Raw genomic sequence first — 144,179 nt, forward strand, 5'->3', positions numbered from 1 at the left:
CCACACATTTCCTTTTCCTGAATTAACAATGTGATGAAAACAACCACTGAAATTATACAGCTGTTCACTGGTGAATCTCACCAATCATGTCTAGATTTGTTTCATCCCAAAATTAAAAGAAATTTACATAAATTATATTCTTTTAATTTTTTTTGTATTTTTAAAAATTTGTTTTACATTGTTTTAATGTCAATTAATTACATTTACCCCAAATTCCAATTACTGTAATGCAAAAAAATAGAACTGTAATGTGAAAAAATTACAGTACATTTGTAAAATACAAGCCATAGTATGGAAGCCCGTTTCCACCACGGGATTAAAAAAAAAAAAATAGTTGATTTGCATCTTTTTATTTCACAATTCTGACTTTGAGTTTACATCTTGCAATCCTGGATTTGTTGTCAGAATTGCATGAAATAAACTTATATTATGGAGTTATAAAGTCAGAATTGTGAGAAACTCTTTAAGAGTTTAACATTTTAAGAATTTTAAGAAATTGTAAGAACAAAGAGTTGTTTTCCTCAGATTTGGACTTCAGCTTGCAATTGCAAGTTTATATCTTACAATTCTGAGAAAAATGTCACAATTGCAAAATCACTCACAATGATCTTTTATTGTTTTTTTTTTGTTTTTTTTTTTTTAAGTCAATGGTGGAAACAAGCTTCCATACCACAGTATTTGTTGGTTACATTTAATCAGAAAAATAAAATTGGAAGAGTAAAAATGTATTTCAGTAATGTGTATGAGATTGTTTTTGTATCACAATTTTAATTACAATGAAAATAAGGACGTTGCAAAAAAAAAAAAAAAAAAAAATAGTGCTAAAAAAATATGATTTATTTTCTTTATGCAAATAAAACTTATTTTTATTTTGGGGTGAAATATGACCTGGATGTTTCTTTGTGAGAATAATTTTTCAAAAATGCAAATACAAATGCAAATGCAACCTCACTGACCCAACTTGAGTTGAGCGTCAAAATCTTTCAGTAGAGAAAAACGCCAGACTACTTTATTTATAAATTAAGTGCTATAAAAAAAAGACTTAACTAAAAATGAAAAAACATAAATACTGTACAAAAGGTTTTTTGTCACAATACCTATATACTGTATATGTCCTTGCTGTTCTTTTATATAACATAGTGAAGTCTTATCTTTTTTATACATAAAAATGATTCGATAACCAAAAGAATAAAGTGATAATGTGTAATAACTCTGACTGTGAGTTTGTTGATTACTGAAGTAGTAAAGTGTGTGTGTCATATAGCGGTTTGTAGGTACTCAAGCCTTATATTGCACATTGGTTACATAAGATTAACTCTCATCTCACTTTAACAAAAACATCTTCATTCTCCAATGAAATCACAGTCTGTCAAGACCAGTAGTTGACCATAAAAGTGTGCAGACTGATGAAGTGAAGGATGAAAAACTTGTCTTTCCACTTTGTACGTCCATCCACATTACCCACAATCCTCCCTGCCTCATGTGATGCATTCAAACCCTCTCTCTATCCAACAATTCTTGCTTCCTTTCTTTTTTACTTAACCTTTTCCTGCTTTTTCTCTTTTCTTCTTCAAGGTAATGACAATTTCGTCCGCTTTTTTTTTTTTTTAAGTTTCAACACAACATTCAAAAGCAGCCAGAGGAAACACCACATGGCAAGCGAGATATTTTACACCGAGAAAACGAAATGACCCATGACACAACATAACGAAAAACAAACACCCCATTGGTTGACATCTTACATGCTCGTGCACAACGCATCAGAGAACAGGAAGGGGCGGGGTTTCAGGGGGAAGTGCGTGGGCTGGTCCAGCGGCTTGTCTGTCGAGGGGGCGGGGCTTCTGCTACACGCGCCACAGCAGTAAGTGGTTGGTGCTGTCGTCCCGCCCCACCGTCTCGCTGCTATTGGTCAGTCTGAAGTCTTCATAGCCGTCGCCGCCGCTGATGACCAGCAGGTTGGATTTGGCAGGCAGGAGGATGGAGGCGCGCCGTCGGGAGGAGTCTCGTCTCTGCAGGCCTCCACTGCTGCTCTCTGAGCTGTTCTGTGCTGAGTTCACTAGAATCGAAATTCAGGACACACACACATATTTGTTATCTGATGTCAATGTGCCATATTTTATTGATAGCCTCTATTTATACACATCCGTCTTGGAAGCATCCAATCACAAGCATTAATCAGGCCTAACCAGGCAAGTTCAAAACACTTGTTTTTAAAACACTCAGCGGTTGATTGACAGTTTTTTCTGTTGTTTGGAATGCATTAATGTTTACACTGCAAATGAAATGATCGCATATGTCCCTGACCTTTGTAAACGGTTTGTGTGATGTGATGGCAAAATGTTCTGAACCAGTTTACACTTGTCTTGGCACTAACTATTTGAGATGGCTAAATTAAATATAATTAAATTAAATATTTGATATTTTTTTTCTGTTTGAGATGGCTGTGTTATTTTTTATGGGACGTAATTGGAAGGTTTTTTTTTTTATATAATAAATAATGTGTTTATTTTTTTGACTTTTTATTTATTAATCTTCCTTTTATACAAAAATAAATTCCTTGCTAAACAATTACTATAAAAACATGACAGCACGAGTTAAACAAAAGAAAGAATAACAAGGTGCATTTCAGCTCACATTAAAAAAACGGAATAAAAAAAAGTATTAGATAAAACAATTATATTAAAATTAAAAATGTTTTTTATTATGATTTTTTTTTATTTTGTTATTTTTTGTTGTTTTGTTGGGGGGTAATAATATTATTTTTTAATACCATATTTGTAAAATAACAAAAGAAAAACTTTAATCATTTACTGAATTATTATTATCATTAACCATGTGTTTTTGTTTTTTTCATGAATCCCATAAGATTTATAGAATAATTATTTTTTTATTATTTTTAATACAATTATATACCGTATTAGTGCAGTGTAACATAGTCAGTTTTTAAAATATACTGTTAGATAAAAAATTTAAATTGTATGAACAAATTACAAATAAAATTAAAAACACATTATTGACATTGAAGAGAACAGTTAAAATCGCACTGAACTCCTAATACTCTTATTGTAGCTTAATAACAGATAAAAACACATAAAACAGATCACTGTCTGCAGGTTTCTGTATTTCCATAATGCACTTTGGAATTTTGTTGCCAGATCCTCTGTTAATATTACCCACACTGCAACAGGCAGTGAGAAACTTACCTGATTCGGACGGCGGTGGGAAGTTGACGTCAAAGCCCTCTGGCAGCTCAATGCACGTGAGGAAGCGGACGTGTCCGGTGTGTCCGTGGGCGGAGCCCATGGGGAAGAGGGGAGCACGCAGCGAGCCCGGCCCAGTGCTGGAGGACACGGGCGGGATGGCCAGAGTCAGGACCACCCCTGCACTGGTGCCGATCCACAGCAGGTCCTTACATGCCAGAAGAGCTGTGATCCGCAAACATGCTGCTTTGTGCTGCCGGATAATAGCATCAGAGCCTAAAAGAAATAAAATGAGACAGGGATTTGATTTGATTATGAAACAGTTCTTTATCAAAAAGCTGTGTTATTTTATTATAGCTGATATACTATTATAGCTCAAATAACAAGCATTTTTACTGAAAAGTGTAACCTGCTAAGACCTATGCACGCACATGCACACACACACACACACACACACACACACACACACACACACACACACACACACACACACACACATACAGTGTTACTATTGTATATTTTTACAGTATTTATTGATATTTTTATATTTTAAAGTTTAATTAACTTGGTTGTGTTTTTGTTCTTTTTATTGTTTTTATTTTTTAAATATATATATTTTTTCAATGGCTAAAAGTTTTATTTATTCATTTCTTTAATTCATTTTTTATTCATTTTTTTTAATAACACACCATTTGTTTTAATTAATGGTAATAACCCTGTATAAAATCAGCTCAAACAATCCACATTTGAAGCCCTATTGAGCTGTTTTTATCATCCAGCAGATAAAAACCATAATGCCGCTTTCCATCATGTTTGTTGAATAAAATCTAATACTTTGGTTCTTAATAATTTTGAGGTGCTGATTCCAAAAATAGCATCTGTTTTGCTCAAGCACGTCAGATTTTCTCAAAACATTTTGTAGCATTTTTGTTTTTGACAACCATTCGTTCAGTGAAGTCTTATATTATTACTTAATCAGTAGAAAAACCACCACAAACACGATTCCTGTCTGAATCTGAGCCAGATTACGATTAGTTTAATGCTCAGCCCATTTTCACATGTACTGTATGAATGAATCTAAATGCAAAATGCAGATTTCAAGGTCAGAATTTTGGCCAGAAGAAAATGCAAACACAAGCCAGATGTTTTCTGCAATATATGTGGTGTTTTACAGCATCCAAACAGCCACAGAAAATGATAGATTTTGTGAAAAAAGCTTATTTTGAAAAGTTATTTGACATTAAATAGGGTATTTGAACATATTTTCCCACTCCTTTGCAGAGTTTAAGTAAAATTATACATCTTTAGTGCTTCTTTTTGTCATGAAAACCACAGCTTGTGACATTCGACTGCTTTTGGTATTTTGATAAACATGAAAACTGATACACATATATAATAATAAAAAAAACCATTTATTCTTTGTGAAAAAACAAACAAACTATGTAATGGAAAGTTTTTATAGATATTTTGTGAACTCAGTCCTCCATATTGAAAAAAAAGCATTTGCAGAAGATGCATAATTTGATGATGCTGTAAACAGTACCTGCAAGCATCTTGTGCACGGCTGGTGCCACGTCGACCTCGGTCAGGCTCTCGTATGTGGAGGCGTGATAGAGCCGCACCTGAGCGCTGCCCTGCAGAGCGATCCACACGCCTTTACCACAGCTCACGATACTGGTCACGCAGCGCCCGCTGTCCTGACCCACCTGGAACGAGTGCTGAAGAACACATTCAAACACAAGGTCAAGTACATGAATGTCCACTGTTCAGAAACGTGATGCCAAGTGGATATCGTTTGGTTATCACTGTCATATTTGAAACTTTTAATAGTCAAGTCAAATTTATTTCTAAAGCAGCTTCAAAGAAACAATCAGGAAAATAACAGTTTTAATGTTGCAATATTATTCAGTTATGAATTTGTTCAATTTAAGATGTAAAGCAGCTCTGCAGAAGACAATCGTCATTGTTTTGCTCAATTTTAATAACTGTCAATGTTGCAAAGCCATTCATTTATAAAACAAATGTAATTTCAGCTGTAAAGCAGCTCTGTGTATAAAACACAACAGTGACATTATTCAGCTCAGTTCAGATTGAATGTTGATTTAATTACTCTCAGTAGCTGTGAGGATATTAGTATCAATGTGGAGTTCAAATTTAGTTCTCATCTGATGATTTCAGTGCAGGTATATCTATAATATTACTGAATATGAATTGTCTTCTAACCCTTGTGACCTAGGAAGTATCTTTTCTTTTCTGAAAAAACTTTATTGTATCGAAATAAAACTTATTGACTTTGCTCTCAGGGTATAAATATGCCTCTCCTCCTCCTCCTCAAAAAAAAAAAAAAAAAAAAAAAAAAAAATTATATATAGAATTTTTGTGATTTTTTCCCCAACTTGTTACATTTGTGGTGTTTCTAGTCAAAAATGATGTACAAAATTATTTGTAAATTTCTCTAATGCTATATTATTACGATATACTGGATTAAAAAAAAAATTGTCAACTTGTTTTCTTTCAATTAGTACAGGTTTTGTATTTCTTTTTGAAACTGACTGTTCATAAACCTCACTGATCTGAGTGCATGCACCTCAGTTTATGAGTGAATATCAAAATTATCCACAAATGATGCTTATGCACTCAAGAACTGAGGTGCAAACGCTCAGATCAATGAGGTTTATGATCATGCAGTTCCAAAAACAAACACAAAACCATGCGATAACTGAAAGAAAAGAAGCTGACTAAAAGATTAAATCTGAGATTAGTTAATAATACAGCATAATGCAAGATCTACAAGCAATTTTTCAAGGGCTGGTCATTTTTGACCCCATCAGTTGAAGGATTTTTTTTAGCATAAGACTTAAACCAAAATGTCTTTTCCCAGACTTCATCTGCCTGTGCTTTGCGTCTGACCTCTTGTGCTAAAGTGCTGGTGTTGATGATAAGGACTCGGTTCTGACAGCCACACCACAGTTTTCCAGCCACAGGAACCATTTTGGTCACGGGTCCAGTTGGAGAGCCCAGACACAGCGTTTGAGAGCTCTGAGGATCCCAGAAACTTCCTGTTATGTAGAAAAAGCACAGAGAGTTGGTGTAAATCACTCTTGTCTTATCTTATCTATAACTGAATCACTTTGAATGGATCTGAGCTCACCTGCCTCCCTCTGATAAACAATCACCTCCCCGTTCGCCAGGGACACAAACACTTTGTTGTCAAGATACCTGGGAATGAAAAAAAGATGTTCAGTCTCCATGGCGACATTGCGTAAGTTACCATGGCGACAGATCAATGAGGCGGAAGCTGCTTACAGGATAAACAGGATAGAAGCAGAGTGCTGCATCTTCATACTGTTCTTCCTGTTTCTGATGTTGTCTGACGACTGGTACACATGAATACTGAAAGAAAACAGTCATTATTACTACATGATTACACTTATGAAATATGACATTTATGTCCTCAGGTGTTTACTGGTAATCACAAACTTATATTGAAAAGGTTTGGGGTCAATTAATATTTTTTAAAGTCTCTTATGCTCACCAAGGCTGCAATTATTTGATTGAAAATAAAGTAAAATCAATTAAAACAAACATTTTCCGTGTTTTCAAATATATTGTAAAATGTAATTTATTCCTGTGAATTTTCAGCATCATTACTTCAGTCTTCAGAGTCACATGATCCTTCAGAAATCATTGTAATATGCTGGTATTATTAGGAATTAAAATACATTATATATACAGGCATCAAGTCAAATGCTCTCTAAGTCATTGGATTGTTTTTTGTTTGTTTTGACTTTCAACTGGCGGTGAGGCAAGAACTAATGCTCCACACCTGCTTGTGTGACGCAGAGAGAGAGAGAGAGAGAGAGAGAGAGAGAGAGAGAGGGAGAGAGAGAGAGAGAGAGAGGAGAGAGAGAGAGAGAGAGAGAGAGAGAGAGAGAGAGAGAGAGAGAGGGAGAGAGAGGAGAGAGAGAGAGAGAGAGAGAGAGAGAGAGGGAGAGAGGGAGAGAGAGAGAGAGAGAGGGAGAGTGAATGTTTGTGTGGAAGGTGACAGGATGCACTGAGGACATGGGCAGGTCTGAGCTTGAGATAATGAGTGTCTCTGTTGAATGCAGTAGACGGGTGTACTGTAGTCAGATCAGGGTCACCTGAGGTGAGAATTGAACCCCAAACAGAAGGAACAGCAGGGGGGTGTTTTGTCTGTTTAAATGCCATTACGTCTGTGTGTGCTACTATTGTTCGACTTTTAATTAGGCCCATGGGCTTTGAATGCTGCCTAAACACAAGTTTGAACACTTATAATAACTACCAATAATTACATCAAAACACATTTTTTCATTATTTAATAGATCATTAATTTTACATTCAAAATAGACAGAACTTTCATGAAAATTGAATCTTCATTTTTGAATGATTTTCAGTATTTTGTAAATGTTTTGACAAATATCTAATATACAATGTGACAAGTCTTCCAGCCACTTCTATCAAACCTCTACAATTAATCCAGAACGCAGCAGCAAGATTAATTTTTAATGAGCCGAAAGGAATGCACGTCACACCTCTGTTTATCAGTTTGCACTGGCTACCAGTAGCTGCTCGCATAAAACTCAAGGCATTGATGTTTGCTTACAAAACCATCACTGGCTCTGCACCCCTTTACCTAAATTCATTACTTCAGACTTATATGCCTCTAGAAGCTTGCATTCTACAAGTGAACGTCGCTTGATTGTGCATCCCAAAGAGGCACAAAATCACTTTCACTGACATTTCAATTAAATGTTCCCTCCTGGCAGAATGACCTGCCCAACTCAATCTGAGCATCTTCAAGAATCGGCTAAAAACACATCTCTTCCATCAATATTTGACCCTCTAACTCTAGCACTCTCTATTCTAATTCTATTCTTTATAAAAAATAAAAACATGCCCCTTTTAGACTTGCACTCTATTTATTAACTAACAGCTTGTTTTCTTTAAAAAAACAAACAAAAAAACCAAACACTAGCTTCTCTAATCTTTTTGCATTATATCTGTTTTCTTTTTTTATGTATTATACAATTAACAAAAGCAAAAAAGGCCTCTAACACTAGCTTGCTCTATTCTTTCCCTATCATTTTTTCGTTTTCTTTTTATTTATTATATTATTTAAAAGCCCTTGCTACGTGTACTGCATTAAGCTAACTGAGACTTGTTACAGCACTTGTATATCATTGCTCTTTTGTTGATTCTGATTGCTTCCATTGTCCTCATTTATAAGTCGCTTTGGATAAAAGCGTCTGCTAAATGACTAAATGTAATCTATTTTATTTGTATTCATTACTTAGCCCCTAATAAGCTTTTTAATAGTTTTTATTGCTAAATGTTGTTATATTAAAGGGGTCATGAACTACATTTTTAAAATCATTTTATATTGACTTCAGGTGTTATATCAGTCAAAAGACTTTGTTTTGGTTTATGCTGATATAATCATGGCAAGTTGGCCACTGAAGATAATAATAACTAATAAGATCACAACCTACAGAAGTCACAGAAGTTATTTATTCTGTCATGCAGTGACCCACCAGCCATCCTCGGTCCCGAGCCAGACAGAGCTCTGATACGCCTCGGGGTCGATGCTCAGCAGGTCCTCCAGACTGGCACGGGTGAAGGAGCCTCGACTGGACCGCCGCATGGCTCGGCCGTCCATGGGACTGTCCGCACTGAGCCGAGGGGCCCCGAATGTGCTCGGGACGGGAAACTCCTGTTCCTCTTCGGAGCTGGTGGTCTCGGTGGCCATGTCCTTTGAAACAGCTGCTTCATCATCTGAGAGAAACAAATAAATACAGAACATCATCAGTAAGACACCAATCACAAACATGAGCGAGTATAGATGCTTTAGAGACTCACTGCCGAAGCTGGATGAGATGGTGGAATGAGAGGCTTGGCTCTGCAGTGTGGATGAAGGGCTGGGAGAGTCTTCATCATCGGTGTCGTCGCTATCGAAGGGCACGAGCTCTGCGGCGGGGACCGCGGGCGGCTCGCTGAGCTCCAGAGACGAGCCGGAGATGCAGATGTGGAGCTGGGGTTGTGCAGACGCTGCAGGGTTTGACTCAGACGGGGCGGAGGGGGTGGAATGACCCACACGTTCTCTGCGGTAGACAGAATGGACATTTCTGCACTTTCAAACTGCTTTTATGCGTAAACAATTACTAGAACTTAGCATACTACACTGCTATTGAGGTCAACCTGTTTTAAAAGGCATATTAATTTAAATGAACACACACACACATATATATATAGCTATTAATCGCATCCAAAATAAAAGTTTTTGCTTACATAGTGTGTGTACTGTTTATTTATTATGTATATATAAATACACACACATACAGTATATATATTGAAAATATTTGCATGTATATACATATATATTTACATTATATTATATTATTTTATATTATATATAAATATATTTAATATATAAACATAACATATTTTTCTTAAATATATACATGCATGTGTTTGTATTTACATATACATAATAAATATACACTGTGCAGACACATATATTATGTAAGCAAAAACTTTTATTTTGGATGTGATTAATCATTATTAATCGTTTGACAGCACTAATATACAGTATATATATATATATATATATATATATATATATATATATATATATATATATATATATACACACACATACACACACACAAACTTGGCAAATAACTAAAATAAGTGGAAAATAAAATTGCAATAAACACAAAATAGATAAATAAATAAATTAAACTATAAATAAAATGGAAGCAATCAGAATCAACAAAAGAGCAATGATATGCAAGTGCTATGACAAGTCTCAGTTTTTTATTTATTACATAATAGATAAAAAGAAAAGAGATAGATAGAACCCGAAAAAGAATAGAGAAAGCTAGTGTTATAGGTCTTTTTATTGTTGTTTTTTTTATGAAAAAAAATTATATTTATGTATGTGTTTAAATGCACTTATAAAACGAGCAGACAAAAATCTAAGGGTTTACAACTTATAGTTACACAGTAAAAAAAGAAAATGATTTGTGCTGCAAAATTGTACAGAATTGAAATACATTGAAGGATGCTGGAATTAGTGTCTCTGGTGAGACCTCTCCTGATCCCTGGAAATTCTCCCATATACTGTAATCTCATGGTGCTCAGAGCTCATTTATTATTAGTCTTAAACAGGAGAATTTGTGCTGTTAAGCAGGTGTGTTTAGGGTCGTCTCTCTCACCTGTTCTTCAGGCCCGGCACGGCTGCGATGCAGATGATGCGAGCGGAGCAGACGGCGATGCAGGCCTCCACCGTGGGCTCGTCTCGGATGTTCAGCAGACACACCTGACCCACGTACCCGTCGCTGTTACACACCCACACCTCATACGTGTTCTCTGGACAGCTGTGACTGGGGGAGGCGCAGGAGAACTGCATCCCGCTGCGGGTCTTCATGATGGGAATGGCCTTCAGGAACTCAGGGTCCCACTGGTCTTTGTTCATGGCTGGACAAAACATGGAAAATTTACATTTATGCAGTTAGCAGACGCTTTTATCCAAAAAGCGACTTACAGTGCATTCAGGCTATACATTTTTTTTTTTTTTTACCACTTTTGCGCTGCTAACACAATGCTCTACCACTGAACCACGGGAACACTTCTGATGAAAATGTAGGGATTGTCATCAATATATAGCATATTTGTCTTTTCCATTAATGCACACCCCATATTTGTTGGGCTAATGTGAGGATTTTTTGGCCTTTGACCCTGGACCACAAAACCAGTCTTAAGTCTTGTGGTATATTTGTAGCAATTGCCAACAATACATTTTATGGGTCAAAATTATAGATTTTTCTTTTATGCCAAAAATCATTAGGACATTAAGTAAAGATCATGTTATGTGAAGATATTCAGTAAATTTCCTACCATACACATATTAAAACGTACATTTTTGATTAGTAATATGCATTGCTAAGAACTTAATTTGGACAGCTTTAAATGCGATTTTCTCAATATATATATATATATTATTTTTTTTGCACCATCAGATTCCAGACTTTCAAACAGTTGTATCTTAGAAAAGATTATTTATTCAGCTTTCAGATGATGCACAAATCTCTATTTTGAAAAACTGACACTTATGACTGGTTTTGTGGCCCAGGGTCACAAATATATATATATATATATATATATATATATATCTATATATATATATATATATATATATATATATTGTATATGCATATATTATATATATATATATATATTGTATATTATAGTAGTTAATTATATTAAATTATATATTTTTTACATATATTAAATACACTAAATAATACTTAAAACAATGCTGGATTCTGTATATACAGTGGTTACTCTGTAGTGTATACCATTTTATTAAGTAGTTTGTCTTGTGCTTAATGTCAACACAAAGTGTTTAAGAGAAAAAAAAAATTCCCCTCTTTTCTCTGGAGGAAAGTAATGATTTGAAGTGACTTGCTCTCAGATCGCTGTACATTTCTTAAAACAGAATCAGAGGGTCAGCTCTGATGATTTACCGAGCTTTTTCTTAGCCTCCTCAAAGGCCTGCTCGAAGTTACTGCGGGTATCAGGGCTGCTGAACTCAAAGATGAAGGTGGTCTCTGCTGAAGTGCTGGTCAGCTCTAGTTTAGTGGGCAGTAACGTCATGCTGAAGGCCAGAGACTGCTTCTCGGCCAGCTCCCGGTGAACCGACGCCATCAGATCCTTTATCACATCGTCTAGACTCTAACACACACACACACAAAAACACTTCAGAATATTTAATCTATTCCAAGGAAGAGGCGAGTAAAGTCTGATTGGCACAAGCTTTTGAGTCAACAGCAAAAAAACAAAAACACATGTTATCCTTTCTTTTTAAAGTTGATAAGTCTGTGTATTTTTTTTTTATCCTAGATACGCACAAATATGGTTTTGCATGCACCATCCCCCCACCTGCTGTCTACAGCCAATCAGAACAGGTATATAATCCACCATAAAAAACCTGTGAAAGTGAAACTTATATAAGTATCCCATACTAAAGTTCATAAAGGTAGACAGACCTGATGAGGGAAACTGAGTGTTTCTGACAGTTTGCTTATTTGGCCAAGCGTGCTGAGATCTTCATCCAGACGGCTGATGGTTTTCTGGATGTTTTCTCTGTTAGTGGCTTGATTAGAACCTGTGATCAAGAAATCATACTGGGTCAGTAAAAGAGCATCAAAGTTCAATTAAGAGTAATGGAAAAGAACACAATAGGGGTAAATTAATAAATAATGCATACATTCAATCAAGTAAATAAATAAATAAATAAAAATAAAAAATAATACAAACTTGAATATATACCAGAAAATAACATAAAGGGGCAATAATAATAATTAAAAAACATAAAATTAAATAAATAATACATAAAAACAAATGAATTAATTTAATTAAATAATTAATAATTAAGATTGACATTATATCAATTAAAATAAATAAAATGGGTACTAATACTACTGCTAATTTAGACAGATAGATAGATACATAGATAGAGTTTATTATATTATATTTATTATATTTAAATATATAGATATAGTTTATTCTCAGGTTTCTGTCTCACTGTGAATCTGAACTTTTAAGAGCATATATATATATATATATATATTAAATAAACGTGGCAAACATGTAAATGATTTCATACTGATTGTGTGAGATAATAACAGTACCTTTAACCACCTCAATGTCTTCTAAGGGCAGTTTCCACAGGAACTTATATTTACTCGAGGTGTCAATGACACTAGCAGCGGAGTATCTGAAAGAGAAGCAGAGAGAGAGTTTAATCATCAGTCGAGGATGGGTTGATGTGGGCTAGTAATTAATGAATGAGCATCCACAGTGCGTTTATCTTCTGTAATGTGATGCATTTGCTTATTTTGATTGATGTCCTGGAAATCACTTTAGATGAAAGCGTATGCCAAATAAGATTATTTATGTGGTGTTTCCATGACAGACCACTAGAGTGCAGTGTTATTCAGAAATGAAATGCATTTCTTTCGGCCATCAGAACAGAAGAGCTCAGGGGACTCTGGGGTTTCTAAACCAAACATGAGTTTTCCCAGGCCCTCCTCACATCTCTGCAGCCGCACTCACAGACTCATGGAGCTCCTGCGCAGAGATCCAGACTTCCTCTTCAGCGTGGTGCAGATGAGCAGATCGCTGAACAGAAACAGAGACCGGTCCTTCTTACCACCCACCGTTTTCTACAGAGAAGGACAGAGGTTTAGGAAGCTCATACGTTTGCTTAAAGTGATTCGATTTCTTGTGTTTATTTGAGCTCACCGCTTCCACCACCATCTCTTGTCTTAGAAACTTCCTCTGTGGATTCAGGATCTGACAGGAAAAAGAAAAACATTCGTAGATATAGCCGAGGGCAAACTAGCCTACATACTACTGTAACATGTTTGTGTTGAATCAGTCAAACATATTCAATCAACGTGGAACACATTTGCAACCAAAACTGTAAACGCACTGAAAAAACAAGATTATTTTTCAGCTGACAGATTGAAAATTTGTTGTTTTTTTTGAGAAAAGATTAACTTAATTTTCATACATTTTTCACCAGTACAAATATTTAAAATATTAAGTCTTGTTTTCTGAAAAATAAAAAAACAATTTAAAGTTTTAATTTATATATTAGAACATAATAATGTATATATTAGAAATCATAAAAGAAAGAAAAATGGATTTGAAGTTTAGTTTTAATTTCTTTAGTTTAATATGGTTGATTGATTTTTTTTGCTCTCTCACATGCTCCACGCCCTCGATGCCAAGTTTTTTCACTGCATGAACACTCTTTCTCCAGCTCCTCCGCGGTGCGCCGGCCCTTGTTGATCCTCTCAGCCAATCGCTTGATGTTCTTCTGGGCGTCCAGCAGAAACGTGTAGTCAGGGTGATCTTCAGCAGTGTGCTTCAGAAGATCCTGATCCATGCAAACAATGTGTCATTTAAAAACTAAACTGTCAAAATTACAGGTAGTACCTAAAAAGACACTTATAAAATAAATAGTTTCAGTCCTAGAGATTCAAAGGCTGTATATTATATCATATTTATAATATAATTTGTTTATTTCATGTAGTATTTAAAGGGTGTATTTTATAGTAAATAGTTTCAGTCCTATCCTGTGCTCCACGCCCTAAATGTGCGTCACATACAAAAAAACACGCAGCGTCTATTTCTCCAGCTCTGCCAAAGTGCGTTTATAAATGTTGATCATCTAGCCAATCGAAATGGATGGCACATGTTGGCGTCCAGCATAAACATGTAAGTCACAATGATCCAGAGACTGAAATGTCATTCAGAAGATCCTGAGCCACTGAAAACAATGTGTTCATTCAAAAACTAATGCCTGTGAAAATTACAGGTACAAACACGTAAAAAGACATGTATAAAATAAAATAGTTTCAGTCTTTGCAGATTTCAAGGGCTGTGTCATATAGCAGAATGTCAATTATATTTCAATTAATTTTTTGTCCTTGACATTAACAAACCAGCCCAATAAATAAAAGACATCTTATAACTAGTTGCTAAAAACAGGCACAAAAGGGCACGTTATAAAGTGAGTTTGACGTTATAAAGGTTAGTAACTAGCAGCTCGTATCGTGGGATCCGCTGCACCGGCTTTATCATCAGATCACCCAGAGCTTGTTTCTCTTTATTCTCACGCATGCTTTGCTGAAGAGGAAAGAGTGAGACACAAACAAAACATAACAAAACAGTTTAGTAGTACAACTACACTTTATCATGATTTTAATTGCATGTGTACAGTTTATCCAACCAAGCTTTACTAGATAACTTAGTCTTAGTTCAGTTTGAGGAAGTACCACTAGAGGGCAGCAACCCTCGAAACTGTCAAATATTTTATGACTCAGCTGAGAACATAGGAAAGCATGCATAATATAAAATAGGTTCAATATTACTAAAACTAAGACTGAAAAAAAAAGAAAACTAAAAAATTATGAAGATAAAAGCTATTTGAAAACATTAATAAATACTATAATAGTGCAAATAATACTAAAATAACCAGTTTAACCTCATGTGTGTCACCATCTCTGGCTTAAGACATGAACAGTCCGTCTTAAACAGAAAAAGAATGCTGTGTTTTATCAAATCACAGTTTCTTTGCACAATGACAAAATCCATATATTTGGATTTGGCTATATATAATGTCCTACAGCTGCCAAACTGCCTCTCGAGGGGATAATTGTAGTGTAAAAGTATTTTTACCCACACATTTGCACAGAAATGGAGCTGTAATGTACCTCTAGAAACTTCAGGAAAGCAGGCTTGGCCTCCTTGGCGATTCTCACTGCATCTTTGGCGTTCATGAAGTTGTCGATGTACGCTGAATAAATATTGGCGAGGATCTCTTTGGAAAACTGTGAGGAGAAAGCCCAGACATTATCAGCACGGAACAGAACAGCTGTGCACCTTTACTACAAACTCTTCTAAACCCTAGCCTGCAAATCATTGATAGAAACCTTTTAAAGACCAATACTGTCCTTGAAAATTTTGAAATGTTACCATGTATAAAAAAACAAAAAAAAAAAAAAAAAAATCCCCGATGCTCAGGTTTCCTTGTCTCCATTTGAAAACTAAAAGTACACATGAAATGAAAATTTAAAAATGTATTAAAAAATTTAATCAAATAAAAAAAGTGTTCATAGTTTATGTACTGCCACCCAGCACTCATGTTTCCTCATGTGTAGTATGTAGTTGCATATTAAAGTGCACATGAATGTAATATAACAAACATAATTAAATAATTTGATATTTTAGTTTATCTAATCATGCGAATGGCCCTTGCTTTTTGTGCTTGTTTCTGGTTATCTTGACTTTAGCATGTGACTTGGGTTGTATGTTATTTAATAAAAGTAATAAAATAAGATAATGCCCCTTTCTTGCAGCTTGTACAGTTCAGATGCATCTCAGAGATTTGAACTGGGAAAAAATGTCTCCCAGAACCATAAAAACATCAGAATAATTACAAAACAACAATGAAAACACAGTAAATTACACTCAAATGACACCATGAGCGTAGGCATGAGCACAAGAGATGGTTCCACTGAGACTTTCATTCAATATCACAGGGTTCAGTGCAAGCCTAAAGCGCCGCAGATCCTTAGAGAAACTCATAAAACACAATTACAGCGTCTAAACGAGCAGCAGATCCCAGTGCTAACTACCTGAGTTTGTCGACTTGTTTAGTCAGAGGCAGAGCCCATAAAAATCCTGCATTTGATGTGTGAACGTGAATGTGACAGGAACGTCTAAACAACACTGAACTAGCAGAGCTGAGGCAGTTTTACTCCATACCGGGGCAGAGGGTCAGACAGATTAAAACCCCACACCGAGACACTCAACAAACTGTTACACTGCATCCCAATCAGCATACTTACACAACACAATAAAAGTGATGGGAGAGTATTGTAGAGTTTATGTTACTAAGTTTGGTATTTGTGAGATTTATTTGTTTTTGTTTAGATTTATATATATATATATATGTTTTTGTATTTTTTTTATATCAAGTGTTTTATGCTGACCAAGGCTGCATGTATTTAATTAAAAACAGTAAAAACTGTAAAAATCTGAAATATTATTGCAACTGTTTTCTATTGTAATATATTTTAAAATGTCATTTATTTCTGACGCAAAGATGAATTTTCAGCATCATTGCTCCAATCTACAGTGTCATGTGATCCTTTAGAAATCACTGTAATATGATGATTTGCTTCTCAAGAGACATTTCTGATTATTATCAGTGTTGAAAACATTTTATTTTTCTGGTTTCGATTAAGAGAAAGTTCAAAAGATCATTTTGAGCATTTATTTGAAATAAAAATCTTTTGTAACAACATTTTGTAACATTTACTGTCACTTTTGATCAATTTAATATATCCTTGGTGAAGAAAAATATAAATTTCTTTTATAAAAACTTGGTAGAGATGATACTTAAGATAAGACGAGGACCTAGCAGCAGGAGAAATTGTGTGTGTGTGTACTTGTGAAAGACAGAACGGCACCAGCATCACAACAGCACAGACCCTAACAATGTAAGTCCAGTGGGGTGAGACAGTGTGGCGTCCATGTCGACTAATAAGCCACACAGTGGGGTGAGAGCAGGGGGGAAAAAAAACACCTGCTTGATATATGTCTGTAATTATTGTGTGAGGGTCGAGCTTGGGTTTATTGAATTGGCGGAGCGGATCTCTGGCTAAATGTACCACCCATGTGGGTGGCCAATCACAGAGGATGAATGACATCATCACGAGACGTGCTGTTAATGTGAAAATAGACTATTGAAATATCTCTTGATTACAGCAAATTTGAACAATTCGTTCCGAAGCTATTTCTGAACCAGGTCTTAGTGTTATGTGATGTTAATTTTGTTATTTTAATTTGAGGTGTATTAGGGTTATGAAAGGTTCATATTTGCCGATTTTTTTGTTTTGGGAGTCCCCAACAACAGGTCGACATGCATGCAAGGTCAAAAAACACTTTCATTGTCTTATAATATGCATTTATTTTTAACTTGCTCAATGACTCCCAAACGATTCGCTTTTCCAAACCCCTCCTTTGCGTGCCGCTAATCTGCGGTGATTGGTTCAATTGGTCTCATTTTAATTTCATCATACCTGCCTGATAAACCAGCGTTTGTGAGCGCAGTGCTGCTTTGTTTAGTCGTTACTGCTATTTTTTATTTTCAAAAGCAGCTCCTAGTAGCAAAGAATGAATGTGAATTTTCATTCAGACCAACGCGAAAAGACCAACAAGAGTGTGGGCAATATGCTAATGTTTCATGTTGACGTCAACATGAAACGGCTTGGGATTCGTTTTAAAAATGACTCGTTTCAATGATTCAGAGTCAACTCTTTCTTTTGAGAGACAATAATTTTATACATGGTGAACTTTCAGATTTAAAAGGTTTTCAGGTTGTTTTCATTCACTCAGAGCTGTTTTACACACTGCATGAAAGGTCGTTTTCAAAAATCCATAATGGGGCACTTTAAGTAAGGCAAAAAAACAAAACAAAAAACACACTTCTCATATGCATTTCACTGGTGATAGGAAAGTACACACTTTTGAAAACAGTGAGCCAGTACTGGGACATATGATGTACAGTCATGGGCAGAAATATGGGCACCCTTGGTAAATATGATCAAAGGAGGCTGTGAAAATTAATCTGCATTGTTAATCCTTTTGATCTTTTATTTGAAAAATTCACAAAAATCTAACCTTATCATTCGGATATACGGAATTTAGAAATCATATACATTCAAATTATGCCATTATGAAATAAATGTTTTTCTCAAATACCAATGTTATGACACAATTATTGGCATCCCCTACAAATTCTTATGAATTAAATATCTCTGAATAAGTATATTCCCATTCATATTCACATTTTTGAGCACTCCAGGGTGGATTTATGAACATGAATTTATCCATCCAAGGCTTCCTGTTTCACAGAAATAAAAGAGGATTGGGGGGGGGAAAAAACAAGCCCTATAATGCCCTTAATCATCCATCACAAATGAAGGAAAAAAACCAAAGAATATATTTCTGATGTGCAAGCAAAAGATAATTGAGCTTCACAAATCAACAAATATTAGTGAAGTGGATTTTAAGAAAAGAGGCTAAGAGCCAGTGAAAATCCCCATTTCGTCATCATCAAGGCAATTAATTCCGAAATTTCCAATCAACAGAAAAATGTTTTTTTACGAACAAAAACTGCCTGGAAGCACGTAAGAGAACATGTGTCTATATCGTCCCAATGCACGTGTGAGGAGTGAGAGTTTAAGTAGTGCTAAAGAGACTCTCCAAGGACCACGCTGGAGATATTGTAAGAAAATAGTTGAGTCTCGGATCAGAAACCTTATAAAATAAAAAATTGTCAAACAGAACCTACATCAACAACATGTTGCTTTGGGAGGGTTACAAGAATAAATTCTCCTCTCTCATTTCCCCAAAAACAAACTAAAGCATCATTCAGTTATCAGCCATGACTGGAACTTTAATGGAATGGCCTTATCTATGATCAGATGAACAACTAAAAAATGAGCTTTTTAGCACTCAAGATGGGTTTGGTGAACACAGAGAAAAAAGTACCCCATGTGTACAATGAAAATATACTGCACTGTATTTTTGATGTTGTGGGCCTATATTTTGCTGGAGGTCCTGGACATCTTGTTTTAGATACTGCCTGGATTCATGGATTCTATCAAATACCAACAGATTAAAAAATCAGTAAGTGACTGACATCTGTTAGAAATCTTATATGGACTATGTTTGGATCTTCCAAGACCGTACAACTAACCCAAACACAAACCTCAAAAAAAACAACACAAGAATGAAATGGGTCACTGAGCTCAAACCAAGCTTCTTGCTGTAGCCATTCAGTCCTATGGACCGGGAACCCTATAGAAAATGAGAGGACCGTGTGAGTGAAGAGGAAGCACCATCATGGAGCTGTGAAATCTAAAGGGTCTGGAGGGTGATTTCTGGATGAAAGGCAAGGTGCTCTGATCTTCGTCGGGTGTGTCTCTAACCTCATCAGGCGATAGGTGGGGACTTGTGTTTTTTTTGTGAGCGATGTATAGGGAAATATTTAGAGCTGTTAAACTGCCAAATGGCGTTTTCAAGAAAGAATTCAAATAATAAGGGTGCCGGTTAATTGTGGTCAGTGTGTATTAGAGGGAAAGCATTTATTTCATGATGATATTGTCCCCCCACTTTTAATTCTTATTATCCAATGTGACAGGTTAGATTTAGACTTTTCAGAGAATAAAAGATTCAAAAAGGCATTTAAAACAATGCAAGGATGAATTTTCACAGCCTTTCTTTGATCATTATTTCCAAGGTTTGCCATATATTTTTGCCCATTGGGGGGGGGGAACTATACAATATGATGATACTATACATATGATGTCATAAAATAGTGATCTGATCCAGAATTATTACCTAATAGTTTTAATATTTCATCATTTTCTAAACTTTGAGGTTTATACATTAAAAAAAATGCTTCAGCCTTGAGGTTTTTGTCATTTTTCAATATATCAATTGAGAACCATCACAACTTCTCTTAAAGCTGCACTTAAAAATCCACTAGAAATAGTACAAACATCCAACATTAGTCAGGCCCACTTTATTTTTTCCTTAATTCTGTTTTCTATTTTGATTTTCTTGGATTCCATTTTAATAGTTAAATTAAATTTTAATGATCAAAATTCATTACACTTTAACAATTTACATATTTATTACAAATTTTCATAATAATAGTACCCTATGAAATGTTTTATATATTTAGAAATTCTGTGTCATCGGTTTGAATTTTTCTGGATTCTGTGTTTCATGAATTTTTTTTGCCAACACAGGTTTACAGTTTAAAAATTTTCATAATAATAGTACTTTTTGCCAACACAGGTTTACAGTTTAACTAAAGCATGGATAAAAAAAATTGTATGACATTTCTAAAAAAGGTTTTAATAATGGCATTGTTATTAGTGTTATTAATTTGTTTATTTTGTTCATAATTTCTTCAAGTTAACCCAAATGTATATTTTGGTGGGCTGGAGTGAACACCTTTGAGGTTCTATATGTATCTGATAATTGCATCAACTGAAATGGCGAAATGCTTGTGATATTTGATTCCATCCACATTTTCCACATTGCAGAAATCAATGGGACTTACATTAGCATCCAAATACCAATATACTTTAATATTCAATATATTCAGTATACTAATGTTCCAGTACATACTACTTAAGACAGCATGCAAATCAGGACACAGGATTAGTTCTCCTTGTCCAGATTGTGGACAATATTGCCCTAAAAAAGCATGTACAGATCCATAAAACCAAAAACCACCTGAAAATTTATTTTCAACACAGCGAACTAAGATTTGGGATGCTATTACCAAACAGCATTCATACAGTGGTTAGGATCTCACCGACTGGATGAGCACCTGTTATCACCGATCGTCTGGCCTTGCTCGTGCCCACTGGTTGACACAGTCCAGCACCTGCTCCAGGAACTGCTCGTGATGCTCCAGAATCTCAGGGATCTGGTAGAACATCTCGTCCACCAGAGACGGGTCACAGAGAGGCGAGTTTTCCGGGTGCTTGAGAGGCTTCATGTAGCCCTGAGACCAGAACAACAATAGAAAGACATGTGAGAGGTGATGTGGGAAGAGCTGAAATTCTGCAGCTTTATTTACATGGAATAACTGTAACTTTTTAAGTAATAAATAAATCACAATCAATATTTTCATTCTAATGCATTATGGTTTTAACTGCTGAAATTCCAATGCTGTCTAGGTAAGAAAGACTGTTTGTTTATTAGAAACATTTAACATTGGTGCATGCTTGGCATATTAGACCAAGAATTGAATATGCAAAAATAAACAAAGAAATATGCATGCAAATATGAAAGAATATGCATTAGTAAATGACAGAATATGCGCACGTTTCTGTGTTTGCATGTGGTGGTGGTGGTCTGGGACAGATTAAAAGGAAATGCCTGACTCTTGGGATGTAAACTGTGTCACATCAAATGCAGATAAATATTCTGCTCCTCCGTCTTCACCATCACAAAACAGAGACTTTTTAAAACCAAAGACAATGAAAAATGGCATTTGCAATCCATTTGAACTTAGATAAAATTACATATTAATGGGTAACAGGACATTAAAAAAGAAAAAAATATGTATACATTTTTGTTTGCTCTTAGCGCACATTTTCTTTCTTCTTTTCTTTTCTTTTCTTTCCTTTCCTTTCCTTTCCTTTCCTTTCCTTTCCTTGTGCTTCAGGGGCTTCATTTGCAATTGTGATTTACATCCCATTTTATTTTCATAAAGTAACATTAACAGTACAATAAAAAAAAATACTTATAGAACGTTTGTACTTTATGATTCTAATATTTTATCTGTTTGAACATTTAAATGCTTTACCTTAATCTTATACTTACAATAAAAAAGTTGTATTTTTTTATTTTCCCATCCTGTATGAATCATTAAAAATAGAAATAATAAATGAAAAGAAAAAAACAAAAACTTGCAGACTAGAAAGTCTGCATTACTCCACTATTAAATCAAAGAATTATTACCTAAAAGGAATTATCCTCAATAATACCAGAAATGTGTATTGATAAAGTATTAATAAATAGTCTAATTTGATCTTTTGTTGACTTCAAACACACTTGCATCAGCTCAAACATCCCTTACAATAAAGACCTGTGATGTTACCATGGTACAGCCATGTATAAGATCATTTTATTCTCACATATTTTATGGTACTGAATGATAATCACATTCATATACTATGGTATTCACATGATACTTTTTCCACTGTCAAAAAACCATGTTATTGCCATAGAACAAGTCCAAAAAACAATAACACACACACACACATCTGGCCAGCGTTCTTCTAGCGCTCTCGTCTGTCATCTATCCGTCCACATCCACACCTCCAAGCCGATTAACCTGCGCTTGTGCGTCTCTCTCACTGTTGGCTCAGGTGCGCCCGCTGCACACCGTTTACAAGTAATGATGTTGACTGGAACACAATCATTTTCCCCAAAGATAACCGCTTCCTTCAACACAGAACGAGAGCACAAACCACGCTGAGAATTGCTCAGTAATGGGGCATTTTGGAGGTGCGCTGGGCGATCGAGCTCAAACACTGCTGCGCTCCGCCGCTCGCTCACCTTGTTGCCATGGCAACCGCTGCACCAGCTGGAATAGGTTGTTATGAGTCAGGAGCGATTGGAAAAGATGATATTTGTTGCTCTCTTTTGCTTATTAAACTCAGTATGTGGTTTCCGCTCTCGCTCTTACAGTAACATCGGACTTCTGTTGTCCTGTTCTATATTCACCGTAAACTGCGTGCAAATGATTTATGGGTATTAAACATCATATTTATGGGTTGTTTCATAAACACAAATTACATATGTTTAATGACACAATCCTTTTTTTTTCATTTTATTTTTGTTTTTTTTTGATTTATGTTTGTTGTTGATTTTGTTGGTTTTATAGTTTTTGTTTTTAGTTTATTTGTTTGCAGTTTTGTGTATTTGGTTTAAATGGTAGAGACTTTATTTTGATTAAATAAGATCAGTTTGTAGTCAATATTATTAGCTTTATATAAGCTCAAAAGCAGTCTTTAGTATTCATTTAGACACGTACATGAATGTATTTATGTGTTTCATACCTGAATGAGTGTGCGAAGAGACTCAACGTATGATTGTTCAGTGTCCAGCAGAGTCATGATCACATGTCTTCTCATATCCTGTAGAGAGAAATATAGCAAGATCAATACATAAAAAGATCAAATTAAAATGAAGATAAATACATATAAATTTTAAATAAAATGAAATGTAAATATATTAATATGTTTAAAATAAGTTAAAAAAAACATTAAGATAAATATGTAAATAAACAAATACAATTAAAATTAATTAAATTAAATTAAAATACATTAGTACAATTTAAAATGAATAAATGAACAAACATTAAAATATCAAGAACAAAATAAAGAAATATTAGTACAATTTAAAATGAATAAATGAACAAACATTAAAATATCAAGAACAAAATAAAGAAATTAGCGTTAAGTCAATTAAAAAAATTAAAAAAATAAATTAGTAGTTGACACAATTCTGGATACTCAATATGCACAAAACTGCACTAGCTTTTTAAACTATAATGGTTTTGTGTGTATAGTTTTTTTAGGTGTTTTTGTCTTTTTAAAATATAATGTATTATAATACTTGCTGCAGCGTTTGTTCTCCAGACACGAATGACTCCTTCAATCATGTGTCATTGACCAGAGCTGAGCTGTTACTTTACTAACTGATCATATGCACCATTTTCACCTGCTGAACCATAAAGCAGCTGTAAAAAAATCCTACAGACGCATATTAAAAGAGACATATCAAAGATTGCAGAGACTCCTTTCACTTGGTGCAGAGAAAAGCCACCTAGCAACCACATAGCAGTGTGGTAAAAAACAGTCAGAACATTTTATTAACCTCTTAACACTTATTCATAGCATCATAGTTTTACTACATTTTTACCTAAAGGAATATAACTTATTATGATTTCAAAGGAGTCAAGAACAATATTTTGGTTGCTATAGTAACGAAAACACACACACACACACACACACACACACACACACACACACACACACACACTTTTTTATGATGATGTTATAAATAATATTAAAATAAGAGTTTCCTGTTTACTGGTTTGTGTCAGAGACTGAGCCAAATATGTGTGTTTCCGTCTAAGAGAAGATAACCTTCTCTAACCGCTGTGATTCAGCCCTGAACAACACCACACAACAAACACATCTGACTGAGCTGATAAAGACCAGGATGTGCTGCTCCTTCATGCTGGAGTATGTGAAGCAATGCCCCGCTCAAACACACAGTGTGACACGGATGGAATCTGAACAGGAAGTGCCACCCAAAGTCACATCTACCATGAACCGGGGTCGCTTCACAATGCTGAACTTTAGTTTTTAGACTGGTTCCTGGGAGCAAACTCTGTGTGTTTACAGAAACACTCACACGGCTTCACAAGAGTTTATTTCTGAAAGAACGTCAGTAGATTCCCACGCAAAGATCACCATTACAAAATCAGCCCCAAATATGGTTTAAAGTCAGCTCAGAGGCGTCAAGATGGGGTAATGATTTTTTTTTTTTTTTTCAAGACATTAACTGTTATTCAGCAAGGATGCATAAAACTGATTAAAAGTGACAGTAAAAGACATTTATAATGTTACAAAAGATTTCTATTTTGAATCAACACTATTCTTTTCATGATGATTTCCACAAAAATATTGTGCTGCACAACTGTTTTCAATATTGATAAAAATTAGAAATGTTTCTTGAGCAGCAAATCAGCATATTAGAATGATTTCTGAAGATCATGTGACACTGAAGACTGGAGTAATGATGCTGTAAATTCAGCTTTGATCACGGAAATAAATTTCATTTGACAATATATTCACATAGAAAACAGGTATTTTAAATTGTAACGATATTTCACAATTGTACTGTTTTTATAACTGTACACATATAAGTTTTACTATAGTAATACACTTCAGATTATATATAGACTTACTGATTATCTCATTTGACAGAAATGAGACTTAACAGAAATAAAATTAATAAAATAATATATAATCTAAAATAATATAATAAATTAATGTAATAATATAAATATATGTGTGAATTAGTGATTGCAAAAGCATTTAGTGTGCAATTTCAGCATCACATTTAATAAAACAAATCTAAAACTAGTGATTAAAAATGTAAATTAAATTAAATTGTTTAATGGAAATAAAATAAAATAAAAAAAATCACACTGAAACTGAAAGACAAAATACAAAACAAGACCAAAATAAAAAGCAATAAAGTTATTGTGAAAAATATAATGCATTTTCTCAATACTTGTATACCGACAAAACTGATCATCATAACTGAAAATCACACAAAATCTTCTTAGTACAGCTACTTGCATTTCAACAGTAGACTGATCTCATAAACACTTATACAGAATCTTACGTGTATCTTTTAATCCCTCTAATAATCTTAATTTTATCTTTTAGTCTGGTCATATAATTATCATAATGTGATCTAGAATGGTGTTAAGGTCTGAAAGTCAAAGTGTGTATTTTAAGCTTCATAACTGCATGAATCTAATTCATTTAAACATCATCAAAAGCCATGAACATTCCTTCTGTGTTGCTTACATAATGTCAAAAGGTGCCTTGTGCACCCATCCCATAGCTGTTCCCTTGATGCATTATGGGGCAATATCATTATAATGAAATCATATTATGAATTCAGGAACCTCCAAATGCTTTTCTTAGAAAGACAAGGTCACACAGAGAGACCCGGCGGAGGAGCAGGAGAACATGAAGCTCTGGGGAGAAATAAGTCAATGTTCACAGCAGCTCATGTGCTGCATAAACACTAGACCAACTCAGAAAACACACAAACAATGGCACATTTCTAGAGCCAGTTGTTTCTACTTTTATATCCCAGAGGTTGATTTGGATCAAAACAAACTGATTTCAAGACTGCTTCATTTATGAAGGTCATATTTACTTTCACATTTTGCTATAATCCAAATGCCTTTTATGCATCGATAGACCTTCAATCAATCATAAAATAACTATAACACTCTAAACAAAGTGTGAAATGATCAGAAACCACTTCATCATCGCAATAAAATAAAATAATATAAAATAAAATAAACTAAAATAAAACATAAAAAAATAAAATAACTAAAATAAATGATAAAATACAATAATTGGTGACGACTAAATTTAGTGAATATAAATAAAGATTTAAAACAAAAAAAATGGTGACTACTAAATGATTTAGTGACTACTTAAAAATAAAATGTTTGATTATTAATAATGATTAAAGTTAATTAATTATTTTAATAAATATGATTCTTTTACTTACATATACAAACAGATAATAAGAATTTCCTGTTTACTACCTTGTGATGGCTCACTAAACCAAACATGTCAATGGCAGTAATATAAACCATTACAAGTCTCAAGTACAATGGTAACTAACCTACTTCACCAGAACTGACTTGGAGCATTTTGATTTATTCATCATAGTCAGAATATACAAAGTATTTAATAAGGCAGAAATGTTGTATAGATCTGAAAACATCCATATTTGGTTTAAATAGTCATGTCTGATCTTGATTTGCACTCAGCAGGTGATGAGGGTCGTGGTGTTGTAAGCTGCTTGAGTGGGTTTTTTTATTAGCAGTGTGAGGAAGGGTGTTTTGTTGTTATTTGTGGGTATATCTTTTTTTTTTATAGAGTGTGGTGTTAGTAGAATGATGTATTTGTGTCAACCACTATGAATTCAAAAACACACATATATACACTAGAATGAGTTTACAGCACTCTGAATAAAGCAGGTGGAATCTGTATCACCCTCCCTTTGATCTGATCAGAAACGGTCACCAGTTGCTAATCACAATGAGAACATTCTGCACGGTCAATCACAGAACAGGAGAGAACAGGAGTGGAGAATGTTATGGGCTTATATTGTGAATGGTGTGGTTGAATGAGGGTTCTAGCAGGTGCTGGTGGGGTGGTGAAGTGGGTAAAGCATATGGGCAGCAATCATATGTTGCATTTGCTTAATGAATACTAATTTGCATGATATATTCAGAGGAAAAGTAAAAAGCCGATTACATTTTTTTTGCAACCTCAGAATCTATCAAAATGACAAACAAAATGACACCAAATAAATTAATCTATGAAAAAAAATACCCCAAAATAACTCAAATAAAATACTAAATATTTCACTCAAATAAAATACTTTCTAAGCTGAACTCAAATAAAAAATAAAAAATAAATATATATAGGCTATTATATATATATATATATATATATATATATATATACACACACACAAACTTTTTATGAAAAAGTGATTAGCTAATTCTTTTAAAGAGTCATACTGACTAGAAAAATATATGTTAATTAATATAGAGATATAGATATATTTAATTTAGATATATTAATTTGATAAGATTTTTAAATTTTATTTATTTGCTTTTAAAACACACAAACATTCTACTATAACACACACACTTAGCATATATATATCAATATTAATTTTCTATTATTATTATATTATTAGTAGTTATTTCAGATTTCATTTAAATTAATTCAATTAATGACTACATGCAGATAGTTGAGCCTGTAAAACAATGTCTGTCTATATATATTATATATAAATATATTAATATATATATTATATATATATATATATATATATATATATATTATATATATATATATATCTATTACTATATATATATATTTGGTCTTGAACATCTCTAGCAGAAATGCAGGAGAGAGCAAACCGAGCTCTTTGAAAATGTGAGCATCTAGTTGCCTAGCACCAGACATCAGTCCTCAGTCTCCCTCCACACCACAGATGATCTCCACTGTCGTCATTCCTGGTGACGAGTGTCCTTAACTACATCACAAGAGCTGAAATCACACAGCTTTCAACACTTTCACAGAGCCAGCTCATCCCGCGCTCCTTTCAATCCTTCCCCCGGTTCATCGACTGGCTTTCAGAAGAAATCTACTGTCCTGCAGAGCTTCTTCAATGAGATTATGCAACTATGACGGTGACCCTGGCAGAAGCACACAGAGCCGTGCATGTGTCTGTCAGGCTGACGTGGTCTGATCACTTTCCATTTGCAATACTGATCAAAACACCACTGACCAGTTTGTCCAAACCAGTGGCTGACAACAGCAGTCTAGCAAAGAACTACTGTACATGAGTTAACAAATAAACTAAGCAAAGAAATAAGACCGAGTCAAAAACAGAAAATAATTTAGAAGTAATAAAATAAAATGAATACTTTAATAAATTAACAAAATTAAGATTTAAATAAATGCATAAAAATAGAAAGTCGAGACAACCTCGTTCCTCATTTTAGTTGGTTGTGCTTTGTCCTCAGGCCATGGCTATTTTCATGAGACCAAAACAAAGAAAATCCCATAAAACTGTAACTGTACTCATGAGACCGATAAACTGGGTTCAATAACTGTCTTTGTTTATCTTAACAAGTGGGGCAAATCTCAACCAATACAAGCAGCATAGACACCCAACAATAAAAGAGAAGAGACCAAGGATTCACACATCTGTCTGTGCTAACGGATACCAATGATCCCTCAAATTGTGAAGCATGTGTGGCTTCTATCAATCAGACTTTTCTTTTTCCATTTAGCAAAAAATAACTGGGTGAAAAATCCCCACAGAATATCCTAGAGAGACGTTTGACCACTGAGAACACCCTAGCAACCAGCTAGAAACCACCTAGCAACATACTAATAACCACCTAGAACAACATAGCAAGAAATGCTACTATAAAGAGATGTACACATTAAAATATCTTATTGAAATGAATATGGATTCAGTGTAAAAGTGTAGCTCATATTCAATATGGTTAAGTTGTTTGAATGAAAAAGTTGTGCAGCATTTCTACTGCCGTCAGTACCACACGCTCAATGCCAGCTCTGCCCAGCCTTTACAAAAACAGGTCATGGGATCACAGCCACTGTGGAATCCAGCATGAACCAGTCATCTCGCAGACACACGCCGGTCAGCGATGGACCTGATTACATGTGCCATATGTGAGGTGTAAGACAGTCTTAAGACAGACGGCCACGGGGTCAGTGGAGACAGGTAAATCCCCTCAGTGTCTGGACATAATCTCAAGATGCTCCTCTCAGCTCCGTCCAGTTAGCGGAGTGAGGGAGAGAGAGGGGGGTTTAACACACACACACACACACACACACACACACACACACACACACAGCAGAAGATGGTGGTCCCTCTGAAGGTGATGGCACTGCCTAATCTCATGATTCAACCAGCCACTGATTTAGACGTTCTAATTTAATTAAGGGTTGAGAAGAGAATAACCTGCTGCAAGAGAGACAGACAGAGAGAGAGAAAGAGAAAGATCTATTTATGAGAATAACCTGCTGCATGTGTGTTAGAACCTAACTATCTACTGACCAATCTATCTACCATCATCTATCATCCATCAGCCTATCTACCAAGCGGTCTATCTATCCATCAACCAACTATGTACCTATCATCATATTATCTACCAGACTATCTACATTTATCTATCCATCTACCATCCTATCTTTCTACTGACCTATCTATTGACCTATCAACCAAACTATCAATATAACAGTGTCTATCTACCAAACGTTCTACCTGTATCTATCATTTAGCATGCTATCTACCATCCTATCTACCTAACGACCTCTCTATGTATGTATGGATGGATAGATAGATGGATGGATCCATCCTTCCATCCATCCATTGAACGATCCATTCATCCATCCATCCATCCATCCATTGACCGATCCATCCATCCATCTATCCATCCATCGAATGATCATCCATCCATCTATCCATCCACTGACCGATCCATCCATCCATCTATCCATCCATCGAATGATCATTCATCCATCCATCCATCCATCTATCCATCCATCGAATGATCATCCATCCATCCATCCATCGACCGATCCATCCATCCATCTATCGAATGATCATCCATCCATCTATCCATCCATCCATCCATCCACTGACCGATCCATCCATCCATCTATCCATCTATCGAATGATCATTCATCCATCCATCCATCCATTGACCGATCCATCCATCCATCCATCTATCGAATGATCATTCATCCATCCATCCATCCATCCACTGACCGATCCATCCACAATCTATCCATCCATCGATAAACGAAAGAAAAATCCATCCATAACCTATCCATCCATCCATAAAAGACACTTGACCGATAAATGCCATCCATCCATCTATCCATCTATCGAATGATCACAAATCCATCCAACATCCATTGAGACTACAACATCCATCCATCCATCTATCGACATGACTCATCCTCAGCACTGGTATCCATCCATCCATCCTCCACTGACCCGATCCATCCATCCATCTATCCACCATCGTCTGTCCACTAATTCACCCACCCCTCCTCCTCCATTCATCACCGGTGCCCATCCGCCATCTTATTGCATCCATTCGAATGATCATGGTGAACTGGGCTAGGGTCCATCCATCCATGCATCCATGCGGACCGATCCCTCACCCATCCCGGCGGTGAGTGTGTATCGAAACGGACCCATTCCCCACAGCTCCATCACCTCCATCCATCCATACACAGCAACAGGCTGGATCCAGTCCATCCCAGACTCCTGAATAACATAAAAAACATCTTGGGTTTAAATCCAAGACTGTAAAAATCCACAGTACTAGGGGGAATGCATAAGAAAAACACAAAACCTCGCACTGTGTTGTTTGTTGTTTTTTCGATTTAGGTGGAGAGGATGGCAGAGTGTTGTTGTAAACAGACCTCGCACAGTGTTGTTCGTCAGTGCCAAAAACTTAAGCAGACCGGGCTCTCAGGCAATGAAAACAAACAACAGCACACAGGTTCAGACTACAAACAACCATCGGTGGGCTGTGCGTAAGACTCGTACCTCATCCACTGGTATTGAGGGGCGCCACAGAGCTTAGATTGGCTGAAGCCTGTTGGGGATGGACAGCGCCGAGGTCCTGTCCACCTCTTCATGGCAACAACCTCAGGGACCGAATGACTCACAGATAGATCTCTCCGATACAGTTTGCATCTTAGATTACACTCATATGATTAGAGGATAGAAAGGGTAAAGCTATATGCATTTATTATTGATATACATTGTCAATGTTACTACCGGGGTGCAAGTCATCCATATTACCACGGCATGCCCCCAAAAAACATGGTCTCGACTACTAAATGCCCAAATAATATACATTGCCATAGTAAATGTCCCAGAGTCAAGTAATATCACTAAGGAAATGTCCAAAAAACAGTATTGGGGTAAATCCTCCACTGTAATAGTATTGCTAAGGCAAGTGTGGAAATACATGGTATTACCCCTGGTTACAAATATGGTATTAGTAAGGTTGTCCGCATGCTTTTACCATGTTAAATGTAGAGACCGAAAACAAAACAAAACAAAAAAAGAGATGTGCAGGGAGAGATCAGATGTGTCCAAATGACATGGCATCACAGATGTACAAAATGTTAAAAAAAAAAACAGCTGAGTATTAGAGCAGCGCTACAAAAAAAAGCATGACAAAATTACTAGGAAATATCCTAAAACATGGCATGACTATGGTAAAATGGCTCAAAAACATTGTAGGGATGGCAAATACCGGAAGCATTGGATACTGTAAAAATGTCAACAAGTGGGGTACATGGACTTGAACTAACAAAAAGATAAATTTGCATTACCATGGTAAATGTAAGTAAAACAACAATCAACATCACTATGAGGAAAAAACTGTATTCATAAAGGTAAAATAAAAAATAATTTACATATTGATGTCCAAAAAACAATGTTAATACCATGTAAAGTCAATCATGGAATTACCATGGTAAATGTAAACAAAAAACAACAAAAAAAACACAGTATTACGAAGGTAAATGTCCAAGAAAAGATGGTATTGCCATATGGTTAATGTCCAAAAAAGCATATCCCTAGGTAAATGTCCAAAAATGGCATTACCATGGTAAATGTAACCCCCCCCCAAAAAAACCCCATGTTATTACCAAGATAAAACGTCCAAAAAACATGGCATTACATATGGAAATGGCAAACCTGTATTACTAAAGTAATATATCCAAAAACATGGTTTTACTAAGGTTTGTACTACGCACTAAGGTAAATGTCCAAAAAACATGTATTATATGGTAAATGAATGAATGAACAAATGAATTAACAAAATGAACAAGCTGTATATCTCCCAGACAATTCTCTTTCTAATCGGTACCATATTCTCACTTTCTCTGTTTTCCCGTTCCTTTCTTTTTCCATTCTTCACATGTGAATCTGTGCTTTATCCCTGCAGGGTTATTTTTAGCCGAGAGGTTTTTCAGTACTTTTTTCAGAAGTGTGGAAGCCATTAGCCACAAGGGCATTAGTGCTGATGCATCACTGACGTGGAGAGAGACGTTTTCATCACCCTCAACAGAACCACGACAGAGGACACCTGAACAGAAACATAACTGCTCCACATCTTTTGTGGTGCACATACACTCACACTCGACCGGTTACCTACAGAATTACACAAGCTCTCGGCAAGCCATCTCTTTCATCAGACATCAACTGGGATGTTACAAACCAGTCGCTGACTGATGCTCTGCCAACAGATCATGCAATCTCATCTTTCATGAGGTATTTCCATATAACAAAACTATATCTACCAATGTATATTCTTTAAGCACCATGGTAATCATTCAGTATCTCTGAATTACCATCTAAAATCACTGAACCACTGTAACACATGGGTTATCTCACAGGTTGCCTTTCAAAACCTATTGAGCCGCCTACGTAGACTGCATTTATTATATAAATATGTCTATTATGCCAAAAAAATGCTGTTATGGCATGCAGCTCACTAGGTTTTGAATCCTCATGTATGAAAGCTCCTCGACCTGACAGGCTGTGGCACTAAAAAGTGAGGGAGGTATAAAGAAACTGAGGTAAGTTGATGAAAAACGAGATCTGTTATGTGTCCTCCACCCAAATGCTAAAAGGTGCAGCTGCCAACACATTTTTCTAATCCCTGAAGTGTCTGCTAATTTACATTCAACGAGTCTTACTGGAATGCTTGTTTTCATTTTATACCAAAGTCAATCTGTGCAGATGTTTGTGTCTGGTCCAGACGTTTGATCCTTTGCTAAATGCTGGTGTTGCAACAGGACATATCTGTTCAGAAACAAGCTATTCTTTCCTGCTCTGTTATTTATATCTGTATCTGAATATATCTGAAAAGCAGTTTTATTATTGTTAACTCAAACTGAATTGATTAAAAATGGTTTGCTCATTCTATATTATTGATTGTATTTATGTTATTGCTATTTTCTGTCTGACCAAAGATGAACCAAATAAAAGTAAAAAAAAAATACAAAAAATAAAAAATAAATATAGCTGAAATATTAGATGAAAAACCTGAACTTAAAAATGATAAATGTTGCATTGGCAACTAACAGAAAATATGTTTAAGTACTGAAACTAAAAAAAAAAAATAATAAAAAAAAAAAATAAAAAAATGGGACTATTAACAAAAAACAGGAAGTTATTAATTTCTGTTCTTTTTTCATCTGAAGGAGAGCAGTGTTATAATTGTTAATCTAAAAGTATTAAAACCAGTTTAAAACCATTAAAATTAAAAACAGTTTTTGTTTATTGAAATAAAGCTGAAAAAATAAATAATAAACATAAGATGAAATCCTAAAACTTAAAAAAAAAAAAAATGCATTGGGAACTAACTGAAATAAGTTTATTTCCAAAAAACAAACAAATAAATAAAATACTAAAACTTAAACATCAATATTAAAATTGAAAATATAAAAAAATACTAAAACTTAAACATTATATATATATATATATATATATTTTGTTTTATTTATATATATATATATCCAGGTTCCTGGTTATATATATTATTTGAACTGAACTTTGACCTCTCTGAACTTACGAGCATATGGGAGACGTGACTGCGGTTTTAGTGACTTTCATGACATACGGTACTTTGTTTAATATATTCCAGGTTCCTGGTTAGTAATGAACACTTTGACCTCTCTGACATACGAGCTTTTTATGTGTCTGTTAGCAGAGTGAATCAATGTGCTGTGGTCAGAGTCTGCTGGGGCCGCTAAATCAGACAGATCACAAGCTGGAAAAGTTCCTTCAGAGAACACTAAACAGTCAGACTACTGACATTTAAGAGAGAGAGAAACATGAGTCAGAAAGAGGGAATAAAACAAAATGAAATGAAAAAGGAAGAGTCATTTTGACCATAAACCCCGAAACATCAAAACCAGAAAAATGCAATTCTACAGCCTTCGCTCTGGAAAAAGCAGCATGAAAGCTACATTTCCGGCGGCCTTGAGGCAGATGTTCTTCAGTTCAACAGTGAAGGAACTCTCCTCAAACTTTCAGTGCTAGAATAAAAATAGAACAAAAAACAGAAATGCTGGGATGCAGGCCATAAAACCATCGAAAGTGATGAATGTGTGTGTGATCGAGCTGTTTAGATCAATTAGCGCTGTTTGTTAAGTCTAAGCATCACTATGTTCATACACCTTAAAGTATAAAAGTTTGCAATGTGACTTATCTTGCACAGTTTGTACTATGAATATGAAAACACCTACAAAAAACCCATGCTATATATGTGTCATATTCAAACACTACCATTTAAAAGATTTTAATGTTTTTGAAAGAAAAATGTTTTTAAAAAAATAATAATCAGTGTAGTCAGTATTATTTGTGAAATATTACTACAATTTCAAATAAGTTTCCTAATTTAATATATGTTAAAATGTTATTTATTCCTGTGATCAAATCTGTATTTTCAGCATCATTACTCCAGTCTTCAGTGTCACATGATCTTCAGAAATCATTCTAATCTTCAGTGTCACATGATCTTCAGAAATCATTCTTGAAAAAAGTTGTGTTGCTTCTAGGGCTGCACGTTATGACAAAAATCATAAGAATTATTCCCTTGAAATTGTAATTGCGATTATTAATTACGATTATGTTTACATTAAATTATGTTTAAGTTGTTTGATGCAGCTGCATTCATATTTTTATATGAAAAATAATACTAAGTGCTTTACTATAGTATTAAGCCTCAAATGTCACACGGATTGATTCTTCTTTAAATTTGTAAAAATATGAATGGGTATTATAATGTTATTCTAAAACACTTCAAAAAAAAATGGGAAAAAACCCTTAAGAAACATGTAAAAGAGCAGTATGCATAACATTGGCTTTGAACGATTAATTGCCGCTTTGAACTATTACGTAATTGTGGCATCAATAATTGTAATTGCGATTAGAAACGATTAATTGTGCAGCCCTATAGAAAACTGTTACACTTTTTTTTTAGGAAATGTTTCTGATTTTTTTGTTAATGTTGATTTAAGTTTTTTTTATTGATATTTTTTATAGTTTTTTTGTTAAGTTTAATTTAATGTGTCCTTGCTGAATAGAATAAATAATAATATTTTTACTGACCCCAAAATTTAAACCACTAGTGTATAAAATAAACTTGCCCACACTTTGAAATCACTCCAATTAATGGTTTATAATAAAACACTCATCTCCATGGAAACCAAGCTACTGTTATTCTGAAATGTGATGCACTTCTTCCTGACCGGGTCACCTGGGGTCCTCAGTCTAAACCAGTAAGGCATCTTGAATCTGCAGACAAAACCTGACCCAGTTATCTGTTTGTTGCACACCTCATTTATTAATCAATATGAGCCCTCGATTTAAACGAATTACTCATTTGCTGCAGTCATCTCACAGTGGCCTCGCTTTATAAAACCCTTTCGGAAGCTGTTCAATGCTTTTCCACAATCGCCATGTTGCACCTGACATGAAAATACCTACCGTATTAATGAAAGAAGACAGCAAGGACAGATTAGCTTTACTAAATAGCAAGCAATAAATTCAAACACAATAGAGAAATGCTGTTAGCAATCAGCCCAGCCAGCTGTGACCTACATTTTGTGCTCTCAAAACAAAAATATTACAGCAATAAAATTCCCTGACTGCATTTAAGTCTCATTCTCACCTATCAAACTAAGCAAAAACTCTAATCAATCACTGTAAGTGTGTCCTCGGATGGTTTCCTGTGCTGTGTGGAGCTTTACAGCAGCAAGATCGTCAAAAGACAAACTCAATCAGGTCTAAACAGAAATGTGCTGCGAGCTATTTTAAACTCCAACTTCCATCATTCTGCTGGAACTTTAACCACATGACCAAACCCCGCCCTCATAAAACACAATATACAATCCAAATATTTAAAAGAACAAAATAAAATTAAGTAAAATAATAAAATAAAATATATTTTGTTGATGTCGATTTAAACAAAGGGGATTGTGGTACAAATTATGTAAATAATATATAAATAAAATAATTCTAAACAGAGTTCTGAAATTCTGTTATAGAAAAATATGCAGCCTACTGAAAGGAAAGAAAATCTGTGTATAATATATTACCAGATGACTGATAAGGGCAGACCAAAGGACAACTAGAGGGAGAGGGAGAGGGAGAGGGAGAGGGAGAGGGAGGGAGAGAGAGAGAGAGAGAGAGAGAGAGAGAGAGAGAGAGAGAGAGAGAGAGAGAGAGAGATGGGTAAATAATGTGGGTGAATGCACCACGACACAAAACATGCTCATAATGAAGACACACTCAAGCATAAAAGCTATTAACTGCACTTCTCCTGCCCACCTGCTGTTTTGCAAAATGTCCATCAACACGCGCACACAAACACACACACACACACACGTTTTGAAAAATGCACACACACACACACACACACACACACCGACACACACACACACACACCGACACACACACACACACACACACACACACACACTCTCTCTCTCTCTCTCAAGGAAAATGGTGGCACTTGACGAGGTTTTGCACACAACCTGTAGCAGATTACAAACAAGTGATAATTGCAGCGATAGACTAGAGTTGCACGTTTTGGAAAAAGAAAAAAAAAAGGGAGCACACCTCTCTGTAACAAGACACAAGATTTCAGCAATCAAAACATAGACAAAGGATGACTGTTTAATTGAATTATAGGTTTGAGCAATGATAATAATGACTCCACTGTGAAATGTGTTTAGGTGGGGAATCGTGGGAACATTATGTGATAAAATAAAGCAGATCTTTAGTCTGGAAGTAATTTATGCATGAAAAAGCATCTGTTTTAAATCACTTTATCTTTGCTACAACATCACTAATGGTCAATAAAGAAAGAGTGTAATTCTGGCAATAAAATGCTATGGAGCGCTGAATAACAGACTGTCCTGCCAGCAGGGGGTGCCACTGAGCTCAAGTACAAAAAGTTGCACTTTGATGCACATAGAAATCAACACATTAAAACATCATACCAGCAAACTTCCATTCTCACCACATCTGGACGGCAACTGTTTGCAGTGAGAAGTGACCCGCTGTGTTACTGCATTTCTAAACATCAATCTGGACGCAGGCAGAGAAACTGTGAGCGTCACTGTATCACGCGGCTGAAAGGGGCTATTGTTTGTGTGTGTGTGTGTGTGTGAGAGAGGCAGATCGGGACGCTGCTGGGAAAATGTGTGTGCGTTGAGGAATCAGAGAGATGTGCCATACGATATCATGGGAAACATCTTCAAGCTACTTGATATTTTCGGGTCATGCTTTTATAGCGTCACAGAATCTCACTAACAAAAAGTACCCAACTACAATAGTATTTTGGACATGGAAGTATCATCCTTTTTAGACAAGTACCATGATTCTACCCTGATATTATTCGGAGACCTTAATACCATGGTATATAAATATGGTAACCATTCAGTAACATGGTATTACCATGTTCCAAGGTCTTATCCAAGGTAACACCACAGTATTGTTTGTAATGGCAATGCAAATCAGGCTGGCTACTAAAATTCATGAGTTATGATATTTATTCGATTCTTTTTAGATTATTATTTTGGTATTGCCATGGTACTTGTATGATATATGTCGGTAGTTACATTGGTAGTACATTTTTTTAAAATTGGTTTTAATATAGAGTACAGTACATAATTTAAAAACAAATTAATACTTATATTCAGCAAGGAGTGTTGGGAAGTAACTAGTAACATGTAACTAAATTACAACTAAACTAAATTTAATTACAAAAATGCAATTTTAATCAGTTACATATACTGAGAAAAAAGTGTGTAATTAAACAACAGTAACTTATGAAAATGTTAACAATGACAAAGGGGGTTACATGAATATTTTTTCACACTCCCACATATTAAATTTATTTTTTCATAAATTGCAGTGACTGCTCTAAAATATGAGACACCAATGTTTCAGGAGTTTAGTACACAGAATAGAACATCATTATTTGATGATGGGTTTATGTATATGCTTAATTTTTTTTCCAAGTCATTGTCAGATGCCAGTGTTTCCTGTCATAACTATGCAAAGATTTGATTTCAAAAACAGTATCATAGCCATACTAAACTATTTCTTGTTATGGTTATAAAACTGTTTTTATATAACCTCAGAATGATTTCAAAGTAAGTCTGATTTTGTGGTGGCTGTGCTTTAGGATTAAATTATCATAATCATACTTCAAGTGATGAAGGATTCCGAAAGTCTGACAGTAATTAGTGTTAAATACTACTGTAAGGTTAACGCTGCCTGGTTTCCATGTTTGGAAACGATTAACAGTTGAAAACATTCGAAATGTAGAGAAGTAATCAAAATGTAATTAGTTACATTACTAAAGTAACTGAAAAAGTTACACAACTTGTTACATTTTAGATCTTGAAAAATATATCGTGGTTTCTACAAAAACAACTGTTTTCAAATTGTAATATTATTAATTGTATTTAATTTTACTATTTTTACAGTAATTTTTATCCAATAAATGCACTCTAAAGTAACGCAAGTACCATGATATGACTTCATAATACCATCTCTTAGAAAAACTGCATCAGATAGCAATACATGGTACAGAAATGAACACCAGCAGTGTTTCTACATCATCCAAATTAGATTTTAAATGCAAAAGTTGCTGGAAAACATCACAAACACTTGGACTGGATGTATTGTAGAGGTTCGTATCATCTCTCTGAACACACATGAAACAAACGAGTGAAGTACAGACATTAAAAACAACATGCTCTGTTACGTCAGGCTTCACTTCATTTAATTTCATCTTTTTTTTTTCTATATTAACTCGACCCATCTGGGTTAGAGTGAGCTGAAACCACAGCGTGGATCAAAAGTCTGATTTTAAAACATGACTATTGAAATGAATGGGGAATATTATGACAGACGCAACCAAATAGGGACAAATACAAGTACGATCCCTATTAAAATAAGCTTTAACAATTCTCCATTCACTTTGTTCTACGTAAGCAAGAAATGCATACAGGTTTGGAATTACATAAGGGTGGGTAAATGATGACAGGATGTTTATTTTGGGGTGAAATATTCATGCATATTCTAAACAAACTCAGAAAATACTAAACTTGGCCGCCGACTTCAATAGTCCTAACAAAACGTTGAACTGGCATTAAAATCAGAGCCAGACTATAAAGACAAACTACACCAAACATTCAAACCACCCTCTTTTATTTCCAAAATGTCTGATTCAAAGCAAAGCCAGAGAGATATTCATCTGTATAATAGTCGGGCAAAGAACTGGCTGCTCTATTAAATTAAACTCTGAGCCGGAAATTCCTCCTGTGTCTCTCTCTGGCTCTCCTCCTCCACCTCCGAATGAGGAACACGGCTCTATTTTTGGGATCTGGATAAATATCGAGGAATATGGAGGGGAATGTGGTCTTGTCATTTTTCCTCTGCATTCTTTTCATCGTCACTAAGGACACGGAAAACCAAAACGTGCTGTTCTTAAAAACACTAATATACACAAGCTCTCTTGCTTTTTTTATCTAGAACACATATATGGGTTCAGAAACACTCGGGTGTTCCTGTGGCTCAGTGGTAGAGCATTGCGTTAGCAGTGCAAAAGGTCATGGGTTCGATTCCCAGGGAACACACATACTGTTAAAAATAATGTATAGCCTGAATGCACTGTAAGTCACTTTGGATAAAAGCGTCTGCTAAATGCATAAATGTAAATGTGTTGAGGTTAGTTAGCTCATGGTGTTGAGTTACACAGGCTGTTTAGCACTGTTTCTCATGTCAAATCAACCACAACAAACACACAACCACACACAAATACACTTGATCCGTAATTGTATTTCAAAATATATCAGACCACATTTCACAACACAGTTATTTTTTAAAATTCCAAAAAAAAAAATCTGGACTTAATTTTAATGGTTAATTGAATCTGAACTTAATAATTTATACTATATAAACATACATATGTACATACATCCATATATAATAATGCCATATGAAATGTTTTTATTAATTTAGTATAATTTTTTTTTTTTTTTTTACAAATTCAGTGTTGCCGTGCATTTTATTTTTTCTGGATTCATTATTTAATAGTAATCAAATGAAGGCATAAAACATTAACAATTTGAATAATTCCAGTAATTTTTTTTTGTTGTTTGTTTGTTTTGGCAAACAAGGTGCTGCACTTTGCGGAAGAAAAATTGTGAATTCCTTCAAAAAATGATTATCACTATTATTATTATTTTGAGAAGTACATTAAACAGTATAATAGCAAAATATTTCTGTCACAATTTCTTCAAGTTAAACCAAACTTTTATTTTGTCAGGTTGTTGTGAAGACCTTTGAGTTTCTAAGTGCTTTAGTCAAAACCCATTCATTCACATACAGAGACATGCAGAACATGCAGACTTTGTATTTAAAGAGCAGGCTTTATGCAGTTTAATATTCACATACACTAGGTATACAGCCCTATGTTTGATTTATTCATCCAAAATTCCAAATGTAGCTAAATATCACAAAAAAGTCTAAACTCTGCTTGGAAACATTGCTGACTGACTTAACAGGTGTATTAAACACAACAAACCCAGCGCAGACTGTGTGGGTTTATGAAAGCCGTCAGCAGAGCTCATTTCACATCTCACCACCAGCATGAGCCAGTTCAGAGGGAAAAAGATGACTAATGATTCAGGTTTGGAAATAAGAGTGAGACGAATAATATGAGAGTGTGAAAAAGAACAAAACAAGAAGGGAATAGAGTAGGAAAGAGTCTTTGCTGCATTCAAACCCACTCAAATCTTGTGAGAGTTTAAAAGATTATCGGGTGAATTACAAACACAGTAAAGCTTCAGTTCTTGCTTACTGTGACCAGAAGGCCCCATAAATCCTGCCGTTTGAAAAACACCCTGCCAAGAACCACTCTTTAGGTTTAACATTTGAAATGGCTCAAATGCAATCACTGAATAGTTCAAGTAAGGTTCCCATTTGAAAAACAATGTCAGAGAAATTCAAAAGCTAGTGAGCTGCCTACTCTACACAGACGGCTACCTTTTAAGACAGCTCCAAATTCACAATAAAACCTCACAAGTGACGCAAATGCTTGAAGTATTACATGCAACCCTGATAAACGGTGCTTCTGAAGTGAAGCAGACAAATACATACAGTAGCATGCATAAATAGAGGATAAATGATCTAGATTTTTAATTACACTGAATCAATTATTTTCATTATATCATGAATCAATTATATACTCTAAAAAATGCTATGTTGTTTTAACTCAACTTTGGGTCAAATATAGATTAACCCAACTACTGAGTAAAAAATGTGCTTGTTGCAGTGCATATTGGGATTGCACTTTGCCAAAACAAGATATCGTTTATGAGGGATAAATAAACATCTTTTAGTATCTTTTTTGTTGTTGTATTTATAGCTGTTTTGTGCCAGATAAAACAAATAAATCAATAAATAATAACTTAATGCAAATTTAAATTCAATATAATTAAATCACTTATAAGTATATAGAAAAATAATAAAAAATATATGATAAAAATAATATATTGTAGAATACTAATACTAATTTAATACTAATTTAAAATAAATGAATAACTCAATATAATTAAAAAATATTTATAAAATAATACAAAATAAAATATTCATAAAATAAGAAATTGTAAAACCCTCATATGAATTGAAATAAAATATAAATAAATTGTATAATTTAAAAATATAAATATAAACAACAAAATTATAAAACAACCATTAAACTAATATATTGTAATACTTATTAAATGACTAGATAATTAAAAATATAGAATTAACCATTTAAATAAAATACAAATATAATAATCATAGAAATAATAATACTAAATGAAATGAAATATAAATAAATCAATATAATTAAAATTAGAAAATATTTAAAAATATATGATTAGAATAAAGAACAGTATTAGAAAAAAAAACAGAATTAAAAATACTATAAAATTAAAAGAATAATAAAATAATCATCAAATTATTATTATTATTATTTTTTTTTTTACTATTTTTGTAACATGTACCAATTTCCTTAATAGTCAGTAGCTTGTTATGTTGCCAACCAGTATCTGCAAAGTGCAGTTTGGCTCAACTTTTAGCTTGGCGCACAACAGTTTTGAAGTAACTTTAAGCAAACTCTGACACCGCCATGGAACTTCAAAGATCGAAAGAGAATTAAAAAGTGATTTGTTGCAAAAGAAACAGAAAACCATTAAACCAAATCTTTTTCTCTTATTTGTTTAGTTTGTCTGAGGTATGAAGAACATACTCTGAACAAACGGCTCACTGTCATCTGAGTAACGGCACATCCCGTCCACACCTAACTCCACCAGCTCCTGTTTACATTCAGATGTCTGCGGTCAGACTGACGCTTTGAATATTCAAACCACAAAGCTGATGGGCTTTCTTCACTAACAAAAGCATTCTGATGATAGATAAAGTGAAAGGACTATCTGTGCTTCACGTAAAGTACAAATGTGACAGTGAGAAGAGCAAGAAAAAGACTCAATATCGCATACAAAAATGTTACATTCATATACTCTTACTGAACTGCAGTGGTTTGTGCTCTAAAACATCAATAAATCTGTCTGTGACCACAGCACAGGACAAAGCAAAGCCTTATAAAGACTTCTTTTAAAGAATGCGTTTGTGATTGACTGGAATGAGAAAGCAGAGAGAAAGAAAAGATCAAAGCAAACGCTTCTAAACAAGGTGCACTGTGAAACACTGACAAAAACACATTCACAAGCCATTTCACTTAGAAGAGGGTGTTTCATACCAGCTGAATGGATTCTGGGAATCTACTCGCCTCTCGAGTCTTTTGAGGAGGTTTTTTGCAGACTGAAGGTCAAGTTCATCCTCCAGAGCATCTCCAGATATCCCAATCGTCACTTTTCTACAACTATTTGCTATAACAACCCTAAAATAACCAGCAAAAACTTTCTAAATTACCTTTTTAAGCATTTTTAAACAATTACTGAAAAGACAATAACTATAAGCATATAGTTCAAAACGTTCTAATTAAATGAGAATACAAAAGTTTACAATGCAACTATAACGATAGCGACGCAGAGGAACGATATCATTGGAAACATTTTCAGAACACTTTTTTCTGATAGGTGAATTCTGATTGGCTGTTGCATGAAAAAAAAACAGCCAATCAGAATCCCCCTTTAAAGAGCTACAGCATTTAAAGTGGCAGACGAATAAATTGCAGTTTGCACTTAAAATAAACAGAACGTTATTGTCTGTTAGTATGGACGCTAATATAATAATCATTCTTAATAATAGCTATTAGCATTTTTATAAAATATCAACAAGCATTTTATGAATTACATGAATTTTGCACAACAAGACATGAATTAAAGGGGTATTACGTGATTTCATGTTTTTTCTTTGTCTTTGGAGTATTACAAGCTGTTTTTGCATATATAAGATCCGTTAAGACGCGAAGATTAAAGTCTTAAACCCAAAGAAATATTCTTTATAAAAATAGCCTCATTTAAACACTCCCCCACATGTCTACATCACAGTATGGGAAGATTTGCATAATATCCTCCAAATGTATACGTAAAGAAAGACGGCATAACTTTTATTCTCGCTGTAGTATTGTTGTCGTGGAGATGCTGTGTGTTTGCAAATATGGTAATGGACGTAACATTTCAGTCACATGCTTGAGGTATTCGGCCAATCACAATGCATTGGACAGCTGGCCAATCAGAGCACACTGCACTTTTTAGAATGCTGAGCTTTGTAAAAATCGATGCATTTTCAGAAATAATGTGTTTTTTGAACCTTAAAGTTTTTAGATTGCTGAGCTTTGTAAAAATCGATGCATTTTCAGAAATAATGTGTTTTTTGAACCCTCATGTCTTAAAATAGCTTGAATGTAACACTACACCCTTGCCTCATTTACTACACGCGGATCTATGAATATGCAAATTAGCCCACACAATTAGCTCATGCAAATTAGCCCACGTAGCAAAACGAGGGCTGTTTCAAACCACGTTTCTGGGACTGCCAGTTTTAAGGAGAAAATACTCAGTAATGGTGTTGATTAATAGGTTGGCACATGGTTTGTCTAAAAGTAAATTAAAAACACTACATAGACAAATAAATAACATAAAAAACTTGATTTTCACAACAGGGGGACTTTAAACCGCATAAATTTGCATTACACCAAATACACAAAATAATGTTCTTTTTAGCAATGTCATATGACCCCTTTAAGTAACTAAAAAGGTGACTTCATGTTGACTTCTGGAACAAGCACAGCAGGTTTTAGCCCTACAGGGATAGTTAAAAAAGGAAATGAAAGATGTTACGTAATGCATTAAATATGATGAGCAGAGAATAAATGAGAACCTTTTTAGCAGGCACATTTCAGAACATGATTAACTCAAGAGTGAAAGAATGTTCTGGAAGAAACGTCTAAAAATAGACAGCCAGAGGCTCTGAATGCAGGTAGAACACGCATAATAATTCACCTGAAAACTAAAGTTCTGGCATCATTAACTGAATGTCATTCTAAACCTGTATGAGTTTCCTTCTTATGTGGAAAACAAATGGAGAAATCCAGAATGTTCACCCAAGTCTTTTCAATAGAAACCAAATCATACAGTAACCAGTAGTTGTCAAGCTCCAAAACAAGCACCATAAAAGAAGTAAAAGTATATCTTCTGAAGCCATCTTCAGCTGAGAGCTTCATAGTAGGAGCAGAGTGTTTCCAAACAGTCTCTGGTTGATATATGCATGAAAATACTCATTTAAATTAAATATAAATAATATATAATTAAAAGAATATATAAAATAATAAAACCATAAAATCATAAATATATTGTAAATAATTAATTTAAATAATGAGTAAATATTTAATAAATTTTGTGAATCTGTTTGATAATATTAATTTAAATTAATTATTTTAATTAAATGTATTCTGAATGAAATATAATTTTTTTTGTTAATTAAATAATTAAAAAATATTGTATAATAAATATAAAATACTAATTTTACACTAATTTAAACGCTATATAGTAAATAGAGAAAGAAGATCCATATGGGAGCAGAACGTTTCTGAACAGCTTCTGGTCATTATATGCTTTCGATACATGAAAGATAGTAGCAGGAGCATTCGTAATAACATCTTTTGTGTACCAAATAAGAAAGCAAGTCACATGCATTTGAAATGACACGAGAGTACACGACAACAGAATTTTCATTTTTGAGTGGACTATCTCTTTAATTATAGGTTATTTTTTGACCAATGAAATGCCAAATATGAACAAAGGAGCGACAGGAAGTCAGAGTCAGAGATTACAGTTCATTGGCTTCTGCTCATAGTTCATGAATGGCCACTGCAGCGCTGGTTGCCACAGAAACATCCTAATGGAATTTGTTCATTCTGCTGTTGGCTGTGTTAGTGCAGCAGAAAGATAGATTCATGTGAAAAAAAAAATGCTTATGTCAGTACTTTTTGGACTTTTGTGCACAGATCTCTGAATGCTTGTGCAGGTTTTTCCATCACAGAACTCAGCTGCTTAGAATTGACTTAAATACCTGTTATCCATGCATACCACATGTGCAACCACACACACACACACACACACACACGTATAAACTACTGTTGACAGTAAAGAAAAGGATAATGTTACAAAAAGGTCATGTTCTTTTCAATGATCTAATAATATGAAGCAGCACAACTGTTATCAGCATTGAAAATCAGAAATGTTTCTTGAGCAGCAAATCAGCATATTACAATGATTTCTGAAGGATCACGTGACACTGAAGACTGGAGTAATGATGCTGAAAATTCAGCTTTGATCACAGGAATAAAAATATATTCACATAGCAAACAGCTACTTTACATTGTAATAATATTTCAAAATTTTACTTTTTATTATGGAAAACTCTCTCTTACAGAGAAGCAACAGTCCATCTAATCTGCAGTGGGCCTTCAGCCAAAATCCCTTGAAGACACAAACAATAAAAACTAGTGTGACATAATGCAGAGACATTTCTAATGCCATTACATGCTTTTTAGCTGATTTTATGAGCTGACATCTGAGCTAATGTGGGCCAGAACTACAAAATAAAGCAATAATTCTCCCATGTCTGTACAAGACTTTACCACGGTTAAGGGGTGTACATACATATAGATATGTGTGTGTGTGTGTGTATACTGTTTTCTCTCTCTCTATACATACACACACACACACACACACACACACACACACACACACATATATATATATATATACACACAGATAGAGAGAACAGTTAAAAATGTATTAATTTTTCAAAATATTACTGTTTTTATTGAAATTTTCATCAAATAAATGCAGTGTTCGTGAGCATAAGAGACTTCTACAAAAAAAATTCCAAACTTTTGACCACTAGTGAATTTTACGACTTTGAACATGGCTCATCTAATCAGATTTTAGATCTAAAACTGTCCACTCCCACCATACTCTCCTTCTTTTGCTCAGTCCAGCAAATGAGTAACTTTTGAGAATGATCCTGCTCAAAGTAGCAGCAGGAGTGAAGCACACCTGAGAGGAAGGAGAAGGGAGGCATGTAAACACCCTCCGGTCGGTTCGGATGAAACTAGCGTTCCATCCTAGAGCTCTATCTGCTTTAATATCTCAAACCTGTTCAAAGAGATATGCCAAACAGACACTTCAAAAACAAAAGGAATAGAGTGAGGAGAAACAGATAAGCCAGAGATTGAGAGAAGAAGACAGAGCTTAGTGGAAAAAAAACACATCAAAAGTGGCCCTAGCACCTATGAGGAGAAAGTCAAACACACACAAGCCCCTAAAAACCACAATATCCTCTGGAGCCGGACCAAAGCTCCGTCATTCACGCTGAGAGTGTCCAAACAACAGCTTCTGATGACAGATCTGAACCACTGGGAGAAGGTCAACGGTGAGAAGTGCCAAAACAGAGATGCTAGGAAGCTCAGAAAGCGTTCCGGCTGACCTGAAGACAGTCGTTTCCTCACAACTAGGCATGGAACGATTAACGGTTTCAAGGTATACCGAGATTTGAAAGTTTTAAGGTTTAGCATGTTTGAATGAATCAGATTTTTTGGTTTGTGCAGTGTTGTTTGTTTTATTTTGTCATGGGTGGATTAAAGGTTTGGAGTTAGTCATATTGGGTGCAGTGTACAGAGTAACACTGACCCCTCCCCCTTCTGTTGGTGTGAGCGGTCAGTCACATGTGTGTAGGATGGCCCGGGTACACTTCACATTCAGCATTCCTTTCCGTCTTGCACACAGCCGCGTCCGTACAGCTTTCAAAAGTATACTCAGCCAGATGAGCGCAGACGGATGAGCTCGACACACACACAGTACCACGGGGTGCGCGGCTGTCCGCGAGCCCTCTTGATGACGAAAATAACATAATGCCGACGGTGCGCAGACGGCCGAAATATACTTTGGCCTTTACGTGATTGGCAACAGGAAGTTTTTTGCCTTATTGCAACTCTCTGTTCTGGACTTGCACAAACTGCGTTGCAATGCAATCATTTTCCAAAATGTCATTTATGTGAAAATATGAAGTCTGTTAACACCCGTTAACACAGACCAGAGACGCTGAAGACGGACGCACAGAGAAAAATACTGCAGTAGGCAGATCACTCACTGTTCATGATGCACAAACTATTGGAAGAAAATCCTCAATACTGATTTGGGGTTTATATGAATGTGTTTCTGAGGGGAGCTGACTGTCTTCTGAAAAGTTTACATTTTGAAAAGTTTATAATTTCACAAAGCTTGTCAGAACATTCTGTTTTTGCTTCAAATTGGGTTATTATTAAATCAAATTATGTGTATAATTATTATTATATAACTAAATGATATGAAATGATTTAAATAATATGTATATGAATTATATAACTAAAATTAAATAACTGTAATGACATATTTAGGTTAAATAAGGATGTCAGTCTTTATTTTTTTCTTTAAAAATAAATTAAAAAAAACTAATTCTACTGTTTCTTATATTCTGTATGTTGCTCAAAAACAAAAATTTTTGTGTCGAGCAGGAAAATTAAAAAAAGACTGAATAGCTGAACTGTAACAACAATACTGTGATACCGTGAAGCCGTGATATTTTTGCTTAAAGTTATCATACTGTCAAAATCTCAACTGTCATCAGTGTGGCTAATAACTCATCTGATTTACAGCAATAGCTCTTTTTCTTGTAAACACACACAGAGGCTGTTACAAACTCTTGTGAGCTGCCTACAGAGGGAGCATTTTAAGGCATCATATGCATACACTGACATGAACAAATAACAAATAAAATTTTTAGGTGTACTGTGCACCATCAACATAACAGAAGGAAAATGTGTTTTGCCCTAATCCAATATTATTAAGTAAAAATACTAATAATAAATGTTTAAATAAATCGTCATCAAAATCATTCACATAATGTTTTGTTTAAATTATAACAATTAAATCAAAAAGAAATATAATTAATAATAACACTGTAAATGAAAACATTAATATTTTATCATAAGAAATCTTGTGTAAATTATAAAAAGTAAATTAATACAGATCTATTACTGTAATGACACTTTGGTACTGTAAAGTGTATTATTATTATTATTATTATCATTATTAAAATAAAAAGGATAGTATATTTAATAATATTTACATATATTAATATGATATTTGTAATATACATAAGAGTATATAAATGTATACAATTATATATATATATATATTTATATATACACACACACATATACACTCTTATTTTTTAATATTACAAATATATTAATATGTAAACATTTTTACTACTGTAAAATGAAAAAAGATCATTTATTATTGTTATTATTTAAAAAATAAATACTGATATTGCAGTAATACTACAGTAATGTAAAATAAAGTGTGTTTATTATTATTATTATTAAAAATAACAATAAGATGAACACTGAAACGAACTTTTATTATTCACAGAGTTCTAAACAACTCTTATAACAAATTTAATAAGATCACTGGTGTGTTTCCAGAAATTCTGTAACACCAGAGTTTCTGATCAGAAGAGTTATTTCTATGTTGTCGCCTGTGTAGAGCGTTCCAAATCAGTCACTTATGAGGTTCCGTGTCACACAAGATGCTGCCTGAGAAGGCAGCGAGGAGACGTAAGGTTTTGGAACAGAGCCGGAGTCACAGTCCCAACATCCACTTCATGAATAGAATTCAGAACGTAATAATGCAAGTATTTTTATTGCAGTGCTGTGATTAATGACATCATTTATTGTATCACTGATATCAGGCCAAAACAGGCTGCTGCCTTCCCAGAATCCATCTGGGGTCTGTTACTGAATAGCTTTTTTCATGCATGAGAGAGGAGGATTGAGTTTACCTATTCTTTACTGATTAAAGGGACGACAAGGATCGAGTGAGAGAGAGAAAACGAGAAAAGGTGGAGACGACAAAGAAATAACGCTTCACAGAAACACCTCAGCATGACAAATGTTTCAGTTGTGAAGCTTTTCAGATCATATCGTGTTTCTTGTATTAAATGATTTACCGTTTTGTCATCTACGTCAAACATTGGTAGGGTATGTGCATTCCCCCTCCCCGTGACGAATGCGGGATCAGGTTTTAGAGTTCATTAAATTCCATCAGCACTGTTTTCAAGACCCCACTCGGTCCAAACCAAACCGCAACAAACCCCCTACTGACCCACAGCTCCTTACATTAGTGAACATTAACCTGAACCTGCCTTATTAAACCAGAGACTGACCACAAGACAAAACAATATCTAATTATATATATATATATATATATATATATATATATATAATAAAAGTACATATGGAATACAAATATCTCATAGAAAATATGTAAAATTGTATTATGTCATATATGATTTTTTAACAGATGTATATCTTTTCGCTTTCATTACAAAACCAAAAAACTACTGTAGGTTCATGCTTCTAACATCTGTGATGCATTTTAAATAATAAACTAAACACACTCTGGCTGAAAAACAATATCATACAGAGTTTTGTTAAATTTTAACATGGTCTAACTGATGCTTCCAAGCTGTTTCGACAAACCCTCATTTAGCCAGCAGGCTTACCTTAGTATCATACGAAAAGCAGCAGAATCATCAAGAACAAAGTTTCCAATGTACACACACACACACACACACACACACGCACACGCACACAACAAACAAAATGCAAGACAGATAGGACAGGTGACAGTTCTGTCAGCATATCCTTACTGTAAACCCTGGATATGTTCCAGCTTCATGCTCAGGTCAGGCTTGTACAGAGAAACTTGACTCTGTTCATGCCGTGGGTCAGTGAGTGTTTTTGCTGCAGGGCTGTAAAAGCGAGGCCTCTGAGTTCAGCACAAACCTAATAAAGCACAGGACCCCTAAAAAGCTGGAATATAATGTCTTTAAGTAAATATATGGCCTCATTGAGCTGAGAGCCGCCGAGCTCTGCTCTTTAGCACACATAAAGGTGTCTGATGACATCACTGCCGCATGACATCAACAGCTAATGGTTCTGCAGAAGAGTAACACACATCATGACATCATGTCTAGATTCATAGCAATACATAACATTAGACTTTAGTCCTGTTCTGAAGAACAACAACCACAAACAGCAACTGAACGCTGGCAATAACACTATTTTACTTTAAAAAAAAAATGCCACATGTTACCAGAGGACCTGAGTGAGAGCAAGCAGAAGGCTGGAAAAGGAAAAAGGCACCAGTCAGGCAGACGCACTAAAATGAATCTCTGACATGGTCTAATCTGATTGGCTGGCTCAATGATTCGGCATGTGCAAGTTTTTAATCAGTCCGCCTGACACAAATGTTTCTGTAGAAGGCAAGCACTTCTGAGGAAGAACTAATCACTGGATTTGGCAGCAGAGCCCAGGCTGGCTCTGTAATAATCATAATCTTTGTAATAATCATTACACATTACATTGGACGGCGGTTTATTAAAACATCTCTTTCTTGGCCAAAATAGGCTGCAAAGTGGAATCAACTTTGTTGACAGCCAAAATTCATGCCTATTACAGACAGACACACTACTGTTTGGGGTTCATAAGATTTTTTATGGGCATTTATTTGATAAGAAATGCATTTAAATTGTAAAATATTATTACGATTTAAAATGATTGCTTTCTATATGAATATATTTTGAAATGTAATTTATTTCTGTGATGTAAAGCTGAATTTTCTGCATCATTACTCCAGTCTTCAGTGTCACATGATCTTCAGAAATCATTCAAATATGCTGATTTACTGCTCAAGAAACATTTCTGATTATTATCAATTTTGGAAACGGTTGTGCTTATTTTATTTTCATATTTTTGTGGAAACCATGACACATTTTTATTTATTTTCTTTATGTTTATTATTAAATTCTTATGAAGAAGTTCAAAAGCAGCGTTTATTTGAAATAGAAACCTTTTGTAACATTGTAAATGTCTTAACTGTCACTTTTTTATTCAATTTGTCCTTGCTAAATGTAAGTATTAATATTTTTCAAATAAATCCTACTGGCCCCAAACTTTTGAACAGTAGTGTGGGTTAGGAACATCTGTAAATGAGACGTAAATAAACAAGAGCCTAATCTGCTGTCTTGCATATTAAAAGTGTTTATAAACACAGTTTGTTCTATTAACGAGCTGGATTAAAGCTAATCTTCAAGATTAGAGGAAAAAAGTGCCACTGTAATGAAAAATATCCCATTGTAAGACCACAGCAACACAAACCCACATACACATGAAGATATAAAACAAAAGCAAAACAGGATAGAAAGCGACAACTATTAATATTCAGTACATCAGTAATCAACATACAACAATGCACATCTCAAACAGAAATACTGCTGTCACACGAGCATGTTTAAAATGAGCCAGGAGAGTCTAGTTTTGGTATCTTAATCAAATGAATCAAGATGATGTTGAAAATCACGACTGATGAGAATTCATTAGTCACACTGGAAATGAAAGTTGATGGGATACTGCATTCAGTCATCTCGTATTCCAAGCAGAATTCATTCTTATTTTTTTCAAGATCAAATGCATGTCCAAACAATGTTGTTTTGCACAGTTGTTGCTTTGCACTGCTTCTTCATAGGTGTGCAGCTACTCTGCAATCTACAAATATCTGTCAAGCCAATAAAGCAGATTAAAGAACTCAAGAGGGACAGCGATCAAGCCCATGAGAGGAGTCGTGCGCTCTCGCTCTCTCCTAATATGGCAGGCTTCTCTCTGACTGTGATCCATGCGGGCTCTGGCCCAGAGACGGCTGCTCCCTCCCGGAGTGTGATTAGATCAAAGTCCCTCCCCCTCCATCTCCCATCTCAGACGGCTCAAAAGAGCCTCTCTCTCCCCTACAGACCCGACCTGGCATGGGTTTGAGCAGCCTCGGCCTGCGCCGATCCCCCCTCAGCCGAACCACCGGCCTGTAACACAAGAGTCCAGAATGTTCTCCATTTAAAGCAGAGAGAACGAGGGGTGTATGATCCTATCACCCCCACCCTTTTCCCAGAAGGTTTTGGCTCTGTCCCAAGGAGCTGGAATGAAATACAGGAATCCAGATACAAAATAAATGCATGGATCGCGTGCGGTCAAATTCTCTCTCTCTCTCTCACTCTCACTCTCACACACACACACACACACACACACACACACACACACACACACACACAGTCAAATTCTCTCTCTCTCTCTCTCTCTCTCACTCACACATTTGTTGATGGTGGAAACTATGGTTACCATGGTAAGTTTGTAAGTAACGGTAAAGTTTTACCAGGCAAATTTGTTGATGGTGGGAAATTTTGTTTTTTTGGTATGTATTTGAACACATGTAATCACCATGGTGTTCTAATACTAAAAAAACAAACAAACAAAAAAAAATTGATCTTAAATAGTATAATATATATATAAAATATAATACATATAATATATATAAAAATAAACAGCTACCATAAAAACATACAGAGTAATTATACAACATACTTTAATCTTATTTATAATTATAAGTACAACAATAATTAAATAATAAACAATAAAAAATAATACATTTAAGCAAATACAAAATAAATAAATGAACAAATAAACAGATTAATATAAGGTAAATATACTCACTCTCCACTGTCATTGAAAAAAAAAATTAATTTGAACTGTCAATTAATTGATAAATGCCTTTGGAAAAGCCTTTTTTTTCTTCACATGAGCTCTATTTAAATGCATATACTCAGATTTCATAAGCATGTACAGTTTTGAGGAAGAATAACATTATCAAGTCAATCATCAGCTCTGAATCAACCAAACAAACAAGGAATCACTTTATCTCCATTTAATCTGTCATCCCCACACACCCTCTTATGCTGCATCTATCCGTCTCTCCCTTCCTGTGCCTCGTCTTTTCATTAACAAACTCTTCTGCTCTTTTGTTCTCACAGTCTGTTTGTTTTCATGTCGTAAGTAAACATTATTCCCATGGTCCTACCACTATATATAGACGGACATGAGTCCCTATGAAAAACGCTCCGTTCCTTCCCGACTCTACCACCGCGGCCTGTGATCGCTATGACAAGAGGGAATAAACAGACGTATCTGTACATCAGCTCTCTCTCAATCCCACACCGCTGATGAGGGACAGAGATTTCCGGAATCCATAAACGCAACGAAAGATGTTAATACTGTCCCTTTCAAAAGGAGCAGACTGTTACAACGTATAAACGAGCTGCAACCAGGCACAAAAAACAAAAACAATGTCTACAAGTTGTTAATTTAGATGTTGGGGAGGAGATGGAAACAGAAAGAGACAGAAAAGGAACAAGATAAATGTGGCAGCTTTTGATATGACAACAACTCTCAGCTAGAAATGTCTTCACTTCTAAAATAAATTGACAAATACATTTAAAAAGTAAATACTAATTAATAATAATAATAATAATAATAACAAGGAAACATTGAATTGATCAAAAGTAAAGTAATTTTACCAATGATTTCTACTTTAAATAAATATATTTTTTTTAAATTTCTAGTCATCAACGAATCTTGATAAAATATGTAGCATCACATCGGTTTTCAACATTGATAATAATGATTCCTGAGTGTGTGTTTATGTTTTTGTGATTATTTCTGAAGGATCATGTGAGAATGTAGGCTTGTTTGATTGTTTTGTGAATTAATGTTTTAATGATGGTGATAATTTAGATTTGTGTGTGCATTCCCAAAGAAAACAGTTATTTTAATTTGCAATAATATTTCACTGCTTTTACTGTATTTTTGATCAAATAAATGCAGTCTTGGTGGAACTTCTTTCAAAAACATTATTAAAAAAAATCCAACCCCAAACTTTTGAACAGTAGTGAAGTTACTAATCTTTTTCAGTATTTTCTTTAACTAAGACAGTTTCCCAACTTCTCAGGCAGAGCACAACAAAAAGAGAGAGAAAGACAGCTCAGGGTCACAGTTTTAGCCCAGTGACCTCTAATTATTGAGTTCCAGTTTATATGGAAGGTCCAACCAGGGTGTGTATGTGTGTGTGTGTGTGTGTGTGTGTATGTATGTATGAGTTATATGACTGATTCAGTTTCTGCTGTCCTTACACACAGAGCAGAAACTATAAAGGCCATTAAAGCACGTGTGAACCTGCACATACAGTTAAACACTAATCCTTGTGTGTCTTCTCCTGAAACACATCCATGCGTTACTAGTTAACACATTTCAGTCAACATAAAAACACACAGACACACAAAAAATCTACACATACACGTATGTCAATATTCACACATAATTCTGCTCTATTTTCACTGGGGTACCAGGAGGTCAGAGGTCAAGGGTCACTAGTTCACTGATCCTGTTTGTCACCTCTCAAACTTGGAGGTGGTAAATACCTCTACCTGTGATGATCATAAAGGGGTGAGAGGTCAAAGGTCAAGGAGGGTCAGGGCCTGCTGACTGACCGTGCTGAACACACATACAAGCGCAGCCCGCGGGGATTACTGGGTCAGGTGATCGTGGCGTGCTCCGGCACAACAATCTATAGCATTATGAAAGCAGGGATTTTAGGCGACTGGTGTCACTGCAGTGAGGAGACGCGAGATCAAAAGGAGAGTCAAATTATGCCCTGCAGCCGTGTTCAAGTGAAAACATTTCATTCTAGAGCCACGTCTGTGGTTTGACCAATAAACAGACCTTAAAGGGATAGTTAACCGAAATGAAAAGCGTGTCATCATTTACTCATCTTTATGTCTTTCCAAACCAGTATGACCTGCTTTCTTCTGTAGAAGACAAAATATATCTATATATAAAATATATATAGTTTTTTTAATTTTTTATATTTACTATAAAAAGTGGATCTAATCAATTTAAGCATAAGGATAAAGGAGAAAAACTCACTCTTTTAAAAATATGAAATAATAATGATATACAACAACAACAACAATAAATATTATTACTATGACATCATTATTATTATTTAAATATTTTATCACCTTATAAAATGAATCCAATAAAAATATATATTATAATATTACTAATACAATTGTACTGTAAAATAAACACTATTATTATTTTTATTTTATTATTCCTACTACTACTACTACTAAATCACATAATTATTATTATTATTATTATTAATAATAATAATATTACTACAAAAATAATAGTAATATCAAAAATAATAGTAATATCAAAAACAACATCAATATTAATTGTTATTATTTATTTTTTAGAGAACAACAGTAAAATTACAATATAATAATAATAATAATAATATTACTACTACTACTACTACTAATAATAATAATAATATGTTATTTATTTTTTAGATAATAATGTTGAAATAATTATTATAATTATTATTATTAATTTTTTTTAAAGAACACCAGTAAAATAACAATACTAATATTTTTGGCTTTCAGATTTTTAACAATAGAGCTTTTAATTTGGTGGAAAACACAGGAAGTCCTTAAAGCTTTTCTTTTGTTGAAAACAAATTTCAGAATGATTATTATTGTTATTACTACTACTACTACTACTATTAGCATTTTATCTTATAAATTAAAGAAATATATTACTATAGTATATTACTTATACTCTTTTATATATATATATATGTATTATTAATATGAATTATAATTATTGAATTTAATTAAATATTAAATTATTTAAATTATTTAATTTATTTAATTTAGAAGCCACAAATTAACATATTTTGGATTCAAAATGATGATTCTCGCCAAAAGGTTACAATTTTGCATTCCTGTAACTATTATATCATTCCCGTAAACAGACTTTCAAATCACAGAAAGCAAAAGTAACAGTCAACGTGTGAGAAAAAGACAGCCAGGAGAGAGTGGGAGGAAGATATTATTGCAGTACTGCTCTTTCTCTTCGCTAAATGCAACTTTGTCTTTTATGGAATGAGAACTACGAATGAGAACCAGATGTAGGGCTGACGACACAACAGGCACAGAGAATAAAAATAGGTGGAGATAAACAGACGGGACAGTTCCTGCGATGAGGACGAGGACGAGGCTGCTGGTGGCAGTAACTTGGCCGTTCCCATCTGGAGGCCTGCGCCAAACTCAACAACTCCCTATTCACACACAAGTTCCACAGAAACACAGGTTTCATCAAAATATAGCTGTCATCTATTAAAGAGACACAAAAGAGGGTCACGGTCCATATCATACATGGCGTCCTGCCAATCAAAAGCTATAAAACAAGGACTCAGCTGCAGAAAAATGGCTATGTCTCATTTAAGTTGTGTTCAAGTGTCCCAGAAATTTTAATGGCTAATAATCTCATCTCCTGTTACAATTTGAAGAGCTTCATGCTGATGTCATCTAATATTCCATCAGCCTGTTTCCAGAAAAACACTCAAACAAGCATCTGAGCAAAAGGTTAGACTGTGACAAGACCATCATTAATTTTCATTCCCTGAGACAGAGTACGAGAGAATGGACCCAAAAGGAGACTTCAAAACTCACAAGCTTTAAATAAGGCAAGAGTGATCCCTTTAAGACGTGTAAAGGGAGAGAAAATGGAAAAAAAAGCAGCTGCAAAAAAAGAGAGAAAACTCGATGTTATTGCAGCTGTGTCTGTTCTACTATTTCTGAAGAAGAAAAGAATCTCTAAAACTCTTGAGAACCGGTCAAGGCCATTTTCCAGCACAAAATTCAAAATAAAAAAATATGAGCATTAAGATTTTGTGCATCACAAGCAGGGTTATTATAGTTAACTAAAATTAAAACTGAAACTAAAATGAAAACCCATTACATAAAACTAAATAGACGTAAACCGCAGAATATAAAAAAACTTCTTATTTCAGCTAATTGCCAAAGCAATATTTCTTATTTTAATTTAGCTTTATTTTAACTTAAAACCAAAACTGAAATAAAAAGTAAATAAAAACTATACAGACTTACATAATATATTTATATACTTACAACATATAAATATACAGTATATATATGATTAAAAATGACAAAAAAAGCTAAAACTGTACAATTAAAATGAAAAAGGAAAATATAAAAACAAAATCTCATTCAAAATATTAATAAACACTATAGTAGTATCTCAATGATACTAAAATAACATTGATTATGACATTATGACATCATTTTATGAAAATTAATTACACATACTCCTAATTCAAGCAAAAAGACTCATTATCAGTATTGTAAAAAAAAATAAAAAATACATAAATAATGAAATATTACTTAAATTGCGAAGCATTAAAATATTATTATAATAAATAGAATAACTGTTACAGTATTTTTTTACTGAAAGGCAATAAAAATAGCATATCACAAAGATAAGAATCTAGAGGTAGTAAAATTAGATGATAACTGCTTATTGATAATTGTTACAATTAAAAAAATCTTAAAATAGGATTAATGTTAAATTTTATTTATTTATTATTCAAATAAGACAAAGAGAGAATACAGAGCTGGTGTAAGGAAAAACCAGAACAACTGCATAGAAATGGAGAACAAAACTGAAACTTTTCTCATAGTCTTGAGTTTCTCAATTTGTGCTCACAGAGATTTCAAAATGAGCTCAAACACTTCTTATCAAAATCTTTAAAAGCTGCTTTCCGCATTCGTTTATTAGTTCAGTTTTCTTACTGTATAGTAACAAACATGACAAATAACGTTAATACTTCAACAAAGCATAACTGAGTCTCATGAGATATGTATAGGAGCAACCATTAAGCTATAAAATCCTCCTGTGAGATGAACCCTGAGTAACTCTGAAGTTATTTGATGCACAAGCACACACACACACACTCTCTCACACACACACACACACACACACACACACACACACACACACACACACACACACACACACACACACACACACACACACACACAGCCTGTAATCCCAAACTCAGGCTTCTATTACCTGCTCTACAGGCACAGACTCCTCATTCATAGGAGGTCAATCTCAACTTAATGGCATGATTTAGCCGGTGTCCTCCAGCAGTCATCTCTGCTGCACTTTTTTCTCTTTGTACGAAACATTCACAAGTGGCTTCCGACTGCCTGTCTTCCTCTGTTTCCTCTCCTGCGTTCCGAAGGTTCTGGAATCAGCGGTCATTACCATTATCACAATCATCATTAGGAGGGTAATTAAGGCTATTATGATTGATGAAGGCTGATCCGTGGGTCGTGCTGAAGACGTGGGACCCCGAGAGTCCAGCCAGAGGACATACGGCTCACCTCTCTCGACATGCACACTCACAAATGTTTAAACACGATCTACGATTTTGCCAATGCATATAAACTCCACATCTTTACACTGTCGGGTTAAATTATAAACCTGTCAAGAACGTCAAGGTCATTTTCCACCCTAAAATTTAAAATAAGAAATAGGACAGTTACGATTTTGTGCTTTATGACATTATTTTTATGACAATTAATAATATTTTCCAGCCAACAGTCATGAAAAATGCAAATAAAACTCAACTTTAGTATTAAAAAAGGAATATTACATAAATTAAGTATTTATACGTGATGATAGCATTTTCTTAAGCAATATTAAGCATTTTCTTAAATTTGGCATTTCAATAAAATAATAGTATTTGTAATATTAATATTTTTTAGAATACAATTTTTAATACAATAAAAATACTGCATTACAGTAATAAGAATCTAATGGATAATTAAGAATAATTGGTTAAATTTGCTTAATTGTCATGAAAACATTGTCACAATGCAATACATAAAAAAATAATTAATTATATTAATGCAAATTTAATGCTTATTGTTATTTATATATATATTTATATATATATATATATATATATATATATATATATATGTATATATATATATATATACATGTATATATATATATATATATATATATATATATATATATATATATATATATATATATATATATATATACACACACACACACACACACACACACACACACAAATATATGTTTTTTATAGTAATTTATATATTTTTTTAATTTTTTTAATTTTTTTGTATATGTAATGTTTATTGTTTTTTTTATATATTTTTTTTTTTTTTGATTATAATGTGTATATTAAATAAAAAAAGCAATAACTTAAAACTAAAAAACAACAACTAACTAACTAACTACTTTCTGGTTTTGAAGTGAAATGTTTTTGTGGTACCAACTGGAGCTCAACAATGCGTCAGAAAACTAATTTATCTGTCATCTAAAGAGGCTGGGGTTTCATATCAGACAGACGTAGTTGAACATCTTTAGAAGTGAAGGTAAAAAATATTGGGATTTATTCTACTGAAACCGATCAGATAAGCATTGCTTGATGGAGGGGGCGCACAACCTTCAAACTTCCCAATTTCCTGGCATTCATCTGACGGACCGAACCTCAGAGGAGGGGGCGCCCGCGAGGGGGTCCTGGCACTGACCCAGTCTCTGCCTGCCTTCGCCAAGCACCAAATCCAGCTCTTTAATCGTGTGCATGTCTGATTTAGAAACATCTTTGCTGGCGTTCCTTGTCTATATTAAGGTTCTTATATTGGAGAAAGAGCAGAGACTGAAAAAGGAAAACCAAACTGAATAGCTATTTCAGGACTGTCAAACATCACTTTGAAAAGCTGCACAAATTCAGTTCCGGACCACCCTTAACGCGGCGTGAAATCCAAACACAGATAATTATACCGCAGCAACATTAACAGTTCCTGAAATGTTACGTTAGCCTCAAATCATGCTAACGTTCCTAGCGCCTGACGTTATCCCTGCAGTGACTCCTGCTATTATGGCCTGTTGAAAGTAGACTGTGTAACTTACTTGTGTAAGAAGTGCAGGTAACTACCTGGAAGCAACAACAAAACTACTAGCTTGATGGTTATCACATGAGATCAAACATTTACAGGAAGGCAAGGTGTGAATAAATTCAATTTAAAGAAACAGTACACCCAAAAATAAACTTTGTTTAAAATCTAGTCTACTCACCCTCAGGGCATCCAAGATGTTAAGTTTGTTTATTTATCAGAACAGATTTAAAAATAAAAATGTGCTGAAAATTTAAAATATGCAGGTTGTTTCGTCGATGGTGGTTGTCGTCAGAATGAGAGTCCAAACAGCTGATAAAAACACATAATCCACTCCAGTCCATCAATTAACATCTTGTGAAGTGAAAAGTTGCATGTGTGTAAGAAACAAATTCAGCATTAAGATGTCACTTCTGGACAAAATATGAGTCCATAATCCATAATAACGCTTCCTCTAGTAAAAAAGTTAATATCCTGTTGTCTTTCACGTCAAAAACCACACACATATTTGTTTAGATGTGTTTTGGCTTGTAAATGATGCTTGTTCTGTGCATATTTCTCTTCTGATTCAGACATGATTCATGACCTTTTTTTTTATTACTACTGGAGAAAACAATATTATAGATTATGGCATAGTATTTTAGCTGGAAGCAACAGTTTGAAGTTTAAAAACATCTTAGATTTGTTTCTTTCTACGCAGCTGGTAGAGTAGTGTGGATTACTTGTGGATTATTGTGATGTTTTTATCATATGTTTGGACTCTCATTCTGACGGCACCCATTCACGGCAGAGGAACCAGTGGTGAGTAAGTGATGTAATGCTACGTTTCTACAAATCTGTTCTGATGAAGAAACAAACTCATCTACATCTTAGATGGCCTGAGGGTGAGTAAACTTTCAGCAAATTTTCTTTTCTGGCTGAACTATTTTATTAAGCAACATTAAAAAAGAAGCAATATCAAATAAAACTGCAAAAATAATTTATGTTCCCTAAAACCTTCTCCATCTTCCATTGGTCATTCAAACATGAAGTCCCGCCCCAAAAGTCACACCACTGGCTGATAGCAATCAGTCAAATTAACTCTGATGAGCACTAGTTTCCCATAAGATAATAATAATAATAATAATACCCCCAATGTTCTAATGCAAATCAAGAGAAAAGCCTGCCTGATTGTTGGCGTCTTTGCCCTGTTCCAGAACCTTCTTCCTGGAGGCGGGACTTGGAGTCTTGTAGTCCTTCCTGCCATCACCGCGGAAACATGAAGCCCCTCCAAACCGCCTCACCGACGCCATTAAACCAGAACAAAGAGCGAAAGCGAGCAGGCACAGAAATCTTGATCGTTCTTCTTGAAACTGGCACACTCACGAGTTTGATCTTGAGCTGTGCCCATGCCAAGTCCAAGTCAGTATGCATGTGAACACGTCAGTCAGAGAGTGACCGCCGCTCCGGTCCACCCACATTACGAAGGCCCCGGAGCCCACACGCTCAGCTATGCCCTGGCCCCTTACAGTACATGCATTGTCCATGAGGGACAGCAAGTGGGTTCGGATGCCAATGAGGAAACACTTGAAGGATGAGGATGGGTTTTATTGTACCATCGACTGAATGTATCATAAAACATCATTCATTTACAGACATATAATATATAAACAGTACTTTTCAAAATTTAGGGGTTGGTAAAATTTTGCTTAGAAAGGCTGCATTTATTTCATTAAAAAAAAAAAAAGTAGTAACTGTGTTCTATTTGAACATATTTTAAAATGTAATTTATTACTGTGAATAAAGCTGAATTTTCAGCATCATTACTCCAGTCTTCACTGTCACATGATCTTTAGAAATCATTCTAATATGCTGATCTGCTGCTCAAGAAACATTTCTTATAATTTCTTAACATTTATGATCAATGCTGAAAACACTTGGGCTGCTTCATATTTTTGTGGATGGATTATTAGATGAATAAAAAGTTCAAAAGATCAGCATTTATTTGAAATAGAAATCTTTTGTAACATTATAAATGTCTTTCCTGTCACTTTTGATCAATTTAATGCATCCTTGCGCAATAAAAGGTTTATCTCTCTCTCTCTCAAAAAAAAAAAAAAAAAAAAAAAACCTGTCAAAATCATGACATAAATATCTTAAAAAGCCACATGATAATCGGTTGTGTTTATCCTGGGCACTACTTTTAATTTATACTAAGGTCAGATTAAAACACAAAAATGTATCAATGTAAACTGCATTTCAGTGACTAAAACAAATAACACTGTTCCATTCCTGAAGATTCCACAAAGACATTTGTGATTTTCTAAATAGAATTTATGCAAAAGCGTCTGTTCTTTTCCATGTTGCCCAAACTTGTGGAGAACACTGATCCAGAGTGAAATAAAATGAAATATGGATGTCTTACCCACATCACACGGACAGCTGCGGCATTCTGGGTTTATAAAAAGAGAAGAGAACCACAACATAGAGGAGATAGCGGACTGAAATACATAAAAAACCAAAGCTACAGTCATAAATCATGTCTTTTGTCTCCGTTGCCCAATATGACAGACAAATATGCTTTTTAATAACCGCACACGCAGGAGTCCAGTGACATGAAATAAAGCAATATAAATGTTAGACGGGCAGCAGTGATTCTTTAAGGAACCCCAGAATGAGGATAAACCATTCTCTCCCGCATAAGCAAACAGAGGACTGTAATTACAGAGGGTGGTACCATCATAATGAGAGACAGAGAAAGCAAAGTTATAACTGACAGCGCACAAAAACACCAGGGACAAAGAAAGAAGAAAGCTGATATAATGACATAACGATAATAATTAGTGGCGCTTGTTAAAGCAAACATCACTATTATTAGTGCTCGTACTTCAGATTGGGTGGTTTGTTCTAAACCTCTAACCTCAAGTATGAAATTGTGGCAAGCTCTTCGTTTGCGCTACGGACAGAATGATACCTTAAACCATGAGGCTTGTTGAGGAGGGGTGTTACTGGATGATTTCCACCTGCCAGACGATAAAACAGGAAAAAATATCCCACAGATAAGCACCACTAATGACAGGACAAACCAAAGGCATTTAAAACTGCCCTTTTTCTTTTCCTGTTTCTCTTACTCTCTCCATTTGTCCTCTATCTATTCCATGCCTTGAGTTCATCTCCATAAATCAGTGTGATGCAGAAGGGTTACACAGAAGATAAAGAAATCAACACACACAAACACTGGAGCTGTGCCAGATGTACCATGGGAAAGGGTGAACTGCATCGTTCTGTGACCCTGTTCTCATACTGAAGCTGTCTTCCATAGCCTACCACTTAAAACCAAACACACACACGACGAGCCCATTCTCTGCTTTTTATGCCACAATTTTCAATTTACCCACTCGTACCTATGCGTTCCACTGGCAAGATGTTTGCTCGAGTTGGCAGAATTCTTGCATAATACTGGCAGAATTCTTGCATAATACTTTTAAGTTGAAGAAATAAGTGATCCGTCTAGGAGACACATCAATGTGTGTCATTTTTTTATTAGTGATGGAAGGCATGGATACTCAGAATCCATCAATCTCCAAGAGCACTTAGCAGACCACACAAAAAAGAGAAACACATAAACAGACAGAGAGAGAGAGCAAGAAAGACATGAATCTGGACGTTTGAAATGTCTCTTTTCATAAATAGAGAAGTATGATAAAACATATTTGTGTGCGTGTTTGGAGAGGGGCACATACTGTTGCTATTACAGCATAAACAGCATTCGCAACACATTTATCTTCCGCAATGTGGGAAATAATGTAGGCGGGACTTGACCTTATCTATCAGGTTTGATTGGATTGTCAAAAATGTAAAAGAACCACTCACATTACCTTCAGAAAATCCTTTAGAAATGGATCAAGTTATTATAGTTCGCTGAATATTTAAAGGTTTTAAAAACCTGTTTTAATACACTCATTTAATAAAAAATAAGTATATCTTAAAAATATAATGTAATAATCAAATATTTTAATAAATTAATTTAATCAATTATAAGTCAAGTTCAGTTCATGTCTTCTGAAGGCAATAATGTTATTCAGCTAAAGCCAGTTTAATTTTGATTCAAATCGATGTTGCAAAATTCATCAATTGCGAAGTTTTGTTCTCATTTGATAGTGTCAGTGCCATCAAATCTTTACTAGTGAATATAAAGTGACCTTTAACCCTATAAACCCTGAATATCAACTGTCTTTTAGAAAGTAGCATAATAAATGTTAACAGCACACAAAACCACATTTTCAAAAAATGTAATATGCAAGAGAAACCACTAATTCACAAATAACACAGGTCTGAATTCAGACTGCGGTTACACACGAGATACTGAGATGAAGAACCTGTTTGATCCGCATGAGGCCCTGAGAAACATTTCACTTCATCTGCTCCTGAGCTTCGTTTTACTGGAAGTTACAGTGGTTAAATGACAAGTGACCTCTAAAAACATGGACACATGAGGAGGAGGTGACACGAGGAATTCAAAAGCACCTGAGAAACGAACACGACATGCATTCTTGAGCATCCGTCACACTTGGAGCAAAACACGCTGTGATGCAAACAGACGTTTTTCTTTCCATTTTTTTTTCTTTTTAAAAGACAAGTTAATATTCTGCAATTTGGAGTTTATATTGACAACAAAAAGCCAGAAATGTGAGTTAAAAAGTCTTAATTAACTTTTTTTCTCCCATGGCAGAAACAAGCTTCCATATCAGACTGACAGACACACTTCATAACATCATCTCTGACTGCTTCCACTAATCTGCTGTGAGATTCGATCCCTGCATGAGTTTAACTCTAAAAACGTGTGCCCTCATGTTTACAGAGACCACCTACAGCAGAGAACACCCAAAGAAGCCTCATCTGATGATGGATCTGGGTTTGCATCTAACCTCAACAGTTTATAATGAGTAAAAAAATAACATTAGGACTGTCGGACGATTCAAATATTCAATCATGATTAATCAATTAATAAAAAGAAACTTAATATTTGAATGCATTAAGGAAAGAAAAATACATAATGGGCATCTGTGCAGTCTAAATCATATTCTAATAGATAAAACCAAGCATTATTTCACTGAATATCCAGTTTCTCTCATAAATGTGTCACACTAAGGAAGCTAAAGGGAACGGAGTCAATATTCCTGATAACAGAGGAAGCTGAGTCCAGGTCACCATGATCACCTGACACAACCCAGGGTCATGACCCCTGTGGGAATGCTTCTGCTGGGACAGAATTATGGGTAGTTATTAAAAAGTAAAGTGCGTGGAAGTTTGTATGTGGGGGAAAAAACATTTGAGTTTCATTCAGAATTTTCTGCACTATTTATTAAACAAACTAGATACAAAGTAATACGCTTAAATAAAGATGAAATTTTGAAGTAGAAATCTGAAAAATGAAATGGCAAAAATGATATTTGTTCTATTTTATTTGTTATATTTATAAATTATATATTAATCAGATTTGTTCAGAAGGGTCAGTAAATAAGCATTTGGGGATTTAAAAAAGGGGGGCAGAAAATATATAAAGGTGGTCCTCCAAGCCAGTGGTCAAGGGGAATTATTATTAATGTAATATAATTAATTGCACATCACTACAAACAGTAATGTTTGATGCAATTTCAAATTTTCCTTTCTCTTTGGAGTGTTACAAGCTCTTGGTGAATAAAGAAGATCTGTGAAGTTGCAAAGACTAAAGTCTAAAATCCAAAGAGATATTCTTTATAAAAGTTAACACTCATCCACGCCCCTGAAACGGCTCGTTCTAACACGCCCCCACACCTCTACGTCAGTATGTGGGAAGATTTGCATAACACCGCACAGATGTTCACGCAAAGAAAGAAGGCGTAACTTTTATTCTTGTTGTAGTAATGTTGTTTCCACCACCACTATGTCGTATAGACGCTGTGTGTTTCACTGTGAAAGCGAAACTACTATGTTTGGCCTTCCAAAAGAGGACGATATCCGCTTTGTCATACCTGGGGCTAATCCGTGCTGGTCGCTGAGGAAATACATCAACTTTGCACTGTGGATTGCTGAATTGTCTTTCACTGTGGACGAAGCGGGATTCAGCCCGGGGTCTTCACATGTGGTTGCTGCAAGCCCAAGTTATGCTCCTTCATAGAATCCACCTGCCACACCGTTCTCAAGCCGCCCGCCTCCGCTCACTTAAGCTGGCCACAGCTCACTCTAGGCCTCTGGTCTCAGCTCACTCAAGGCCGCGGTGTTTGCCGCTGTTTCATTGAGAAAGCGAAACTACTTTGTTTTTGCCTTCCAAAAGAAGACACGACTAGAAATCATGTTTATATCATGTATATAATGGGTTTTATGTTTTTTCTCATCTCTCCGGCTGGACAAGGCTTCACAATATGTTAAGAGGTGTAACATTTCCGTCTCACACTTGATGGATTTGGCCAAACACAGCACACCTCGCTTTTCAGAGAGATGAGCCTTGTGAAAATCGACACGTTTCAGAAGGCGGGGCATAGAGGAGAAACAATAATGTACAGTATGTGGAAAATAATGTGTTTTTTTTAACCTGAAGCCGCATAAACACATTTCATTACACTAAATACACAAAATAATGTTCTTTTTAGCAGCATCATATGACCCCTTTAAAGCTCCTCATCCTGTTCATTTCTCTTTCTCCTCTGAAAGCCATTTGCAGACAGCTCAGGAGCTGAGGAACATTGTGGAGGGATGAAGTCATTTTTGTCGTTCTTCCAGAAGTGAGATTCAGCCCTGATATCAGGTACGCTGACAGGGAGGGAAGGAGGGAGTAATGGATGACAGCAGGGCTGTGAAAAGAAAAGAAAAGTGATACTTGGAAATGAAAAGAGGGAGAAAATAAAGGACTGATTGAGTGTAAATGAAGCGAGTGAGTGGAAAAGAGCACAGGAACATGGAGGAGAAGAGAAAAGGGGCTCTAGTTGTTCCCTGTTGTTTTCATTTAAACAGGCACCAGGAATGTGGCCTTCTTTTCCTTCACTGCTGCAAACGGCCATGAAAACAACAACCAGCATAGAACTGAGAGCGAGAGAGAGGTGAAAGAAAACTCTTCCTTCTCTAGTGTAGATTATTAACTAAAAACATTAAAAAATAAAAAAAATTGTTAAGTGAAATAAAGCTGAAATAAAATAAAAAATGTTGCCTTGGCAGAAAACTGAAATTAAATGAGTACTAAAATACCCAAATAGTAAAACAAAAATAAAGCTAAACATAAGTAAAAACTAATAAAAATGACAAAAGCAAACAACACAACTGCTAAAACTCAAAGTGAAATTAAAATTAAAACTGAAGATATATAAATAAAATAATTCATTACAGAAATAAATACTTTAAAATATGATATACTTACTAAATAAATAACACTGACATGCTAATCATAGCATAATATTAGGTTTGTTATAGTCTCAACCTCAGACGTCACACCTACGGACCGTTGGCTAAACGTCTGATGCATATGGCACACAAAAGTGGAAGCACTTCAGGAGCTTCGAAGTCGCCATTGAATTGGTTGAATTATACAGGAATTCCGGTAGACGTGTGTGTCGCCTTCTTTAACGTTCCGCCTGGAAACAAAGCCGCTGTGACGCCAAACCCCCTCACGAAAGAAGAAAGCCGTAGTGTTTACAACTGTGACGACGAGCGCTTATCAGGATCAACTAAACACTGGATTTTCAAAAGTATGTGAAATATTTAAAGTTAGCGGCATAGAATCTTTAAAATACATCCGAGAGTTTTACACACTGGTCTGTAATTGTGGCGACATTTCCATGCCCCAAAATGTGATGATGTACAAAACGAACTGTGATTGGTTGTTTGACATGTTGGTCAAATGGCCTCATGGGCGGGCCTTGGCCAATGAAGACTGCCATGGATTCCTGGCAACGCGAGACTAGGTTTGTTAATGCAAATTCACTCTTAGTATTAATGATTTAAACAACCACCTACCAATCACCTGCAACACCCTAGCAACAACATTAATTTTGGCACTGCTAGTTTCAACAAACAAAACTGCAAAAATAAAAGCAGTTTCAAACTATTTCTCGAACAGTAACAAGAAAATATTTTAATGTCACTTTAATATAATGCTTTAATAATATTTTGCCTCCCATACAGACTTGATTACTTAAGAAAATAATAAGGCAGGTAAAATCGTTAGGCTACATTTTGAATTAGAAAAATTCAAAACAAATATATTTTTCTTTAGAATTTTTTTAGTTTTTTTGGGGAAAAAAAACATGAACCCGCCTAAGATGGTTGTTGGTCTTAGCTAGTTTAAAATGGTTAGCAAGCTGATCTTCCAGCGTGATCTGCTGAAAAGTGTCGAAAACCCCTCTGAAATCAGTCAACAGTTCTCTTAAACCAGTAAACCAGCTTAGCATGGTAAAGCCATTTTTTCCTCAGCAGGCAAACCGATGAATCACTCACAACAGCAGCAGTGACTCTGTAAGCAAGTTTAAAGAGTGAGGAAATCTCCAAACATCTCCCACATGTCCAGACGCTGCATTAAAACACACTGACTCACAAGCGTCTGACTGAACATACATAGGGAATTACTCTCGGTTAGAGGGGAAGACACAGACGTGACTGTGTCCCCTCTGAGACGACGATCTGATCGCAGGCAGACAGCAAACACATGCCCTCATTCCAGCTGAGACTTTAATCCTGCTAAAGACACGGAGCAGCAGTTACAGCCAGAACAGCATCAAATCTTTGACAAGTCATGCAAACACAGCACAGCACACAGTCGTCTGGAGTGTGTGTGTGTGCGCTGTCTCACGCCTGGTACTTTGTTTCCAAACAGTCTCTCGAGCAGAGCAGCACATTCCAGCCTCTGCAGCTCATCAAACATATTAGTAACCACAACAGCTTCCTGTCTGCGCAGGATCACTCGGCACTGGCACTGATAAAGGAACAGAGACTCTTATAACACACACACAACAGACACTCAAACACACACACAAGCAGTGCCCCTGTGTCTTAACCAGATAAGACCTGCAGACCAGCTGAGGTCATAGAGCTAAAAATTAAATGTTGATTGCCAATAAGATTGTTTGAGATTTTGAGATCACTAACTTTTGACTGCAGACTTACGGGACAGTTTGAGACTTTGAGATCTCTTCTGAAGCTCTCAAGCAAGTCTGCATTTGCTTTCTGTTTAATCTTTTAAAGATATAGAAAAAGTTTGATTAGCACAAAAATATTTCCAATTTATCCATCAATTCGTATCCATCAATTTGTGTTTCCAGGCATTTACGGTGGAAGTCTGTGGGGCAAGGCATCACTTCAGGATCATCATTACAATATGCACTGGTTTACACAAGAAACAATGTGTTATTATGTCCAGTGTGACAGAATCACTCACTGACTTTGTCAGTGCAATGTTATATCCAATCTTTCAACGTCATACAAATTACTATTTACATGGAGCAAACTCCAGCCACTGGAACTACATCAGTAATGCATAACCAGATATACATCCACCTAGAAAAGTACTTCCAAAATGGACAATTTGGTTGACTTTTCAGATCAAATACAGATCATATTAATCTTTACATTTCTGCTCGTAAACCCTCTAAAGACTGACCAAATAGATTCTCGCAGGGGTATCACTGTAGAACTTAAATGAGGAAAAAATTGAGTTTAATCAAGACCATTAGCAACTTGATTAGATTTTTCATTACTGTGTGGCACCATTGTTTGATTATGAACACAAACTCTCACACATTTGTGTTGTACATGGAGGTTATTTATCAGGCTGTGCTTTCGTTAGGTTCTTTTATCTCAGCTCTTTTGCTTGTCTTTGTACAGCTGAGCACAATGTGTTCACCCTCCTATATCCAAGAACCGTTTCACATTACCGCAGCATTGAGACATCTTCACAGGTTACTCACAAAGAGCTCAATCCGAGAGCCTGTCCACATGTGTTTTTCCTTCTTTTTTTTGTTAACCCATCTCCACACACTCATCACAGCCCCTGTAATAACACCCTGTGTTTATGGTCTGAACCTCTCCAAGCCTCAATATTCATTAACCCACTACTGTCAGATGTCCACCTGCTCCTCTTTCACTAAAGAATGACTACAGTAATACAGGCAACATAATTACCCTGGTCTCAACTTTTACGTAATAAATGCCATTACCGTGGTTAGTGATTACCCGATTATCCAAATCACATAGAATGCCACCAAACACATGCGAAGAACTGCTTATAAGTTGAAAGAAATCACAATCTGCTGACCCCAAAAAGTAACTTGACACTTAAAAATGCATTAGCGGCATTTCTCAAAAGGAAAGATAAGCACACTTGGTTATAATGCAATGACGCTCAAACATATTTAACTGTGACTGAAGTGTACAAATACTTTTTGAGGCCACTATATTGATTTACAAATGTTCTGTAGACAAAATCCTTGGACACTGTAGTGAAAGGAGGAAAAAAAACCATGAAAGAAACATCAAACAGCCCTACACATGTCATAAAGAAGGCATTAGTCTCTGGAAATGTGCCTGGAGCTAACAGCTTAAGAGGAGGAACGTTTAGCTCTATTTACACTGTGTGTTTTCATTAGCCAGAATACAAATGTATGAGTGCAAGTTCCTGAGAAGAGAGTCAAAAGTGTGCGTGAGTCTCCAAGACTCTGTCAATGATGGGCTCAAATTAGACTGCATAATCCAGGCTGAATGACAAGGCCATGCAAACATTTCCCCAATGTGAACATGATAATGACCCTTGCGAGGAAAAAAGAAGAATTAAAAAGAAAAAAAGGAATTTGGCCAACAGAATGTTACTCAAACTCATCTGCACCCTTTATATAATCAGCCAATATCAGGCGGCTCCAAACAGAGTCCTAAGTGGACCACAATACTGAAAGGACAAGCTGGCACAGACAAAATCTCAGGAAAATACAGCACCATAAAAGGTGGACTGAGAGAAACTATGACCAAACCCAGTGTCTGAGACAGACCAACCATGCTACAGAGGGCTTACCAAAGCCATACAGAGAACTAATCCATCATTGAGAGTATGCAAGACTTTGGAAAACATCACGGCCCTCGGACATACACTACCAAGCACAACACTCCTAAATTTTAAGTATTTGAAAGGTATTTATCCCTAAGGTCAGTTTGGTAACACAAGCCTTTTTCTGAAGGTTACTTTAGTCTTTTCTAACTTTCTATACAACGGATAAACCATTATATAAATACACAAAGAGATAAAGCATTCCCTTCAAAATATGCCAGTTAAAAATGCCAGAATATTCTGACTTTTCATAGAGGCGAGTAAACAAAGGAACATTTGCGGCAGACAGTGGGAGAAACACACATAAGTGTACACACACACACACACACACACACACACACACACACACACACACACTCTCTCTCTCTCTCTCTCTACAGGCATTGGACCAAAAGGAAGGTAGGCTAAGGAAAAGAAGAACAACATGACCTGAACCTGCTGTGGGCAAAATATTTCCATTTTTATATTCATAATTCTAAGAAACATTGTTCTGCTCCTTCCATCAGAGACAAAAACAAAGTCGGGAGCTATAAATTCAGCTGCACAACAACCTGAGGTAACAACATGTCAAACGCTGCACAAATAAATTCATAATTTTGCACATGCATACCCACTCAAGCTGAAGGCCTTGAAACTCTCATCCAAGTTCTTTTTAGAGCAATACATCAGTTTTAGCCGCAATATAATTCAGTCCAGAACACCCGCATAGAGGTCTCATAAAATATGCAAAAAACACTTCATCTTGCTTTGCTCACAAGTTATCACCCATGATTATAAAGCAAAAGGCTACACCCAATACAGTTTACAGAAATATATTTGCAAGCATTTACGTCATAACTTGCCATAAACAAACAATTCAAAAACATGTAAATAACCAAAATAGAGAAGAAAACACAACACTCACCACTCTCGGCTTGGCCTTCAGAGAGGCAGTGGAAAGTTCCTCACTGGACTTCCTCTCTAGTTTTGGCTCAGCAATGGTGGTAGGAACTGAAGGTGTGGAAGTGGTGCTGTCCAGAATAACCCCACCAGTAGCTCCTGGGGTCTCTGCCGGGCACTCTGGAGAGTTCAAGGTCAAGATGTATTGCTCAGTGACGTCCTCTAATGATGGAGTTTCCTCCCCCGGGACTGTTCTGTTGGGTGTTGAAGACTCTCCGACATGGCTAGACCTGTGGATGTCCTGGGAGATGTGGGCATGTGAAGGAATAATGGGCACAAATGTGGCAGGTTCACTGGCATGACGCACGTGTTTGGGTTTGACTTTTGAGGCTGGAAGCTGGGGGAGGATGGATGCAGAAGACTGCTCGTCACCTTGTTCATCTAAGTGATCCCCGTCATCACAAGACAACTGATGGGTAAAGCGGTTTGTGCGTTTCTTGGGGCTTCTGCGACTGGTGCGAGGAGACAAAACCTGAGCTAGCTTAGGGTCAAAAGGAAATGAGGGCTCACCTGGGGCTTTTGTTTCTCCATTATGACCAAGGTGGGAGGGCAAAACATGCTCAGATTGAGAATGAGAACTTCTGCTTGGACAATAAGGTCGTTGTTCGCTATTGAGCGCCCAAAGCTCGTCTCTTTGCTCGGATAAGATGGGCTCACTGCTGGAAGGTGCTATGGATTGTTCTAGTTCACTAATTGGCTCGCTGGGATGCTTTTGAAATTCTAGGACAGTATCTGCCAGTTCTCCACGTCTGCTGGGGTCGCTAAAGCTCTTTTTCTTCACAGCCTTGCCATTCGCCTTCTCATCAATAAGATTGTCCATTGCGCCAGGTTCACAAACAATGCTCTGAATCACAGTACTGTAATCTCTTAGGCTGTCGCTACACACGGAAAGGTCACTGGCAGCACTGCCTGTATATTCAGAAAGATCTGCTGCAGAAGTCTCCACACCAACACCCACCTTAGAACTTAGAGAGAGTGAACCAAGCAGGTTGCTGTCCATGGAGAAGCTCTTTCCGCCATCCTCTGCATCTGACCGACGTCTATGAGGCATAGGATCACTCAAGGAACGGAATGCAGACTCACCATTAGACTCTCCGTTACTGCTGGAGTCTGAGCCGTTGTTTCCAGCTGAGGAGAATTTCCTTCGCCTACGAATAGCACTAGGAGTAGACGGAGCCTCCAAGGCCCCCTGGTTTACATTTTTACTGCTGCTAATGTCTCCTCCTATGGCTACTCCCTCATACTCCATCTTAACAGACGGAACTTGAGATGAAAGAGATTCCTCTGGTGTTGTATCAGGCAACTGCTCTTCGTACAACCCTGACTGATTCCAAACGGTGGGAGTCTGACCCAGCAAGTCTTTACCACAGGATATCCCCCCATATGAGCCAGTCTCTGGCTCTGTGACAATTCCTTCATCTGTCAGGCTAGATTCATGGCCGGAGAGTTCATCCAGTGACTTATCACAGAACACGTTCTCCTCTGAATTTCCCTTCTGTAAACATTTTCCACTTTTTCCATCAGCCTCCCCTTCCTTACACCCACTAAAATCAGAGTGTTCAAGTCTCCTCACCTCCTGCTTTGCCTTATCTGCTTTTTCAGTGTCTATTTTAGCATCACTGCTTTTTGTCTTGAAACAGTCTTCCTCATAATCATCATCCTTACTTTCACCCATCTGACAAATGTCTCTTATCACCTGTCTGGCTTCCTGTACGTAGCGATCTTGTAGAGGGGTAGGCATTGGCTCGTCGTAACCATAGGTACATCTACAGTCGTCGCTCTCCACCTCCCTGTCAGCAATCAACACCTGCTCGCCACTATCTTCAGAGTCTAGCCGTTGCTCGGAGGAACTCCTTAAACTTGGCCCACTACCATAATATTGCTGCCCTGCTGGCTTCTCAGAGTAAGAGAAAGACTTTGCCCTCCTCAAAGTAGCAGTGAGATCCTTCAGGGAAGGACGTCCATGGTGCGGCCTATTTGTCCTGGAGCCCATTCTGTACACAGATGTGCCTTGATCAGAGTTAAGACTGTCCTCGTCATCCTGTCCCTTTTTCTTCATTCTCAACTCAGATAGATCGGTCTTAAGGTAGCTAAGAAGTGATAAAGTTTCAGAGGCAATGTCAGGGTTGGATATAGAGATCCTGTTCCTGTCTTTCTCATTATTTAAGGAGGGGCTGAATACCCTGTTGTCTGTACTGCTTTTTTTATATTCTGCTGGGCTTAAGCTGGTCACAAGCTTAGGGTGAGCTCGAACTGGGCCGCGAGAAAAGTTATCTCCATGGCCAAAACTAGGCGAGCGGTACACTGTGGCATTGCCATGGTATGTTTTACTCAGAACAGCTGATGAAGCCCTGCCATAGCTGTGAATGTTGGCTGGCTGATCCTCTTCTTTTAACGCCTCTGTGCTAGAATACCTGCTATTACTTCTTGACCCCAATGGACTGGATGCAAATGAGGGTATGGTGACTTTTGAAACCCGCGACACCTGAGGAACAGGGCTAGTTCTGACTGACCCCTCGAAATTTCTATATAGGTGCCTAAAGCTGTCCTTAGTCACATGGGATCGTTGCGATGTGCTGTCTCGTGCCCATGGCATGTCCGTATAACAACCCCTAGAACGGAAACCCTCAATCCTGCGGCCCACCGTTTGAGAATCACACGGCTCCATCATTACAGGTTGGTTGTCACTGTCATCTGACTCTTCATTGCCTCTGCTGCAATTGCTTTTCTTCTTTTTCCTTAGCGAGCGACGTCTTACGTCCTTGTTGTGGTGTGCTAGCGCTGCAGCAGGGCTGTCCTCCTCACTGCCTGAAGACCTTCCTCTCAACTTAACCCTGATGCCATACTTGTTTTGTGGGAAACGATTGCCTGTCCGTTCTCTGAACTTCTCGTCCTCTTCTCCAGAGCTCAGTCTTCTCCCAGTGCCGGCTAGTTCCACGGAGGGCCCTGTCTGTGGTTGGGAGGAGTTATGTGAGGAATGCGAGCTATCCAGTGGCTGTGGCTGCTCTGCCCTCTGTCTCTGCTCCTGCAGCTGCCAACGGTGAGACCTGAGGGGCAAAGTGGTCGTTCTACTGCGCGGTGGGGGTGCAGGAGGAGAATCACAATTAAAAAACTCAAAGGAATGGCTTTCAGCAGCTAAAGTATGGAGGTTAGGGATTGACAATGTACTGTTGTCATGATGAGAGCAGTTTGTGTCTTGCCAGGCTCCCCTTGGCTGGTGGGGGAACTGTTTGTCACTTTTGTCTGGAGTTGAGAAGCCCTCTTTAGCGTCGAAATGCTGGAAGTTTTGACATGCAGATTTCAAGTCATCAGCATCTGAAGTTGACCGATGTTGCTTTCTGCGTCCATCCCCAAATAATTCTCTAATCTTAGAAACGCTTGGCCAGTTTGCATCAATATGAATAGATGTCTCTCCATAGGAAGGGTGATAGCGATGAGATTTGCATGTTGGGCTCCCTAAAACAAAAACATTGTTATGTTAACTTACATGTATTCATTAAGCAGACACACTGATCTAAATCGACGTTCAAAAACATCACAAGCAAGTTGTCAGTACACTAAATACAGTACACTACGCTAACTTTAAAGTACAAGCCAAATTAGTACATAAGCTTGAGCAGACGCGTTATAGAAAGTGTCTTTGTTTATGGCAGACGAATTGTTGAGTGCTAGTGATTTCAAAACAATGTATCTTACCTGTGCTTGTGACACCCAGAGTTTTCAGGAGCCTGTGTTTATCTCCTCTGTCCGAATCCGACCCTGACACAGACTCGTGAGCCGAGCAATATCTGTTACTGTCCTTAAGTTTCTCCGTCGCAGACTCCGAGAACTCCTTGGATAAGCAGCCACTCTCGCTCAAAGACGAATCTTCGATACTTTTTGTGTTTTCAACGCTTCCAGTGTTGACTAATGAGCTCTGTGTCCCGCCTGTGCTCGAACTGAACTTCTCAGAGAGCTGACGAACCGATGGAGATATTCCATGAGAGGCTTTCTTGAGGTCTGCGGTCGAGAGGCTGGCCGCTGAGATTTTGGAAACTTTTCTGGATACAGTAACAGCGTGCGTCGCTTGTGATGGCTGCGCGCTGGGCTCTACGGCGTCTGGGGGAAGGGCACCGCACCTATCCAAATCCTCTCCAAGTGATCTGCGCTTTGCACTCCAACTCTCCAACTTTTTGAAAGAGACGCTTCTGTGAGCAGGCCCTTTTCTTTCAATCTCCCTTTCAGCCATTGCGATGCCTGTCCTCCCACTTGTCTTTCTTACTATTCTCTCAGTTCATTGATAAATAGTCCTCTTTTCTTCTCCTTCGTTTTCCGTGGTTGCCTTTACCCCCCTGAAAACAACTTACAATGCCCCCATTTAACCACAAAATTTGCTTGGCAGTGTTTTCCGAAGAGGAGGACAAAAAATTCAGGAACAACAGATGAGATTGTTTACGAAAACAGAGTTATATCCCCGGAACTTTGCGCATGTTTGCTTCTCTTAGTGTCCATCCATGCATTTGGAAAGAGCTCAAAGTTTGAGATGAAAACTCCCAAGTGTTTCAGCCCAACACACACTAGAGCAACGTTTGAATAATGTACATTTTCCAAAGTAAATCCCATTTCCTTGTCCGACTGTCTTTCTTCAGAAGCATCCTTTATTTCCAGCTTGAATAAGTGCGCTCAGCCTTATTTTGGCACAATTAAGGGTTTCCGTGACTTGTGGCTTTTTACATGTAGATAGTTGCTTGGATTGAGGGCGGGACTAAAACATGGGGTCGGGGTTAGAGAGAGAGACCCCTGGGGAATACGAGGGGGGATCCAGCTTTTCCTCTTTCTGATGTGAGACAGCAGATAATGCTGACGGTATGAGTCCGTTTGTAAACACAGAGTAGGAAACTTTTGAACAAATTATCATCATCATTTTCTTTGCTGAACTTTGGGGAAGCTCAGACATAACTCTTTTGCCTCTTTAACCAAAAGCTCTGCTTGTCTGCATGGTCTCCATGAACTGGCTTTACAGGAAAAACTTTTGCAGTCCTTTGTTTCGAAGGCTTCTTTTTTTTCTCTCTCTTTTCTTCTTTTTCGTCTGTCTTGCCTTTTAGTTGCATGTCTAAAGTGCTCTCTAGTGGCCATGTTCTTATTTACTCTTATCTAAAGTTGACTGTATGAATGTAATTTCATCAAATAGCAAATAAAATATCAAGCCAAGTGTCATTATTATTTTAAAGCACAATTTTAAATATATATATATATATATATATATATATATATATATATATATATATATATATATATATATATATATATATATATATATATATATATATACTTTTTTAGTTAGTTCCAATAAAATCTCTGCCATGATTTTAATTCAGATGTGTGGATTGGTATTTTTTATGTAATACAATGACATTTATACATGTTCAGATGTACTTTTTGAGTCTACTGTAGTTCTTTCTTGGACCTGAATGTTAGCTAAAGTATAAGAAACATGAAGGAAATGGAAATTAAGTTTATTGATTCATCTTTATTGGACCAACAACAAACCAGGATAAGAACACAGTGGACACAATTCAACTAGACAAATCAACTTTTCACATTTAAAAGCAAAACAAAAAAACATCCACAAAAACCTCATTGAGGATATAGATTTGAATAGCATTAGTTAATATTATACTTGTTTATACAACAACAGATTCTACAGATTACTTACACAAACAGTTTGATGTTTAAACAAAAGCAAACATTCACTGACAAACATTTTCTTTGCACAGTGACTGACAAGCATTCAATAACTAGTATGCTTAAAAAAGATCTTGTATGCACATACTACATTAGAAACACAGATGTTTTCATTATTATATGGGCACAATGATGAATTTTGCCCATAGGTTGCATGTCATATATTGTTTAATTATTTAAAACTCTCTTTATGTGAATGCTCAAATAATGTTTAACCATTAGCGCTGAAGCAGGAAGCGAATGGTCAGTTTAATGTGGAAAAAGCACGTCCGCTTTAACAACAAAACTTGTTGGTCAAGTACGCCACCTACTGGCAGTTCACAGAGTCAACCACTCTAATGCTCGTTACGTTAAGGCAAGTTTAATTTGCTCACAAGTTAACATTATAAGTTAGCAGTATGTAGAGTATGCTTAAAATAGCACAGTACTACGACTATTTCTATACTGTATAAAGCTTGTTTGTATGTATGGAATACCAAAATGATCTACTATATTTGCCAAAAAACAGCCATTATTTAATTATGCACAAAACCGGATTTCAAAATGCAAAATAGCATTTAAGAAAAAAAAGGTTTTATTTAATGATAACTGAATGCCACTTGCTGAATTAATAATGCAACATGGAAAGGTTGCATAACAACAATGTATCTGTTTGGCACGTTTATCACTGCATAATGCATGCAATTTCACAAACAAATTAAAAGCAAGGTGTAGTATACAGTATTTACAGTGCAGTATATAGTATGTTATATTTCACTCTGAACTTAGATTGCTTCATGTTCATGCAGATTGAAGAAAAAGGCTCTTCTCCAATTAGATACATTAGGGTGAAACTCATTCATATTTAAAAACTCACAAAGATAATACTGGCCAAATGACTAAAATACATTCACACTCACAACAATGCAACATTATTTATTTTACCATACTGTAAACCCAGCCATTTCTATTTGTAGTTTTTGGTCATGTTGGCACAATGACAGTACAGGCAGTACTAATATGTCTTTGTACGCGAGGTCTGTGTTGTTAACACAAGATCCTTCTCTAATAGGACAAGATGTTCCATCATAAGTATGTTGAGCTGTACAAAATGTTATTATACCATCAAACATCTGATAATGACCTACAGATAATGTGCAGCAGATGCAGTATGTTAAACAGATGGTGTTATTCTTTCCATTCCAAATTCTTTCATTCATCTCTATCTCTCATCCATAATTTCACACATCACTGTCTCAGTGCACCTATTTATCCTAAATATCACGCATATACAGTATGCTTCCGCTCACCAAGGCTGCATTTATTCGCTCAAAATAGCAAAAACAGTAATATTGTGATTTCAAATAACTCTTTTCTATTCATTTTAAAATGTAATTTATTCCTGTGATACAAGGCTGAATTTTAAAACATTTCTCAATAAACATTTCTGATTTTTATCAATGTTGAAAATGTTGTGTTGCTTCCATATATTTGTGGAAACTGTGATACATTTTTTTTTCAGGATTCTTTGATGAATCAAAGGTCAAGGTCAAATGTCCATAGTGTGAGGTATGAAAGTTCCAGTCATCATAAATGCATTTTTGTAACACTGATTCAGTCTATAAGAATGACTACCTTCAACCATTATGTACAATATTCACAGTACAGGTAGTTAATGCATTGGACGTTTTGTATTTAAATATTGACTTTTTTTAGTTTTAACATACACACAGCCTACTAAGAGTAGACACTACAGGGTAAATGTTTAACTAACAGATATCACCATACTTTCCTAATTAACTAATCACAGTACATTAAGACTTTACATTTTGTATTACAAAGCATTATCTAATTTAAAATGCACTAAATTCTGTACATTTCCAGAATAGAAATCTCAGTATTGAATAAAACCAGGCTCAAAATTCTTGTATCATTTTGTTGGCATATTTTTTAGAGAGGGTATTTTTGGATATTTCTTTTTATCCCTCCACCAACAACTAAATACTGTCAACAGCCAGGAAAAAAATATTTTCATCATGTTTTCAGAAAATAAAATGTCATATAAATTATATGATATTAATAAACCAGTGTTAATTCAGTATCATTGATATACCTTTATAGTGTTTGTAAGTATTCTAAATTAGATTTTTATATTTTTTATTTTTTGTTTTTTTTTTTTTTGTTGTTGCATATTTTGCTGTTTTCAACAATTTTGTTGTTTTTGTTTTATTAGTATTTTTTGAAATGTTCATATAGTTTTTATATATTATTTGGTTTTAGTCATTTTAATACTTCACACTAATTAAACAAAAATGAGAAATGCTGTCTTGACAATCAGCTTAAATAAAATGTTTTTTTTTTATAATAAAATTTTATTTTTCCTTTATTTCAGTTAGCAGTTTTTATATTTCAAGTATGAAAAAATTTATGGTTTCAGTTGTAGTTAACTATAATAACCCTTGAACAAACCCTTCTAAAAATCTTTAGTGTGATGTAAGTACTGCTGAAGTGGAGAGTTTTGGATTAGTGTATGAAAATCCTAAATCATTTTGAGAAAAGAGCTTTTATAGATATGTACTGTAACTGAAATAGTGTCAAAATAAACACTTAAAGATGCATTAAGCGATTTCCGAAAAAGAAAAGGCTGTTGAAAGTGGATCAGTCAGAACACCAGAACACACTTGTAGCCAATCAGCAGCAAGGGGCGTGTCCACTAATGATTGGGGGAGGTGCCTGTGTTGCAAAGCATGTTAAAGAATTGGGGGCGGAGCTATCAAAACAGGGGTGTGATTATTTTGGTTAGGGGCATGTCTGTTTTCTTTTAGTGAGAAATTGCTTACTGCACCTTTAAATGTCTATTTTGGATGTATTTTTTCACTACACTCTCACAAATAAATTTACAAAACTGTCTTGTTAAAAACTCTGTACTGTTAAAAGCACTATATAAATAAAGGTGACTTGACTTGACAAAACTGTCACTACAGTGGTACCCTTTCAAAAGGTACTAATTTGTAAACCTTAGCCTATAAAATCTCAAATATGTCTAGTGGAGAAAACAAAACAAAACAATGGCTGTGATTGTAGTGTCTTGCTTAACACAGTTATTTTTGACCCAAGCAGGTGTGCTCCAGTCAGGTTTTGTCAACCTTGTCTTTGAGCGAGGTGATCTTGAGCAGCAGACTCCTGGTGCTGCGTCTGTACTGCGGCTGGGTGAAGTAGAACAGAATGGGGTCCAGAACGCTGTTCATGCTGGCGAAGGGTCTGGTGCATTTGTAGACCACAGACAGCAAATTCCTCAGTTCGCAGGGGGCCGTGGGAAAGGTCCTCACCAGCAGGTAGAGTGTCTTTGTCATATGGAAAGGCAAGAAGCTGATGGCGAACACCAGCATCACAATGATAATCATCCTCACAGCTTTATTCTTCCTCTCTATGGCCACAGCTTGTTGGGCTTCACCAACCTGCCAGAGAACCCGTGCCATTTTGCAGTACAGCACTACGATCACTAGAAAGGGCACGACGAAGCCCAGACAGGTCAAAGTAATGCCGTATGGGAAGTACGCTGTGGAGCGCTCTGGAACACTGAGGTCGTAGCACACCGTGCGGTTGCGCTGGATGCCGGTGGCAGCGAACTCAAACGTTGGAGCACAGAGAACGGCGACGGCCACCCAGACGCCAGCGCAGACCAACCATGCCAGCCTGCGTCCGCCTTGTCTGGGCCACACCGTCAGCGGATGGCAGATGCCCATGTAGCGCTGGGAGCTGATGCAGGTGAGGAAGAAGATGCTTCCGTGCAGGTTGCTGTAGAACTGGAAGCGAACCAAGCGGCAGGTGAAGTCTCCGAATGGCCAATAGTCTTCACTGGCGTAGTTGTATATGAGAAGCGGAAGGGAACAGACGTACAGGAAGTCTGCCACCGCTAGATTCAGCATGTAGATATTGGTCCGCGTTAGAGCGCGCCGGGAGCCCCATATCCGCAGGATGATGATGAAGTTGAGCGGCAGTCCAAAGATGAAGACCAGGCTGTAGACGGACGGGAGCAGGAAGCGCTTGAAGTCCTCCTTGTAGGTGCAGGAAGGCAGAATGGAGGTGGAATGGTTAAGAGATGCCATCTTAACAAATATTGCCTCGCATTCTGAAAAACAGAAACGTTTATGCATCAGTGCAGTCTTACATAAAGAGATGCATAGATAATCTTGTACTTAATCTTGTTAGCATTATTTATGGTGCTTGTCTACGCACCAGGATTATTACAGTTAACTAAAAACTAGAAACATTAAAAAAATCATTACTTGAAATAAAATGAATGCTAACTAAAATAAAATAAACTTTTCATTTTCATTTAGTTTAACTTGATATATTATAAATAACAAACTAAAACTGAAATAAAAATCACTCAAAACTATGCAAACATTAAAAAAAACAAAAATTACATCAACTAAAATGAAAACAGAACATATATTTAGAAAGGTTCTAAATACTAATAAAAACTACATTAGTACCTAAATGATAGTAAAATATCACTGCCATGTACAATGATGATAGAGTTTTTTTTTTTCATTTATCCACATTCATCCGCACCACAAGGATGCACTGTTTCTATGTGTATTTAGCTTTAATTTGAAAGAAAACGTAGTATCCTTGTGGCACGGATGATACAGAAGAGCCTACGCAGCATACGGTGATATGGAGAGACACAGAGGAGACCGTTGACAAAGGAATTGTTGAATAAAATTGCTATTTTTGTTTTCTTCGTTTACAAAAAGTGTCCCATCGCTTCATGTAACCCAGATTGCACGTCTGATGGCAGATGAAGTATTCTGATGACGACCTTCATACCTTTTATGGACCTTGACACTGTTATTTACTTGGCAGTCTATGGGACAGTCACAGGCCTCCCGCTTTTCATCCAAAATATCTTAAATTGTGTTCTGAAGACGAACTGAGCTTTTACGGGTTTGGAACGACATTAAAAAGATCTCAACAGTGATTTTTCTTTCCAACAGAACTAAACAGATGGAACCCTAAATGTTGCAAACCGCACATCAATTCAGCGTGTGCACACAAAACCCATTTATACAGTCCAAACATAGTAAGTAAAAACCAAATTAGAGAGAAAATATAACTTCTTCAAACCCAATTAGAGTTAAAACATTAAATATGTGAGTGAACTAACTGTGTTTACCAGACTCTCAGGAGCCACTGGGCAACTTCATTAATCATCCCGCTGACTGAAAGCACTCACTGCTATATTTTACTCTACATTCTCTGGTGTTGGATAACACTGAATGTTAAGACACAAGTCAGATGCTTAATATATAAACATGACTGGATTTTCACATGAGAATATTAAAATTATATTTATAATTGGTGTCAATAATAAAATGCAATTAGAAAATTTAAGGCAGGAAAGCATCACTTGTGCTCAGCATCACAGTGTGTTTATTGTGTAAAGATGTGAGAACATACGATGGGATGTGGAGGACATCATATAGACTTGGGGTTTAAAATTATGAATCCTTAGTAAACAAATGCATGTGAAGTGGAAAGAAGCATTTGATTGTTGATTTGATGCACTGGACTTGAGGTTATAATCTGCTAAAATGGCCTTAAAATGTAAAATATTATCTACTTAACAAACATATTAACAGAAATGGCTTAAACAAGCCATTATTTACACCAACTGACAGATCGTCTAAATGCAAAGTGTGTCACTTCTGTGCCACTAGTGGCAGCAAATGGAATTGCAACACTTCTGTTTTTCATGATCCTGATAGCATTTTATTTCATCTATTTTTCAGAGACAAAAACCTTTGTTTTCTTTAAATAAAAAGATACTGTACACTAAATAAAGCTAAATGTAGCATTCTTGAACCATTCATAAAGCAATTTCTTTGTCACACTGTTACGCAAATTGAAAAAAAGGGTCACACTGAGTTACATTAAAATTGCAAAAGATTTCATTGCACTTTTAATAGATAGTAAAGCGGCACAAATCATGTGACACGCTTGGTAAAGACACAGGAAAAGAAAGAGTTCACATTCCTCTTTTACTCCTTTCAGTTGCCAGTTTGAATGAGTTGATTCATATTTAAATGAAGTTCCCCATTCTTACTATCAAAGAAGGCAAAAAATTCACGAGAACGGTGATAAAGGACGGCCACAAAGACTCCTCAAAGTCTCCATTCATGTGTTCTTTACTATTATGTCCAATTCCTCATTATATTTCTCTAAAAAAAGAGAAACTTGTCCAAGTCTATATATAATAACAGAGTAAAATGGCAATGTTAATCTGAATCTTTGGTAGATTAATTCTATAGCTATTCACACAGAGCGTGTCCTTACATTGCATCATTTTAGGTCTATGTATGCATGCACAATAAAATCTTTTACAAAATCCTGCTGTCTGGATCGATTCCCAATTAGGGCACATTCAAGTAAAAGCCTGATTTCCGGTTATGCCACCAACACACATTATTGCAGGTAATGCGATCAGTAAATGTGTGTTTATTGCATAATACCTCATCTTTATGAGCTTATCTACACTATGATTAATGAAGGCTTCACTGCAGTAGACGAACTAAAGACTTTTCCCCCTAGTGTTCTTGTCTTTCATCACAGCGTTTGACGTCAAGAAGTGTTGTGCAACAACAGACATGAGACATTCCGTTTTACGAGAAGAGTCTGTGTGTGTGTGTTTGTGTGTGTGTGTGTGTCTGCCCAGTACTAACACCTGTGAGTATTTAGCAGATGCTGTTAATCCAGTGGTTTTTGCAGTTGTCTGAATGCACACAACCAGACTAGCAAAATCAGTGCCTGATTCTGCTGATTCCTTATCCCAGCCCAGCTCATCAGCTCTTCATCATTCATCTCAGAGACGGCTGGAGAAAAAGCAGAAGGCTGGATTTGTCTAGACAGGTTTAGGAACACACAACTGGCCAGCCTTGGGTGGGACTGAACTAAAACACTGAGTTCTGGAAGAGAGGAATGTCAGTTTGGTTTTCTGACATGTTTAAGTTCAATTTATATTTATGTTTTTATTTATATATTTATGTTTTATATTATTTTATATTTATATTATATGTAATATTTGTATTATATATCATTTATATTTCTATTATAGTATATTATATTTTTATTTCATCTTGATTTTATTTTGGAATACCACAAGGACAAGCTGACTTCCTTATTTTGTAAAATGTGGTTGTAGGTGGTTGCTAGGGTGTGGCCATGCTGTTGAAGGTGTTGCCTTAGTGTTGGTATGCCATTTCTAGGGCACTGTAGGTGGTTGCTAGGGTGTCGCTGTGCAGTTGCAAGAGTGTTCTAGGTTGTTGCTAGGTTGTGGCTATGCTGTTGCCATAGTGTTGATATGCCATTTCTAGAGTGTTTTGGGTGGTTGTCAGTGCATTGCTATGCAGTTGTGGTTGTTATGGTGTTATTCTGGCATTGTGGGTGTTGCCAGAGTGTTGTGGGTGGTTGCCAGGGCGTTGCTATGCCACTGCCAGAGTGTTCTAGGTGTTTTTTATGCTGCTGCCATGATGTTGAAGGTGCTGTCGACATGCCATTTCTAGATTGGTAAGAGTGGTTGATTTAAAGATTGTAGATTAGCACAAATCTCCAACTCAGCATCGATGGTTGCATTAGACTCTGCTAAGTCAAAAATAAAGGTCTAGAAAAATGGTGTCTGGAAAAGCCTCATTCTTCTATTCTGCCTCAGGGTTATTTGAGTTCTTGCATGAAGTCATAGACTCTCGGTCAAAAATAGGAACTAACTGTGTCTAAGACCACAGCTGCAGTTTGTCATATTTATGGTAGAATGTTACCTGCATCTTGAATGCATTAATGTAACAATGTTGACTGAGACGGCGGAGCTTCATGGAGTGGAACGGACAGGGAGTGGTGGTTATGGCTGTTGATTTAAGCAAACAGTGATATATGTCAGCTGTCTGCTTGCTAAAACTCAAGAAACCCCAATCAGGACTTGTTTGAGTCAAGAGTGTTGAATATGGAGATTAGATTTAGTGTGACTACATATATTTCTTGTGACACTTGTGCAAATATCTGCAGGGGTGGTGACAGAACGTATGAGAGAGCAGCAACCTGAAACTGCAAGAGTCTTAATTTAGCAGTTACTCCACATGACGAGCTCTTACGCAAATTTCAGACAGATTAAAGTGATAGTATTATAGAATTATATAGAACTATAGAAAGAGAGCATTATGGGTTCACGTTCATGGCATTTGCCCTTTTCCAAACACCCACTTCCACACCTTTTTCTGGGAAATTTGTCACAAGGCATTCTTTATATGCTAAGCAAACAAAACACTGTTGGTGTTAAAAATGGAAAAAAATCCTGTCAGGTCTTGAAGCCATATTTGACATTTCGATTTTGAATACTTGCATTGTGACAGCACAGCACCCAAGGCAAATTAACTAAGGTTATACAGCATAAACGAGTGACATGGTGTCAGTTTGTGGGCATGGAAATGGAAGCAGATGGTGGTAAGAGGGTCATTCACCTTGCAAGCATTCATCATATTAGTCAGGTGCAAAAATAGCACAGTAGAGCATGGGTTTGCTTCCAAGCAACATCAAGTGGTGACATTTCTATCGCACAATTGCACATATTACAACAAACTGATAACAGCAGGAAATTTGCCATTTTGGCCAGGAAAGTCATGTTTCTGAGTGGGACATTGTTCTCTTTTATCTTTTCCTAGCGTTTGGCTTGTGTTTTCTCTCTGTTGAGGGCTCAAACCGCCCCTTGGCGCCACTGGCTGTCATTGTGATGAATTTAGGAAGGTAAAAGAATAAAAAAAGGAGGCTATTGTAAATTCTGACCTGGATTAACAACCTCTTGGAATGTTTTCTTTTCTAAACACATTTCTTCCCACACTACATGCACATAAAAGACGTATAGAGCACAGAAGCTATTCACTAGAGCATCACTAACCTACTGGAATCTGCACTGCAAACAATGACTTACAGTGGATTCCAGCAATTCTGTGAAATCATAGTTCCACAGAGCTGTTTCTAAGGCTGTTAATATCAATCAGGACAGAATGATACTTTTTTTAGACACAGAGACTGTGATTTACAACACTGCATTATTGTACAAAATAAATGAACGTGACAGATGGTGTGGAGCTGAAACTGTATATCAATCAATGAATCAAATATTTACTAAATCAATCAATAAATTAATAAAAGATTTCACAGCAGCACATAGTTGAAATGTGAACATAAAAGGCTTTGTCTTTTAAAATCTATATTTTACAAAATGATCAAGACCATGTTTTTGAATTCGTTTTTGATTTTAACATCAAAATCTGAATTATGAATATACCAACCAAAAAGGTAAAAGGTGTTAGACATTATAATTAGTTATGAGTTATTGCAAAGATTTGTTATATCAGTTTCTTTAATGTTTCGCTGTTATATATTTATTTGTAGCACTAGTGCAGTTTTGTAGGCTATTATTAATTTTGTAAAACCATGACAGGAAAGAAACATATATTTCAAGAACAAAACCTGGATTAGGAATTAGTATTATTTATTAGTATCTAGTACATGCATAAGTAACTAAACATCACTATGCGTGCCCATAATGGGATAAACAACTGATGCAAATAATCATTTCATGCCACTTGATTTTAATATCGTAGGCTATTGCTTCCTAAACTTACCTTTGCGTCCACTCTTTCGTTATTTCCCCTGTTGAACACCAGAAACAACTCTGTCTGCGAAGTAAAAGTGAATCTCCTCAGAGAAACGAAGAAAACAGAAGTAGCGAATTACTCTGCATTGCTCTCTTCTTCTTTCTGCACTTGCGAGTCATCGAAACCGTTTACAGTAACCCACCCCAGTCTCATGAATATTAATCACGTATGGTTACGTCTGATTGGCTGAAAGACTTTCATAAGTGTTTTTTTTCTCAGTGTTTTTGCTTTGGAAATTTTATGTATAGATTTATGTAGATACGTCTATAGTTTATGTAGATATGTCTATAGTTTGGCACATTAATGCACATTGTGTACTTATTATCTCACAGAAAGTTGATAGACAAACATAGAAATATCATAATATTTTAAATTGCCCCGCAGCTCCTACACCACATGCTGAGCATAATTTTCTGCTGATATCAACGAACAACTGTCAGTCAACACATTTTTCTTTTGTACATGATTTTGGCTTTTAGTTTAGCCAAAGTTTCCCAGCTGTTCAGCAGCTGACTAATGTGAAAAGGCATGGTATAAACTGGTTTTATGTGATCCATGCAAACTCATGTTTTTGTTCATTTGTAATGGTGAAGAACAAGTTAAAGCAGGCACGTGCGCAGACATAACAAAGTAGGTTAAATGGTCCATCTTGATATTTACATTGAATCAACTGAATTTAATTTTTGAATCAAAACAAACTTTAATAATTTCTTTTCTCACACATTATGTTGCTCCAAAAGTATGAAAATAAAAACTAGGCAACTTCAGACAGACCTCTTAAACCCTGGCATAAGTAAGACCGAAAGAGGTTCTAGTGTTTATGAAAATGCTTTGCTTTCATTTCCAGTCAATAAGAGCAAATATTCAACAGAAGCTGGGTCATTTAGTGTCAAATTTATTTTTGTTTAATTGATCCAGTAATGCTTAGTTAAACTGGTTTTGTATACGCGCAGATTCAAGTTAACAAGTTCAACAAAATGCAATGATACTGGTTTTACATCTTATTCATAAAACTATGTGAAAAGTAAATATAGTCTTAAAAAAAAGCAATCTGCTTTGAAGTTGCTAACAAAACGAAACCAAAGTGATAAAATATTGTGCTTTTATTTCATATATATCTATAAATCTATCTATAAATATTGTTTATTGTACATATATAACTGCTATGTGTCCTTGGTTTTCAGCATGGTTTTCAGCTGACTCCAGCCTTACACACACTATGCACACTGGCCATCTATGGTTCCTTGAAGAACTTTTAAAATGGAATCTTGGAATCGATGGAAACCATACTTTGTAGTGGAAAAAAATTCTTTAGATTAACGGAACGTTCTTTACACACAGAAAAAGTTTCTTTTAGGAACTGATCGCTGAAAGTTCTTTGTGGAATTCAAAAATGGCTCTTTTATGGCATCTCTGCCAAAACCATTTTTTAACCTTTATTTTTTAAGCGCAAAGAATCTTTTTGTTTCTATGGATGTTAAAGGTTCTTCATGGAACCAAAGATTCCAATTAAGAACCTAAATTTTTTAGAGTGTATGGTGAAATTTGAGGACTAAAAAACCCTTAATTATTGGTGTTTAGACCATTATTTTCTCTATTTTGTACAGGTTTATCCACATCTGGGCTCATTTTCATTTCTTTTCTTTTTTTTCCATGTTTGTCATAGTAGTGAGTAAGGAAAAGAAATGAATGGAAAGGGGAATGGGATTGGGATAGGCATCACATCGCCTACACTGAACTTGTCGGAGCATGTGCATTAATGGCTCATGTTCCAGCCATGTTGACTGGGATCCAGAAGTTCAGGTTCTTTATAACATCAGACCTAATTAAGCACCTATTAAGATCTAACAGACATTTCTGTCAGGGGCAGGGCAGGATTACGGGCTCTTGAAATGCCTCCAAAACCTCAATCTGTGTGGTTTGAGACCTCCAAAGGAAGCATATGAAAATGGTTGAAACATCTCTATTTGATCTCCGGTGTTGGGTCTGTGTTCATGATCCCCAGCTGATGACAGAAAAGGCCTGTATGATTCTGCACACATGTACTAATGCTAATTAATTAGGTTAATTGGATTGCAGGGAGCATGCAGCTGGGATGACTGGGGCGATTAGGCCAGGAAATGGACACATGCAACACAAATGACCTCTAACAGTGTTTTTGGGACTGATTCAATAATAATAATAGTCCTCTAAAATTTCACTGGAAAACAACTACGGGGGAAAATAAATAGAGGGCAATTATAACACGCTATTTTTGTTTGAACACAAACAAGTTATATTGGTGTTTCACTATATTCTTATTAAAGTTATCTTTCTGCCTAATCGAAACGTCTTCACTAGAAATTTTCAGGAAAAATTATACATGATTTAAAAAAAATAAATAATATATATATATATATATTATATATATATATATATATATATATATATTCTTTGTCTAAAATTCCATATCTAAACTGCTGGTTAAAAATTAACATGAAATGACAGTTGTTAACCCTGTTTTTTTTTTCTCTTTAAATATGCATTTGACATATCAGCCCTTTGATATATTCTAGTGGCTTATTTCATATATCTATAGACTTCACTGTTGCTTTTTAACATATAATGTTCTTGGCAGTTAAGAATTACAACTGAATAAAGGTAAACTATTAAGCACTAAGAAATATTGAAGCAAAACCATTTCCCAAAACTGACTGAATTAAATTCAATATTATAATCTTGTCTTTCTCAGTGTAAACAATGAATGGCACCATTACTTTTCGGCATGTGTAAATGTTTCTAATGATAAGGTTGCAGGTATATTGGTAGTAGTCTGTGAACTATACAAAACTGTAGATGTTACATCTGATAGTCTCCACTGCCACTGAAAGTCTCTGGGAATGTAGGAAACGTGACTCCATGCGTGCTGGAACGAGTATATCCACAGTTTCAAAAGGCAGAGGAAAAAAGGACCTGCTGACACTTGAAAAGCTTGAAGAGATTCATTCACATTTCAGGGTTTGTTGCAAAACAATGTCCGGTGTCTGCTTCTAAAATATGTGTGAAGTAAAGTGAAATGATGTAAGATTTAAAGGGATAGTTCACCCAAAAATTAAAAACCATGCCATTCATTACTCACCTTGATGTCATCCCAAACCTGTAAGAACTTTGTTCATCTTCGAAACACAAATTAGGATAATTTTTGATGAAATCTGAGAGCTCTCTGAACAGACAGCAACACAAATGTTCCCAGAGCCAGAAACATAGCAAGGAAATCAGTTAAACAGTTAATGTGTACTGATAATGGCCGAAGGCGTGATTTGGAGGACAATAGTTGAATAAAGTCGTTATTTTTGTTGACAGCAGCTGTTCAGCTTTTCAGACTAATGGTTTCATCTAAATCATTTGACAAGTTATTCTTAAACTGGATTGCTGGTCTTAGCTGGTTGAAAAACTCTTTCCTTCAATTATTTATTTTCAGGATTCTTTAATAAATAGAAAGTTCAAAAGAACAGAATTTATCTGAAATAGAAAGCTTTCATAAGATTATATGCTCCCATTCAAAAGTTCGGGGTCAGTAAGATCTATATTTTTTATTTAATTTTTTAAAAGAAATTAATAATTTTTTTTTAGGAAGAATGTATCAAAAGTGTCAGTAAAAACTTTTATTTAGTGCTGTCAAACGATTAATCGCATCCAAAATAAAAGTTTTTGTTTACATAATATATGTATGTGTGCTTTGTATATATATTATGTACATATAAATACACACACGCATGTATACATTTCAGACAAATGTTGTGCTTTTATATTAAATTATTTATTTATAATATAAATTATATGAATATAAATATAGAAGTAAATATTTTCTAAATATATACTGTATGTGTATTTATATAATAAATATACACAGATGTATTATGCAAACAAAAACTTTTATTTTGTATGTGATTAATCGCGATTAATCGTTTGACAGAACTAGTTTTATTACTATAATATATAATATTGCTATACTATATGTCTATATTTTTTTTTTACCCTTATACATACCTTGCAGTAAACTGAAGCCTCTTCCTATTATTTAGGGTTTAACAGTTATTTATGGGTAAATCTTTCTTTTAATAATGATTCAACCATTTGACATTAATTTTAATTTGACAAGACAAAAAAAAGAAAAGAAAAAAGACCCCATCAATCCATCATCAGCATTATATGACTGAGTGTGTGGCAGGAAAAAAAGGACAAACAAACAAAAAACAACACTTTTTTTTTTTTTTTGGAAAGATTTTAATAGTTATTGAATGTTCTACATCTTACAGTAAATATTATACAATTACAAACTTGGCTTAATTATGTCACAGAGATCACTAACTGATCTTCAGAAACAAAACAAAACAATAAAAAAAACCCAAAATAATAAAAACAGTTTTACACTTCATTTCACAAGCCTGATGTGGGTCTCCTTGCTCAAACGGTCGAACGGCGCGGTCTGGACCGCACTGGCGAAAACGCGCTCGGACCTGCCAGAACCGCACAGGAACAAGATCTCCATGCTGCCAGAACCGCACAGGAACAAGATCTCCATGCTGCCAGGTCTGGGCAGGAATGGGGTATACGTGCTGGGACCTGCGCGCAGTAGTGCGTCATACATACTATGGGGCAAGGGCTCTTGAACACTCACTGAAGGGAGATAAATTCTGGAAGACTTTCCCCTTTTTGCTTTACATTTAGAATGCAAACAACAAAGTCTTATTCTCCATACGGGTCAAACACAAATAGCTGTTTTGAAATAGCAACCCCTTGTTTGCTTGCATTAAAGCCTATGAAACATAGCACAGGTTTTCAGCAAGAGCGTGAAACCAGTGCCACAATTAGTTAAGAAATACCTTTACATACTGGTGAAGTGACACTGACTTCACTAGAGCTAATAACCCGTTGCATGCATCACGGGCGCTAGTAAACAATCCTTTGATCGATGCCCTGAAACAAAAGAGAACAGAACAGTGCATGGGTTTGCAATAGCAACATCAAAACAATCCAAACAGAAAAAACAGGAAACTGAAGCCTCTTCCACACCACCAGCGGGCGTAAAAACACCCAGAAAAGACCACCTGATTTCACACGGAAAATGGATCAGTTTATTTTAAAATGGGAGAGATCCATCAAAAACCCTTGCTGGAATAATGTGTGGCGAGAAAGGGAAATATCTGAGTATTGATACAAATGTTAAAGGAATTTAAAGGAATAAATCATCCAAAAATTAAAGTTCTGTTATCATTTGGACTTTTTTTTTTCATCACAATGTTTTATTTTTGGATGATCTGTCCCTTTAAATTCATGATGACCCTGCATTAAAATGTCCTACATACCTGTAAATTCAACTTATTTGCTCATATCTAATTTTCACAAAAAGCTCAGCCATTATTTTAACTGTAGCTGCAGAATCGCTCAACTCTGTCCTCCTTGAAAAGAAAAGAAGAGGAGATAGACAGACAGGGGAAATGCATATAGAGGAAGAGGAAACCCTTTGAAGACTTGTGCTCTGAAATGCCTCTCAACCACATGGACTGTATCAATCCACTCCAGATCAACTAGAAAGATCTCCTATTTAAGAAAAATCAACATCAATCATTAATTCAAACTTTAAATAACACTTACGTAAAAAGCGCCTAAATTACATGTCAGAGTGGATGGTAACGTCCTTGATTCATTTTGCAGTGTCAAAGGTCACTCTAGTCCTAGTTCAGAGTGTCATATGTCGACTACAGTGATTAAATGCATCAGTCAAGTCTCCTGATGCAAACCTATGCAAAGACACAGAAAATATAGTTCACCGCTTGATATAATACTGTATAAGACCAGAAAGGGAAAGAGTAGGGCGGAGAGCGCAGGAAAATGGCATCATGTCATCAAAACAGAGACAGTGTATGTGAACATGCGGTGAATTACGAGATTCTCATTCAATGATCAACAAGTTTGACTGATTTGCATTACTTATTGATGTCATCATGTGAATAAAATTCCATCCTTAGGCAAATATTACACATACCAAAGCTTTTGACTCGCTTTTTGCCCTTACAACAGGAAAATGATTATACTGCAATGAAGTTACAGTAATTTTTAGAGGAATCTCACTGAACCTGTCAAGAACAAGTCTATATATATATATATATATATATATATATATATATATATCTATATATATATATATATATATATATATATATATATATATTTATATATATGCATAAAGAAAATGAAGCCTATTTTAAAAAGGTTAGTTATTGTATTATTTTATTTTCATGACAATTTCCTCTTGAATCATGAATCATGGTTATATTTGTTACATTTGCTGATGTAAATAAAAAATACTGTTAAAAAATAATCACTATTTAGAGTAATACAAATAACCTTTAAAATACTACAGGATGTTTTAAAGTAAGAAGAATTTGTGGGAAAATTAGCTGAATTATTCTGAAAATAAAGAAAAAAATAAATAAAATAAAAACAGGCTTCACTTAATTTATGTGATTATATCCATGTTTAGATTCATGAATCACTCTGCGCTCTTTACTTTAACGAAAAATACCAAAGGGAATGTGCTGTGATGTAAATGTATTATTAAAAGCAATCCATAAGCTGCAATTCAACATGATGCAACCATGCTTCGCAAGGGCATAGTTTCCATCTGATTACACTATACTGCATTCACCCGCATGACACATGCATTACTAGACGCTATGACTTTCACATAAGATCAGAGAATCACTTCTTCCCACTTTTGAGTGTACTATATATCGCAACAGTGGTCGCTTAACCAACAAAACAACGAAAAGAGTGATACTGTTCTGTACTGACAATAATATTACTTCCAGAGACATTACCAAGACTAATGGTTTGCAGAGTAAATGCTTGATTTTCTTAATTACATCATTAAATATGAGAGTGTACCGTATAATTGGTTATTAAGTTACGTCTATTTGTCGATGTGCAATGCTTCAGTATGATAACATTTCATAGAATACTTGATATGTCACTTCTGAGTACACTATTCATGGATACAGGCGAGGCCTTAGGATAGGAAATCAAAATTCTCTCTTTATCTCTCTCTACAAATGCTGTAAATTACAATTAAAAGCCATTCAAGCAGGCCGTTCGTATTATTGCATTGAACAACTCCGAATTCCGTTTCTACGCCTAAAATCTGTGCAACTAAAGGCCTAAAGGCCCAAGGATTCACAGAGGACCAGAGGTCAGACCCACTCTAGACCCGGAGCTGTTTGGAAATGAATGCTGGAACGCCATCCCTCCCTTGTGTGTGTGTTTTTTTTTTGCTTTTTGTGCTGTCTACGATGGCGCAAAGTCCCTTTGAATCGGACGCAATCTTAATAGTTCCGTCAGAGTAGCGTCCGTCCCGTCTGGCCTCAAAGTTGGCACACGTTTTGATGCCCGCGGGACGACATCGCACCCAGAGGCTCCAGCTAAGTGCCACTAATAGATTTTTTTTCCTCAATATTCACCGTGAGTGCATGCCGCACACATTTTTATAAATCGCATAAACACATTATAGTTTGGAAGCTTACGCTATCCTGACACATAAGCTAATAAAGTAACCGGCTCACTCAAACGTTCTCTATTTAGTGAATAACTAAGATTACTGAATGTACTCGATATCCTAATGAAGGTTAAACCACGTTTGCACTGCCCTACTAATGATATATTCCTTACAAATCTACATGAACAGCTACAAGCTGGAAGACACCCTTGTCATCGGACGAAATGAGGGAGAAATTAAATTTCCTTGAACCATTCCCAAGCGCTTTGGGAAGATTGAAATGAAACTCTGCTGTAAATACATAAAAGAAAACCAACCCTGTGCTAATATCTAAAGGTTATAAAATTCGGCAGCCTAAGTGGATGATTATGATCCGAGTTGGTGCTGATATTGCGTCGGTACATTCCTACACACCAGCGTTTATACTGAACACAAAGACGGGTCGTGATTGGTCGAAATCATTCTGGAGTTCTTATAGAATAACTATGGAACAATGAAGAATTAAAATAACCTGATGCAAGAACATCATCCCAAAAAAAAAAAAAAAAAAAAAAAAAAGAAAAGAAAAAATAAAATCAAAATTAAATAAAAAGATAAAAAAGCAGCTTTTACAAAAACACGTAAGAATGCATAAAGTGACCCTTGCACTTTTTTTCTCTTTTTGTTCTTGCAAACAGACGTGGCGCCTCGCTGTTGAGCACAGAGCGCCGATGTAAGACTTGAGTAGTTGCATACAATGTTTGACTCCAGATCTGTGAAGGAGAGAGAGAGAGAAAACGAGAAGAAGTCAGCGATCGTGCCTCGCTGGGTGGGAGGAGTAAAGATGAATGAGTCGTGTGGGCGGGATCTCACATGATTGGCAGGTGGGCTCTACCAGTGAGGGGGCACGTAGCTGTACCCAGGTGTTCCTTGGGGTCGGTACGTTGGCACGGTGACGGGGTGTGCTCCGATCTGAGTGTGCTGAGGGGTGGTCAGCAGCGTTCCTGTTGGGAGAGATTCAAGGGTCATTTTTTTAAATCAAAATGTCAATGATTACACAAAACACTGGAACCAACATAAGAACAATTCTGTGCTTCCTTACTGCTGAACTGAGAGTCTCTATATGCCAGCAGATGTCATTTTTAATAAATCTAATGTATAAATTCAAAACTTTTAGTATATATAAGCTTTTATAAATTATATAAAAAAATATTTTATATAATATATACATTTTATTAGAAATACAATTTTATAATAGTTTAATATATAATAAAACAATGTAATTTATATACATTAATTTTTTTACATTTTAAAAATGTTTTTATATGTTTAACCAAAAATGTAATCAAATATATGTATTTGCACACACACAATTATATATAGTGTTTTATTGTGATAAATAAATCGAGTTAATAAACTAAAACATTATTAAAAACATTGATTATATAAATTGTAAAACTCATGTATTTTTAATATAAAAACTATTTTATTATATATTTTTAATCTAAAAATTATAAAAAGTTTTATTTAAAAAATGTTTACACACACACACACACACACACACACACATATAAAAAGTTTTATTTATGTATATGTTATATATATATATATATATATATATATATATATATATATATATATATATATATATATATATATATATATATACATATACACACACACACCTAATATACCTATATTGCTAAAGTGGAAGAGTCTGCATATATTTGTAGTTGCATTTTTAATATACATTGAAGTATACATTAATTTAGAATTTTTAAATATAATTTTTAGCTTCAACAATATTCAAATTTTTGAGCGTCTCACCGGCAGACATGGCCATCGTTGTTCCGGCCATCATGCCCATGGCCATGCTGTTGGAGCGGGGTGCGGGTACAGGAGCGGGGTAGATGGCGGAGGGGATGCTGTTGGGCTGGACCACGGTGGTGTGGTGGATGACATGAGGCTGGGCGGCGTACATTGGCTGCGTGTAATAAGCACCCTGAGAACAAGACCAACTCAAATTACAAAAGACCAGCGACGGGGAGCTGAAAGGATGAAGGTTCAAAGCCTGTAAGGGATGATTCACTGTGTTGTGATGCTGGGTGTCATGGGAACAAATCCCAATAGTCCTGGTTGTGTGGCAAATAAAGGGTCTAAGGTGATTACAAAACATCAAGCAACCAAAATGACTCCTAAACCACATTTCTTTAGCGTTTACTACAGCCATTACTGTATCAGTGTTGATGCAGTACCATAGCAAACTATTACAAAACATTTTTGGTAATTCAAATAAAGCTGAAATAAAATATAAATATTGGATGAAAGCCCTCAACTAAATAAAAATTAGAAATAAGCTGTAACTGTTAGAGTTGTAGCACTAAAACTAAACTACATTAAAAATAAAAATAAATATTTAAAACAAAAATAAAAACTACTACAGAAATATATATATATAAAAAACTAAAATTAAACTTGAAAATATGAAATAATTATTTTTTTTGTTTTATAATTCAATATATTAATGCATATACTGTGAATACTAGTAAAATAAAACTGTACTAAATGACTAGCATATTTATTACACTCAAAAGTATTTAAAATAAAAATATGATACTTTTGGATACTCAGTCAATTTTACTTTTTGATGTGAATTATTTGGGTAAAACAATATTCTACAAGGAAAAATTTATTATTTTATAAACTGGGTATTGATTTCAGTGTTATTCGGATTATTGTTTGATATTACTGCTGTCATCTTTATTGCACAAATGCATTGACACTTGGCAAGATTTTACAATGCTTGCATAGCTATGGTTTGACCTCAATGATGTCATTTCAAGCAAATTAATAGATTCTGAAAGAACATGTCAAAACAACACTATTTCCTGCTGAATAATGCAGAATAAGATTAGAGGAGTCAACTTTGCTTTCTCTCCTAGTCAAAACACAACAAAACATTAAACTACTCATGGACTGCGGTGTAATTCCAGTTTGTTCCGGGTCAGAGCAGGTTCTTACCTGAGCATAGAGGTTCTGCTGGGGATAGGCACTTCTAATGGGGTACATGGCCGTCTGGTAGGGGTTAGGAGACGGGGAATAGGGCGGAGGGGCTCCATTGGTTTGAGTAGGGGGCACTTTATAAGGCGTTCCTGCAGTATATCCTGAAACACAGAACGAGACAGAGAGAGAGAGTCAGGTCAAGAAGGCATGTGCCAAACAACAATCGAATGAACACATATTATGTCTAAAAAATTTTCTTTTACACTCGTCCATGTCTCTGGTTGGATTTCCAAAACCTACATGTCGCCCCTTCTGGTGAGCAACAGTAAAGCACACTAGAGCTGTAAGGAGGGAGTGCGCTGTAATTCTACAAGTGTGCCACATATGAAGTGCAAACACACACACACACACACACACACACACACACACACACACACACACACACACACACACACACTTTCAGTACTGAACAACCAAACACACACTGTCAGACTTTCTCTTTTTCTACACACACACCATCTGGCTTTTATTGGAGGACTGTTGACAACAAAGTTGTGACCTCAGCTGCACAAATGGGAAGAATACATTGCTTGAGGCGTTATTAGTTACACAACACACCAACAGATTCCCTACATACTGAAGACACACTGTCAGTCATTTCTACATGTTTAACCAACCACTGATGCAACACACCAGATTCAACTCTCTTTAGTCTAGCTGAACCTGAGCCATTCAATCTGTCTAATTCAATCCCGCAACACTCATTTAATGCTGCAATCCAAGTCCAGAAGCCCTGCTGACTGTCTACAGTGAGAATGAAACCTTAGATCTCAGACTGTACGTCTACATTATGCAATGTGAGATATTACCTGTCACAAACCCTAGTGAGCTGCTTACCTAGACAGCGCTTTATAAGACATCATAAGCACAATCTGACACAAAAGAAAATATGTTGCTTTTCAGAGTTAACGAAATCCATAAAAAAACATTTTAGTTACTTGAAACGTTACCTGACATCAAATTTATTTAAAAAATATAAAATACTTCTGCTTATTACATTTCAGCTAGTTTGTATTCATTTAGTCGATGTATTAAAATAACTGAAACTAAAATAAAATTAATAAAAAACCTAAAAAACTAACAGAAATGGCAAAACCGCACCACAAAATTACGAAAACTTTCAAATTAAAATGGAAAATAAATAAATATACATTAATAAAAACTAAAAAAAAAAAATTACTATAGCATTATCTTTTGCAGTGAGGACAATCCCAGAATGCATTGTAAAAAATAATTCAAACTGGCATACAAATATGGCATATAAATATATTTATATATAAACAATTTCAATCTTATTAAAATTCTTTATCTATCTATCTACAAAGCATATCTATTTTATATACTAATGTCAAATTGTATTGCAAACAATTATGAACTGAGTCTCCAGAGCACTTCATGCCAGTTGCTGTTATAATTCTAAGTCAAAATCAAAATAAATATAAAATAAGAATGTTAATTAATAGGCATAATAATTATTCAAAATAATATTTCTATTATGTAATTTTTTAATATTTAACAAATCAAAAATAGATTACTACTGAAATAATTAAATTGTGCAAAAAAAACATTTGAATATTAAAAACCACTATTATTATTATTAATATTTAAAATAATAATAAACAAAGCAATTTTTTTTGTATTTATGAAATTCATATGGGTCATACTTCAGGTCTGAAAACATGGAAATCAATATAAATACAGAAAAATCACATAAAGAAAAAAAAAGTGATTAAAAAAAGTTTCATTTTGACTTAGTATGCTGCCTTATAGTTGCTCATGTAAGCAGTAGGCAGCAGAGCAGCTCACTAGGTTTTGGAACAGAACTTGTTGTAAAGTGTGTTTACACAGTCATTATGCGATCAAATCCGGAAGCGTCAAAACTGTGTGTGCTCGGGGGAAACAGAACAATGAGGGCAAGTGTTCTTCAGATGCAGTGCGGGGAAAGGGTGTGTGTTTGTGTGTTATAGAGTCACAGGGGAACACACAGCAGTTACAGTAGAGTATAGTAATGATATTTACTGAATGCTGTAGATGAGGCCTGGTACTGCCTGCTCTCTGAGCCAGCGTCCATGGCCAGGTCATAGGAGCCTTCTGCGGGCCCCGGAGCAGATGCGGTCTGGGGCCAGGCCTGCTTCACCAGCAGCACTGTCCCAAACAAACACAACAACACAAGAACAGTTACACACATGCGTCACTATTGCCCAGACTCTCCTCTCCTCCCCTCACAGCCCATCAGTAAACCTGCATTAACATAAACCCCAAAAGTAGGGCTCCAGATGTACAAATACTAGTCAACAAAAGGACAGATCTACCATAGAAACCACTGGTTTCAATATTGAGTTAAATTGGCTACACTACCCACAATCCTGAAGCAAGAAGGTGCTGAATTGAGCATGGAAATTTTCCCAGGTTCGTGAAGCTAAAATTACCACACTAGCTAGCTGGTTACCTAATATAGGACGTGGCGTGGTATAAAAGACGGTAATATACTAAATGTTCTTTATTTGGAATTGATATATGTGACCCTGGACCACAAAACCAGTCTTAAGTGTCAATTTTTCAAAATTGAGATTTATACATCATCTGAAAGCTGAATAAATAATCTCTCCATTTATGTGTGGTTTGTTAGGAGGACAATATTTGGTTGTGATATTTTTTTTTGTAAATTTGGAATGTGAGTTTTATAAAAACTAAATATTGAGAAAATTACCTTTAAAGTTGTCCAAATGAAGTCCGTAGCAATGCATATTACTAATCAATAATTAAGTTTTGATATATTTATGGTAGGAAATTTACAAAATATCTTCATGGAACATGAATTTAGATTTTTGGCATAATAGAAAAATGGCTATTGCTACAAATATACCCGTGCTACTTATGACTGCTTTTGTGCTCCAGGGTCACATTTATATAACATATCAATATATAGAGAGTATGCTAAAGGCATAGACTAGAGAATAAAGAACTAAGCAAGGTACATCGTAGGCTGAAATTCCTGAAAGAGGAACCCTCATGAACTATTGGCCTTAAGAAAGCCACGTTACCCAGATTACTCCAGGAGGACTATCTGTGTAATAAGATTACTGGATGTTACGTCAGATAAACGCATCAGCAAAGTTATTAAAAGGTATTTAATTGTAAGCCTTCCTTCCAAATGCAGCAATCCTGTCAGAGCCACAAGGGGGCGATGCTGTGAACTCATGAGATGTTCCCAAACACAAGAGAACAGAGGGACAAAGAGACTGCTGGAATCACACAATGGCATGATGGGACTCTGCCGCATAGATGCCTCACACATGACTACCGCAGCACTTCAGCCTGCGCTTACGCAGGATACGTATGATAATGATTAAATGATGACACTATAGGAAGAATAGCCTAAAAGATCCATACATTTAATAGATACGTAGAGGTCGACCACTAGCAGATTCTGCCTATACTGATAATTAAAATAGAAAAACATTGTTGATAACTGATTATAGTTAGTAGTTATTAAAATCAATAATATGTAAGAAAACTTTCCACTTACTGTAAAACAGTGCTGAAATTTATACAAAATTAACATTGACTTGACAATGAGAAAATTTTGTACTTATTAAAATCAGTTACAATACATAAAAATAGCTAAGCTTCATCACTATCAACACTTTTATTATTTTTATTTAATTATGTCATATGAAATATCTAAGTAATGTTCAACTACTGGAGAGAGAAAAAAGCGTCAGAAGTAAACTCAATGTTTTTAAATGTAATGTCGAGTGATAGTCGATTTTGGTCAACTGACAGTGGATTATGAAAATTTATAAAAAAAAAAATATAGTCAAAAAAATAATAATTCGAATTTCGAATATTTGTTGAATAATAATAATAATAAAAAAAATCACATCGAATGCAAAAATGTTCCATTCAAATTTTAGGTCTGTGTCAGCTGTCAGGCAGCCTTATCAGTGGCGCAAAATGCGACGACTGCGTAAGTAACACTGCATTTTAATGTTTGTTAGCCTATCCAGTTGAATCCACTAGATGCGGCGCTGCTACGTTGTTTTCAGCCATTCACACAGAACGCATATTTATCACATTTTCTAGAGGGACATCTATCTCTTGCACAAGAGAGCCATGTTTAAAAAGCCATGTTTTTGGTTTTTCAGGTTTTTCCCCATCCCATTGTATCTCATGTTTTTAAATGAAGAAAGTAGCCTACTCTTTGTGATTGGTTTTCGGTCCTTTGTATTAAACTATACATACATGCATGGTGCTATTTTTTGCTTCTAATTGTTTAAGCAGCTTTATTAATTATATATGGTTTATGAACATTATTTTAAACATTATGCACTTTTTTCCCCAAAGATAGTCGTGTTATTTTATTACGCTTTGAAGAAACGTGCATAATATTTTGCGCAATGACTAAAAAGCCAAATTTGAATTTTCTACTTAAATATTAACAAAATTCAAATTATATTCGAATTTAAAAGGCATAATTTCATTTCAGAAGAAAATTCAAATTTGGTTTTTCAGTCATTTTGACAGCCCTATTATCTATACATCGATTTATAGGCCTACAATTAAAATATATACACTGCCGTCATCAATAAAAATCAATGAAATAAAAAGCTTTTATTTCAAGCACCGATCTTTAAAAACAACACGTTTAACACGAAATACAGCAGGTAAAATATGTATTGAACACGTCACCATTTTTCTCAGTAAATATATTTCTAATGGTGCTGCTGACATTACATTTTCTCCAGATGTTGGTAACAACCCAAGTAATCCATACATACAAAGAAAACAAAACAAATAAGTTCAGAAATAAAGTTCTGTGTAATAAAGTGGAATGACACAGGGAAAAAGTATTAAACACATGATAAAGGGAGGTGCAAAAAGGCATGGAAAGCCATGACACCAGCTGAAATCTATCAGTAATAAGAAAGCAATCCTTCCCCTTCTCAGTGGAAAATAATATTAGCTGTTTCAGTCCCAACTGATGGCCTCATGACCAATGTGTCACACAAAAAACATTTCATAAAAGCAAAAAGCTCTCTCCAGACCTTTCGCAACTTTATTGTTGCAAAACATTGGTTAGAGAAGCATTTCTACACTTTTGAATGTTCCAGTGAACACTATTGGGACCATAATTAATTATTATTTTTTAAATTAATTATTATTTTTTGTATTTAGCATTTTATTACCCCTAGTCTTATCAGACAGGCTATGTTTTGTAATATGTATTTTAATTGGTATTTTTAATGACAAAAAAGATCTTTGAGCTCTATATGCTTTTAATGGAGATATTGGGTGGAAACCAAAAGAACCTGAGAATGTGTATCAGATTGTGTAAAAGACCTGCTGGTTAACCAAAAGTACCATTTACTGATATCTGAGATCATATCCAAGCAAGCCAGAAACTAGACCAAACTAAAATATTAATAAAAAAAACCTGATTCCGACAGCAAAATGTCAACTTGATCTCTGATCTACGACAGTCTGTGTAAGCATCTGAAAATGGCAGGTGGCATGTCATAACATTACAGACAGAAATTATGCAAGCATCTGTTCAGACCTCACAAACCAATCCACTACTGGACCATTTACATCCTGATCCAAAAATGTCTGCTTACAGCACGAATCCAGTTTATCTCTTTTAACAACACAATACCAAACACCATGCTAAAAGTTGAGCTCAAACAAGCCAGTTAAAACAATACTAATGGAAAATGATCTGCACTTAAAGAAAACCTTCTTCACATGACTCATCCTCACTGGGTCTGCTTTCTCTCGAGACTCAAATCATGCAGAATTACACCTGAAAAACTTCAAAATATCATTTGCGGATGCATTATTTGCATATATCTCTCCAGATTGAGACACAGATTTATTGATAGAATTAATTTCAGGGAGCAGCTCACTGATATACATCAGTATTGTTTAAGTTAAACTGTTGCATGAATAATAATAAAGTCAATTTTGAAAAGCTTATGAAGATCTAATGTATATATTTAGTCTGAACATTGCAGCACTATATAACAGTAATACGCTGCTAAATTGTTCAGTTACAGGCCAGCATCATCAAATCGAGGCTAGACAGTATAATGCATTAGGGACCGTATGCGTTTGTGAATATAAGTGCATGTGTTTTATTGGTGTTAATGGATCATTAAAGTGTGTAAATGTTTGGCCTCATGTATTTCTTTGCTAATGTAAGTGTGTAATACTCCATATTCAGTGGACAGAAAGCATGTGTGTGAGTGTGTGTACACACCTGGTGGGTATCCCGGGCTACCTGTCTGATAAAGGTTGGCTGTGTAGGTCGGGGCAGTCGTAGGGTAACCTCCAGGATAACCTGTACACATGCAAAGAGACAAAAGTTGAGAAATGACACTAAAACTGGCTGAGAATCAACATGAAATCAAAATGGAGATATTTATTGGGTGATATAATGGCCATTGTTAATGACTGAACTACACTGGCTAACAAAGTAATTTTTCAGTGATAGAAGATAAACAATTTAAACGGCATTGCTGATGTTTTTGAGGCATTCACCAAATACTTCAAATTAGAGTTTAACAAATGTTTACTTCTATTAAAGTCATCAGAACATAAAGTTGTGACAGCAAGTCATTTCTGTAAATAAGGAGGGGGTTAATATTTCCAGACATACTGATCCAAATCACTCTCAGTAACCTGTGCCATCATAAGGAAAGGACAAAGAGAGTCAGAGAGAGCGAGGTGAGCTCTTGATTGAACAGGATGGGCACAGATGGTCTCCATTACGACTCGTCTGTCTCAATAAGACACAGTCGGATGAGTGTGAAAGGCAGCGCATCGCTCTCATACTGAACAGCATGAGCTGTCAGACTATAGGGCATCATGGGAAAGAGTATTCATGTCTGAAGCTCGCTGTAAGGGATGCATTTGATCAACACTGGAGGATTCAGGACAAATACAGCCGTTCAGTTTAAGAATGAACCTGTGAGTATCTGTTTGATCATGTGCCTCTTAAAAGAACAGTTCACCCAGAAATGACGACTCCGTCATCCTTTACTGAATCTCATTGCACTTCTGTATATTTATCTGTAAGAAGATGTTTAGAAGAATGCTCAACCCTGGCACCTACATAAGCAAGTTGTTCAAGTTCACCTGCCAGAGCACTTTTTAGCATATGCTGCTAGGGATGCATGATATTATCGGACCAATATTGGCCGATAATGGCTTTAAATGTAAATGAAAAATTATGCCGATATGTCTTGCCGATAAGAGGAATACATTAACTCACTTGTTCTCAGGGTGTGCTAGTGATTATATCACGTTAGCAGTGTGGCTAATTCTTGAAGCTAATTTTTGCTTGAATGTTGATTAGATTCACTATTTTGGATCGCTGCATTTAAACTGAGAATGCATGTACAGAATGACGCATTTGTAGCATGTGCAGTGGCAGCCTCCCCCAGGTCCTAATGACTGCTCAGTAAGGAGTTTTAATTCCGAAAGGGGCACTGTTGCCCTACTTCTAATAAAATGAAGCAAAATACACAAACATTTTGACTGTGTTTCTGATTAAATATAGCAGTAATTGATGCCATAAAATTATGAGTATGTTTTGATTTAAAGGTCAGAAGCTATAGCTTATATAAAAAAAAAAAATCACAAACATGAAACTTTAATTAATTTTATATATACTGATTTATTTTTTAATTTGAAATATGTTATATTTTTTAAACAAATTATGAGCATTCTTACACCTTTTATACCTATAACCTTTTACAAATGTTCAATATTAAAATAAAATGTTAGGGTTACCACTGCATCTTTCTGAGAGAAAAAAATGCAGCGATTGAATATAGTTTATTTATAGTTATTTTCAAATCTTCAATGTACTCTCTTTAGAAAATAACTTCATTATTGTTTATTTAATTCTAACTAATAAGTTCTTGTTAAAAACTAACCAAAATGAAAAATAATTTGCTTATAAATTCTGCACAGGAGGGACTTGGTCGTGTTTCTAAACAAAAGGAAATATATCGGTATCGCCATCGGCTATCGGCCAAAAGGAGTTGAATAATATCCGCATATCGGATATTGGCAAAAATCCAATATCATGCATCCCTATAAGCTGTTACTTTTGCTGTAATTAAATTACGGTCTCAAATATAAGCAAATATTCAATATATCAAGTCATTTCATAATGGATGAATTTTGCAGCATTAACAATTTGCTTTGAAACAATCTGTAATGTATAAAGTGCCACATTAATAAATGTGACTTGACTATTAACCTTTTAGAAGATTTCATGAAGGAATTAATAACAAGGTAACTAATTACATTATGATGAAAGATTACAAAGACCAATATTTTCTTTGGAATAATGTGCATTGATGAATCATTAATAACAGGAGCAGAAACATGTTTTAAGAAAGTAAATATCCTGAAACATTGAATTATTTTTGTCTTTAAAGCTGAAATTTGTCATTTCCGTATTACTATCTGCCCCAAATGGAAACAGAATGACTGTTTTCAAACTAGTTTCCCAAACAGTACTTTAAAGGACCACACTTTTCAAAACCCGCTTAATGACATGAATTTAGGGATCTCAATCAGCAACTAAAAGTACTTTAAATAACATACTTCATTTAAAAAAAAACGAAATGCATTAAATGCTTCCAAAAACGGTATCTAATGATATGATGATATTCATCTGTGTAGATACCAGAAGATAAGACTGTTTGTGTTTAAGTACAAAGCGTCCTATACATTCTCTCCACAGAAATGACCTGAAAAGTCATCCATGCATTGAGCAGCGCTCACAAAGACAAATTTGATTACGAGTGTTTCCAGCCCCGATACAAACACTCTCTCCACCTTCATGAGCACTGACCCGCAACTCTCTTTAAAACGGGATATTAAAATTTATTTCCTCATTCTTTCACTTCAGTTCATTCCAGCAGCGACAGACATGCAGACCCGCTTGTACTTTAATAATGTCATACAGTTATTATAAGAATGTGTCCAGTGAACTGTGTGCTGTCTGTCTGGTCTTCTATAGAGAATCTCTCTCAATAGAAGTCTTTTTTTAATTTGGGTTTTTCTAGGTGTGTCAAAAATGACGTTTTTAAAAATTAAAACATCAGGTAAATATTAGATCTAATAATTTTAATATAATTATTATCTAATTATTAATGATGATTTTTTTTTTAATGAAAATATCAGGTAAATATTAGATCCAACAATTTTAATATAATTTTCTAATTAATAATAATTAAGAATAAATAATAATAATACTAACAATTATATACATTAATATATAATTTATACATTTAGTCTATCCTATATTAGGTCAATATGATAACATGTATGGGTAATTTATAGTGAAAAATAACATGTATTACAGTAAACAGCAGTTATTTCAACTGTACTGAATTTCATTACATTTTAGTTCTACTCCTTAATTCAAATATGATTTACAATTCTACATCCTCTTTGATTTAAATGAATAAATTCAATCCGAATTCATCCCTGAATAACTAAACACCAGCTACTTACAATCCAAAACAAAGCTACCAGCCTAAGACTGACTTGAACAGAAATCTCCCTTCAAATCAAATAAGTGCAGAGTTTTGTAGAGTTTTAGAAGAGATCTCCACAATGTCTTAAATTGTGCTCAAATTAGTTTTGATTCAGTTCTCATCAAATTATGTCAAGAAATAATCTGCATTGTACATTCATTATTACTGCTTAACTGAGATATCGGTCTCTATTTTTATTTCTCCTAAAGAATTTTCTAAAATAAAACTGATACTTTGTATGCGAGAAAACCTCTCAGCAATAACATTTTCCTCTTGGTAACGGCAGAAAGGCATCATGAAAAGACTGAAAGCGAGTGAGAGAGAGACGTTGGCATGTAAACAGTCTCTATTGACCCAGAGAATCCCTTCAATGAGAGCACATCAAATATGAGCCCACGGTTGCCATGGCAGCAGACAAACACCTGCCATGAGTGACACATACGCATACAACACACACGGCTCTACATGCATGAACACACACACACAAACACACACGTTTGCTTCTGTGAATTGTGGGGACTTTCCATAGACATCTATTACTTATATATTGACCAAACCATATTTTCTATCCCCTAATGCAGTGGTTCCCAATCCTGGTCCTGGAGAACCCCCAACACTGCACATTTTAGATGTCTCCCTATTCAAACACACCTGATTCAACTCATCAGATCATTAATGGAGACTCCAAGACCTCAAATGTGTTTGTCAGATGAGAGAAACACCGAAAACAAGCAGTGTTGGGGGTTCTCCATGACCAGGACTGGGAACCACTGCCCCAACCCTATAGAAAACCTGTTTGCATTGTTAAACTTTCAGATAAACATCATTTACTATTTTTAATAACTTTTCTCCTATTCTCATCAAGGCTGTATTTATTTAATAAGAAACAGTAAATCAGTAATATTGTGAAGTATTAGCATAATTTCAAGAAGTTTTCTATTTGAATATATTTTATTCATGAGATCATGAGCTGATTTTTTTAGCATCATTACTCCAGCCTTCAGTATCACATGATCTTTCAGAAATCATTCTAATGTTGAAAAATGTCATTTTTGGGTGAACTACCCCTTTACAGATGACATTACAACAACACTTACACCTTTAACTTCCTCTATATATTTCAGAGTGAAATAGGAAAACCTCATTAGTAGATGATATTATTGGCTAATCTTATTTATGATCTTGGATGCATCAGCAGAAAATTCCTTTCATTGGTGGTTTATTACATTTTAATGAAAACAAACCTCTTCTTTAGCATGCACTGATGAACTGTATAGAGTAAGACATTAATAAAGCATGTTGTGTTGTCTTCAAATACACGTGTGTGTCTCTCATCACATACCTGTGTATGCCATATTCTTGGGGTTTCCGTATGGAGTTCCCGGCTGCACTGGACTGTACACCGGGTTCATGGTGGAAGACAGCCTGTTCTTACTGAGAGAGACAGACAGAAAGAGAGAGAGCAAATTAATAAGACCGATGTTGATTTAACAGGCATGAACTGCTGAATCTGCCTAAACAAATCAAAATGATGACAAACACACACACGACTCAAAATTTGCAGGCTCTACATATTCACACAAGTTGCATCATATTTCCTGGCTACCTCTCAACAGCCATTTTTACCTGGTTTTGAAAAATGATGTAAATCCCATTTTAAGATCAGATCACATTTTAGATGATTCTGTAAAGCCTCAGTTGAGACACAGTCTTCACATGTTTGACTGCAGCTTTTCACACGATTTTTTTTTTTTTTTTTGTATTTGCATTATAAAACCTTGCGTCTGAATGTAAGTATTATTTTACCTGTCTGTTGTAGCGTACACTAACCATGTTTGGGGTCAGTAAGATGTTTTTTTTTTTTTTGAAAGAAGCCTCTTCTGCTCACCAAGGCTGCATTTATTTGATAAAAAATTCAAGAAAATCAGTAATATTGTGAAATATTATTACAATTTAAAATAACTGATTTCTATTTGAATATATTTTAAAATAAAATTTATTTATGTGATCCAAAGCTATATTTTCAGTATCATTACTCCAGTCATCAGTGCCACATGATCCTTCAGAAATAATTCGAATATGCTGATTCACTACTTAAGAAACATTTCGTATCGTTATCAACGTTGAATTTCTTCAGGATTCTTTGATAAATAAAAAGTTCAAAGGAACTGCATTTATTTGAAGTGAAAATCTTTTGTAATATTATAAATGTCTTTGTCATTTTTTTTTATAAACTTAAAACATCCTTGCTAAATAGTATTCATGTCTAAAAAAAAAGAAAAAAGAAAAAAAAAAAAGCACTGACCACAAACATTTGAACAGTAATGTGATAGATACTGTTTGATCAGCAATTATATCTAATACTATTCTTGTTCTACTTCCATACTCTACATCCTTTAAAATATCTGATAACATTCAAATATAAAGTGGTGATCACTCTACACTTTGACTTTAACTTCTACTCGTATGCATACAAATACAGGAGACAGAGTACATCAAAAGGTCAAAAGACTTATAATTTAGTCATTTCAAAATAGTTATAATTTATTATGTAATGTATTAATTATTGCACACTGAAGCCCTGGAGTGTGACATCATATCCTATTGCTCATATTCCTTGCAGAGACTTGCATGTGATGGATTTTTACCAAAACTTTAAAAAGAAACCTCTAACAATGTTAAAAATGAGAAAACAAGTGCTGAGCATGAAAACAGCAGCAGAGTGGCTCCTTACGTGTGTGTGTGTGTGTGTTATCCTCTCTCATTGTGCATGTGTGTGAGTCTGATCTCCCCTGAACACTCTGATGGCATTATCAGTCAGTCAGTCGGGGGAAAGACAGAAATAGAGGAAGAAAAGCTCACGAATAGGGGAGGATCATGCGTCAGAACCTTCTCCTCACATTTCGGGCCACACATGGCGGAAACGGTAGAAGGCTGTGAGCACGGAGCTGTTAGCATGTGTTCAGATGTGCCGTGTGTCACGTGTGCGTGTGTGGGAGAGGTGAAATGTCAGAGCGAGCGTATTTATGATCTATGATCACACACTCACAAACACAAGTATGGAAGATCAAGGCCATGACATCTTACGAGTCAAAGCGGCTTGATCCTGCATGAAACATATCAAAGACTCAAACAGAAAACAAACCTATCAGCATGTAAAATACACTGAAAATGTATTATTATAAAAGGATTGAAAGGTCATGTCAAATTATTAACACATGGCCTCTCATGGCTAATTGCTTTAATAAACAAGTATAAGCTTAATTAGAGATATAAAATGGCATTAAAAGCACTGGATGAAACCTGTTTGAAAAGGCACTGTAAAAGTCAGTATACACACACACACTTAAATTCTACATTAATGCTAACCATAACCATATTTATTGTGATTATTCAGGAGTAAATTACATTTCAATTAAATTCTGTATTTTTGAACTTACTATTTATCAAAGAATTCTGAAATAAAAAAAGAAAAAATCTAAATATGCATTGAAATGTTTCTTGAGCACTAAATCAGCATATTAGAATGATTTCTGAAGGATCATGTGACACTGAAGACTGGAGGAATGATGCTTTGCATCACAGTAAAAAATGACATTTTACAATATGTTACAATAAAAACACTGAATTTAAATTGTAACAATATTTTGAAATATATTCACTGTATTTCTGATCAAATAAATGAAGCCTTGGTGAACATAAAGACTAAGTATTGTATTTATTAAATGATACATTTAATTTGAAACATATTATAATTCAAATTAGACTAAAACCATCCCTTATTGCTTTAAAGTCAACACGAAATCAAAGTCTACTTACTTTTTAAATACACATTATTCCATGTGACATCACTCAGCTGCTCACCAGGAATGACCTGATTCTATAATGACCATTTTTTAAAATCCACTCGGATAAGACCCGGAAATATATGACATCATCATTATGAAAGTAGAATGGGTTATGAATGATATTTCAAGTTGACTTTAATAAGCTGGATCAGAGATGCAAACCAGCAACGAGCAGCTGAAACCTGTGTGCTGCTCTGACACAAAACACATCAAGGTCATACAAACCCTAGAGGAGAGAGACATGACACACAGCTGGAATAACGTTCACAAACACACATGCACACACATGGTGGAAGGTGCCGAGCACTAGACTGACCTCTTAACGTTCTGACTGGTGTCTGTTGGGTACAGAAAACTGAATTTGTCAGTGGAATGCCCGCTTGCCATTCTCAGTGAAGGAAAGGCAAATGAAGGAGGTAGGAAGAATGGATATGCAAATCTGGAAATGACAAAAAAGAAGGAAACAAACAAAACGAGAGCAGGTCGTGATTAAAAGGCAAACCATCAAGCACAAGCACAGCAGAGCAAAGCAAAACACAGCAAAGCAACATAAAGCGAGCAAAGCAGTGGCAAAGAGAGAGACATAAAGTGACAAGCAGCAGAAATCAAAGCTCACACACTGATGGACAGATCAGTACGGGGTGAATAACGGTGCGTCGGGCACAAGAAGCGCTGGATTTAAACAAGGTTCTGTGAAGGTTCTCGTGTGCATGTAGATTTGAGCTAAACTGCAGTAAAACCCATTTAAAATCACTTCCTTTAATGAGACGCTTATATAAAAGGGGTCAGTGTGCAAGACGAACAAGAAATGCCAGCTCCATTTCCCATTATTACATATTAAGGACGGGCATTTTGATCAGTTTTACTGCTTAAAGGAATGGAAATGAACATTTGCTGAACATTTACTGACCCTTGGGTCATCTAAAATGGATATGAGTTTGTTTCTTCATCAGATTTGAATGAGATTTGGAGGAATGTAGCATCCCATCACTTGCTCAGCAATGGCTCTTCTGCAGTGAATGGGTGCCGTCAGAATGAGAGTCCAAACAGCTGATATAAACATCACAAAAATCCACACCACTCCAGTCCATCAAGACATTAGTCTTGTGAAGCCAAAAGCTGCATGTTTGTCAGACACAAATCCATCATTTAGGCATTTTTAAACTTCCGACTAAAATATGAGTCCTCTATCCATTACATTGATTCCAGTAAAAGGGTCTGGATCTAGTCTGAATCAGGAGAGAAATCTGCACAGATCAAACATCGTTTACAAGCCAAAACAGTCCAGAATATTTCTAAACAAATATGTTGGTGGATTTTGATGTGAGAGGAGAACAGGAGATGGACTTTTTCACTGGAGGAAGCGTTATTATAGATTATGGACTCATATTTTGGCCATGAACAGAAACAATTAAAATGAAAACATGATGGATTTGTTTCTTACTAACACTCAGCGTTTCACTTCACAAGACATAAACTGATGAACTGGAGTGGTGTGGACTACTTGTGGATTATTGTGATGTTTTTATCAATTGTTTGGACTCTCATTCTGACGGCACCCATTCACTGCAGAGGATCCATTGGTGAGCAAGTGATGCTTAATTCTCCAAATCCATTCTGATGAAGAAAGAATCTCTGGGAAGGCCTGAGGGTGAGAACATTTTCAGCAAAGTATTACTTTGTATAAATGTGCTTAAAAAGATAGAAAAAAAAATAACTTTGTTCACCATACTGATGGAAAATTAAAGATTAGACATCATTTTACCCTTGATTCATTTGCAATATGAATCAAGGCCAGAGGAGGCTACAATTTTTAACCAACGCATTTGGATTATTTTTTTTACATGTGGCTACAGAAAACCTGTGGTATTGATTAGTCTAAATGACAAAATAGGTTAAAGAGTATGCAAACATATGTGAATTTTTATTTATTTATTTATTTTTTATGTTACATCACCAGTAATGGCTTTATTGGTGATGTAACATAAAAAAGCTAACTGAACAAAATAGCATAAAATCATTGCTTACACACAAAACATTTTGAAATGCAACCCGCTGCCATTAAGGTAATTCACCAACTTTGGGCCTAACCTTTTACATTTTTATCATTTCACATGTTCTAGTAGCACTTTGCATTTCCGTACCTAAATAAAAGTATATGCACTGGGTCGCTTGGCCATCAAAAACCAAATACAACACAATAAGTATCTAAATATTTCTACACTTGTCTTGGAAATGACTGAAAGAACACAATATCATCACATCGATGTCATTTGCATATTAAATGCATAGTTAGCTTTCTAATTAACTCCAAGATTGCTATAAATTGTGTTGTAAAGTGCTACAAAAAAATCCATAAAGAGCCTTTAGGATCATTTTGGCGCAATGGATGCATATTTATTGTAGATAGCTGTTTTTTCCAAATGTAACGCAAGTAGGAAATGCATCCAGTTAATGATCCTGCATGCACTTTTTTTAACACTATATATCACGTGACTTCATAAGCAAGAATGGCGCCCTCTAGTGAAGGTATTGTGCACTCTCAGGTTATTACCACTGCTGTTTAATGGACAATTGAAAATGACATAAAGCAGGTTTGACTGCTCTTTGTGCATGTGCAGGTTGTATTTTATGTGCATGGGCGGCTCTGAGCCGCTGGTGTTCTGCAGACCGTGAGTCATTAATCAGGCCCTGACAGATCACCTTGAGCTGCTGGTGGATGAAGGTGCCCCTCGCACCAGAACACAATCACCTCTCCTCTCTGCACCAATGTCTTCCTCAGTATGCCAATGTGATTGATGGCATGGTGAAGGATAACTGGGAAATCTACCTAAAACAGGAGTGTGCATTCAGAACATGTCCAGACGTGATGTAATCAGCTTCCTCGGGATTCACGATTCTCATTCTTATCAGATATACTGATGGAAAATCAGTAAAGACCAGATAACCTGATTCTTGAGCAATAGAGAAAAGAAGCAGGGATGCTACCATTTTTCACCAATGAATCTGAGTGACCTTTAACTTGTGATTACATGATGATTTTATGGAGAATTCTGTGGCAGACTGCCATTTATATGTCAGGTATGAATCATAAACCATAAAAAAAGGACTGAGATTGAAATGCCTCTCAATGTGATCACACTGGCTAATTTTCCAATCATAAAAAATAATATTTTAGTCAATTAAATATTTTAGAGCAGATCATAATAATAATAATAAAAAAAAAAAAGCATATTCAATACAGTCCTGGTATCTTTAAAAAATACAACAGAATAAAAATTAACAGAAATGTACATTCATTCATTTAGCAGACACTTTAATCCAAAGCGAATTACAAATACAAAATAAAAATATAAAAATATTTTATTTCAACTATTTATATAAATTGTTTATAATACACAATATTGTATTATATATTAATACTATAAATTATTTTCTAATCTTGTTTAGGCTAAGTTGAAGTACTTCAATTGAGTACTTCACTGAGATAAAATGCAGTAAAAAACAAAAAAATAAAGACTGGAAACTAAATGGCAAATCTAAAAATAAACACTCATTTAAATTATTAATAAATACTGCAACAGTATTTCAGATGGCCTGATATTTCCAGCTTTTTAATGATCATGGTTATGCTGACAAACATTTGAATGTGGGCACAAATATAATTTTTATTTATTAAAATAAAATGATTATATCGATCTTCCTGGTTGTTTGTTTTTCTGTTTTTAAATATTAAAATTTTTCCCGTTTCATTGGGAACAAAATATCTTCATACACCCCATATACAGAAAAAACAATCCTCAAAGGCAGCAATGGTATTTGGAATAATTAACTGGAATACACACAGACAAGAAAGAAGTTTCTTACGGCTCAGTGAGCAAAATGCAGCACAAAATCAGAGACAGAACAGACTGAAGTGCACTCATTATCACAAGCAGGTATTATTCACGGCTTTATGTGCTCTTCTACAAGCCAAACACGCACCGCGGCTGATGAAGGGTGGAGAATGGGGTTGTGAGAGCACACTCGGGTAACTAACCAGCAGTCTGCCCTTCCTTTGTCCCCGTGGAGTCGTTCATGGGAGAGGAGATGTGCAGGAAAATGGCAGACTGCTAATACACGGCTGGTTTAATGCATAGCAGAGCTCAGAGATGGCAATAAAAACACGGCATTAACTGATATTAATGTATGCAGATGAGAGAGAGAGAGAGAATATCGCAGAGACACAGGTGCTCAAGATTTCCTCCTTGTCCTCGTTAAGGGTTTCCTTTCCTTTCCTCACTTACTTCTATGCTTGGGAATCGATAAATTGTTATGAATATTTAAAAAAAAAATACTGGAATTAATTATTTATTATGTGTGCTTACGTTTACAGTTCTGGAATGTCTGCTTCCTTTTTTCATGCAAATGCAATAAAATATGCATTCACAAACATTTCTGAAAACACAATGTAATACATAAAGATAAATGATGCACAATTGTGCTTTTTTTTGTCTTTTTTAGATCTTAACAGAAATGGGCTAGAACTGTCATATAGAAACAAGCATGCAGGATTGTATACATTATAATTATTTACATTCTACACACACACACACACACACACACACACATATATACTGTGTATATATATATACATACATATACACATATGCGCAGATTGCGCACACTAAAATAATAATTAAATATATAAATTTTGCATGAACTGTTCCTTTAAGATCTAAATCTGAATCCTTCTGACTGTCATCTCTCCTCAGTTGCTTTCTCCATTTGACTGACTTTCTCCATCTCTCCCGTCCTCCTCTAAGCAAATCAATACCTCCTCCATTCCAGCGTCTTTCCTCCTCCTTTCTGTCCCTTCCCCCTTTCCTCAGTCTCTATGAATAACTCTGTTTTTTTCTCCCTCCTTTTTTATCAGGGTGAATCTGAACACACTGCAGTGCCCTTGAGCTCCCGCTACTCTCCTTCTCTTTCAGACAGGGCACAGGGTTTGGCAGTTATGCTGCCGTTATGTAACGCGCTGCTCTTTATAACACGTTGTTGAAAGGTGCATTGCATACTGCTCATTATATCTGCCCTGCAGCATCAGGAGACAAGAAACCAGATAAGGGGAAATCCAGATGCAAAATCAACCATATTCATCTCATCTGCCTATTGATACAGTATTCAAAATGATGTGAATCTGATTGTGGTTTTATGATTCAGCATGAACAAACTGTATGAGCACAGCTTACGAAAAGCCTTTGAACCTATAGAAAGTAAATCATATGTTTAAAATGCATTCTACCTATATGTATGTATTGGTATATACAAAAGCTAAATAACAGCAAAATAATAACTTTTCATTGTAACCAAAATATAGTTTTTAATAATAGCAATCATGAAAATTACATTTTAATTGTCATTATAATCCATTATAAATCTTCTTAATCAGCAAGTAAAAAAAAAAAAAACTAACAAATTCTGTCAAAAATGTGTTAGTCATATTTCATGACAAAATCTTTCAAAAATTTAATAAAATAAATAATTTGTTTTTTAATTAATACATAAAAAATTATTATAATTAAAAAAAAAACTTTCTAAAAAGTTTAATACAATTAAATAAAATATAAAAAAATGACACTGACCCCCTAAAACCTTATTAAAAAGGGCAGTAATGCAAACAGTCTGTAACAATAAATAAAAACTAAATAAAATAACAAAAGAATGGTAATAAAATGAACTAAAGATAAAAAATTATTTATGCTTTGTGATATAATAAGATCACTGATATCATTATAAAATTAATAAGAATTATAAACAATTCTTAAAAGTAAAACAAAGATGCATAATGACAATTTGGGATGAAATTTGGGATTTTTTTTTCCCCTTTTCAAATGAGAATAAAATACTAACATTTGTGCGGTGTCTTTGAAAACACATTCGACAGCAGTGGAGTCTGTTGGAGGTTTTCCCTGCTGACTGGGCAGTCAGTGTAAATCTAAGGAGACACACTCAGCTCTCTGACCCCGCGGTGACCCTGTGATGATGATGATGTCATAGTGACACTGACTCAGTCTCAGTAACGCTGCTTCATTCACAATCCAGACTGAAACGCTTTGTACTGAACGGTACGACTGCAACAACAAAGCACTGTCTTCTGCTGCTTAGTCATGACTTTCATTCATTCAGAGATCCTCAGTCCGAGTACGTGCCATTTTTCATTTGTGCATTCGGTAGGTTGTACTGTCTTCAGTCTTATTTTCACAATCCAAATTTTTATTCACCAAAAATATCCACATATTTTGTTAATAAATGTTTTCATTCAGATACACTACAAAAAAGTTTATTATGCTTATCAAGGCTGCATTTATTTGATCAAAAATACAGTAAAACAGTAATATTTTGAAATATTATTATAATTTAAAATAATTGTTTTCTATGTGAATATATTTTAAAATGTAATTTATTCCTGTGAAAAAAATCTGTATTTTCAGCATCATTACTCCAGTCTTCAGTGTCACATGATCTTCAGAAATCATTCTAATATGCTGATTTGCTGCTCAAGAATGATTTCTTATTATCATCAATGATGAAAACAGTCGGGCTGCTTCATATTTTTGTGGAAACTGTAATAGATTTTATTTTCCAGGATTCTTTGATGAAGAGAATGTTCAAAAGAACAGCATTTATTTTGAAAAGAAATCTTTTGTAACATTGTTAATTGCTTTACTGTCACTTTTGATCAATTTGAGGTGTCCTTGCTCAATAAAAATATTAATGAAAAAATACATAAATTACTGACCCCAATCACAATAATTCACAATTACACTAGTACACTCGACTCATATCACATTAAGCTGAACCTGACATGCTTCTACAAGACTGACCTTTTTCAAGGTGTGTTTATACACTTTAAACTTGGGATCATATTGTTATCAGACATCATTATTATTATTATTAATTATAATAAACTGTATCTGATAGCATCAGGTCAAGATTCAAAAGTTTCACTAAACAGACAGAAAGCACTACATTTTTAGCATAATATCCTTCAGAAAAATATAAAACACACTGGCCATCATAAAAGCATGGCCACACTTCTGCATTACAACTGCATATAAACAGAATCAGTCTATCTAACAGCGACTTTACAGCTAACTTTGGTAAGATGGTTTCTCTCAGTTATGTGGAGCGGCCCTGAGGCGAACACATCTCTCTTCTTCTCTGCTCAACAGTACAAACACACTGAATTAATGATGCTGCTGCAAACAGCACAGAAGAGCCCGAGGGCCCGAGGGCCTGGCCATAGGGACAGAATATCACTGACTGATTCCTGAACAAAACACCAGGATTCTGTGACCGGATTTACTTCATGAAGAGTTGTGTTGTGTGGAGCAGAAAGACACACAACAGTGATAAAGAGACATACATTTTAAAGGGGTCATGGACTGAGAAATCTTTTGATATTTAAGAGCTCATTCTCATCCTGTAAGTTTCAGAACTTTCTCATTAGTCTATAAACAGCTTATATTGAAGCTTAATGATGTAATAGTGCGGCTAAACACCGCCTCTGCAGAGGATGATCAACGCCTGCTTCTACATCACTTCCTTTTTAGCCTCGCCCACCGATTCACGCAGATAGTAGTGGCAAATGCACATCCACACAAACCAAACGATAAACTTTATTTGATGAACTTTATTCACAGACCATGAAAGTAAGAACTTTATCCTTTGTTCTCTTCATTTTATCACAGATTGGTTTACAAACAAGGCATTTAATGCGGGATTTTCAGAAAGATTGAAACTAAAAGACGATGCTGTGCCGACTATATTGGATCCACATCACACAAGTGTTAGTAATTGTTTTTATTACACAGTCACTATAGTTTTGTTTGGTATTACAGATCGTTTGATATGTACTGAGTATTTACGTGTTTTTGCCCTAAATCACGGCAGCGTCCATCTGTGAAGGATGTAGGCTGTCAAACATACACAACTATTAGCCAATCATAGCAGTGAGTGTTTACTTCCGAGTCTACAATCCTCCATGCCTAATCACACAGAGCGTTCTGATGAGGGGGATTCAAAACAGGGCACACATTTTTTTGATGCAAAAATCTTGATAACATTATAAGTGGACCTCAGAGAACAGTAGACAATAACGAACAAAGGCAGTTCATGACCCCTTTAATTAAGAGCTTGCAATATTAATGTGTAGGCTGTATCGAACACCTGTTCCTGATTTTAGTTCTCTATTTGTATTAGTGGTGATTGTTAAGTCAAGTATCATTACTAGTGCACCAGCCACAATGCTTGCATGTGCAAATACCCCAGTTCTCCTTCAGAAACCTAGTTGATTCCCATAATTCTCAGTTCAGATAGGATGTGAATGATCTTAAGGCTGGCATGAGCTGGGGACAGACCAACAAAACACAAACCAATTTGAGAAAAAGAACACATCGCAGCCTTTTCCTCCCGTTCGTCCCTCTTTCCTGCAGTGCTGGTGATGGAAGAGAAGTGTTCATCGCTCTCTCTTTAGGGGGTGACAGGAAAAGAGGTTTTTCTGTCTCCATCACTTTGATCTGACAGGCGCACACACACACACACACACACACACACACACACACACAGGGTGCGAGAGGGGCTGAAGCACAGGGGCGTCTGTGAATTATTTAGATAATAAGCGCTTAAAGAGCTGCTGTGAACAGAACAGAACAGACACCACCACCTGTGTATCTGTGAGTGTGTGTGTGTGCCAGTGATCACGCTGTGGGGACAAAACAGTCTCTGCTGTGAGGTCCAGCTGTGTGAGCTGTGCAAACAGTGGGAGAAAGACAAGCTAACCTGCACCATGGTGAACACACACACACACACACACACACACACACACACACACACACACACACACACACACACACACACACACAGTCCGGTGTCACGGGCTACTGTCACTTTCACACCAGAGCTGCATCATACAGCTGACAACAGATCATACATTTGGTCATTTAGGGGTTATGGGCCTACAATAAACGTGTGTAGCTGACTGATATCACTTGTGAAACAGAAATAGCTTAGAATTCACTAACAAGATAAATGAATAGATTTGGGAACTGACATGCATTAGGTCTGTGCCAATACCATGCTATACAAATACGTTGTGATGCTTTTCTCTATTAGATTATTGTATAAATTAATAATTATTTATTATAATTTCTGATAATTTATTATTATTAACCCATATTATATATATTATTTCTTATATAATTTTACAATGTATATTATTAGAATACAAGTGAAAAAACATATTAAACATGTATTTAGTAACTTCAAATAATTTGTAATTTATTATATGTATTATTATTTATTAAATAAATAAAAAATAAACAAATGAACTTAATATACTTATATAAAAATATATTGATTTATTTTTATATGTATGTGTGTGTGTGTGTGTGTGTGTGTGTGTGTGTCTTTTGATTACATATTTTGTCATACGTAGCACAGGTATATTTATAGCAATAGCCACCATTACACTGCATGGGTCAAAATCATAGATTTTTCTTTTATGCCAAAAATCATTATGATATTAAGTAAAGATCATGTTCCATGAAGATATTTTGTAAATTTCCTGCAGTAAATATATCAAAACTTAATTTTTAATTAGTAATATGCATTGCTAAGAACTTCATTTGAAAACTTTAAAGGTGATTTTCTCAATTTTTTTGCACCCTCAGATTTCCAAATAGTTGTATCTCAGCCAAATACGGTCCTATCATAACAAACGAAGATGATATATATATATATATGATGTATGATGTCTATAACTAATTTACTGCTTGGCCAATTAACAGAGCAGACAAATTAGTTTTTCAAATGTTTTTGAATGAATCTGGGGTAAAAGAATTCTCTCTAAATAGCTATACTGATTTTAAAGCCTACCACCTAAACGTTAATCAATAAAAGCCATTCATTTGTAGCGTAAATGAACTGTTTTAAGGACTCTGTGAAGCAGTGAATGAACTACCTGACATTCAGCGACGACCTGAGTGAATAAAAATCTTCCCAGACCGTCTGGTGTTAAACAAAGCCTGTCTGGTTCGGTGGCGCTGATGGGGTCGAGCTGTAAATCCACAGCAGTGGTACAGAGCGTCTCAGCGTCCCCTCCCCCTCGCTCCTTTTTTTGCACTTGCCAAGGTCCACAAGATCAGTGCGAGAGGAATAACAGTGATTTACAGTAACATTTACAGATTCTAGCTGCAGGACAGTCATTATGAATTCCGATTCCAAGTTTTGAACATGAATGTGTTCTCAATCTCCTGCAGTAATAACAAGAGACAAAGAGAAAGCGATTCATCCACCGGTGCCAAACCACGCATGCATTTCTATCATATCATTTGGTGAAGGAAGCACTTCAACAGCTGAGAATGTAATTGGGATTCACACACACACAAAACATTCATGCAAAGCAAGGGACGCACACTTATCCGCGCACATAGTCTATAAATACTGCATTCCTACACCTGCTTTCTGCTTCCACATGATTTACTACGATTCATCTAAATGTCAGTTTCAATACACACTATATGTGGGATTATTTCCGTCGGTTTCTCATATTGCAGACCACTAACACAACGCATGAACATGCTGTGTGTCAACTAACAGTATCAATATCAGTCACAGTGATTTTAAATTCATATAACTGTGGTGTTGTTATTCCAAAAATACCTTGCTGCACAATTAAAAGGAACCTTCAGATTAGAAAATATAACTTAAGCTCCATATTATACACATTTTTTGGACTACTACAGATATTAATTATGAATAGTTCAGAAAAAATGTAATAAATTATGAAATCATTTTTACATTTCTCATTTATAATTATTGAATGATCTTCTAAGGCTACTACTACAACTAATTATTATTATTAAAAACAAGTTTAATTACTGTCTTGGGAGATATATATATAAATAACTTCAGCTCTTAAAGGAAAAACACATTACTGAAATACACTACACTAAATACACTAATACCAAAAAACACTATTTTAGGGTTAACTTTTTTTGCAATGTCTTGAAAAGAAATCATATGCTCACCAAAAGCTTTTGTTTTTGTCCCAAAAAAGAATATCATTTATTTGAAATAGAATTTTTGTAACATTATGTTTTTTTATCATGTGTTTGATTAATTTGAATGTATTTTTGCTGAATAAAATGATTCATTTCTTCATAAGCAAAAAAACCATACTGACCCCAAACGTTTGAATGGTGGTGTAGTCTACTTTTGTTTTCCACAGAATAATGTAAATCATACAGGTTATGTGAACTATCCCTTTAAGTTGCACTGAACCCTGAATGTTCCTCTAACTGGGTCAAGCACTAACTTTTGACGCGCATAAGAGAAAACCTCTGACGCAGCTGCATGCAGTTAATACTGGTAATTTGTTACAGGCCCACATGTGCAGGAGAACTACAGATCTCACCTGAACCATCCGGAAAACCCAAGGGAAACCCTTCAAGCCCCCCCCCCCCCCTACACACAGGCACAGACTTCATAAAACACTCATGAGGAGCTTAATTAGCTATTCAAAAGCAATAGTCACACAATAGGTCCTTCCCTTCCCAGCTGAATGAGAACATGGCATGGAGGGGAGTGGCCCTCTCCCAAAAAATGCCATTGTTTTAACTGCCCTGCAAGAGCTTGTCCTCTCTGATTCTAAAAAGGTCCATTCGATCTCAAATCCTGCCTTTCACTGAGGCACTACCTCCATTTTGTATAGGACATTATCCTGCAAACAATTGCCTCGAAACCAACATGGTGTGCTGAGATGCCCCTGTCAGGATTCCTCTGTTGACTCTTTCTCCCTCCGTTTGCCCTGACATTCACACACAGCGCCATTTGATTTGCATTTTTAATTTTATTTACTTTGTTGATATTTACGGCTTCTTAATGAGTGTGGGTTTTTCAGCTTCTTTCCTTTCTTCTTAAGAGCTTGACCAACCACTACAGTAAACCGCTTATGCATTGTGTACAATACCTGACTTTTCTTGGGGTCGTTAAGGCTGCATTTATTTGATTAAAAATACAGTAAAAACAATAAATATAGTGAAATATTATTACAATTTAATAGAACTGTTTTCTATGTGAATATATTGTAAGATGTAATTTATTTCTGCGATCAAAGCTGAATTTTTAGCATCATCGTTACTCCAGTCTTTAGTGTCATGTGATCCTTCAGAAATCATTCTAATATAATGATTTGCTGCTCAAGAAACTTTTCTGTTTATCAATGTTGAAAACAGTTGTGCTGCTTCTTATTTTTATATAGCCTATATACTTTATTTTTAGGATGCTGTGTTAAACAGAAATTTTAAGAGAACAACATTTATTCTAAATAGAAATCTTTTGGAAATGTCTTTTCTGTCACTTTTGATCAATTTAATGCATCCTTTCAGAATAAAACAATGTCTATTATGATTTTTAACATCAATTTGTTGCAGCTCTTGTTAATGGTTTTATGCAATCATTTTATGCAAATGGATTTACAATGCTAAATGTATTTTTATGAGGATGAAATAACACCACTGATGTAATTTGATGACTGAGATTTAAAAAAACTGATATAAAAGAATAGTTTGTATTGATTTTTAACTTAATTATGTTTTACAAGAAAATACTATTTCAATCTTTTTGCTTAATATTTTAATTTTTTTTTCTTTGTGTTTTTTTCTTTTTGTTTAGTGTTTATTTGTTTAATTTACTTTTATTTGTAATTATTCTTAGTGTTGTTTGATTTTATATTGATTTTTCTTAGTGAAATCAGATCAGATCAAAAAAAAAAAAAAAAATTTGTTAAACATACTAGCAATTTCTTAGTGAAAACTGCTTCTATACCTTCAGTATTGATCAGTTCTGTAGAATTATATAGATTTGAATTTTTATGGTTGACTAATGCATGCTTCTTCACACTAGAACCCAGTATATACTGCATGTGTAGTACACTAGTATTCCACGGCAAACACATGCATTCACTGAAGTTCTCTGTGCTCTGTGTGTGTCGTCCATTCTTCAGATGGTTTTGTGTGAGGGAGTTCAGGCTGAACATGCTTAGTACTTGTGTGATGCTAAATTACGTTTGGCAGTCTGAACAGCACCCAAACAAACACACACACACACACACACACACACACACACACACACACACACACACACACACACACACACACACACACACACACACACACACACACACACGCGCACGTCACTCTCTACCCAAAGTCCACATTTACCTAAATGTGTTGGTTCAGCAGATTTCTGTGCAAATTATGACAAATGGAGAGTAGCCAGCGGCTGGCGAAGACCGTACCAAACTCACACACACATACACACACATACACAGCAGCAGGTGGACATGAAAACTCTGCCAGCAGGTTTGACCTGAAGGCACGAGTGAGTGTGAGTGTGTGAGTGTGTGTGTGTGCTGCCTGAGGGTCTACATTTCTGCTGAGAAGGTGAAGGTGAGCTGATATGAGTGATGGAGGGGGCAAATTAAAGAAATGAGACAGATTATCACTCTACTGAATACAATCATTTAATCTAAAAACAGAAACAGTCTATATGTAGTGTCACTTTTGGAAATATAGCCTCAATTACAACAGAAAGGCTTCTTAGGACAGTTAGGACAATTCTCAGACATGCACTTACAGGTTGTACCTTATGACTCAATTTAAAACACTAAAAATACTTGTATTTCATAAAAATGAAAAATATTTTGATTTAATATTTTTTTAAAACAAAACATCAAGACAAAATGTTAAAATATTAATATTTATAATTATATTAATATTGAATATTTATTTTCTGTGTAATATGTGCAAGTTACATAAAGTTTTTCCACAGATTTATAATGCAGAGTTGGTATAAATGCATCTACACAACAACTAGTAACTACTGTGGGAAAAATCTTACAAACACCTAATTATAACTTTTTTTTTAATTAAAATGTTGCCATTTAACATTAATTGATTACCATGCATAGCATGCCAAAAATATATCTGATATATTAATTGACTTCCATTATGCCAAAGCAAAAAAATCTCGGGGATTAATTATTAATTTGCAAGTAGCTACAGTCTTGAATTCATTTTTAAGAATTTTATAAAAATGTGGCTCGAGGACAGCCTGATTGGATGCTTTGAAAACTTGGAGAACCAAAAATCTTGAGTCTCAAAAATGTTATTGTTAAAAAAAAACAATCCATTAAAAATAATTTTCGGTAATTGAAATAAAGCTGGAAAAGAAAAATTGAAGAAAAAAATTGAAGAAAAACAAATGTAAGTATTTTATTTCAGTTAGTAGCCAATGCAACATTTCACAATTATTAAAACTAAAAGTGAAAATAAGCTAAAATGAAATAAAGTATTTTTTTTTTTTTTTTTACATTTACAAATGTATTTATTTTTTTGAAAATATGACAAAATGTATTATTATTAAAAAATGTGTATAAATAATAGTAAATATCACACTAGGTCTCAAAAAAATCATCTGCTGCAATAAAGAAACCCTCTGGTCAGAGCAAACAATAATGAAGCATCAAGAACCTAAAAGAGAACCATAAAGCAACTCAAGAACCCTAAATAGAAAAAAAAAATAAGTAGAGGATTCTTTACTCAACCTGCGGTGCTGCAAAGGACCACCACAGAACCTTCGGTACACTTAAAGTGCTCCTAAATCACGTGTTACTCATGTCACAGCTGTGCGACATCTAGAAATAGACTTGAATGAGTATTTGGGTGGCTGTGAGTGTATGTGTTTATGATCTGCAGTTTACTGTAGCTCAATTACAGCAGCTTTTCAAAGAAGCCGGAGACGTTCACTTCACACAGCCAGAGGCTCCTTTGTTTACTCCCTTGAAAAGGAGACTAATCTTTTTTTTTCATTTTAATATGTTTGGTGCGACAAAACCGGTAGGAGTTTCATCTTTCCCACAGAGAAATTCAGCAAGGCTGTGATTTCAGTGTCTGCCCACAGAATGTCCAAAAATACGCCCATCCAGAAGCGTCTCAGCCTACACACTGCTCGGATGTTTAGTAGACGTTTGTTCTCCTCACACAGTATGTGTGTGACACTACAGCGTACGTAAGTTCTCCACATTAACAATTAGCATCAGCATCGCGCCAAACACACCAAACTCACAGCAGCACAATCCTTCGTACTGCCACTTCCTTATCAAGTTTTGGTCTAATTGCTTACTAATTCCTAAAAATGAACTCTAATTAGGCTTTAAAGCTCTAAAAGTCAAAGGCATACTCTCTTCTAAGTCTTTAACCAAAGAGCATTTGAGTTTCATAATGAAAAAAATACCATCAAAGTGAGTATAATATGGTCTTAGCTAAGGGGCGTCTTTGTAAGGATAATCTCACTAACACAGTACAGACCTTTCACTGGCTGGTTATTATCCTCTTAAACACCTTTCATTCTGATTTGATCTCTGACTCGTGTTGTTTACTTGGTTGAGGTTGAAGGCATTTGTGAAAACCTGAAAAACAAGCCTCCTTGTATGAAAGAAATCTTACTTGAAAGAAAAATAATAATGTAAATGAACGATGAAAGGTGCATTAAACATGTTTGAATATAGTCCAAAAATTATGAAACTAAAAACCTGTCTAAATAACCTATAACTGTCTTTAACTACCATGTGCCATGGTAAACTCCATGTTTTTTTTTTTTTGGATTCACAAAATAAATAAACAAATAAATAATTACATAAATATATATATATAAAAATGTACACATTAAATGCAAGTTAACTGTAGCAAACAATACTAAATAAATTAATAAACAAATAAGTGTGCACATTAAATGCAAGTTAAATGTAACACACAATGCTAAATAAATCAGAGGTCGACCGATTTTAGGCATGGCCGAATATCGGTGTCGATTTTAAGCATTTTAATGGTTATCGGTATCGGTCATTTTCAAAACCGATTTGCCGATAAAATGATTTAAAAACATTTAAAGAATTTTTTTTTAGAGCCCCTTGTTATTTTTAATTTTGACATACATTTTTGTTTTCACACAAAATATTGGTTATTGGTCTACTTTATCTGTAATAATCGGTTTCGGCCATTAAAAAAACCCATATTGGTTGACCCCTAAAATAAACAAATAGCTAAATTAATACATATATACATACATACACATTATTGTTCAAATTTTTATTCTACAGATACCGTATTTAAAAAAAAAAAATCAAATTCAGTTTAAATTTTATGAAATAATTTAGTGCAATAATAACAGAGTGCAAATAGGTACTATTTCTTTTTCCATGATAAAATTTCACTCAGAATCACATAAATACTGTGGTAAATGAATATAGTAATCTTTAAGTCCCATATATCAAGGCACCATGGCATATGTCCACAATACCATACAATAGGGCTTAATTTTTCGAATAATTGCGAATATTTGTCGAATTTAAAATAAAAATACACATTCGACTGCAAAAACGTTGCATTCAAATTTTAGGTGTGCGTTAAGGAGATATGATGATGATTGAAGTGTCGTTGCATTATAATGTTTTTGTCAGCCTATCCAGTTGAAGCCACTAGATGCGGCGCTGCTGCGTTGTTGATTACAAATATTGCGGGAAAAGAGAACATCAACGTGGAGAAGATCGTTTACGTCAAAACTGAACGCATATTTCGCACATTTTCTAGAGGGACAAAATTAATGCAAGTTCAACTTTGAAAAAACATATCTCGACACTTAATGGCGGCCCCCCCACCCTATCCCACCGCAGATTGTGTTTTTAAATTAAAAATGTACTCTGTGTGATTGGCTTTCAGCCCTTTGTATTAAACTATGAATACATACATGATGCTGTTTTGTTTATAGTTGTTTAAGCAACTTAATTAATTGTAATTGGTTTATAAACATTATTTTAAACATTATGCACTTTTTCCACGGATATTCATGTTATATTATGCACAATGCGTCCTCTTGTGGCCTCAGAAGAAAAGCCAAAAGCTTTTCTTTACCCTAACTGAAATTATGATTTTTAAATTCGAATATAATTCGAAATTTGATAAAATTCAAGCACAAAATTCACATTTAGTTTTTCAGCCATTTTGACAGCCCTACCATACAATACTTTAGAACAGCCACAGGATGTTTTTGTAAAGGTGGGTTCCACATTTGGAAAAGCTCAAATAATAATATTTACTAATAATAATACTATATCAAGGTATTAGTAAAAATGTGACATATAATACTGTTTTTTTTTTTTTACAAAAAATAAATAAAGAAAAAATTCGCAACATTATCTAAACTTTAATATCTACAGATTGCTATTCACAATGCTCTTCAATATGGCCACTGCAGGTCTCTTTCCAGTTCACAAGATACTCATGTTTAACAGTCTAGATTTTATATGACGTTACGTTTTACCCTATTGTTAGCTGATCTCATGAGGAGACACTGATACCCTGAAACAGCATCGAAAATCTAATGGGATTCCCCTGTAGCCACCAGGCAGGATCTCGGAGCATTTCTGCTCCTGTTTATCAGAGGAAACCAACATCCCCTCAGGGTGTGTGTGTGTGTGTGTGTGTGTGTGTGTGTGTGTGTGGTTAATCTGAGCGCTATAAAAACTATTACAGTGAATGTATATGCTAACACTTAGCTGAGAGGTGCCGTCGATCATAATCCTCTCATTTCAGTGTGGATTTGGCTCACACACAGACAAGTTCATCAAAAAAAACATCCGTCCGTTTTTCCACTCAAAAATAAAACCACCTCAGACGAAAAAGGAGCCTCACAAAAGACGCATTAACACAGAAGTGCGCAGACACGTACTGCGACTCAATTAACACGCAGCCACAGACTCGCATGCTAACATGTTTGTGACAAACTGCAGACTTTCAGCCCTCGTGAGAAATATCAATTACTGAGAGTATGGGTGAAGAACAGAAAAGTCCACTCTCAAGTCTATATGATTTTTTTAAATCATAAATTGGATAATTTTGCAAAGTAAAAAAGTAAGCACTGAGGTTTCATACTAGGGGTTAAGATTTTAAGTATAAGCTGTAGTAACTAGTGATACTGGGTTAGTATGCACACTAATTAAGACATTTTGTGATTAGGCCTGACTGTGATTTCAATGCTTAAAAAGCACATTTCTGTTCTTCTGTTTCATCAGAGCACCTGCTACTCCTCCAAACGACAAGAAATCCTATAATTATGACAAAAGCCCAAACGCTTCAGCATACTTGCAGCACAATCCATAAACCTTTAATAAGTCGCAGTCATACTGTGATGAGAAGCTTTTCAGTACAAATTGAATTTCGAGCTGATAATGTAACTATCAATGAAAACAAACAAAGCGTTTTCTGTGTCTCTTCAGACACTGTAATGTTAAGACCATCAATCAGAAAGCTATCGACGCTTTTATTGCAGGAACGGCACATGATGAGGAAGCCAATCCAAGCATCACAGAAGCAGAGCAGAAACATCTCAGAGATGAATAAACGTCAGAGATTTTGGCCTTTGGATTATGAACACGTCACATTTTTGTTGGGTAACTTTACTTTTCATTGTCTGTGTTGGTTAGAGATAGAACAATACATATATATAACAACAGGAATTATTTTCATTGTAAGTTTAAGTTGAAACAAATAGATAATTAGACTACAACAATAAAAGCATAACATCCATGAATAATAATATTATTATTATTAGTAGTAGTATAGATTATTTAATTAATTTTAAAATGAGATTACCTCAATTAAAGATTAGATTACCTCAATAAAAAAACATTAAATTTATATAAAAATATAAGTATTTTAAGGATCTTTGTTTAAGTGCCCAAATTGTTTTATTGCTGCATTTTGACACAACAATAGATAAATCATTAGACAACCTCAATAAAAACATAACATCCATTATAAATAATTAATTGTTTATTAATTATTATTTGTTTTTTTCCCCCCATATTTTCTTTCTCTCTTTAAAATAAATCATTAAACAAAAGGACGAGGTAAATTGGCATCCATTGTTATATCTGTAACTGAAGGAGGTAATAGGAAATATTGTTTTGCGTTCCCTCACTAAAACACAAAGTACCCACATACTGTAATGTGATTGGCTGTAGATATGAAATTAATTTCATAAGCATACACAGAGTTTCTCATGGATTATGTCCAAAACACACTGAGTGCTATTCTATAGGGACCAATGTGCTGTTTCCCTTTGTATCGATCAACCAGGAATGCAATGGCAAAAAATATGCCAAAATAAAATCGATAACGCCATAAAAAGCAATGGCACTGCAATCGAAAGCATCGTGCATGGATGCAACAACAAAAAAAGAGAAAGTAGAACTGTCGCTAGAACGCTCGTTACATTGTAACGCTGATCAACAAAAGATCTTCATTGCGTCATAATCGCTGTTACATTGTTGCACATGGATGCGTCTGATTCTTTGATCGCGCCTCATATTTCCTCATCACAGCGCTTATGATCGGCTCTCTCGTGCGTTTAAAGGCCTCAAACTCTTCCAGACACCATTTTGAGCGTCTCTGTGTCTCAGCTCTATGGAATGTCTAAATGCATGACAAGGGAATGAACAAAGTCAGCTTGAAAAATCCCCCTCATTCACGGATCCGTGCCGATAACGCCGTTAATAGACAGTCTGAACTCGACTGGGTGAAGCGAACGCGTACGTTTTATTCTTAAATCACCATCAGACAAATCAGAATGAGCTTCACCATCACTAACACACACTGGCAGGAGAAAGGCTCTGCTGCATTTGGTGGCAGTGAAGCTCTAATGGTGGTTGGATGGTGTTTCTGGACTTTAGAAACGAAAACTACATCAAACGTGACTTACCAGAGCGAGACGGTTTAGATGGGTCACCCTGATCCAGTCTGTGATCCCGGTTATAAGCGATCTTCTGGGCTGCTGAGGGTCAGTCTATTCTCCGCGAGTGTGAAGCTTTCCTCCTCCGGTTGATTTTCAGGCTGTATGGAAGCACATAAAGCGATGGGGGATGGGGGATGCCAGAAGAGAAGAGAAGAGAAGAGAGGAAGGGAGGGGGATAGAGAGCGAGAGAGGGGGGCAGTTACATGGAAACATAAGGGGAGGACCTCTGTCTGACGCACGACTGAACGCACCAGGCTTTCAGTGCACCATCCATTCGCCATACGCACGAGCAAAAATCAGCCAGTATGCCTGAATATGAATGCATGCGCGCGTGAAAATAAACCACACTTCATTCTGCCCTGCATAACTCACATGCATAAAGATCCACGCGTGTGCAGGGGACTGATCATGGTCTTTGTGAAAACAGTCAGAGCAAAAGTCTGACAAAATGCGCCTGTTTTCATGTCCACCAGAGAATATGCACTGTTTCTTCAGGATCGGTGCATTTTAAGCTGGAAACCCAGGGCTTGCGTCACATTTAAAATAGTTACAATAATATTAATATTATTCAAACAAACAGACAAATATTATTGATCACATGTTTTTCGTAAAATAAATAAATAAATAGATATACACAATGCTAGCTAGATTACTTACAAATTGTAGTCCATTACTGATTCCAGATTACAAGACAAAAAAAAAAAAGGATATGTAGTTAGTAAAATAAATATATGTGCATTTACATGTGCATTAATATATGTGCATTTACACAAAAACCTTCACAAAGAAATTGATGAGACTTTGGTTCGCGCGCCCTCTGGTGTCTGTAATGCACCTCTACAGTATGGAGTTTTTTTTTTAAACAAAAGACTCAAGTAATTGAAACACGAAATATGTTAACTAGTGTCACATTTCAACAAGTGGGGTATTGAATAAATCTCAGTATCGTTCTGAATGGTCAATTTCCTGATGAACTGGATGAAGAGGAAGCAGTTCATTCCGCTGGGAAAGATCAACAATGCCATCTAGTGTTTCCAACATGATCACATTTCATTTGTATCAGCTTTCCTTTTGTGTTCTTGACTGATGCTTTTAAACTTACAAGATATTACTTAAATTATCTTACAAAAAGGGAACTTGAATTCTGAACAGTAGTACATTTATATACCATTTCATATTACATAGCACTTAGAGCACAACTGAATTTCCATCATGGTATCAACATATCACCAAAGTACAGACAAAATACCTTTGATAGCTTTTTATAGTTTTTATTTAATGTGTCACATTTTTTTCTTAAGCAGTTCTAATGAGATGAGTCACTCAACAGTGAACAATGTCCGACAGTATACACTGACGGAGATCTTAAACATACAAGACATTTGTATTTAAGTCAATCATTACAGCAGCGGTTACACAGCAGATTAAATCTACAAATCAATATTTTAACACTTTCCAAAATACCTTGGTAGTTTTCCCATGCTATTCTTGAAAGCACTTTGAAGCACCATATAGTAAATACCATAGGACATAAATCAGTTTCATGAATGACTTTTGCCGTACAATGGAATTTCTATAGTACTCCAAAAATACCATGGTGGTATAAACATTGTGCCTATTTTACTCACTAAAATTGCGCTTAAGCTCTGAAGAGGTCACCAAGGTTCAAATCTGCAAGGTCAATACTAGAAGACATAAACTATCACCTTGACTGAATGTACTTCAGATGGCTTGTCTTTGAAACAATACTTCAAAATGATTCTTGTACTTTGGCATTTATTTGCTTTCTTCTCTTTTATTTTATGTAATGTATCTCTAATCTGTCAAATTTATTCATTTGTTAAACTCTATCCATTATCTATCACCTTTAACAAACTGTCAACCCCTAAAAATGTAACTCTTATTAGCACTTTTTAGTAAGCTTATACAAATTCCTGGTTATTTCCTGCCTTATTCTTTTTCCATGGTTATTTTAGTTATAGTAAAATTAAAATCATATGTTGACTTTAAAAAAAAATTATAATAAACATTCACCCAAAAATTCTGTCATGATTCACCTATCCTCAATTTGTTCCAAACCTGCATGAATTTTAATCTTCTACTGAACACAAAAGAAGATATTTTGAAGAATGTGGTGACAAATCAGTTGCTGGTCCCCATTGACTTCCTTAGCATGGAAAATATTCTATGGAAGATAACAGGGACCAACAAACTGCTTGGTTCCCACATTCTTCAAAATATTTTCTATTGTGTCCAGCAGAAGACAGAAATTCATACAGGTTTGGATGAGTGAATCATTCATGACAGAATTTTCATTGTTTGGTGAACTATGCCTCTGTCATATCTTCCCTGTTATGAAACCGAATCACCACTAGAGGGAAATGGAGGGACCAGAACATCTGTTGGGCTCCAGCCAAAGAACTGCATGTCCTCAGCTTAGGAACAATCTCAGAAGTCTCACTTGTACCATAACTGAGCATTTAATGAGCTTTTAATGAGCTCAGTGAACCTTTAACGTAATTAAATATGATCCAAATTCAGCAAATTAATCTCAAATAATGCTGTTTGAGAATCCTTTTGGTGAGCATGTCTTTATAGCATATCCAAAAACGTGCTACTAAAGGTGTTACGCTGGTACGGTCAGCAAAGTAACTACATAAGGACTAATTATATGTAATTGCTTATGTTTGTGTGATTAATTCCATCTCTTCTCTCCCTGACAGAACAGAAAAACACATTTATCTCAGAGTTTTTTGAAGTATGAGTAACAAAGTGTGGTGAAAGCAGACATGACAAGGCGCCAAAACACCCCTCACTCATCATCCTAACACAAGCGACACTGACCAGAGCTGTGTTTAACAGGTGAATGATCGCATCACAGGTGTGGAGAGCACAGGACGCTGCGTTATATGCTAATCAGAAGTGTTGAGGCGTCAACCCTCATCTGACGAGCCAAAGCGCACCACTGCTGCGTGTGACAAAAGTCATTTATAAAACCACAAGATCAAAAGACCTCGTTGAAGAAGCCACTGAGGGGTATCATTTTCATGCCAGCTCCAATGCTGAGATGTTTGACACAATCTTTACGACAGACTGACTGCAGGTGATGACATCCCATCAGTTTGTTTCAGGCCAGATCATATTTCTTCAAAATAACTAATTTGGCTACAAACATGCAACATCTGAGTGTACATCGCAAAAAAAAAAAAAAAAAAAAAAAACCTCTCTCTCTCTCTCTATAATCACTAATTTGGTTACAAATACTGTATGCAACATTTGAGTGTAGACTGCAAAAAAAAATAATAAATAAAAAACAACAATAATAATAGTAATACACACACACACACACACACACACACATATATATATATATATAAATATATATATATATATATATATATACACAAACACACACACACACACACACATATATGGTAACACTTTATTTGGATAGTCCACTTTAGACATTCTACTAACAGTAAGTAACTTTGCAACTACGTCAACTAGCAGTTAGTAGAGTATTAGGAGACTGTCTGCTTAATATCTTCTAACACTTTCTTTGTCAATTTTCTTTAAGTATTTTTGTCCTTTTCTATTGGAAATATCTAAAAATTCATGAATGAACACATTTACTTTAAAAAGACAAATACTTAAGTCGCTTCTGAAAATAATATCAAAATTAAGTGAGTTTTAAAACAAGAAAAATCTGTCAATGGGTTAGCCTTGGTATTAAGTTTATGCTTACCCCAAATATTTTTGTCTTGACATATTTAAAGATGTTGGTCTTGTTTTAAGTATAAATTAATAATAATGTATATATATTTTTTGTTCTAGAAAAAAATTTACATCCATGCATTTAGCAGATACTTTTATGCAAAGTGATTTAAAACAAAGGACTATAAACAATTTGTCACAGAGCCAGCAATATTCATAGTATCGAATGACTAGAAAGCTAAATTAGGGTATAGAAGTTTGAATATTTAGATATTTGTACTGGGCAAATAAGACAAAAATACTTAGGAAGGAAATCTTTTTTTTGCAGTGTAGTTCTCAAATCGTCTCATATTTAAATCCATTCCACAGATTTTGCCCTGAAGAATCAGTGCATATTCTGTCTGGTTGTTCTAAATGCGACTGTGGACTTTGAGAGATTTTAGACATTCCACCTTGTGGAAACTATGAGAAATGCAACAGTGTGCTCCAGGGATGATGTATTTTTGTAAGTTCTCATCATCCTGCTTCCCTTGACAAAAATAAAGTAAGATTTTTTTTTATTTGCTTTATTGCGGTAAGTAAGCTCTGTGGCCAACATGTTTTATTTATCAAGATAATCTTCATAAAGTATTTTTGTAAGTCTTCATAAAATAACTAGTTGTTTATGGATTAAGGTAAGCATTTTAAAAATAAATAGTGGTTGAATGCTAAAGGTAGACTATAAACAAACACAATGGTTGCATAAATGTATTTATTGTAAATCTACCAGTCAGAACGTTTGAAGAACTTTTAGAGATTTTCTATTCGGCATGATGACGTTTAATGTTCCAGACAGCTTCTGTAGCACCATATAGCTACTTTTTCACCTTTTAAAAAATCACGAGTGTGGTGTTACAGATGTATTTAATCTCATAGAATAAAATGTGAAAATATCTTGAGTTTGTGTTAACCACACACCTTATTTTAGGCATTTAACCAAAAAGCTAATGACTTTGAGACATGGAACCTGAGCTGAATGAGTTATAGGACTGCAGCCTTCCAGTTCAGTGTACTTACATCGATTTATCACATCACATACTCATTCGTACACTATACTTTTTTGGGGGTAATAAAAACAAAGTTACTTCAAGTCAACAAAGTGAGACAAAGGTTCTCACAAACATCATGAAGGTGTCCCGATATGTGTAGTCCAGCTCATTGCTGCTTCTCTACACGTCTGTCTGGTTCTGAACCCTCAGATATTCCAGACTGTTTGATCTTTTTTTTGTTTGTAATTCTGCATAGAGTAAGAAAAAAAAATCACGCTTTTCCCTTTGTATTTCTTCTCTTTTTTTCCACCAGGTCCCACAGAGATACTGATGTGACTTTGAATGAAGAACCTGAGGGCTGAGCGTTGATGTTGGTAGGCCTCGCGAGACGCTACAATCTCGTATGACTTCTAAAAAGTCCTACAACAAGCCCAAAGAGCCTTGATTCTGCAGCCGTTGAACACCGCCGAGTTAAAACGGGACAGAGAGCGAGACAGACAGAGAGAGAGCGACAGTCTTGAGACGTACGTTTGGCAGGAACAAGGACAACACATGACAGCCATCAAGAAGACAAGAAGATATTTCAGAGAGACTCTTGTCAGAAAATAGTTTGTTGTCAGAGCCACGTTCGCAGTTCAAAACTGCACCGTGGAGAGGTAACTGCGGTCAATGCTTGTTTTGCCAAGGACAAGCAAACATCTACCATCTGTGTGTTTTACATCATTTAAAGTACTCTGATGCCTGGAGGCAAGAATTTCAAACGGCTGAAAAAGTGAACGTCTTCTTATTACTTCATTACTGATAACGTTGAGTGTTTTAACTCGAAGAGAACTGCTGTTGCCCTGCTGAAAGAACGTGAACGGCATATGTTGAGTTTTGGAAGCTGGTGTTCCCATCAGGCTTTTGAGAATGTTTAAGTATAGCTGGAGAATAGCATTGCTAAGCAAACCAGTAAAAAACTGCTTGATGATGCCACATTGTCAGCCATACTGGAAAGGTTGAAATCTGGCAATAAACAAATGCAAGTGAACTGATAAAGTAAATGCAGCTTGTGATGCTTTTGACCAAATATATATATATATTTTTTTTTTTAAATTGAAAGATTTAAAAAATCCTTAAAATACAGAATATAAGTTGTAAATAAAACAAACATTATTGGATCACATTTTACAAGAAAATATTTCAGTCTTTCTAATTCAAAAGAATGACAGTTTCTGAGTGAAAATTAACCTTTAGCTATTTCAATATAAACAACTATTGAAATAGTTATTAATTAAAACTAGAACTATTAAAAATGTTATGAAATAAAGCCAAAATAGAATATACTGTAAACATTAGATGACGAACTTAAACTTACATGAAAATGAGAAATAAAGAAATGAAGTAAATATAAAGTAATGAAAATTAAATAAAATACATTAAAATACGAAATAGATTAAAATTTCTAAATATAATGTTGAATTATAAAATAAAAGCTAACTCAAAATATGAATAAACACAATAATAGTACATAACATTGAGCATAACTATAAAAAATAAAATAAAATAAAAACAATTCACTGGATATGGATTTTTTTCCCATTACTTTTCAAGTCCAATTTTAAAAATGACCAAACAACTGGTTAAAATGTATTACCCTGTTTTGTCTCTAGTCAATGTCTTGCTGGTTTCTTGGGGCATTTCTGTGAGTAATGGTAATAGGTTGGCTAATGTTTATTACCTGTAATGTTAACCTTTCCGAGATGGCTGACCTTTTGATGTACGCTTTTTTGCCAAGATGAATTGAGAGACAAGCCATTAAAATATTTATTATAAATGTGTATAGAATGAGTCACATACTTGAGTGCTAGATTTTAATGTAGGGGTGAAACTTGGCTAAACCGTAGCTCCATAAATTCAGCTTTGATTGAAATATTTCCATTTTTCCACAAAAAGCAGATTAGACAAATTTCGGCAGCCCTCCTGCAGTACCGCTGCTGAGTCTGACCCCTGTTGACTACTTTTATAAAACCTCCAGAAGTCATTCAGAGTGTACTGTCTAATCAGGTCAGTTAAGTTAAAGTAAAGTGAATGATCTCTAGAGATACTTTTACTCTGACTTGTAATCGCAGACGCTCTCTCATTATAAAGCCACCATGACCTCTGGGGGCATGGAGGTCTCATAACTTCCAGTTTGGCTTCATTAAAGATGAAACAGAAAACACAAACACCCACAGATTGATACGAGGGGTTCTGTGTGAAGCACCGTGCCAGACCGCTCTTCTGATTGGACTTCTGAAGGTGCATCTGTCTATCCATTAACAGCCCATTATGTTCAGCAGCGGCGCTCTTATGCACATCTCTACAAACACCTCACCACTGACCTCTCATCAAAGCGCCACAGAGAAGAGAAGAATGGAGGAAATCAAAGAGGAAAACAATCATTTAGAGCTAAAGTTGCTGGAAAACAGTCAAAAATAGAGCTGTGATACCTGGTGTTGATCTCACTGGGAGATTTATGATTGGGGGTGTCTGACATATGCAGTGTTGTGCACCATTCATAATTGAATTGCAATTTGAATTTGAAATGGTAGAAAATGAATTGAAATGCAACAAAAGTCATATAGTGAAATTTTAACTAGAAAAGCAAAGATAAACTTTGAATGATGGCTGGACAAACATGTTTGACAGTTTGACATTTGAGGGATAAGATAGATAGATAGATAGATAGATAGATAGATAGATAGATAGTCTATATCTATCTACTAGATAGTCAATTTTCATTTCATGTTAACCCTTCCTTCTTTAACAACACACACACGCACACTTGCGTACATACAACGACACTTACTGAGCCCTTCCTACACACACACACACACACACACACACACACACACACACACACACACACACACACACACACACACACACAATGAGTAGGGCTGAGCTTAGTTTGATGTGACTTTGAAGCAAAGCTCGGTGGAGTTGTCTTCCCCTGAGCTTTCCAGCTGTTTCCATTTGTATTCACAGCAGACAGCAACCGCAGTCACAGCTATATAATGCCGAGAACTTCCTGTAGATTCATTTCACTTTCCCCAACTTTCTTCTCTGTGTCAATATATCTTTCTGTCTCTAAATTTAGTTTTTTAATACACTGACTGACTTCAATTGCTTTGAGCATGCATTATATTTTTTCGTTAACAATGTTTATACTTCAATTGCAATTTCCATATTTGACTTGAGAGCAGAGGGATTTTCAGTGAATAAACCTAGTAAAGTTTTTAGGGAATGAATTGGGTTGTAAGATCCACATGTCACTCCTGTAAATGACTGAACTCTGTGTGTACAGAATGAGATTAAACTCTCAGAAGAAAAAAAAAAAGACAAAATCAATTTATGCAGTTTCTATGCAGTCTTGAGAGAAGTCATTAGATTGAGAGAAAATATGGAAGTGATGGTCTCATAAGTATGCAACTTTAGTTGCACATTATTTTGAGATTGACTAGCAGGAGCATTCAGCTGATGCTCTGGTCAGGATGTCAAAGAGTTTTGTTCCTCTTAGAGTGGAGAACTTCTTCTACAATGTGGAAACTGTGAGTCTCAACTCCCTGTTTATTAAGAAGAGAACTTTCAAATGTTGTGTCCTGCCAAGTCTGCACTTCTCGGCTGGAGTGAGGATGAATGGAGCCAGTGGGGGAGAGAGAGAGAGACCAACAGAATTCAGAAAACAGCAGCTTCATGCACTCACCACCTGAGAAAATGATGCTGCACCAGCAAATTTCTTCATTGCACTAGCTCCATGTATGTAGCCTTCCTAAAGCGTGAATATTACTCTCTGACACTCAGTAGTCAGCTGTTTTCTTAGTCAGCTTAGAATAGCACACTCAAATTTTGCTTACTGAACAGGTGCTAAACAATCAGATATGGCCACACTGTTGCCGCCAATATTTGATATTATTAATGCTGCACTCCATTACGCACCACTCTACTGATGACAAAAAGTTACGAAAGTTAAGGAGAGACTACTTCAGCTGTCTAACTGCGCTCATCAATGTCATTGTGAATAAGATGACCAATCACATCAAAGAAGGCGGGGTTTACTATTCAAAATATGCTGGTTGAAACCTATGGTTGAAACTTGAAAAGTGAGGTAAGATATAAGTGGCTAAACATATAATATTTGATAACTGTTTGACATTAGAAATGTTAAATGGATGAAAGTAGTATCCACTTAATCAAACTACTCGAATTTTATTATAAAATTGGACCATTTTGAAATGAAAATATGGAAATTAAATGTTGACGAGACAGAAAACTTTACTCGTTTATGATAGGCCTATACATTAGGCGTAGCGTAAAAGTGAATGATTAATTTAATTAAAATTAATTTTTTTTTTTTTTATTTTTGTTTTGGTTTACTTCAAATCGTTATTTTTTTTTTTTTTTTTCTTTCATTCATGTATATATTTTTTGTTCCATTAAATTAATTTTAAATCCTTTTAAGTAAAGAGAACAATTACTACCTTTTTTATTTTATTAATTTTAAGACCAGTCTGGTCGTAGAGTCCACTTTTGGAGGTCTTATTAAATAATAGCCTAAAGCAAGAAGGATAATAGCCTATCACAACTGATATAGTTTCCAGTTTATTAATTTAATTGAATTGCATTCTGGGATACTGTACTCAAGTAGTGTATTATAGTAGCATATTGCACATTTTGGAAAATGTAATAGATCATAGACATTCTAATCATACAGAAAATTTACATAGTACTGTACACAGTATGCATGTTAAGAGTAGTTGCCCATGCTATTACAAAGCTAAACGTTTCTAAGTACATTCTGTGGGCACCTATAATTTTATTATTATTATTATTATTATTATTATTATTATTATTGTTGTTGTTGTTGTTGTTGTTGTTTATTATTATTATTATTGTAGTTGTTATTTTATTTATTTATTTTTTTGATAAAAAAAACAAAAACAAAAAACAAAATTGTATTTTTAGGCTATTATTGTATTTAATTTCTACTTCTATTTTCATTTAATCTTACATTCTCACCCACACTCTTAAAATAAAGGTGCTTTATGATGCCATAGAAGAACCTTTTTTTTCACAAAAAGGTTCTCTGTGGTGTAAGAAGGTTTTTCAGATTATAAATAGGTAAGAAAAAGAGGGTTCTTTAAAGAAGTGTTGACTGAATGGTTCTTTATTGACCCAAAATTGGTTCTTCTATTGCATTTTAACTTTTGCTTAAATATTGCTTTTAAACACCTTTATTTTTAAGAGTGCATTTGTGATCAAGAAAACATCATGCTTAATAAGGAACCACCTCCGGTTTGTATTTATAATGTGTGTTATTTGTAGTCTTCTTTACACAGTCTCCTAAATATCCATGCACTACTATTACTTTTCCTAAGTACTCAAACAAACATTTCTCATCCAACTGTAATAATTCAGAAATCATATCACTAATTATTCTCTATGTCACAGCAGACGCACAGGATCAGTGGGCAATTAAAATCTCACTCATTATCAGAGCCACAGCCGAGCAGACTCACCTCTGAAGCAGAAGTAATGAGGTATGAAAAGATACTAAATAATGTTCTCTTTGACCTTCATTGCTCTTCTTTCTTTTTTTTTCCAAAAACAGCACATCACTTTGATGTTTTAAAATTGCCATGTCAGTAGAGCTCATGAAGCTTCAGATGGAGCACTTTTCAGAGTCAGAAATGTTCTGTTCTTGTTCTAACTTTTGAACATCCTCCATTAGCAATCATTTTGAGTGTGGACCACCAAAATGCATGTTAAGATCCTATCCAGACACACTGAAACACTGTGATCATGTGGAAAATGTGGGTTAGAATGCTACCTGTGTCCTAATACTACACAGAAAAAGCATGCAAGTTTTAGAAATATTTATGCCCTACTATTTTTATTTAAAAACAGCAATATGAAATAAATTAATGAAATTGAGTAACTAAAAACTTTTGTTGAACTTGGAACAGTAACTTTTTTTATATAGAAATTTTGTTGGGCTTGTGAAGGTTGTTTTTTATTTGTAATATATTATAGGGAAATGTGGAATTTTGTGTGTTTGTACTTTAGTTTATGAAAAATTCCATCAGAGTGGAGAATCAATTATAATATCTTGAAATTTCCTCAAAGCAGATCGCGTAATCAGAGCAGACATAATGTGAGTGTGAAACTACTTAAAATGAGATAATGCATTGAGAAAGCATATGCTAGTTTACCAGACACATTCCAAAATCAGCAATTATTATGCATTTACGTTTTTAAAAGACCTGCGAGGATCAACAGCATTATCCGTACACAGAAAATGGTAAAAATGTAATTGGAACGTCCCTATAATAAGCTACTCCAGCTGTCTCGCATCAGATAAAATGTTTGAGAAAATTACGAGGCAGATGGCAAAGCTGAATTTAAAGAATGCAGAATTTAATTTGCATAATGCTCCTTTTAGAGAAAATTACAAAGACAATTCTCACAAGTTGACCTTGATGTTGTTTTCATCCTACATAACTCTAAACCGCAGGGAATAAAAATCAGGACAGATCCCCTGCACTTAAAGGTAAAAGTGACTGAAAGACTCCAAAGACTTTATACTGAAACTCTAAAGACTTTTTAACTGTAAGTCCCATCAGCATCAGTGAAGCGAACCTCTGTCAACTTGATTTTCAAGCCATACTGAAGATGCCTCACTATACCATCAAATGAAAAGTGAAAGCTAAGTATATTATTAATAAATATGTTAAAGTGGTGTAACCCTAACTTGAACTGAGTATGTTAAAATAAGATGTTCTAAAACTGTATGCATTTATTTATTTATTTATTTTATGCTGAACACAAGCGGAGATATTATTAAGAATGTGTGTGACAGTTGTTGGTAGCCATTGACTTTTATAGTATTTGTCCCCCATACTATGGAAGTGAATGGGACCAACAACTATTTGCTTACCCATATTCTTCAAGATATCTTCTTTTATGTTCAACAGACGAAAGAATCTCAGTAAAAGATG

The 144,179-nt window shown here is 35.3% G+C and overlaps 3 protein-coding genes across 5 annotated transcripts; all 3 read right to left on the bottom strand.

The window, feature by feature from the left end:
* Positions 1–262: 262 nt before the first annotated feature.
* LOC109109461 (rho guanine nucleotide exchange factor 17) lies at positions 263–78,182 on the bottom strand. Its single transcript, XM_042744647.1, is given in 22 exon segments — positions 263–2,056; positions 3,204–3,476; positions 4,744–4,918; positions 6,111–6,259; positions 6,352–6,419; positions 6,507–6,593; positions 8,753–8,993; positions 9,078–9,319; positions 10,436–10,697; positions 11,747–11,954; positions 12,269–12,387; positions 12,914–12,999; positions 13,338–13,447; positions 13,527–13,577; positions 13,995–14,022; positions 14,024–14,168; positions 14,828–14,918; positions 15,506–15,622; positions 21,193–21,384; positions 23,450–23,527; positions 73,088–76,578; positions 76,819–78,182. Coding segments are annotated over 22 exon segments (6,957 nt in total). The 5' UTR covers positions 77,351–78,182; the 3' UTR covers positions 263–1,844.
* A 3,203-nt stretch (positions 78,183–81,385) lies between these two features.
* LOC109050793 (P2Y purinoceptor 3-like) lies at positions 81,386–88,665 on the bottom strand. Its single transcript, XM_019068367.2, has 2 exons — positions 88,509–88,665; positions 81,386–82,957 (listed from the first exon to the last, which is right to left on the bottom strand). The coding sequence occupies exon 2, from the start codon at positions 82,932–82,934 to the stop codon at positions 81,957–81,959; it is 978 nt and encodes a 325-aa protein (XP_018923912.1). The 5' UTR covers positions 82,935–82,957; positions 88,509–88,665; the 3' UTR covers positions 81,386–81,956.
* A 5,136-nt stretch (positions 88,666–93,801) lies between these two features.
* On the bottom strand, positions 93,802–132,652 carry LOC109050794 (protein FAM168A-like). 3 transcript variants are annotated; one of them, XM_042744648.1, is made up of 9 exons: positions 132,386–132,652; positions 112,839–112,961; positions 110,017–110,108; positions 105,377–105,457; positions 101,137–101,262; positions 99,076–99,218; positions 97,882–98,056; positions 96,928–97,058; positions 93,802–96,827 (listed from the first exon to the last, which is right to left on the bottom strand). In XM_042744648.1, the coding sequence occupies exons 2-8, from the start codon at positions 112,907–112,909 to the stop codon at positions 96,946–96,948; spliced, it is 801 nt and encodes a 266-aa protein (XP_042600582.1). In that variant the 5' UTR covers positions 112,910–112,961; positions 132,386–132,652; the 3' UTR covers positions 93,802–96,827; positions 96,928–96,945. The 3 variants fall into 3 exon arrangements, with proteins under 3 accessions (XP_042600582.1, XP_042600584.1, XP_042600583.1); XM_042744650.1 differs by lacking the exon at positions 101,137–101,262; XM_042744649.1 differs by lacking the exon at positions 112,839–112,961 and having other exon boundaries at positions 132,386–132,626.
* Between the last annotated feature and the right edge of the window lie 11,527 nt (positions 132,653–144,179).

This window comes from Cyprinus carpio, chromosome B18 (assembly GCF_018340385.1).
Source record: "Cyprinus carpio isolate SPL01 chromosome B18, ASM1834038v1, whole genome shotgun sequence".
NCBI lineage: Eukaryota > Metazoa > Chordata > Actinopteri > Cypriniformes > Cyprinidae > Cyprinus > Cyprinus carpio.

What these genes read in the sequence shown, in the direction of transcription:
- LOC109050793 (XM_019068367.2), bottom strand. Translation starts at nt 82,934, where the DNA reads ATGGCATCTCTTAACCATTCCACCTCCATTCTGCCTTCCTGCACCTAC.
- LOC109050794 (XM_042744648.1), bottom strand. Translation starts at nt 112,909, where the DNA reads ATGGCAAGCGGGCATTCCACTGACAAATTCAGTTTTCTGTACCCAACA. An exon ending in TAGCCCGGGATACCCACCAG is followed by an intron (nt 101,263 to 105,376) that starts GTGTGTACACAC and finishes TGTTTGGGACAG; the next exon opens with TGCTGCTGGTGAAGCAGGCC. An exon ending in AGCAGAACCTCTATGCTCAG is followed by an intron (nt 98,057 to 99,075) that starts GTAAGAACCTGC and finishes TCTTGTTCTCAG; the next exon opens with GGTGCTTATTACACGCAGCC.